Raw genomic sequence first — 121,896 nt, forward strand, 5'->3', positions numbered from 1 at the left:
CACTCATCTAGGTCATGAGACTGTTTGCAAAAGAAACATTTAGGACTGTTGACCTTACCATCAGATGCGTTGTTTCCTACTTGAGTGGCAAAACTTGTTGACTGAGGCCTGGATGAAGACTGTTTACCTTTACTGGAGCTGTTACATTTAGGCTGAAGAAGATTCTGGCTGACAGTAAGCGCCTGTTTACCAAATGTTGGCTCATTTGCGGACTTTGCTGCAAATTCGATGAAGTCCACTAGGTCCTTAAATCCGATGAAACCTTGTCCATTTATCCTTCTAGACGTTACACGGTCCCTCCACTTGATCTGGAGATGCTGCGGAAGCTTCAGCACAATAGATTGCAAATAAGGAGCATAATTGAGAACCAACAACTGAGACATACTCTGCATGACATGGTAGCATTTCTTGAGATTGAACGAGAACTGTTTAAGTCCTTGAAAATCATCATTCTTCAAAACAGGGCAAGACAGTATTCTGTTCAGATAAGCAGTAGAAACCTTGTTTGGATTACCATATTCTTCAAACAAAAGGTGTCTTGCATGTTGATATCCAGAAGCAACATTCATATATAAGCAACCAGAAATCAAGTCTTTGGGCTCACCTTGTAACTGTTGATCTAGATAATACAATCTATCAGCATCATTCTTTGTGTGGGGAACAACACGAGCATCAAAAGCCATCATGAAAACTGCAAATTCAGTCGGATCCCCTGTAAACTTAGGAACTTCTGGCTGAGGCAGAAACATTGCATTTACCATTTGTTGCTGGGTTTCAATAAACTGATTACTTGGAGCAGAGAGAGGATAATCAGGAACACTGTGCGAATGTTCATTACCTTTCATGTGATTATCAAAATGGAGGTTCCGGCGAGGCCTGGGGTCATAAGAATGATATTCAGTTGCATTTGGATTCAATGAAGGTTCAAGACTTACTGAATTTGGAGTAATATTTGTCTCACTCTTTACATCAGAGGATACAAGAGGTTGATGCGTCTCATCATGATCTGGAGTCTGGAACCTGACTTGTTGCTGACGAATAATCGCTTCCTCTTCATCAGCAAACACCTTCTCTCTTGCTGTAGCTTTAGCGATGTCAATGTTCAGCTGTAACTGCTTAATCTTAGATTGTGTTTCAAACATTGCTTTTTCTGTGCGAAGTTCAGCAAGTTTAGCTTTCTCCATTAAACGTGCAGACAGAGTAGAACTGGCATGAGAGATTTGAGATTTACTGGATATCTGAGATCTTTTATCATCTGTAGAATCTTGGCAAACAGATTGAGTACGTACTTGCTCAAACAACTCACGTTCAGCCTTTTCAATCCAGGTCACAGCTAAATCATGAACATGCTTGATGTCTCTCAGCTTAGTCTCAGCGTGCTGGACAGCGGCAGCTCTAGCTTCCTCGGCGTTAAGAGAACTGGAATAAATCTCATTACAAGTTTGATAACGGGAAGACAAATCATGTAACTTGTGAATACATGCCTTAACTAAAGGTAGATTATCATTATCAAACAATAAAGACTCAAGTTCATTTTTGCACTTCGTCAAGTTGGAAAGAGCACCAATAGTCTTGTTTCTTAACAAACGTAAATGTTCACTTTTGCCTTTCTCAGTCAGAGTTCTCAGACGTTGAATACGTTTATGAATGTCCAGAGAAGTGTTGCTATCACTGTTACTTTCAGCCATTGTGCTCGAAAAACATGTCAGTTATGCACAAACAAATCACATCACATAGCATGAACAATATATAAACGTTGAACAGGAATGTCACGTTGAATTGACAAATAGTAACCACCACTGAATACAAGAAGCTCAGACAAGAATAAACGTTATCTTTGCCACACGGTTTAACTTTGCAATCATTGAGTGCTGTAGACCACCATGCATAAAGCGTTAAAAGATGAATTCCATACGTACCTCACTGTCTGCAATTTTTTTTCAACAAATGTAGATGCAAGAACAAAATCCGATACTCGCATCAGAGTTTATTACATCTGTGCAGGTTACAATTTAACAATTCACGAGATTCATGAGCATTTCATCCTTGAAACTTGTTGAGCACTTGGACAACGAATCAGGCTACGTTGAAAACTGATGAGCTCTGATGAGGTTCAAGAAAATTTGTTTCTTGACATGCAGTTATTAGCAGACAGTGAGGTGAAGCAACTTTCCAGCATGGTGGTCAGGCACAGACTGAAGTGCATGCTTTTTTATACCATGTGCTTCTTTAGGGATGTCATGTGATAAACAAGTGTTAGAATTGAGGCTAATTTAAATACTTTATGTAAATTAGTTAAATTAGTTACAAAAGTTTAGTTGGTGTAAGTGGGGTTTGAACTTGCAACCTTTCGATTACAAATCCACAGCCTTAACCAGTAGACCAATGAGTTAAGATATTTGCATTTTAAATTTTAGTAAAATTTAAGTTTAAGATTAAATTTAAACTTTAAACAATAGTAACACATAGAATTTAAGTGAATATTGAAACATGCAATCTTGCATTTACACATATTATACACTCCTTGTGATGTACTCTACCGTGTAAGGGATATAATGGACATTACAAGTGATATACCGGATATTGCATGTGATATATTGTACACTACCTGTGATGTACTCTACCGTGTAAGTGATATAATGGACATTACAAGTGATATACCGGATATTGCAGGTGACATATTGTACACTACCTGTGATGAACTCTACCGTGTAAGTGATATAATGGACATTACAAATGATATACCGGATATTGCATGTGACATATTGTACACTACTTGTGATGTACTCTACCATATAAGTGATATAATGGACATTACAAGTGATATACCGGATATTGCATGTGACATATTGTACACTACTTGTGATGTACTCTACCGTGTAAGAGATATAATGGACATTACAAGTGATATACTGTATACTACATGTGACATATTGTACACTACTTGTGATGTACTCTACCGTGTAAGTGATATAATGGAAATTACAAGTGATATACCGGATATTGCAGGTGACATATTGTACACTACCTGTGATGTACTCTACCGTGTAAGTGATATAATGGACATTACAAGTGATATACCGGATATTGCGTGTGATATATCGTACACTACCTGTGATGTACTCTACCGTGTAAGTGATATAATGGACATTACAAGTGATATACTGGATATTGCATGTGATATATTGTACACTACCTGTGATGTACTCTACCGTGTAAGTGATATAATGATGATATACTGTATACTACCGTGATATATTGTACGCTACTTATAATGTAAGAATATAATGGACATTACAAGTGATGATATACATGTGATATATTGTACACTACTTGTGATGTATATGTGTCATATAATGGAAATTACAAGTGATATACCGGATATTGGATGTGACATACTCTACCGTGTACTCTAGAGATATATAATGGACATTACAAGATATACCGGATATTATACATATGTACACTACTTATACCATATAAGTGATATAATGGACATTACATGATATGATATTAGGTGATATACTGTACACTACTTGTGATGTACTCTACCGTGTAAGTGATATAATGGAAATTACAAGTGATATACCGGATATTGCGTGATGTGACATGTGATTGTACACCATGTAAGTGATATGACATTACAAGTGATATACCGTGTAAGTGATATATAAAATGGACATTACAAGTGATATAATGGAAATTGCAGGTGACATATTGTACACTACTTGTGATGTACTCTACCGTATAAGTGATATAATGGACATTACAGGTGATATACCGGATATTGCAGGTGATATATTGTACACTACCTGTGATGTACTCTACCGTGTAAGTGATATAATGGACATTACAAGCGATATACCGGATATTGCGTGTGATATATCGTACACTACCTGTGATGTACTCTACCATGTAAGTGATATAATGGACATTAAAAGTGATAAACTGTATACTACATGTGATATATTGTAGACTACTTGTGATGTACTCTAGCGTGTAATTGATATAATGGACATTACAAGTGATATACCGGATATTACATTTGACAAATTGTACACTACTTGTGATGTACTCTACCATGTAAGTGATGTAATGGACATTACAAGTGATATACTGTATACTACATGTGATATATTGTAGACTACTTGTGATATACTCTACCGTGTAAGTGATATAATGGACATTACAAGTGATATACTGTATACTACATGTGATGTATTGTACACTACCTGTGATGTACTCTACCGTGTAAGTGATATAATGGAAATTACAAGTGATATACCGGATATTGCATGTGACATATTGTACACTACTTGTGATGTACTCTACCATATAAGTGATATAATGGTCATTACAAGTGATATACCGGATATTGTATGTGATATACTGTACACTACCTGTGGTGTACTCTACCGTGTAAGGGATATAATGGACAGTACAAGTGATATACCCCATATTTTTCGTGTGATATATTGTACACTACCTGTGATGTACTCTACCGTGTAAGTGATATAATGGACATTACAAGTGATATACCGGATATTGCGTATGATATATTGTACACTACCTGTGATGTACTCTACCGTGTAAGTGATATAATGGACATTACAAGTGATATACTGTATACTACATGTGATATATTGTACACTACTTGTGATGTACTCTACCGTGTAAGTGATATAATGGACATTACAAGTGATATACCGGATATTACATGTGATATATTGTACACTACTTGTGATGTACTCTACCGTGTAAATGATATAATGGACATTACAAGTGATATACTGTATACTACATGTGATATATTGTACCCTACTTGTGATATACTCTACCGTGTAAGTCATATAATGGACATTACAAGTGATATACTGTATACTACATGTGATATATTGTACACTACTTGTGATGTACTATACCGTGTAAGTGATATAATGGAAATTACAAGTGATATACTGGATATTGCATGTGATATATTGTACACTACCTGTGATGTACTCTACCGTGTAAGTGATATAATGGACATTACAAGTGATATACTGTATACTACATGTGATATATTGTACACTACTTGTGATGTACTCTACCGCGTAAGTGATATAATGGACATTACAAGTGATATACTGTATACTACATGTGATATATTGTACACTACTTGTGATGTACTCTACCATGTAAGTGATATATAATGGACATTACAAGTGATATACTGTATACTACATGTGATATATTGTACACTACTTGTGATGTACTCTACCGTGTAAGTGATAAAATGGACATTACAAGTGATATACCGGATATTGCATGTGACATATTGTAAACTACCTGTGATGTACTCTACCTTGTAAGTGATATAATGTACATTACAAGGGACATACCGGATATTGCATGTGACATATTGTACACTACCTGTGATGTACTCTACCGTGTAAGTGATATAATGGACATTACAAGGGATATACTGTATACTACATGTGATATACTGTACACTACCTGTGATGTAGTCTACCGTGTAAGTGATATAATGGAAATTACAAGTGATATACTGTATACAACATGTGATATATTGTACACTACCTGTGATGTACTCTACCGTGTAAGTGATATATTGGACATTACAAGTGATATACTGTATACTACATGTGATATATTGTACACTACCTGTGATGTACTCTGCCGTGTAAGTGATATAATGAACATTGCAAGTGATATACCGGATATTGCATGTGACATATTGTACACTACTTGTGATGTACTCTACCGTGTAAGTGATATAATGGAAATTACAAGTGATAAACTGTATATTACATGTGATTTATTGTACACTACTTGTGATGTACTCTACCGTGTAAGTGATATAATGGTCATTACAAGTGATATACTGTATACTACATGTGATATATTGTACACTACTTGTGATGTACTCTACCATATAAGTGATATAATGGTCATTACAAGTGATATACCGGATATTGTATGTGATATACTGTACACTACCTGTGATGTACTCTACCGTGTAAGGGATATAATGGACAGTACAAGTGATATACCCCATATTTTTTGTGTGATATATTGTACACTACCTGTGATGTACTCTACCGTGTAAGTGATATAATGGACATTACAAGTGATATACCGGATATTGCGTATGATATATTGTACACTACCTGTGATGTACTCTACCGTGTAAGTGATATAATGGACATTACAAGTGATATACTGTATACTACATGTGATATATTGTACACTACTTGTGATGTACTCTACCGTGTAAGTGATATAATGGACATTACAAGTGATATACCGGATATTACATGTGATATATTGTACACTACTTGTGATGTACTCTACCGTGTAAATGATATAATGGACATTACAAGTGATATACTGTATACTACATGTGATATATTGTACGCTACTTGTGATATACTCTACCATGTAAGTGATATAATGGACATTACAAGTGATATACTGTATACTACATGTGATATATTGTACACTACTTGTGATGTACTATACCGTGTAAGTGATATAATGGACATTACAAGTGATATACTGTATACTACATGTGATATATTGTACACTACTTGAGATGTACTCTACCGTGTAAGTGATATAATGGAAATTACAAGTGATATACCGGATATTGTATGTGACATATTGTACACTACTTGTGATGTACTCTACCGTGTAAGTGATATAATGGACATTACAAGTGATATACTGTATACTACATGTGATATATTGTACCCTACTTGTGATATACTCTACTGTGTAAGTGATATAATGGACATTACAAGTGATATACTGTATACTACATGTGATATATTGTACACTACTTGTGATGAACTCTACCGTGTAAGTGATATATAATGGACATTACAAGTGATATACTGTATACTACATGTCATATATTGTACACTACTTGTGATGTACTCTACCGTGTAAGTGATATAATGGACATTACAAGTGATATACTGTATACTACTGGTGATATATTGTACACTACTTGTGTTGTACTCTTCCGTGTAAGTGATATATAATGGACATTACAAGTGATATACTGTATACTACATGTGATATACTGTACACTACTTGTGATGTACTCTACCGTGTAAGTGATATAATGGACATTACAAGTGATATACCGGATATTGCATGTGACATATTGTACACTACCTGTGATGTACTCTACCGTGTAAGGGATATAATGGACATTACAAGTGATATACCGGATATTGCGTGTGATATATTGTACACTACCTGTGATGTACTCTACCGTGTAAGTGATATAATGGACATTACAAGTGATATACCGGATATTGCATGTGATATATTGTACAATACTTGTGATGTACTCTACCGTGTAAGTGATATAATGGACATTACAAGTGATATACCGGATATTGCAGGTGACATATTGTACACTACTTGTGATGTACTCTACCATGTAAGTGATATAATGGAAATTACAAGTGATATACCGGATATTGCAGGTGACATATTATACACTACTTGTGATGTACTCTACCGTGTAAGGGATATAATGGACATTACAAGTGATATACCGGATATTGCATGTGATATATTGTACACTACCTGTGATGTACTCTACCGTGTAAGTGATATAATGGACATTACAATTGATATACTGTATACTACATGTGATTTATTGTACACTACTTGTGACGTACTCTACCGTGTAAGTGATATAATGGAAATTACAAGTGATATACCGGATATTGCATGTGACATATTGTACACTACTTGTGATGTACTCTACCATATAAGTGATATAATTGACATTACAAGTGATATACCGGATGTTGCATGTGATATACTGTACACTACCTGTGATGTACTCTACCGTGTAAGTGACATAATGGACATTACAAGTGATATACTGGATATTGCGTGTGATATATTGTACACTACTTGTGATGTACTCTACAGTGTAAGTGATAGAATGGACATTACAATTGATATACTGTATACTACATGTGATATATTGTACACTACTTGTGATGTACTCTACCGTGTAAGTTATATAATGGAAATTACAAGTGATATACCGGATATTGCAGGTGACATATTGTACACTACTTGTGATATACTCTACTGTGTAAGTGATATAATGGACATTACAAGTGATATACTGTATACTACATGTGATATATTGTACCCTACTTGTGATATACTCTACTGTGTAAGTGATATAATGGACATTACAAGTGATATACTGTATACTACATGTGATATATTGTACACTACTTGTGATGAACTCTACCGTGTAAGTGATATATAATGGACATTACAAGTGATATACTGTATACTACATGTCATATATTGTACACTACTTGTGATGTACTCTACCGTGTAAGTGATATAATGGACATTACAAGTGATATACTGTATACTACTGGTGATATATTGTACACTACTTGTGTTGTACTCTTCCGTGTAAGTGATATATAATGGACATTACAAGTGATATACTGTATACTACATGTGATATACTGTACACTACTTGTGATGTACTCCACCGTAAGTGATATAATGGACATTACAAGTGATATACCGGATATTGCATGTGACATATTGTACACTACCTGTGATGTACTCTACCGTGTAAGGGATATAATGGACATTACAAGTGATATACCGGATATTGCGTGTGATATATTGTACACTACCTGTGATGTACTCTACCGTGTAAGTGATATAATGGACATTACAAGTGATATACCGGATATTGCATGTGATATATTGTACAATACTTGTGATGTACTCTACCGTGTAAGTGATATAATGGACATTACAAGTGATATACCGGATATTGCAGGTGACATATTGTACACTACTTGTGATGTACTCTACCATGTAAGTGATATAATGGAAATTACAAGTGATATACCGGATATTGCAGGTGACATATTATACACTACTTGTGATGTACTCTACCGTGTAAGGGATATAATGGACATTACAAGTGATATACCGGATATTGCATGTGATATATTGTACACTACCTGTGATGTACTCTACCGTGTAAGTGATATAATGGACATTACAATTGATATACTGTATACTACATGTGATTTATTGTACACTACTTGTGACGTACTCTACCGTGTAAGTGATATAATGGAAATTACAAGTGATATACCGGATATTGCATGTGACATATTGTACACTACTTGTGATGTACTCTACCGTGTAAGTGATATAATGGACATTACAAGTGATATACTGGATATTGCGTGTGATATATTGTACACTACTTGTGATGTACTCTACAGTGTAAGTGATAGAATGGACATTACAATTGATATACTGTATACTACATGTGATATATTGTACACTACTTGTGATGTACTCTACCGTGTAAGTTATATAATGGAATTTACAAGTGATATACCGGATATTGCAGGTGACATATTGTACACTACCTGTGATGTACTCTACCGTGTAAGGGATATAATGGAAATTACAAGTGATATACCGGATATTGCGTGTGATATATTGTACACTACCTGTGATGTACTCTACCGTGTAAGTGATATAATGGAAATTACAAGTGATATACCGGATATTGCATGTGATATATTGTACAATACTTGTGATGTACTCTACCGTGTAAGTGATATAATGGACATTACAAGTGATATACCGGATATTGCAGGTGACATGTTGTACACTACTTGTGATGTACTCTACCGTGTAAGTGATATAATGGAAATTACAAGTGATATACCGGATATTGGATGTGACATATTGTACACTACTTGTGATGTACTCTACCGTGTAAGTGATATAATGGACATTACAAGTGATATACTGTATACTACATGTGATATATTGTACACTACTTGTGATATACTCTACCGTGTAAGTGATATAATGAACATTACAAGTGATATATGGATACTACATATATATTGTACTTGTGATGTACTCTACCGTGTTATTGATATATAATGGACATTACAAGTGATATACTGTATACTACATGTGACATATTGTACACTACTTGTGATGTACTCTACCGTGTAAGTGATATAATGGACATTACAAGTGATATACTGTATACTACATGTGATATATTGTACACTACTTGTGTTGTACTCTACCGTGTAAGTGATATATAATGGACATTACAAGTGATATACTGTATACTACATGTGATATACTGTACACTACCTGTGATGTACTCTACCGTATAAGTGATATAATGGACATTACAAGTAATATACCGGATATTGCATGTGACATATTGAACACTACCTGTGATGTACTCTACCGTGTAAGGGATATAATGGACATTACAAGTGATATACCGGATATTGCGTGTGATATATTGTACACTACCTGTGATGTACTCTACCGTGTAAGTGATATAATGGACATTACAAGTGATATACTGTATACTACATGTGATATATTGTACACTACTTGTGATGTACTCTACCGTGCAAGAGATATAATGGACATTACAAGTGATATACCGGACATTGGATGTGACATATTGTACACTACTTGTGATGTACTCTACCGTGTAAGTGATATAATGGACATTACAAGTGATATACTGTATACTACATGTGATATATTGTACACTACTTGTGATGTACTCTACCGTGTAAGTGATATAATGGACATTACAAGTGATATACCGGATATTGCATGTGACATATTGTACACTACTTGTGATGTACTCTACCGTGTAAGTGATATAATGGACATTACAAGTGATATAATGTATACTACATGTGATATATTGTACACTACTTGTGATGTACTCTACCGTGTAAGAGATATAATGGACATTACAAGTGATATACTGTATACTACATGTGATATATTGTACACTACTTGTGATGTACTCTACCGTGTAAGTGATATATAATGGACATTACAAGTGATATACTGTATACTACATGTGATATATTGTACACTACTTGTGATATACTCTACCGTGTAAGTGATATAATGGACATTACAAGTGATATACCGGATATTGCATGTGACATATTGTAAACTACCTGTGATGTACTCTACCTTGTAAGTGATATAATGGACATTACAAGTGATATACCGGATATTGCAAGTGATATATTGTACACTACCTGTGATGTACTCTACCGTGTAAGGGATATAATGGACATTACAAGTGATATACTGTATACTACATGTGATATATTGTACACTACCTGTGATGTACTCTAGCGTGTAAGTGATATAATGGACATTACAAGTGATATACCGGATATTGCGTGTGATATATTGTACACTACTTGTGATATACTCTACCGTGTAAGTGATATAATGGACATTACAAGTGATATACTGTATACTACATGTGATATATTGTACACTACTTGTGATGTACTCTACCGTGTAAGTGATATATAATGGACATTACAAGTGATATACTGTATACTACATGTGATATATTGTACACTACTTGTGATGTACTCTACCGTGTAAGTGATATATAATGGACATTACAAGTGATATACTGTATACTACATGTGATATATTGTACAATACTTGTGATATACTCTAGCGTGTAAGTGATATAATGGACATTACAAGTGATATACTGTATACTAAATGTGATATATTGTACACTACTTGTGATGTACTCTACCGTGTAAGTGATATATAATGGACATTACAAGTGATATACTGTATACTACATGTGATATACTGTACACTACCTGTGATGTACTCTACCGTGTAAGTGATATAATGGACATTACAAGTGATATACCGGATATTGCATGTGACATATTGTACACTACCTGTGATGTACTCTACCGTGTAAGGGATATAATGGACATTACAAGTGATATACCGGATATTGCGTGTGATATATTGTACACTACCTGTGATGTACTCTACCATCGTGTAAGTGATATAATGGACATTACAAGTGATATACTGTATACTACATGTGATATATTGTACACTACTTGTGATGTACTCTACTGTGTAAGTGATATAATGGACATTACAAGTGATATACTGTATACTACATGTGATATATATTGTACACTACTTGTGATGTACTCTACCGTGTAAGTCATATTATGGAAATTACAAGTGATATACCGGACATTGGATGTGACATATTGTACACTACTTGTGATGTACTCTACCGTGTAAGTGATATAATGGACATTACAAGTGATATACTGTATACTACATGTGATATATTGTACACTACTTGTGATGTACTCTACCGTGTAAGTTATATAATGGAAATTACAAGTGATATACCGGATATTGCATGTGACATATTGTACACTACTTGTGATGTACTCTACCGTGTAAGTGATATAATGGACATTACAAGTGATATACCGGATATTGCATGTGACATATTGTACACTACTTGTGATGTACTCTACCGTGTAAGTGATATATAATGGAAATTACAAGTGATATACTGTATACTACATGTGATATACTGTACACTACCTGTGATGTACTCTACCGTGTAAGTGATATAATGGACATTACAAGTGATATACTGGATACTACATGTGATATATTGTACACTACTTGTGATGTACTCTACCGTGTTATTGATATATAATGGACATTACAAGTGATATACTGTATACTACATGTGATATATTGTACACTACTTGTGATATACTCTACCGTGTAAGTGATATAATGGACATTACAAGTGATATACTGTATACTACATGTGATATATTGTACACTACTTGTGATGTACTCTACCGTGTAAGTGATATATAATGGACATTACAAGTGATATACTGTATACTACATGTGATATATTGTACACTACTTGTGATGTACTCTACCGTGTAAGTGATATATAATGGACATTACAAGTGATATACTGTATACTACATGTGATATATTGTACAATACTTGTGATATACTCTAGCGTGTAAGTGATATAATGGACATTACAAGTGATATACTGTATACTAAATGTGATATATTGTACACTACTTGTGATGTACTCTACCGTGTAAGTGATATATAATGGACATTACAAGTGATATACTGTATACTACATGTGATATACTGTACACTACCTGTGATGTACTCTACCGTGTAAGTGATATAATGGACATTACAAGTGATATACCGGATATTGCATGTGACATATTGTACACTACCTGTGATGTACTCTACCGTGTAAGGGATATAATGGACATTACAAGTGATATACCGGATATTGCGTGTGATATATTGTACACTACCTGTGATGTACTCTACCGTGTAAGTGATATAATGGACATTACAAGTGATATACTGTATACTACATGTGATATATTGTACACTACTTGTGATGTACTCTACTGTGTAAGTGATATAATGGACATTACAAGTGATATACTGTATACTACATGTGATATATTGTACACTACTTGTGATGTACTCTACCGTGTAAGTCATATTATGGAAATTACAAGTGATATACCGGACATTGGATGTGACATATTGTACACTACTTGTGATGTACTCTACCGTGTAAGTGATATAATGGACATTACAAGTGATATACTGTATACTACATGTGATATATTGTACACTACTTGTGATGTACTCTACCGTGTAAGTTATATAATGGAAATTACAAGTGATATACCGGATATTGCATGTGACATATTGTACACTACTTGTGATGTACTCTACCGTGTAAGTGATATAATGGACATTACAAGTGATATACCGGATATTGCATGTGACATATTGTACACTACTTGTGATGTACTCTACCGTGTAAGGGATATAATGGACATTACAAGTGATAAACTGTATACTACATGTGATATATTGTACACTACCTGTGATGTACTCTACCGTGTAAGTGATATGATGGACATTACAAGTGATATACCGGATATTGCATGTGATATATTGTACAGTACCTGTGATGTACTCTACCGTGTAAGTGATATAATGGACATTACAAGTGATATACTGTATACTACATGTGATGTATTGTACACTACCTGTGACGTACTCTACCGTGTAAGTGATATAATGGACATTACAAGTGATATACTGTATACTACATGTGATATATTGTACACTACCTGTTATGTACTCTACCGTGTAAGTGATATAATGGACATTACAAGTGATATACCGGATATTGCATGTGACATATTGTACACTACTTGTGATGTACTCTACCGTGTAAGGGATATAATGGACATTACAAGTGATATACTGTATACTACATGTGATATATTGTACACTACCTGTGATGTACTCTACCGTGTAAGTGATATAATGGACATTACAAGTGATATACCGGATATTGCAGGTGATATATTGTACACTACCTGTGATGTACTCTACCGTGTAAGAGGGCGGTGGGGTAGCCTAGTGGTTAAAGCGTTGGCTCGTCACGCCGAGGACCCGGGTTCGATTCCCCACATGGGTACAATGTGTGAAGCCCATTTCTGGTGTCCCCCGCCGAGATGTTGCTGGAATATTGCTAAAAGCGGCGTAAAACCAAACTCAGTCAGTCAGTCTACCGTGTAAGTGATATAATGGACATTACAAGTGATATACTGTATACTACATGTGACATGCTGTATATAGTATGTGATATACTCTACACTGCTTGTAATGTCCTCTACATTGTTTGTGATACTCTGTATTGCACGTGATATACTGATACAAGTCACATTGGGCAAGATTTATTTTCCACTCAGTTCACCTTAGGAATTATTTTCCACTCCATTATCACTGATCATTAGGGGTGGGTGATAAAACCGGTTAACCGGTATATTGCAATTCGAACTTCACAATACGATATATTGCGGTACACTTTTCGCGAACCGGTTCACCCGATACGATCGGCAATTTCCGCGACCATGATCGGTAATTTTCGTGATGTAGTCAAAAATACTAATAACATTTGTATTTCTTTTATATTATTATACATTAACAGTTTTGAGAATGTTTATTGGTCATATGCATGACTTTTAAACCATATAACTATAACAATAGCTTGGTACAGGCACTCGTTGTAGGGATATATAAACGAACGAAAACGGCGGACGCCGCTTCAGACGCTTTTTCTCGAGTTCCAAACTTTAGGACGAAGTCTCCAATTTGGAAACATTTTCAATTGATCTCTTGTACAATCACAACTGAGTCCTGACAATGGCCAGTAGCATTGTTTCAAAAGAAAGGAAACAGTAATTTCATGACCTTAAACCATGTGTTACACTTTCACAATATATTGCACTACATATTGCAATACGTCAACACATATCACAATATATCACAATACGAAAATTTTGGCAATACCCAATCCTAGTGAGCATACATGCGTGGCATCAATGAACAATAACTCATTTATTATTTCATGTACCCCTTTCTATGACCGTCCTTTAAAGTCAAGCAGTTTGTGTGACGAACGTTCGGTCATTTTGTATTCGACTTGACCTGGGTGGTCAGACTGTCTTGAAACGTATTTGATGTATCCTGGAATGAATTTAGGTATATACACTGTTTATATCAACCTTGTATCAGTGTATTGGATAACAAAAGCAGTTCATCATACTCGTGCTTTACCTATCTCGTCCCTTAAAGTGAAGCCCATTTGCCTGTTTTCTCTTATTCTATCATATTATATCAATATAAAGTGTTTCGCTCGTGTTTTCACCGTCTTTGCTAGGGCGGTCAAATTCACCTGATACATCACAGGTGTAAATATATCACTTCATGATGTTACATTTCATTGTAGTTGAAGCAAACATAGTTGCTATAGTCAAGTCCCTTCACCGGTATACTCTCAGTATCATTACCAGCATGATATTTCAGTATTAAGGCATCTGGGAAGCGGACATTTAATACCATGCAGGTATTTTGAATATAAGTGCAACAGCAAATATTTACAACTTTGAAGATCGGAGATTCCTATATCCTTAATGTAGGTTAATAAATGTTTAACTGATATCAGAGGGCTGCATTGATATCGAACTATCCCTCTAACCAAGCGAGCAAATTGTTTTACAGAGAGAGGTTATAATCGGGTAGATCACGGAGGTGCTAACACCAGTTTCCGTGTACTGCCAAACCCTTCACCCCGATGCGGTTATCTGCTGCACAGATTATACACATTATAGAGGATTCCATTGTCAGGTCGACACTGACTTTTGGTAGCATGACGAACTGTCACTGTGTCAATTGGCAAACAAAACTCCATGTAATGTGGAATTACTTTTTTTAAACATGGTAAGACCTATACAATTACTCGAAAATCGCTGTCGCTCACTCCTACAAGTTTTAAGCCCCTTACACTTGCACGAATTTTTTCCCCGCACTGGTACGTAATTTGGCGTGCCAATGAGTAAATTACGCGTAAACTGATGTGAAGTGTGCATAAACTGTGCCGGGCTGCGTACCAGTGCGCAAAGAGCATTTTGAAATGTTCAAAACTTCTGGTACCCATAATCTTTGTGCAACTAGCGTGAACTAGTCGTGAACATTGTGCAACCTACTTTCAAACACTCCGGGCGGTGCGCATTGACACGCAGTGTCACGCAGTGTCACGCATTGGCCCGCTTTGATCAGGGGTCGGAAAAGGTCGCGACAGATTGGGCAAAGTTCACGCCCTCTAACTTGTGGTGAAGTGGGCGGGCGGGTTTCTGTATTGTCACAAATTGTTCACGTTTGACGGGTTTGAGCATGTTCCGAAATTGATACGCATTGAGCACGCCTACTTCACGCATTGTTGGCGCACGAATCAGCGACGACCGCGCTCATAAAAGTGTGCCCATCGCCAGTCCCCACGTTCCTTAACTCGACAGCGAACAGTCAACAAGATGCCTGCCAAGAAGAAGAATACAACCAGAGGAAGAGCAGGACCAGCAGTGGATAGGAGACTGGAAGAAGAGACCGGACAAGAAACAGAGACAGACATTTGAGACAAGATTCCAAACGCATTCTCCACCACACGACGAGCACGAGACAACCTGTAGCTGTAGCTGATATTTCGGTGCATCTGGGAGCGATGAGAGAATGGTTTCATCAGCCAAGTTCTGAGTGCAAATGCGTCATAGGCTACGAAATGATATGGCACAGACTTGTCATTATTAGGGAGTGGAGCTGATACAGGTAGTCCGGCTCGGTTGTCTTCGACAGCTTTGTGTAAAGTACAGTTCTTCCATGTCCCTCCATCTGAAGCACCACCCTCTGCCCCAACATCAACATACAAGAACTTCATGCATCCAGCATCTACATGGGCCATGAGTACAATGCTGCGGAAGCCTTTAATATAATTGTAGTAGAATGATTCAGCTTTGGGTAGCTTCTTCATAGTAGCATGCTTGCCGTCCACAGCCCCCAGACAGTTGTGGTAGTTCCATCTAAAACTAAAACCTTCAGCAACCTCCTTCCACTCCTCTTCAGTTTTGGAGCACCTGAGTACTTCGTCCTTATAAACCTCAAGGATGGCTTTGCAAACCTCTGGTAAGAACTTGCCGATTGTAGTAGCTTCAACTCTGAAGCTGTACTGTAGACTTGCACAGGATTTACCAGTGGCTAGGAAGCGAAGAGTGGTTGTCAGCTTGAGTCCCACCTCCAGCGGTTCTCTCATGAATGTGGTCTTCTTCTCAAGATGAGGTTTTAACTTTTCCACAATGTCTTGGAACAAGCCGGGGAAAATTCTCAGGTAATTTCTGTAGCCACTTGGATCTTCCTTGTGGAGTTCTGTCAATAGCTGATCATAATGTCCGAAGTGATGTCTTCCAGTCAACCATTCCCTCACCAACACTGTCCTTGCTTTCCTTTTTCAAGTTGGGGTTACGTCTTCTTCTTTGGCCTGCTCTTGCTGTAATTGCTGGTCTTCAAGACTGACTGAGTTTAGTTTTACGCCGCTTTTAGCAATATTCCAGCAATATCACGGCGGGGGACACCAGAAAATGGGCTTAACACATTGTGCCCATGTGGGGAATCGAACCCGGGTTTTCGACGTGACGAGCCAACGCTTTAACCACTAGGCTACCCCACCGCCCCTGGTCTTCAAGAAGTAATAGTGCTTTTTTAGGGTATTTCAATTGGAAGCATTGAATACTTACTCAATCAATTCGCTGACGACACAACATGCACCCTGGATGGTTCAGAACGTTGTCTCTATGCAGTATTTAATGTGCTTAGTTTCTTCGACAGATTTTCAGGTACAAAGGTTAACATCGACAAAACACGTCTCATTTGGACAGGATCAAAGAAAAGATCGAAAATGAAACCATGTTCGGAGCTAAATCTTAATTGGGACCAGGGTGACTTTAGTCTTCTTGGAATTACATTCACTCAAGACTTAGACGATATGGTAGAGATAAATTACAAAGAAAAGATAAGAAGTTGTGAAACACTAATGTCCATATGGTCCGCACGTAATCTCACTCCCTTTGGAAGAAATTTTGTCTTAAAATCTTTGATCATCCCAAAATTAAATCATTTATTCAGTGCACTTCCTGACCCAGATAATGAAACTACAAATAAATTTCAACAGAAATGTTTTAAATTTATCTGGAACAATAAACCTGATAGAATTAAGAGAAGCCAAATTATCTGTGACAAACAAGATGGAGGCTTCAACATGCCAAATATAAAGACATTAATGCATACTCAGAAACTATCAATGGTCAGAAGGTTTTTCAGATGTAAGTCCAGTTGGTGCTATCTATTTATTTCAAATCTCCAAAAGTTTGGCGCTGGTTATGTATTCGATTATAACTGCCAATATCTGTCAGAAGAATGTCTCCCACTGATCCACAATAAATATTATAGGGATGTGCTATGTGCCTGGTGGCAATTTATATCTCGGAATGAAACTGACTATGACGTAAATGATATACTTGCCGAAAATCTCTGGTACAACAAAAACATATGTGTAGGATGTAAACCATTTCTTTACAAACAATGGTATGATAAAGGAATTCGGTGTATCAACGATTTACTTGACTTAAATGATAACATATACTGCTTTGAAATTTTTGTAAAACACTATCATTTAAAAACTGATTTTCTAACATTTACTGGCCTCATTAGATCTGTAAAGTCATATTTGAAAACACTTAACATAGATTTTAAGACTTTGTCAAAAATACCAAACCCAACTTTACCAGCAAATATAAAACAGCTCCTCAGGGATGCAAAGGGGACACAACGGTTTTACAGAACATTGTTGTCAAATGTCACTACAAAAAATTTACATTGCCGAAAATGGGAGCAAAGTATCTTAAACAACGAAGTCTTGTCTGACGACTGGAAAAATTATAACTAAATACCATTTAGATGCACCAATGACAGTAAACTGCAATGGTTCCAATATAGAATATTACATCACATCTTACCGACAAATATAAAGTTATTTAAGATTGGGTATATAAATAATTCAAAATGCAGCTTTTGCCAAAACGAAATTGAGACACTCCATCACGTGTTCTGGTCTTGCAGTAAAGTCAACCATATCTGGCAAAAACTTGAAGTCTGGCTAAATCATAAAACTCTTGTCAGTATCAAAGTATCAAGAAAACAGGTATTGCTCGGTTTCCCAGACAAAAACAATGACCCTCTCAATATTATTATTATTATCTTTAAAAACCTAATTTTTGGAAGCAGATTAAAAAACAGTGTACCACCTTTCCATGTTTTCCAGAATGAAATTAGACATTATTATATGATAACAAAGTGCTCTTCTTTAATGGAGTGTAATATCAGCGCCTTTTATAAGTTCTGGTCTTCATGTCATGAACTGTTCACATGATTTGTACATCATATGCTTGTATTGTATTGTAACCTGAATGTCCTTTGTTGAGTTTTCGGAATAGACTGTAAAACATCTTTAGAAACAATAAAATTATAAAAAAAAGTAACAGTGCTGCACCGGCGAGATATAGACACTTTCTTTTTTATATATTTTCTTTTCTGCAATCTGAGCTTGTTCTCTGGTGTTCAGCATCTTGTAGGTCCACAGCAATGCACGAAGCTTGGGTGATGCCTGCTATTTATATAGCATGGAGTCAAGCGGCACAAAGCGGGACTGCTTCACGCATGCTCGAAGCGGTTGTGGCAATGCATGCCCATGCTGGAACTATGCGCGTCGTGCGTACCATGCCGTACACTAGACGTAAACAATACACCAACAATACTTGACCTAGTCGTAAATAAGTTGTGCGATAGCGTGCCAATGCATGCCAATGCGCACCATTTATGGCCACGCATTGCGTGCCAAGTGCGTAACTTATGCGTAAACAGGACGCGAACAGTGCGCAAACTAGTCTTCATGCTTCCATGCATACCATCTAAATTATACACGCATTGCCACGACGAAATGCGCGGCAGGGCGGGGAAAAAATTCGTGCAAGTTTCGGGGTGACTTCGATCAGATTTGGGGCGTGGAGCTGTTCCTTACAAACCCGGATAACATAATAGCCAATTTACATCCACGAGTACAACTACCTTCCTCAAACATAGAGGTTGTTGTCGTGCTCGCGACTTATAAAAATAGCTAGCGGGAGATCAGCCATTGCCTCTTGTGTGTGTTCGTTAATGTGCTAATATTTTAATATTGAATGAACTATATGGCACAAAGATGGTATGGCAGACTGAACACGTGTTCTGGTATATATTACAATCATCAACGAAACAAGTTACTTTCCTTCGCCATCAATAGTAACAAACTAATAGTAGTTCCGGAGGAAAACGATTTATCAGTGTGATGACGTCACTTCGGCAGCCAATACTTCCTGGTGGCACGTCATGTTTCCGCGAATGTTTCACTGTGTCGCTGTACATAACTGGTTCAACCTAACCCTCTTCCCGTGTCACTGTACATACATCTAGGCGGAACCAGAGGGGGGTGCATGGGTGCCCCCCACACACACACACTTTTGTTTTGTCATGTAGGTTTAATAAATGACCATTGAAACTCACGTGAAAACGGGTGAAAATGAACTGAGCAACCCACCCCACCCCACCCCACCCACCCCTCCTCAAAAGCTGTATCCGCCCCTGACATAACTGGTTCAACCTAACCCTCTACCGAGTCACTGTACATTATATAACTGGTTCAACTAACCCTCTACCGTGTCACTGTACATTATATATAACTGGTTCAACCTAACCCTCTACCGAGTCACTGTACATTCTATAACTGGTTCAACCTAACCCTCTACCGTGTCACTGTACATTATATATAACTGGTTCAACCTAACCCTCTACCGAGTCACTGTACATTATATAACTGGTTCAACCTAACCCTCTACCGTGCCACTGTACATTATATATAACTGGTTCAACCTAACCCTCTACCGAGTCACTGTACATTCTATAACTGGTTCAACCTAACCCTCTACCGTGTCACTGTACATTATATATAACTGGTTCAACCTAACCCTCTACCGAGTCACTGTACATTCTATAACTGGTTCAACCTAACCCTCTACCGTGTCACTGTACATTATATATAACTGGTTCAACCTAACCCTCTGCCGTGTCACTGTACATTATATATAACTGGTTCAACCTAACCCTCTACCGAGTCACTGTACATTCTATAACTGGTTCAACCTAACCCTCTGCCGTGTCACTGTACATTATATATAACTGGTTCAACCTAACCCTCTGCCGTGTCACTGTACATTATATATAACTGGTTCAACCTAACCCTCTACCGTGTCACTGTACATTATATATAACTGGTTCAACCTAACCCTCTGCCGTGTCAGTGTACATTATATATAACTGGTTCAACCTAACCCTCTGTCGTGTCACTGTACATAATCTATTCTGATGTCACTGAAACAAGTTGAGCCTAACCTATCGCTCCTCCCTGTCACTTTGATCACCAATGTCATAGGCTATGGTATGTCAACAGACAGTATTTCACATACTCAATTGGAAATGTAGACCCGTGTGGCTCCAAACGGGCATTTTCTTTTTTGTGTTTAAAACGTTTGCCAGCTCCCAAATCAGTAATGCCCAAGAACACCAGGTCGGGAACAAAATTAACAATCGCACGAATACGTCATCAAGCTACTTCCGGTACGACACCGTGCGCTTTATGTCGTGAGTGTGTAGATCAAGATCTACATCTTCAGTGTACAGAATGTCCAGGTTACCAGCTGTTGTGATTGACAATGGCACAGGGTAAGATATGTGTGTGCGAAATTATGGTTTGAGCGTTTCTTAGAGCCGTATGCGAGAAATTTGCCAGGGATATGACGAATCATTCGAAGGGGTGTGGCGGAAGTGAATCTCTAAACTTCAATGGATTTCTACTGCAATTACCAATATATGGGTGATAAGTGGCAGTTTTCAACACAATGTAATGTTTATAACAGTGTGTCGTTGGAAATGTAACGATATGGAGTAGATTTGTGAAAGTAATGTTCTGTGCCCCATACAATAGGGCTGCTTCCTAAACCTGGACCTTACAATTTCGTGATTCTTTGTATTTTCGACTCAAAATAAACTAGTAGGCCTAGTCGCAGTGTTTACAGGTAGATGTACTTTCCCTGTTATAATCTCCCACGAGTGATTTATCCAATCAGAGTGCTTGCAACCAAGCATGTACAGCAAGAGTGGTAGTTGAGTGTATCTATTTAGCTTGACTTCTCCCTGATGGCGACATGTTAGCACGGCAAAGTAGTACAGCTAGGCTACAACTGTATTTTGGTGACATGTGTATCTGTAGGGGATGTTCTTGGTGAATCCACCTCCTACACAGCCACTTGCACTGAGGAGCATACATGCAGTAACAATTGTAATAAGCAGACTTGCAAGTTCAACCTTCCTATTGTTCGAGCTTCCTCACATTGTACAGAGAGAACTTTTCATTCAAAACATATCAACTTGAAATACTAAACATGCTAAAGGGACATTAATGTGTTTAAAGTCTCTGCTATGATCTAACTGGTCATGAGATATAATTAAATCAGTTCTCACTTGTTTAGAGATTCAATTGCATTCTTACTCACATTTGGTCTGTGTTAAATCCAAAAGTTCTGTTTTCCAGTTCGTCACTGATGTCTAGAACTATCTCTTGGCAGAGAAACAGTTCTGTTGGAGTTTCATCAGTAGTACAATGTGCATCATTAGAAAATGCTCACACTTTTTCTGACTTGAATTTGAGTTGGCTTTGGCTGCTATTGTTGTTCTGTGATATTTGTTATTAACACTTACTGCAAAACAAAAGAAAGATGTTTCTGAGTATGACCTTTGACGTTTTTGTTTTTGACATTGTCTTACATTATCTGGCTAAAAAATATGTACAAGGGAAGGAATATTATGTAAATTTGAAGAGGCAGCTAAAATGTTTGATCAGTGTAATTCTGTACAGCACCTTGGAACATAATGTAAATTTGAAGAGGCCACTGAAGTGGGTAATTTGGAAAATTCTGCACACCTCCTGCCTGATTTTATGTGCCAGCTTTGAAACTGGTCATTTAGCATCATCATATCCTGTGGATAGCTGCTGCCATCTTTGACCACTGTTTCGGTCAAGACTTGATTTCATTCCAGGCAGTTGTGTTTTTGACCATACTGTACTATAAACAACATTAATCAGCAGTAACACTCTGTGATGCTTGAGCAAAGTGCGAATATATTTTAAATTTGTTGTGTTAATTGTCGTTTTTTCTTTGTATATACCACTCTTGTATTTACTGTTGTCAATATGTCATATATGAAATAAGAGCCACACAATTATGAGTTTCAGAGTGCCATGGTTATTCTTGTTTTTATGGGGTTTTGTATTTTTCTTTCGTCAGGTATACTAAAATGGGCTATGCAGGGAACACAGAACCTCAGTTCATTATTCCCTCTGCTATTGCCATCAAGGAGGCTGCCAGTGTTGGGGACCAGGCCATTCGACGACTGGGCAAGGGAGTGGAAGACTTAGACTTCTACATTGGAGATGAAGCTCTTGGTGCTACAGCATATTCAGTCAAGGTTTGTAAATAAAACTCCTTCAAGTCTAACAAAATAAGGTGTGAGAATGTTCTGTCTGCCTGAAGACTGATAAAGAATAAGCCATATGCAGGTGTCAACCGGAGTTGTACCTCCTTCCCAGTCCTGAGGACTGTAAGAACACGGGGTCCCCGGCTGCGTTCCTGCTCTACTTGAATTGTATTAACAACTGTTTACAGTTGGGTGGATTTCATTGTTAAAATAAAGAAGTTTTCTTGTATTCTTGTGTTACTAGAATAGTAATATCAGCAAAGTCATTATGATTATTATGATATTCATGTTAATCAAACTGCCCAACCAATATGGATTGCCCAGGACTTGCAATAAAGAACATGGGGTAGTTGGGTAGCCTTCTGGTAACAGTATTTTCTTACCACACCGAAGACCAAGGTTCAATTCCCATGATGGGAACTATATGTGAATTTGTGTCACACAAAATGATATTGCTGGAATATCACTGAGAGAGTAAAACCCTAATTATTACTCTTTCAGTGGCCCATACGACACGGCATTGTTGAGGACTGGGATTTGATGGAACGCTTTATGGAACAAGCTATTTTCAAGTACCTTCGATCGGAGCCAGAAGATCATTATTTTCTCTTGGTAACTAACTATCATCATCATGTACACTTCATGACTTGTACAGCACCATTCAGCGTGTTCCGACCAAGGTTTTCAAGTGACTTATAGTTTCATGGTACAAGAGGATGGAAAGTGGATGGGAGTAGATCATCAGATCATCATTCTCTTTGACTGAAAATGAAGTAGATCACGAGAGTGTTACTTAGCTTATTGATTGTTACATCTAATTTTGTTTTGTTTGATTTTCTGATTGACGCTTGATATTTACACAGTTAGACTAGCTTGATGCTTACCTGGATTCTTGGATTCTCTATTTCCGCTGGCTCTCATTTTCTTTGATATTTTTCCAGACACTTTCAATGTACACCAAATGTAGTGTTTATTTATTTAATTATTTGGCAAATTATCATTTGATGTTCTGGTACAGTTATCAAACTAACGAGCAGATCCTTCTTCGACATATTATGACATTTTTTGTGATAAATATCAGAAACTGCACATTTTGACAAATAGTGAAATATTATCCCCCACATGAGATATAGAACAATATTTTGTCACATCAGTGAATTCTTCCCAAATCTTCAAATTTGTCTGCATCAGTTTATATCACAGCATCATGTTAAGCAAACAAACAGTTGATAACCAGTTAAACCTGACAATAAATGTGCATCAGTTTTGGCCACAAATAGCTGTAATATTGCTGTTGGGGAGAAAGCCATAACTATTCATTCATCCTTTCTTTCTGTAAGTTTTGAGTTAATGTTGTGGTGAAACATCAACTGGTGTTCAAAAGAAAGTACACACCTGGTGTTTTGGGATTATTTAAAAAAAAAGGAACAATGTAAATATTTTTATAAGTTTCTGATGGTGACTTAAAAGTCAAAATCATTGCATACATGTTTCCACCTCCTTTTGGTACACCAGTTTACATGTGAAAGTCACATATTATCATTATTAGTGTATGTGGTGTCCCAAACTACAATAAGGAGTTGCCTTCCTTACTTTTCCCATGTCATGTTTACCTGAAATTTAAGTGCAGTTACAGTCATGTTTGAGCATTTAATAAATGTTTTTTTAAACTGGCTTGATTTTGTTGATATTTAATGTATTTACTGATTAGGAATATTCTTTTACAGACTGAGCCACCACTTAATACTCCAGAGAACAGAGAATATACAGCGGAAATCATGTTTGAATCCTTCAATGTTCCAGGGCTCTATATTGCAGTTCAGGTAAGAGATGCCAAGATATTTGTAACAAGCCACCTGTAATTAACTCATCAACATGTGTTATATTTGGGATTACACTTTCTCTGTAAAGTAAAGTACTTGTAGTTCCAAGAATCACTTTTATTCATTTCTCCCAAGTTCATATTGAAGCATCAATATTTCTAGTTCAAAGCAGATTCGGGTCAATTTAAGGCAAGTATCCTTGCTATAGATCGACTGCAATAAAGAAATAAGGGAATCTATTGTTCTGTAATGTTAACAGTATCACAACATTAACATTCTCAACTTCAACAAGACCGCCTCCGTGGTGTAGTGGTTAGAGCGTCCGCCCGGAGTGAGGAAGGTCGTGGGTTCGATCCCCGACCGCGTCATACCAAAAGACGTTAAAATATGGTACTTGTTGGTCCCTGCCTGTCGCTCGGCATTAATGGGTACAACAAAGACTGGTCGGCTCGGAGTCAGAATAATGTGTCTGAGTGGGGTATTCATGCTTCACTGCAGCATGGTATCTCAGTGGGCTAGCACTATAAAACCAGCTTCAGCCTGGGCTAGTACAAGCAGCCACACATACACACGCATGCACGTCGTCATATGAGCGAAATATTCTCAAGCACGACGTTAAACCCAATTTCAGTGAATTTCACCTCACCTCACCTCAACTTCAACAATAAAGATACACTTTTGACAAAGTCCCACATTTCTAACTACCTGCAGAGATGAATAATGTTACAATTAACTTACATGACTACTATTTCAGTAAATAACCCTTATTACTTATTAACTTAATGACTTTGAAAGCCTAACAAATGAAAACCTGAGAAATTCTATCTTTAAATCCCTGCAAAGCGTGCAAGTTTCAAAATATCAGCAAACAGTCTTGAAAATGTGGGATACATACAAATATCATTACTGAATATTGCAGAAATGCTCCTGATAGATTCATAACATATAACACAAAGTGTTGACTAGCAAAAAATGTCAAAGTAATTCATGGTCATACCGTTTGTAGACCATCTGCTCTCCGAGAAAAAACGTTCACAAGGCAAGCAGGCGGCATACTGAACCCAAAAACATATCACTGCCAGAAGTTATCTCTCTTTGACACCTCTGAATGCAACCCGCTAAAATTTAGCAATAAACCAAGGTTCAGGCACTTCTATCAACCATAACAATTTTCAGACAAACCCATGAAATAAATAAATTCAAAATAAATACAGTTTTGGCCATAACAGTACTAGAACACTTTCTAATGCATTTTGGATTCATAGCTTTTGGCTGTGGGAGCCATGCCAATTTAAACTTATCAGAGGGGTACACAAAGTCCACAGTCTAGACTACCAGTTGTAAGACTTCCATTTTTGTGGAAGCAACAGTGGCTGAGCGGTTTAGGCGGCTGACTTTGTGTGCTGTCGATTCGGTGCCTGACTCTGAGGGTGTGGGTTCGAATCCTGCATGGGACTCAACCCAACAAAAGTTCTAGAATCTGTACTTTACTCAGAAAGTATTAGTGTTGGGAATCGACCTCTAAAACCATAATCGATTATCGATGTCTTCTCTCGATCAGTTATCAATAAATGATCGACTTCAAGTATGGATTCATGAACACAAGACCAGCTGGATGAGAAGACTGCTATAAGTACATGATCGCTGTCATGTGACAGATCAAAATGGTATGTTTTGTACATAAGCCGACCCCCTGTGATGGGGTCATAATCGCGGCCAACTCAGACTACAGACAACTGGAAGTTACCGATAACTATAACTTCGGTCTGCATTATTCACAGAATTCACAATCATTTTGTGTCTACTCATGCCTCAAAATGAACTGTAGTTGACAGAAAATGGATAATATAATTTTTAAACTTATCCCATCTCACGACTTGCACCTCTCTCTCTTGCTTCTCGACTTTTAGTGGAACGACTGTAAACTTTTTCCATAGGCCTCCTTGTCCATTTGCCGTCGCACTCCATGCTGCTCTCCTTAATTAGCTTCCTAGTTCCTAATAAAGCTTGCAGCATGCTCCACTAATTGCCCACATGACTACCTTGAATGATCATTCTCTTTCTTGTCTCACGACTGTGTGGACGTGCTGTATATTAGGGACATTATTTCACCCTAACATAATGGGTAAAACTGATAATCAGTCAAGGAAAAGGAAAGTTTGTGCTCAATGCAAGACGAATTATTCGTCCCTCGACCCTCACTCGTCTTGCTGTGTCTGTATTGGACAATGTAACTGGAACAAACGATGTGGCAAGTGTAATTCACTAAAAGATGAGGATTTTAAGGCCTACCTTTGTGTTTGCTCCCAGAGAATCGCCGATAGGGACAGGAAATCAACAGAATCTGATCCCACTCCCGCCAAGCGTATCAAGTTACAGCAACAGAAAATCGTACCTTCACACAAGAGAGCGATGTCTGTGGTTCAAGAGGATTTTATGGACGCTTCATCAGATTCTTACTTATCTGAGGATCACAGTGTAATTCACTAAAAGATGAGGATTTTAAGGCCTACCTTTGTGTTTGCTCCCAGAGAATCGCACGATAGGGACAGGAAATCAACAGAATCTGATCCCACTCCGCCAAGCGTATCAAGTTACAGCAACAGAAAATCGCACCTTCACACAAGAGAGCGATGTCTGTGGTTCAAGAGGATTTTATGGACGCTTCATCAGATTCTTACTTATCTGAGGATCATAGTGTAATTCACTAAAAGATGAGGATTTTAAGGCCTACCTTTGTGTTTGCTCCCAGAGAATCGCCGATAGGGACAGGAAATCAACAGAATCTGATCCCACTCCCGCCAAGCGTATCAAGTTACAGCAACAGAAAATCATACCTTCATGCAAGAGAGCGATGTCTGTGGTTCAAGAGGATTTTATGGACGCTTCATCAGATTCTTACTTATCTGAGGATCACAGTGTAATTCACTAAAAGATGAGGATTTTAAGGCCTACCTTCGTGCTCCGATAGGGACAGGAAATCAACAGAATCTGATCCCACTCCCGCCAAGCGTATCAAGTTACAGCAACAGAAAATCGTACCTTCACGCAAGAGAGCAATGTCTGTGGTTCAAGAGGATTTTATGGACGCTTCATCAGATTCTTAATTATCTGAGGACGTTCGGCACCTACTACATACACATCAATCACCTCCTTCCATAGCGTCAGATCACTCGCGGGTGGTATTGATCGATAATTCTTCGTTCCCTGTCCCATCTACACTACCAGGGGACCTTAGATCGACACTATCATCATCCAGATCATCGGTACAAACCCCTTGACTGTCTCAGTTTGTTTGGAGCCTGGCCAACCGCGTTCAACCAGCCAACTGTCTCCCCACAGTTCATTGAACCTGACGAAGCTGGCTACAACAGCGTCGCCGGAGGACGTTCATCATGAATCAACACTTCAGGTTTCGTCACCTAATCGTCTATCCAGATCACCACATCATTCAAGATCACCACAACGATCTAGATCACCTTCACAATCCAGATCACCATCACTAGCCCAATCTAGATCACCATGCCGATCAAGATCACCGGATCGATCAAGATCACAGTCACGATCCAGAGCACAACTACGATCCACATCACCGGATCAATCCAGATCACCTAACTGATCCAGATCACCAAATGGGTCCAGATCACAACTTCGAATCAGATCACCGAACCGATCCAGATCACAACATCGAAGATCGCCAGACCGATCCAGATCACCAAACCGATCCAGATCACAACATCAAAGTAGATCACCTAACCGATCCAGATCACCAAATCAAGCCAGATCGCAACTGCAAACCAGATCACCTGTTCGATCCAGATCACCTTATAGATCCAGATCATGATCACAGTTTCCAGTTAGTGCATCAAATCGATCCAGATCACTTTACAAATCCAGATCATCTTACCAACCCAGGTCACCTATACGATCTAGATCACCTTACAGAACCATTGACCAATCGGGATCACAGTACAGATCCACATCTCATGGCTGATCCTATTCAGATGGTCTAACCAGAGCTTCAATCAGAACCAGATCACCAACTAGAACTACAGCGACCAGGACTAGTTCTTCATATCATACCGGATCACCTAGCCATACTAGGGAATCCAGATCACCGGCTTACCAACCTACTTTGGTACTTGCCAGGTCGAGATCTCGATACAGTTCCTCTGACCGACGTTCGGGTGATCATTGCTCTGATACCACTAAAGGCCTACAATCTCTTATGATGTTCAGTCTACACGCTCTGAGAATCCTTCGATCATCGCTGAGTCATGGGAACCTGATAATAATCCCACTCCTACACCGACTCCGGATCTAAATATGATGATCAGGGCCATAACCTCAGCCCGGAACCAAATACAGCCTTCTACTCCAGCCCATCCGGCTTCGGTAGCTCCTGGCTCTTCATCTGGTCCACCTCCTGAGATTGATCCAGTCCAAATAGCCATGCCTGCATCTCCCGCTCACTCTGAGTTATTTACCCCTGGGGGTAGCTTTGCAGCAGCTGAGACACCTCAGGTATTCCTTTGGATTGTTGGGAAGCTCCAACTTCCCTTGAGTACTTCAGCAGATGACCTGCATCACTTTTATACTCTTAGGAACGGGATTGGTCTACCATCACCCTACCACCTCGACCTTGTATTCTGAAATTATCCAGTACACTAAATGATGGTTTCAAGAGCCTGAAACGAATTAAGGACGGATTCTCTGCTCCCAGATATAATCCTTCTACCTCTCATGTCCATGGCCTAACAAAAATCTCTACGGCTCCAACACTTGATGAGGATATTGGAACCCTGTGTGGCAAACAAGCTGCTTCGCCCTACCTTATTGTGGACCGAGAGTTGGCTCACATGGATTCAGGCGTGAGAAAGACTTTGCCATCTATTAGTTGCGTGATTGCAGCAGTCGATGCTGTTAACACTGCTCTGGAGCATACTTACTCTGATCAAGACGCTTACATCCGAGGATGCATGACTTTTGCTCTGGACCCCTTAACATCTCTTCATGGGAGGAACGATTTAAAACAGTACTGTTTCGCCAGCCTTGGTTTACTGACTGACTCCCTCTTTAATGGTAGCATCCAAGAAGTATCTAATTAAGGACTCATTGAAACAGCGTCGAACTGAACAGTTCACCCCGGACGGGTGGGACACTCCGGTAGGCGGGAGATTGCAGATCTTCGCCCCTGAATTGGACCATCCTCAAAGATCCGTGCGTCACCAACCTGCTTCACGGCTATCAGCTACCCGTTATTGGCAGTCCACCTCTGACGTCGCATCCGGCTCATCGCTCATATCCTGTGGGCCAGCTTCAGACTCTGCAATCCACAATAGGTACGCTATTAGACAAACTCACGATAGAGCTCCTAAGTCCATCGCCTGTCACTCCAGGATTCTACTCCCCCATCTTCTTGGTTCCAAAGAAAAATTCCAACAAACTCTGGCTCATCTTCAATATGAAGTTGTTCAATGCCCGATTCCTGCTTCCACCGCCTCACTTCAGGATGGTGTCGATCAACCTTTTATGCACCATCCTGAAGAAGGGAGACTTCCTCATCAGCCTAGATCTTCAGGATGCTTATCTTCACGTTCCGATACATCCAGAACACCGGAAGTGTTCGCTTCGTGTTCAACGGGAATCACTACCAATGGAAAGTCCTACCATTTGGAATTTCCAGGGCCCGTGGCTTTTTACCCGAATTACCAAGCCCATAATGAGCTTCATCCACTTTCAAGGGATCACCTTCGAAAGCTACATAGACGATTGCATCCAGGCTCAACAGGATCCGATTGTATTGCTTCGCCAGCTACAGTTCACCACCACGCTGCTCAGACAGTTAGGGTGGCTGTTGAACATCGCGAAATCGGAACTAATATCGACTCAGAAACCCCCAATTCATCGGAGCACTGTTCGACACTCGTCAGGGGATGACGTTCGTCCCTCATGACAGGTGGATAAAGATTCAGTGATGCATCCCTCCAGCACTGTCTCAGGTGAGAACCTTACGACAGTGGCAGGACCTACTGGGCCTTCTGACGTCAGCTCAAGCCTTAATGTACAGAGGCCAGCTCCAACTTCGGCCGATACAGCGATTTCTACGCCCGTACCTTCAGGCCAACAACCCCAAGGAACTAATTGGCCTTCCAAAAACGCTTCATCCAGTCCTTCAATGGTGGCTCGACGAACAGAATGTTTGTGCCGGAGTCTCTATGATGCCCTTTGCACCGACTCATCACCTATTCGTCGATGCATCCCTCATGGGTTGGGGAGCTCACTTCCTCGACCACCAAGTGGCCGGGCGGTGGTCATCCGACGAATGGGTACTTCACATAAACGAGCTGGAATTCAAGGCGGTAATTCAAGCCATCTCACATTGGGCAACAGAGCTTCAATCTACCAGTCTGTTGATCCAGTCAGACAATTCGACAGTGGTTTGGTATGTAAATCGACCCATTCCGTGTACGAAAACAAGTGGAAGAAGTTTGAAGACTATTGCAAGCTTAGGGGAATTGCATCTCCCACTTCCACCTCGGCTCAGGTCATTGCTGAGTTTCTCCAGCATCTCCGCACTACTAAGAAACTCAAGGGTACTACGTTAGCTACCTACTTAGCCGCCATTAACTCGGTTTTTGCTACCACCACGGGCACGAAGATTTCCACTGTTCCCGAGTTGCAGAGTCTACTACGCTCCTATAGACTCTCTGACCAGTCCAGGAAGTTCAGACCTCTGGCCTGGGATCTGTCCGTCGTCATTCGTCATATGATTTCTACAGATTATTAACCTTTAGAAGACAAGGACTTCGAACAAGTGACATTCAAGACATTCTTCCTGGTAGCTTTGGCTACCGCTGCTCGTATATCTGAACTGCATGCACTTGATATCAATCGGGTGCGGTTCGAGCGGAAGAAGCATGGCAAGGCTTTCCTGGGTCTCCGCTGGGACTTCATGGCGAAAAACCAACTGCCAGGGCAACCAGACCGGATGTTTACCATTCCCCCGTTGTCCACCATTCTTGGGCCTGATGATAATGAAGATTTGACACTCTGCCCTGTTAGGGCTCTACACGTTTACCTTGCTGCCTCCAAGGATCGTCGACGGCTACAGAAGCGCCTCTTCATACCCTTGTCGAACGCTTCAAGAACTGAGGTTTCCCGGACCACATTGGCCTTCTGGATGCGTGCCACGATTTTGCGAGCCTACACCTTTGCAGGGTTGCCTCCTCCAGCCTCTTCCAATCTTCATGAGACTCATGCACTAGCCTCAACGATGGCCCTCCATAGCAATTGCTCCTTGACCGCTATCATGGAAGGTTGCTTCTGGCGTTCTGATACAGTCTTCTCTTCACATTACCTGCGAGACCTGTCTGTCACGGATGTCCAGGGACTACACCAGTTCGGACCTCTTGTTCTGGCTCAGCAGCTTACATCGGCCCAACAACGCAGATGAGGGACGGTTCTGCATTCGCGTTACTGCTTCCTTGTATATACTGAATAAAAGTTGAACTGGATCTCAACCTTTTGTTCTCATTATATGGGTTTAAGAACTACTTCACTTGGCCTCCATACCAAGGCATCGGAATACGGCCACCTAGCGTGGCCCTACAGACCTGAGGCACAATCAGTATGACAATGCAGAGGTGTTGGGTATTCACGCTTACTGACCTCTACTCCAAGGAGCAATTATGACAGTGAAGTGTGACACTCCCGAATTCCAGTGGATTTCGTTGCGTTCTGCCTCCAAAGTTGCTGGGCACATCCTTTGACTAAGCTTAGGCAAAGGAGTGAGGGTCAATTTGATGCTGCCATCTATTAAGGTCCTGTGTATTTTGAGATCAATATCGTTGTTAAAAAGAATGGCCACTCCTCTGGAATTAGATTTAAAAGGTGCAATTATGGATTGTAAACCCCATTCATTTCTCATGATATTGCAAGTAGATTCATCAATATGAATGTCTTGTAAACATATAATTGAGTGTAATTTTTTCCTATGTATGTTCATTAATTCTTTTCTTTTAGACTTATTAGCAAGTCCTCTACAATTAGCTGAGATAACTTTAATTTTCTTAACATTATCCATTGTAATCAATAGTTTTAGGAGTTCTCAGAAATATCCATATACATACAATCTGTCTAGATATTGTGGCATCTTTGTAAACTGAATGGAGGTAGAAGTGCTCAAAAAATGACTGTGACTGTGAGAAAGCATGTAATGCAAACACTAGTATTGTGATATCATGGGAACCTGTTTTTCTAGATAAATGAAGAGAATAAATAAAAGGAAACAGAAGGTAACTAAAACAGAACAACGAGCGAACCATGCTCTTGGTCTTCGAGATCCAGCCACATGAAAGAAAGCCCAAATGTGCCACCATCGTCCTTGCCTGACGTAATAAAATCACCTCGAAGAAGGGACCTGCATCCAATATTATTAAATGAAGACTTTTTATCCAGCATATTCCGAGTCTATAATAAGCGTAGGAAGATTGTTATCTGACATTAAAAACATACGAACCCCAACTGTGCACACAGAGTGACAGACACACATCCGTGAAAACATCCGGTAGTCCCGGGGTGAATGAAACGGCTATAAATAGAACACCACGCGTACTTGTTTACAAACATTGGATGCAAAGCGAGGACAGAACATTTCAGTATGAATGGCTCAAAGAATAGTTCTCGTTGCCTGATCGTCAAATTTATAGGCACATATGAGTTGTATAATAATCATGTCCAACTTCAAAAATGTTCTTTGATGTATTTATGGCAGATTAAGTCATATACACACGTACAAGTGATACACATGTTTACACTTCAGTGAATATAGAACACGGTGATTAGATGATTAGAAAGCTTCATCAAGTCCAATTGTTCTCCAGTTCTCCTGTGGGTTCTTCCTGACCTGCAGGGAGATGTAGATTCCCTTTTCGAGAATCCGCGTCTGAACTTTATGGGTTTTTCTCAGTTCAAAGGCTTTATTTGCGAGACGGCCACGGTGTTTTTTGAGGAAGACAGGGAGATCAGTTCGGATTGTCACCTTCTTCTCCTTAAGAATACCCCAGTTCTTCCCAGCAGCGCTGTAGACATTCTGTCTGTCTATTGCCCTGACGAACTTTGAATTCTTTGGTATGAAGAAGGAGAAAAACCTTCAAAATATTTCTGCCATCTAGAAAATAGGAATTTCTCAAAAAAATCAATTAATAAGGTAATAACTAATGATAAGAACGAAATCACTGACAGCAAATCAATACTGAATGAAGTAAAACTATTTTATAAAATTCTCTATACTTCTCAGGAACAATATAAGGAAGAAGACTCCAACTTTAAACAAAACACTAAGAGATTATCTTGAAAGAGAAATCAGTTTGGATGAAATTAGCAATGCTGTTTACAGGATGAAGAATAATAAAAGCCCAGGGATTGATGGATTTCCTATTGATTTCTTTAAAATTGTTTGGAAAGAATTACAAATTTGGATCTATAGATTTATTAAAGAAGTATCAACAAAAAATGAAATGTCTTTGAATATGAAAAGGGGTGTTATCACCTGTATTCCAAAAACCCCAAAAGATAGAACATTACTTAAAAATTGGAGGCCAATCACTTTACTTAATGCTATTTATAAAATTATCAGCTCCTGCATTGCACATAGATTAAAAACTACTTTAGATGAACTTATTCACTCTAACCAAACTGGTTTTATACCGGGTAGGACTATTAGTGAAAATACAAGATTGTTATATGATATAATGTTTGAAACAAAGAAACAAAACATTCCTGGTTTGCTGATTCTGATTGACTTTGAAAAAGCGTTTGACACTGTTTCAAAAGATTTTATCAACCTGTTTTTCATAAACTTGAATTTGGCCCTGAAATGATAAGATGGATAAATATATTAACCTATGAAACAACATCTTGTGTTATCCAACATGGTAATCTATCCGAGTTCTTTGCAAATGAAAGGGGATGTAGACAGGGAGACCCACTATCCCCATATCTTTTCCTTTTTGTGGCTGAGATTCTCGGTTGCATGATAAGAAATAATGAAAACATCAAAGGTATTGTCATCAATGATAATGAATATAAACTGGATCAATATGCCGATGATACTGAACTATTTCTTGATGGAACTGAAGAGAGTTTGTACTCTGCTATTGACACAATTAATAAGTTTTACAAAATGTCAGGCTTGAAAATTAATTTAGACAAATCAAAAGCAATCTGGATTGGATCCAAAGCTAAATCTATGGATAAAATATGTAATGATCTGAAAATTGAATGGGTAATTGGTGAATTTGATGTGCTAGGTATTAAATTTACACCAGATCTTAAAGACTTATGGGTAATCAACACAAGAAAGAGACTAGAGGGAATTAATAGACTCTTAGCATCTTGGAGAAAAAGAAATTTAACACTTATTGGTAAAATAACAGTAATAAAAACTCTAGCAATCTCCAAATTGGTCCATATTTTCAATTCCTTGCCAAACCCACCAGCAGAATTTATCACGTCCCTTGACAAAATGTTTTTTAAATTTATTTGGAATGACAAGAATGATAAAATAAAAAGGAATGTAATTAAAAACAATTATGAAGAAGGAGGTTTGAGAATGATTGATGCAAAAACATTTATAGACGCTTTGAAATTATCTACTTTAAGGCAGTATTTCAAAAGAGGTGATAAGAATAATCCATGCATTATACCTTTTAAAGACATACCGGTATTTAATTTTGGAGCAAATTCTGAAACTTACTTTAAGATTGAAAATCCTTTTTGGCGTGATGTGCTAAAAGCATGGCAACTATTCCACAAAAAACATTATATTGACCCTAATAACATTAATGAAATTCTATCCCAACCATTATGGTTTAATCATAATTTTAAAAATCCATTAAACTTCATAAAGAACTGGGCAGATAAAGGGATTATAAATATTAGGGATATGTGTGATGAAACTGGATTATTGTCAATAGATTCTTTAAAAGAATTATATGGTATCAAAGGCACATTTTTAGATTATGAATATTTACTACATGTATTACCTGACTCTTGGAAAAATACTCTTAACCACAGTCATTTAATACCAGTCAGGGATTTAAATATTAACCAATGTCAGATATATCTAGTAAAAACATCTAAAGGCTGCAGGAATTTTTATGATAAACTTATTTCCAATGATATACACCCAAATATGTGTAATAAATGGCAGCTGCTATTTCCTGAAATAGACTTTGATTGGGAAAATATATTTACAGCATACAGAAAAGGATTGCAAGACACAAGACTTTTAGATTTTCAATATAGATTTCTACAAAGAGTTATTTATACAAAAAGAGAATTGCTTAAGATGAAAAAGGTTGATAGCAGTCTATGTTGTTTCTGCAATGATCTAAATGAGAGTGTTTGTCATGTGTACTGGGAATGTCAGGAGACACAAACTTTTTGGAAAAACCTGCAAATTTGGCTTAACAATTTATACCCTCATCCACTGCTATTATCAAAACATATGGTTTGGTTTGGTACTCTACATCATAATATATTACTAAATCACATCATCATTGCAGCAAAAAGACACATTTACAGTATGCAGTATTAAAAATACGCATCCAAACATAACTCTATTTATAAAAACTTTGAAAGAAATATTCTTTGTGGAAAACCATATATGCAAAAGAAATAATAAAATAGAAGATTTCAATCATAAATGGGGTCTTCTCTTCCCAGTACTTTGATGAATTTAAAATGTACCCAATTTACCTGAGGTCATATTTCTCTTTTATTGACTTATAAATGTGTATTAACATGATATTGATACCTGTACATCATCCATCTGTCTGTACATCACTGTTCTACATATCATGACATTGTAATCCTGGGAACCAATAAAAAATAAAAAATAAAAAAAAATAAAAAAAATTTGATGCTGCCCGGAACTTAACGTTAAACCTTGGAGATGTCGAGTTGTGTTTCTCTTTCACCCGCCTTCTTGAAGCAGGGGCTTGCCCGAGACTTTAATTACAGGGGTACCTTGTAAATCGTGGCGAGGCGAGGCCTACTTGCCGAGTTGCGTCCCTTGTCTTGTACAAGGTTGCGGCCGAACACCACATCGCTCGGGAGCACCCATCTCCCTGGGAGTCGTGCTTAGTAAGCCAAGGGGTTCCGGAGAACCCAATACCAGCATAGGAGTTGCGTGCATGCGTAACAGGCCTCCCTTGTACATTGCTATCTACGGTTGTCATCAGTCCACACAGCTCCAAGACCAGCTGTTCGCACTGTCCAGACAGAAGGGTAATCTGCGGCCTGCCATCCAACCGTGGGATAAGTGCAAGTCGTGAGATAGGATAAGTTTAAAAATTTGGAAATTTTAATATAAATTGTATATTTATATACTTATCCTATCTCACGAGATGGATGCCTGCCCGGCCTCCCCACTACTCAGATTACATGATGAGCATGATCATTCAAGGTAGTCACGTGGGCAATTAGTGGAGCATGCTGCAAGCTTTATTAGGAACTAGGAAGCTAATTAAGGAGAGCAGCATGGAGTGCACGGGCGAATGGACAAGGAGGCCTATGAAAAAGTTTACAGTCGTTCCACTAAAAGTCGAAGCAAGAGAGAGAGATGCAAGTCGTGAGATAGGATAAGTATATAAATATACAATTTATATTAAAATTTCCAATTTTGTTTTGCTCCACATCATATTTACTGTAACTGGATGGTCACCTGTCAGCAAACTGACTTGCTTATGTGACCCCATTCCATGTGGGTACAACTTACCATGTTCATGAGGCACCATATAACCTTAGTGTTGGGAAACGTGTGCACAGCTGATGGCTAATTCCGGCTCTATATACAAGACAAATACACACGGTAATCTTCATCCCTGCATATAATACAATTCCCAGCAAATACAAATTAGAACTGAAAAGGTAAATAATCTTGTCTAGTGATGTTTAATTGTAAAAATTGACATCTTCACTGACGAAGACGTTTTCTCTTCTTCGTTCATGAGAAACGATACAATGTCATTTTCTTACTGGTCACCAGGGAAAAAAAATGACGAAAGTGTTACCCATAGATAAGCCGGCCCCCTTCGACAGGCTGCTTTTTCTGGTCTTCAAAATACGGCTTATCTACAGTAATATACGGTACTATTACCTACCATATAGTAATATACTCTACCTTAAACTGTATTCCTCTCAGTATACACATACAGTTTGTCTGTATTCTACTGACCCGTGAAGATCCGGGTTAGAATTGATCTTCAGTGACCCATGCTTGTCATAAGAGGTGACTGACGGGATCAGGTGGTCAGGCTCGCTGACTTTTGTTGACACATGTCATCATATCCCTAATGCGTAGATCGATGCTCATGATGTTGATCACTGGATTGTCTGGTTCAGACTCGATTACTGACAGACCACCGCCATATAGCTGGAATATTGCTCAGTGCGGCATAAAACTAAACTCGCTCACTCACTGTATTGTACTTCCCATCTTCTAAAATGCCACTCAAAGAATGTTCTCTTCTCACTTGGCCTGTCACATCCCCAGCAGTGGTAAACCACCTGAAATGACATTTTCTCCTGCAGGCAGTATTAGCCTTGGCTGCATCATGGACGTCAAGACAAGTTGGTGACCGGACATTGACAGGAACAGTCATAGATTCTGGGGATGGTGTTACCCACGTAATACCAGTTGTAAGTATAGATTTGCTCACCGGAACCATCTTACCAGTGTATGCTGGAGGTAACCTGTGTAATACAGTTGTACCTACACACTTGTTTATGGCAGAGGTTTGCATGGATGTTGCCTCAGCTTGGCTGTTAACCTCCACAGCTTTGTTGCAGGCAGAAGGCTATGTGATAGGCAGCTGCATCAAGCACATTCCTATTGCTGGGCGAGACATCACCTACTTTATTCAGCAGTTGCTTCGAGAACGGGAGGTTGGAATCCCACCAGAGCAGTCTCTGGAAACAGCTAAAGCCATCAAGGTATGTACACGTAAAAATCACATAAATTGAAAGTTTTGCAGCGAATGTCTTCAAATTTGGTGACAGCCTACATTGGGATACAGCAGTTGATTTGAGTGACCTTGGCCTTATTTTCAAGGTCACCACAACAACTTTTACCACTTTTGAAACTCTTGTTAACGCGATATCTCATAAACAGTTGTACCCAAATTTGGTGACAGCCTACATTGGTGGATTGCCCAGACACCAGTCGATTTGAATGACTTTGAACTTATTTCCAAGGTCACCCCGACAATGTGAACACTTTTGAAACTCTTGTTAACTCATTAACCGAGAGACGCATATATAGGGCAAATTAATCAGCTCCTCACAGCGAGTGACGTGTTTATGGGGCAGGTAATTAGCAGTTTCTCACAGCGAGAGCCACATACAGTCGTCAACAGAAAGCACCTCTTATTCAGCGAGAGACGCCCATGTGTGTTGTACTTTTAAAAATCGCACTGTACCTATTATTTCAACCAATTTAGCAGTACTGAGCAAATGTTAGCTTTTCTTACGAGAGATCCCACCTTTAGTATCAATCAGAAGAAGTATTTAAAGTGTTTTGATAACAATTGCTAATCATTATCATAATCATAGGCTTGTACAGCGTTTAGCAAATGAATGCATGTCGGCGAGAAAGGGGATTATGATGTTTTTACAGAGGTAAGTGCCTGGTACTCTTCCTTGGGAATGGATACTAAAATACTTCGTAGGCACCTTGATTGAATTAGATGTAATGGTTTACAGGTTACTAAAAATTATATTTCCTTCAACTACCTAATAAATAGGAAACAATATACGAAATTTCAAGGACATACAAAGAATTCAAACACAATAGAATAGTTTGAATTTACTTTTTTAGGCATCATTACGTTGTCATGTTTCATATACTGAAACATAATGTATAAACACAAGTAATTATACATCCAAGCTCCAATAGATTAAACATCTTTGAACTTACTAATTTGAAGTTTACTGATTTGTAACTAGTTGTTTTCCATAATCTAAAGTTCGTAGAATGTTACCTAAGCTTAATATAAAGTGATAAGTCAGCCTTTGCATCGAAGACATGTATACATGTCAGTGTTATTTCAACAATGAAATGTTTTACTACGTTTGTTACAAAAGACAGTAAGTTGGTAATTCAAAACATTGTCACACATGGACAGAAGTAATATCATAAGTTATTACATGTAAGCCAAACAAAGGTATTTCAAGCATTTTTGTTCAAGCTGTTGAAAGTTTCATGTTGATTTGAATTGTCAGTTTTCTATGCAATTTACATGAGCATTCTGTAAAACGTTTGTATTTGATCTGTGTAATCATCAAATCCGGTGCAATTATCACGTGTATCAATCAACTCAGTCTCTATTGATCCATCGTCAATAAAAGCTGGATAGTATATCAGTTACGGTATCGATACACATGCGTATAATCATTCAAGCAGATTACAGTAATGAGATAATTGAACGCCTCTTTAGACCATGAAATAACATCCTCCGGTAGAATGCATATGTAGTTACGTCCTTGTTGAAAGGTTTGTCCCGTGACAAGTGTAAAATAAACATCTTGCTTTATGGAGTCACGCCCCTCTCTGTGATGTTTATACATGCATGCACATCTGTAATCTTATGAACCTCTTTTGCATTCAGTAAAGATATAGGCACGCCCACCTTCATAAATATTGGGGGTGGGGGTGTCAACTGCAAGTTTATACACTATAATAATTCAGTATAGTGTCACCTCGTGAATTCTGTAATGCGTGTACTCTAGTTTGGATAGTCATTCGTATCAAGGTGAAGATTATATTTACATGTACAGCAAACCATTATGTTTTATGTACTAGTTGTGTGCATAAAATGTATATCAAAATAAATACTACCTCTACTCAGTGGTTGGATTTCAATCGCTTTGTTTTACTTATCGAAAAACACTAAAATGAGGACAAATAAACTCGCCAAAGTGACTATCTACTCCTATTTGTCTTATGTGTATATTTCATACATCGTTACCAGTGTGTATGTTTACAATACACAAACTGTTACATGATAGCTTGAGTTGATAAAGCCGAAACCCAGCATATCGACTGGTCAAGGATATAGCCAATAACCAATCTCTATCCAAGCTGCTGAGTGACCAAACGTGCTCTTCAGAAATTTAAGCCCACACCCCATCACCTGTCCTTTCCTCTGTGACAGGTATCTCATGATCTGATTGGTCGCAGATAACATATGACCAGCCACTACATTGAACAGTTGAGATACCGAACGCTCTATTCGGGAAATTTGATGGCGCCCTATCACGTGACTCTTTGTTTTATGTCTATGCAAGGAATATGTAGTATACATTTTGTATATGTATGTTTGTATGGTCAATGTATGTTTTCTGCATTAAATCTGTATGAAATAAAGTGCAATGCTATGAATGTGCTTTGTGCTAGTCACAGACTAGCTGCTATAGTACTTTCATTAAAATAATTCGTAAACACTAGAAATGTATCGGCAAAACCACTATTTTCGGCCGAAGATTATAAAGTATGAAAGTAAATTCTTCTTTACAGTATGTCATTGTCATAGATGTTTTGTAAATTTAAACCTCACACAATGATATAAGAGAGATAATTTGTTAACATGTGTCTCATCTGTTACATACAAAGAATACATGTGTATGCATATTGTGATAAAAAATAAATGTACAAGCCGACAAAAGGTCTACAAGAGAATTTTGCAATAAAATTACATAAAGCTTGCAATACACGACATGTATTCACACCTGATTTCTTTCAACATATATCTTTACGACACAATTAAACAATCAGGACATGTTTGTACGACTAGACAGTTTCCTGTGATCCCCGAAACCTGCCAGGGAAATCAGGTGTGACTAGCACTAATTAGTCTCGGCACAGAGAGTGGGCAATCAGCGAGGGCTTCCAGGTGTTGAGTAGTGATGGGGCTCTCGGGCTTAATGAGTTAATGCGATATTTCATGCACTGTTGTACCCAATATCTTCAAATTTGGTGACAGCATACATTTGGGGATTATGCAGACAACAGTCGCTTTGGGTGACCTTGAACTTATTTTCAGGGTCACCATGGCACTTTGAACACTTCAAACTCTGTTAATGTGATAATCTTTTGCACTTTTGTACCCAATGTCTTCAAATTTGGTAACAGCTTACATTGGGGATTACGCAGACACCAGTCAATTTAGGTGACCACAACACTTTGACCACTTTTCAAACTCTTGTTAACGCAATATTTCATAAAATGTAGCAACCAATTTTAGTCTCTGAACTGAAGAATATATTGCCATTTCTTAAAAAGTATCTTCTATGTGACCAAAAGATAAAAACTAGTAAATATGTTATATTTCATTCTTCTTTAGTAGTTGGGGTCATTGCCATGTTAGTGGCAAACACTTGTTACTATACAACCTACACTGTAAACAAATTTGTTGTAAAAGGAAACCAAGATATATGTATATTGTTGATATAGTATAAGGCAGGCAGATTCGCTGATCAGAAGGTCTGCTTCACTGGCAGTATGTCTAAATTGAGTTTTATGAAAAGTTTTATTAAAGCTTACTTGTCAAACACTTTCTGTAAAGCATTTTTGTTAAAATGGGCTCCATCCATCTGTGCGTCCATCTATCCGTGCACATTCGTCTTTTCCGGAGCAGAACTTTACAACAGTTCAATATTTCTTCACCAAACATTGATAGATCTGGTGGTGTACTGGTGCCTTTTGGTAGTTTTGGATTTCTGAATAAAATATTTCTGCGTTTCCATGGCAACAAATTTTCACTCTTTTCCGGAGCAGAACTTTAAAACCTTTCAATACTCTCCACTTTGCTATATACACGCCAAAACATTTGACATAATCATAACTAATAGATATATTCATAAAGATTATTCTGCCAATGCGGGGGATATTAATGAGTGAGTGAGTTTAGTTTTATGCCACATTTTAGCAATATTCCTGCAATATTACGGCGGGGGACACCAGATATGGGCTTCACACACGCGTGACGAGAGAACGCTTTAACCATTAGACTACCCTACTGCCCCGGGGATATTGATGACTTTGTCTTCTTGTTAGGAAAATGGAGTTCTGACCCTTTTTTCTTTCAAACATAAATTTCATACATATATTTGAGAATATTTGAACAAAACATCATCTATATTTCTATGTATACATTATTGTGTCTGTATTGTCTTCAGGTTCTGTTCATTGGTTTGTCCCTCACTCACTAGCATCTCACTGTTTCAGTCCCACACAAGTCTGGTGTAGTCACATTCCACTGTGTACTAGGTATTGACTGGTTGTAAGGTCACTTGCAGACATGACTTTATGTGTTAAACAATCCGATATGTCAGTGATTGAGGATAAATCAGGATACAGATTTCTGCATGATTACTTATATGGAGGAATGTGTTTAGCAGCAATGTTATTGTACATCACTCAAACAGTCAGCATCAACAAGGCCTGTACAGTTTCACAAACTTCAAGACTCATTTTGAGACAGCAAATATAGAATGTATTTACTTGAATTCATAGACAAGTGAACCGAGTTTATTGTCATACCACCAACACCAACACACACCCTGGTGACAGGATGTGCTGCACCACTAGGCCTGGGAACATGGGAGCTGGTTCTGCTTGTATAGATCATGCTAGATAAGATACTTGGAGTTGATGTCAGTGACACCCCACCAGTATATAACGTGTGTCTGATGCAGGTGATAGACAGTCAGTTTTCAGCATTCCTGCATCATCAGGTAAGGTTTCTTCTTATTTTGCCTGTGTCTGTTACAGGAGAAGTACAGCTATGTATGCCCTGACATTGCCAAGGAGTTTGCCAAGTATGACCAGGACCCCAGCAAGTGGTTGAAGAAGCATGAGAGCACTAACGCTGTCACCAAGCAGTCGTTTGCAGTAGATGTTGGATATGAAAGATTTCTAGGGCCAGAGATATTTTTCCACCCAGAGGTACTTGGCTGATCTATTGTCATTATTGTCCCATATTGTCCAATTATTGTTGACATACTCTCAGTTACTTTATCTTTCATCTGAATGAGACGTGTGACAATATCAGTGTAAAGTAGAGGAGAATGTTGCTCCTGTCTGTCATGTTATGGCCTAATTCCCCATGTCATGTTGTTTTTCCATCAAGCTGATGTCACATGATATTTCACTGTATATTCTACAATTGTCTCCTTTATTACAGTTTTCAAATCCTGATTTTACAACACCAATATCTGAAGTGGTGGATGATGTTATACAGAACTGCCCAATTGATGTGCGCCGTGGCCTGTATAAGGTTAGTGTATTGTAGCAAAGTGCTGTTATTTCTGTTTACATGTTGATAATCTATTGTTGGTAATATGCTAGATAACACACCAAACCAGGCAGCAAGACCTTGTGGCTTTCTGTATGTTATTGACAAGTAATCATTATTACTTCGTTTCAGAATATTGTACTCTCAGGTGGTTCAACAATGTTCAGAGATTTTGGAAGGAAGTTGCAGCGAGATATCAAGCGATTAGTTGATGCTCGTTTGAGAGTCAGTGAGGAACTGAGTGCAGGAAGAATAAAGGTATGTGTATAAGGGAGTTTCTGTTGGCTGGGGTTTTGCTTACATATACTGGGCATCTTTGCTGTTTGGTATTTGCGGATGTGTAATTAATGTGTTGACTTAGATGTAGATAGGATACTCTAATACAGACTGATGACAGGGCCGAAATACATTGAGTTGCCTCACTTTAAGTGGTGGAACATTGTATCAGTGCCAGTATGGACAGGTATTAGATGGTAATTACAGCAGTCACCAAGTGGAATCATACATGATAAATGAAACTGTGACTACCTGACGCATACTTTTACATGAGTGACCTGTCAGCTGGAAAATAGTTACTGCAAGTCTGTTTGCTTGAAATTGACAGGTTGACATAAGATAAAATATATTCAGGTAATCAGTATTGGTTTTAATCTTGAGTGAACATCTTTATTTCAGCCTAAACCAATTGACTGCTCTGTCATTACACACCACATGCAGAGATATGCTGTCTGGTTTGGAGGCAGTATGCTGGCTTCTACAGTAAGTATGAGAGACGTACTGCTTCTCAGTAACGCAGCTAATTGTCAAGTAGTAACTGTGTCAGCTGTTGTAGGAACTCCTAATTGTTAGTTTGTACAAAGCAGACCATCAATTCACATGCACTCACAAAGTCCTTTCAAAATTCCAACATGACAGACCTTCCACTGTTTGTGATGGACAAAACTTAAATTGGAGAAAACAAATATGTGAGCTTTACTGAAAGATTCTCTTTCCAGATGTTTAAATGTTTATCTTCCATCTTCAGCCTGAATTCTACCAAGTGTGTCACACCAAGGCTGATTATGATGAACATGGACCAAGCATCTGTCGCCACAACCCTGTGTTCGGAACAATGACATAGACAACACACAGCTTCAGATGCCACAATGTTAACACAATGGATCCTTTGTGAGCGACACCTCACTATTATTCTGTAGTTAAATATTTTCTGTCCTTTTAGTTTGCTGAAAGTATCAACCTGATAAGTATGTAACAGATACTAATAGGCCATGAAGCAGGCCCCAGCTTATAAACTTTCCAGCTCAGTATGGTCTTTCTTTCTGCTGATAGAGAGAACAAAGTACATTTCTTTGTCACATGTCTTGATTAACAGCTTTATCAATTGCTTACCGTTATATTAGGGACACATATTCATTTGGTATGAGGAATAGTTTGGGCACCTGCATGACATTTGTCTATTTTCAACATCCACTGTTATCAGTTATGCTGCATGATGTCGGTTCATACCACACTAAAAACATGTAGAACATTGAAAATGTGGAAGGGAAAATTGCAGTTACAATCCTCTTGTTTGGCAAACACATATTTTCTATATCTGACCTGTAAGCTGAACACATATTTTCTATATCTGACCTGTAAGCTGAACACATATTTTCTATATCTGACCTGTAAGCTGATCTGTAGGTATGGTTAAGTCATGACAGGTCATAGAAAATCTTCATGTGACCACAAGGAGCCGATATTCAGATGGGTGACGTTTTATGGGTGTAAATATTAATAAATCTGTGTAGGTAGGAAGTATTTTTAACAAATTATCCAAAACCAGAATGTTTGTGGTCGTCATTCCAGGCTGTACAAATGCTGGCACCACTGTTATGTCAGTTGCTATAGCGCCAATACATCCTGAAATGAGTACATTGCTAATATCTTGTGCATCACTGTATAATGTCTACATGTTCTTCCACTCCTTTATGATATATTGATCACTGAGAAATTCAAATTAGTAATGTGTGAAATCAACCATTTATTATGATTTGTATTGACTTACTTGTGAAAACTTCAGAAATGGAAGTAACTGAAACATGTATACATAATGAATGATGATAGCAGTCTACAACTTGATATCTCTTATAAATAAATATGGGTACATGTATCCTGAACTATAGAAAGTGTTTGTTTGTATTTCAAAATGTATTCTCACCTGGAGACAATTTAAGTCACTGGCCATGTACCTGATGCCATGTTTGTACACCTGGTGACACACTGAAGACCATGTCCACCTATCTGATGTCATGTATGTTCACCTGGTGACACACTGAAGACCCTGTCCACCTATCTGATGTCATGTATGTTCACATGGTGACACACTGACGACCATGTCCACCTATCTGATGTCATCTATGTTCACCTGGTGACACATTGAAGACCATGCCACCTATCTGATGTCATGTATGTTCACCTGGTGACACACTGAAGACCACCTATGTCCACCTGACATCTATGTCATGTATGTTCATGTATGTTCACCTGGTGACACACTGACGACCATGTCCACCTATCTGTTGTCATGTATGTTCACCTGGTGACACATTGAAGACCATGCCACCCATCTAATGTCATGTATGTTCACATGGTGACACACTTACGACCATGTCCACCTATCTGATGTCATGTATGTTCACCTGGTGACACACTGAAGACCATGTCCACCTATCTGATGTTATGTATGTTCACATGGTGACACACTGAAGACCATGTCCACCTATCTTATGTCATGTATGTTCACATGGTGACACATTGAAGACCATGTCCACCTATCTGATGTCATGTATGTTCACATGGTGACACACTGACGACCATGTCCACCTATCTGTTGTCATGTATGTTCACCTGGTGACACATTGAAGACCATGCCACCTATCTAATGTCATGTATGTTCACATGGTGACACATTGAAGACCATGTCCACCTATCTGATGTCATGTATGTTCACCTGGTGACACACTGAAGACCATGTCCACCTATCTGATGTTATGTATGTTCACATGGTGACACACTGAAGACCATGTCCACCTATCTTATGTCATGTATGTTCACATGGTGACACATTGAAGACCATGTCCACCTATCTGATGTCATGTATGTTCACATGGTGACACATTTAGGACCATGTCCACCTATCTGTTGTCATGTATGTTCACATGGTGACACACTGACGACCATGTCCACCTATCTCATGTCATGTATGTTCACCTGGGGATACATTGAAGACTATGTCCACCTATCTGATGTCATGTATGTTCACCTGGTGACACAAAGAAGACCATGTCCACCTATCTGTTGTCATGTATGTTCACATGGTGACACATTGAAGACCATGCCACCTATCTAATTTCATGTATGTTCACATGGTGACACACTGAAGACCATGTCCACCTATCTGATGTTATGTATGTTCAACTGGGGATACATTGAAGACCATGTCCACCTATCTGATGTCATGTATGTTCACATGGTGACACACTTACGACCATGTCCACCTATCTGATGTCATCTATGTTCACCTGGTGACACATTGAAGACCATGCCACCTATCTCATGTCATGTATGTTCACCTGGTGACACACTGAAGACCATGTCCACCTATCTGATGTCATGTATGTTCACATGGTGACATTGAAGACCATGCCACCTATGTCATGTATGTTCACCTGGTGACACACTGACGACCATGTCCACCTATCTGTTGTCATGTATGTTCACCTGGTGACACATTGAAGACCATGCCACCCATCTAATGTCATGTATGTTCACATGGTGACACACTGACGACCATGTCCACCTATCTGATGTCATGTATGTTCACCTGGTGACACACTGAAGACCATGTCCACCTATCTGATGTCTTGTATGTTCACATGGTGACACATTTAGGACCATGTCCACCTATCTGTTGTCATGTATGTTCACATGGTGACACATTGAAGACCATGCCACCTATCTAATGTCATGTATGTTCACATGGTGACACACTGACGACCATGTCCACCTATCTGTTGTCATGTATGTTCACCTGGTGACACATTGAAGACCATGCCACCTATCTAATGTCATGTATGTTCACATGGTGACACATTGAAGACCATGTCCACCTATCTGATGTCATGTATGTTCACCTGGTGACACACTGAAGACCATGTCCACCTATCTGATGTTATGTATGTTCACATGGTGACACACTGAAGACCATGTCCACCTATCTTATGTCATGTATGTTCACATGGTGACACATTGAAGACCATGTCCACCTATCTGATGTCATGTATGTTCACATGGTGACACATTTAGGACCATGTCCACCTATCTGTTGTCATGTATGTTCACATGGTGACACACTGACGACCATGTCCACCTATCTCATGTCATGTATGTTCACCTGGGGATACATTGAAGACTATGTCCACCTATCTGATGTCATGTATGTTCACCTGGTGACACAAAGAAGACCATGTCCACCTATCTGTTGTCATGTATGTTCACATGGTGACACATTGAAGACCATGCCACCTATCTAATTTCATGTATGTTCACATGGTGACACACTGAAGACCATGTCCACCTATCTGTTGTCATGTATGTTCACCTGGTGACACATTGAAGACCATGCCACTTATCTAATGTCATGTATGTTCACATGGTGACACATTGAAGACCATGTCCACCTATCTGATGTCATGTATGTTCACCTGGTGACACACTGAAGACCATGTCCACCTATCTGATGTTATGTATGTTCACATGGTGACACACTGAAGACCATGTCCACCTATCTTATGTCATGTATGTTCACATGGTGACACATTGAAGACCATGTCCACCTATCTGATGTCATGTATGTTCACATGGTGACACATTTAGGACCATGTCCACCTATCTGTTGTCATGTATGTTCACATGGTGACACACTGAAGACCATGTCCACCTATCTTATGTCATGTATGTTCACATGGTGACACATTGAAGACCATGTCCACCTATCTGATGTCATGTATGTTCACATGGTGACACATTTAGGACCATGTCCACCTATCTGTTGTCATGTATGTTCACCTGGTGACACACTGAAGACCATGTCCACCTATCTGTTGTCATGTATGTTCACATGGTGACACACTGACGACCATGTCCACCTATCTCATGTCATGTATGTTCACCTGGGGATACATTGAAGACTATGTCCACCTATCTGATGTCATGTATGTTCACCTGGTGACACAAATAGACCATGTCCACCTATCTGATGTCTTGTATGTTCACGTGGTGACACACTGAAGACCATGTCCACCTATGTGAAAACACTGACGACCATGTCCACCTATCTAATGTCATGTATGTTCACCTGGGGATACATTGAAGACCATGTCCACCTATCTCATGTCATGTATGTTCACCTGGGGATACATTGAAGACCATGTCCTCCTATCTGATGTCATGTATGTTCAACTGGTGACACAAAGAAGACCATGTCCACCTATCTCATGTCATGTATGTTCACATTGTGACACACTGAAGACCATGTCCACCTATCTCATGTCTTGTATGTTCATCTGGTGACACACTGAAGACCATGTCCACCTATCTGATGTCATGTATGTTCACCTGGGGATACATTGAAGACCATGTCCACCTATCTCATGTCATGTATGTTCACCTGTGGACACACTGAAGACCATGTCCACCTATCTGATGTCATGTATGTTCACCTGGTGACACAAAGAAGATCATGTCCACCTATCTCATGTCTTGTATGTTCACCTGGGGATACATTGAAGACCCTGTCCACCTATCTAATGTCATGTATGTTCACCTGGTGGCACATTGAAGACCACGCCACCTATCTCATGTCATGTATGTTCACCTGAGGATACATTGAAGACCATGTCCCCCCATCTGATGTCATGTATGTTCACCTGGTGACACAAAGAAGACCATGTCCACCTATCTGATGTCTTGTATGTTCACGTGGTGACACACTGAAGACCCTGTCCACCTATCTGATGTCATGTATGTTCACATGGTGACACACTGGCGACCATGTCCACCTATCTGATGTCATGTATGTTCACCTGGTGACACAAAGAAGATCATGTCCACCTATCTCATGTCTTGTATGTTCATCTGGTGACACACTGAAGACCATGTCCACCTATCTGATGTCATGAAGTTCACCTGGTGACACATTGAAGACCACGCCACCTATCTGATGTCATGTATGTTCACCTGGGGACACACTGAAGACCATGTCCACCTATCTGATGTCATGTATGTTCACCTGGTGACACAAAGAAGATCATGTCCACCTATCTCATGTCTTGTATGTTCACCTGGGGATACATTGAAGACCCTGTCCACCTATCTAATGTCATGTATGTTCACCTGGGGACACACTCTAGACCATGTCCACCTATCTGATGTCATGTATGTTCACCTGGGGATACATTGAAGACCATGTCCCCCCATCTGTTGTCATGTATGTTCACCTGGCGACACACTGAAGACCATATCCACCTGTCTGATGTCATGTGCAGTTCACCTGGTGACTCATTTAGGACAATGTCCACCTCTCTCATGTCATGTATGTTCACCTGTGGACACATTGAAGACCATGTCCATCTATCTGATGTCATGTATGTTCACCTGGTGACACAAAGAAGATCATGTCCACCTATCTCATGTCTTGTATGTTCACCTGGGGATACATTGAAGACCCTGTCCACCTATCTAATGTCATGTATGTTCACCTGGGGACACACTGTAGACCATGTCCACCTATCTGATGTCATGTATGTTCACCTGGGGATACATTGAAGACCATGTCCCCCCATCTGTTGTCATGTATGTTCACCTGGCGACACACTGAAGACCATATCCACCTGTCTGATGTCATGTGCAGTTCACCTGGTGACTCATTTAGGACAATGTCCACCTCTCTCATGTCATGTATGTTCACCTGTGGACACATTGAAGACCATGTCCATCTATCTGTGGTCATGTATGTTCACATGGTGACACATATAGGACCATGTCCACCTATCTGATGTCATGTGTGTTCACATGGTGACACATTTAGGACCATGTCCACCTATCTGATGTCATGTATGTCCACCTCGTGACACATTTAGGACCATGTCATAGCGACTGACGATAATAGCTGACTGCACAGAGACATCTGTTGTAAATTTAATTATTTCTACAGTTCGACAACTTCCAAATTACACCACTATTGCCAACGATTAAATAAATAGAGGTGAGAGTTTCGCAGAAATGTTGTATGCCATAGAAACGTTTATAAAGCTTCGGACAAAATATTTCATCATATAAGGAAATTGCAGAGAATATGTCTTCCGAGAAAATGTATATGGGGGTTATTTGTGAGCATTAACCTACCCTGAGCAGTGGCGAGGAGTAGGCGGGATGGGGGCCGGTTAATGTCGAATGTGAACGTCGTGGCCAACTTGATCATTAAAGTCTTTGAATGGCATATATCACTGGTCAACACAAACGTGAGATTTCAGCTAGGCATATTTGTCAGATGTTTACAAATGGCAATGGGCACAGACAAAAATAAGCTTACTTGAATTTCAGGACATGTTAGCTATAATTCAAGTAACTTATTGGCGAATTCGCTTGTGTTGTGAATGACCCAGCTAAAGATGCATGCACAGTGTATGTAAGTCATCGCATGTGTCGTATTTGGAATTTAACCTCTCCCATTTGTACACACGTTTAAAAGATGATCAAATTTGATCAAATGCATGTTGTCATAAGAATACATATAACGGCATTGTCAATGATTTTCGTTGGCCTTCCCGTGTCGTGAGTCATGACCTTATGCTGAGTCCGAGGACATTATTTACAACTGAGTAAATTAAGGCAGATGTTTATACACCAACATACAAATGAACATTTACATACCACTTACTAATGCATATTAACATAATGGTTGGGATACAATTAAAAGAATGTTGTATATTTAATATTCACACTTCTAACAAGGAATGTAGTCAGTAGTCAGCCTTGATACATAAACACGACAACACTGAGAGCAAGTAAATACTTTATTCCAGGTGGAATATCCGATTACAGGAAGGCTTTGGGTGCATACCTGATGCAGTGTGTTTCCATAAGAGATAAACATGTACACAATCCAGATTCCCTCATTATACACAAGTAATTCACTGTCAGGTTTGTGAGCCATTACGTGTTAACTTTGCGAGTGCCGTGATGCAACTACTTTCATACAACTGTGATGCACGCGGGAAGGTTACATGAGGGGGAAGGGCTGCAAGGTATAACGTGTGAAAATGGCCAACAATGAGTCCTGTCAATACAACAAAATTCATCGTAAAGGTTACATTATAGTAACATATCACTGACATTAACCTTTTGGTAACATTACAATAGTTAATAGGACTTGTCGAACTACAGTATTGACAAAACTTATGGATAACAACTTCTTTTATTGTACCGAACTTTTATTGTACAGCTTCAGTCCGTAAAATCTAGTTCAACCAAAAAGTTCGTACGTCAGTATGAAGGGATTTAACAGTAATGTTTGCATGATACAATTTGAAGCAGTTGCTTTCCCACAAACGCCTCATATTTGTAAGTCAAATTGTAGCTATTGTATCTGCAATCATAGTAAATCCCGTAAAGTAGCTTTGTGTGTGCATGTATTGTCTGTCACATGAAAATGACACTAGTGACAAGGTGAAGCAGTAGATGTATGATTTGAGGCAACATTCTCTGGAGTACATCTCGGGTGACGTGGTATTACTTGTTGGCATATCAGAGAGCTGTATCTCGTACATAGGTAGCTAATACGGACGCGTTGACACCTAACCTGGAAGATCTCATGTCTCAAGCTTACATAAAATGATCATACACACTAGGCCGATTTACATTCTGTGTGACGCATACTTTTCGTCTTACCGTGCCCCTAGATATCTACTCAAGACAGCTGTGTGCACTTCTAGTGCAATGTCGTTGTGCCTTGATAGACGGCATGGTGATGCAATGGTTATTTTGTACTACTACTGACTGGAACGGACTGGGACAAAAAGGACAGTGTTATGTTTTATGTAGAGACACTGAAACGATGCGAGCCACATTCTAATCCACTGTAGTAATGATGTGTCACGTTTGGTCAAATATATTTCAGAATTACCCAAATAAGACATTACCATAAGCCTTCTGGATATTTAGCCTATAATGTGTGGCCGTGAGCTTCAATCGCTTTTGGTCATCTCAAGTAAATGATTTGATTCTTGGTGGTTTTAGAATAGTAATATTTAGTAATATTCAAGTTGTATGACGGCATCAGTGAATAACCTTGCACTGGATATCTGACACAACCTTTAAATTATTCACAATGTATTATCATTATCCTTTACCTAGATTTTTTAAAATCCTATGTAAGCATTTTTCGACCAAATGGTGTTGGGCACATACACATTTTACACAAAAAGATATAAAACACAGATATAGGACAACGTGAACAATTTTCGACAGAAAGAAAGGGGTGCAAAATCATATTTTGACAAAAGAGAATATGTACAAAATCATTGTTCCTGTCACAATGACTGACCTTGACATTCAACCGCACCAAATAATTTGTCCAAACATTCTTCGGGGCTAAAAAGACGATATCACGGATATGAAGTCTCTGATGTAAATTGTGAGCTTGTGAGTTATTCTCGGAGATTACTTCATTACGCCGATACCCAGAATGACTCGCAGAAATATACTGGAAAAGGTTGTGAATACGATAAACAGAATTGAAAGTAAATTCAGGATTTAAGTGCATTCCTTTAGTTGGAGAAATACTAGCATCAGCAAACTGAAAACAATGTTCGTGTAGTAGTATTTTATAGTCGTGGTCTTGTTATAAATTATTCAATGGGCTTGGAATCATTCTTTCTGTAGTCAAACAGACTGCTGGCCGTGATGTTCCCAACATAGTCCAGAGATTCAACCAGTAGTTTTGCAACCTGAAACCAAGAATAAAATAACATGTTGACAAATATGCAAGGAATGATATGATCGTGAATCAGTTTTGAGTTGTGCTCATGTTGGCTTCAGTCACGCTGTGTTAGCTTGTGAGAGGAAAGACTGAACCGATTCAGGTCTACCACCTTTTTCACTTGGTGGTGAAACCTACAAACATCATTTATCCCAAATGTCAAAACTAGGTTGTGATATTCCTCTTAGCATGCTTTACGATGTGTAGAATCCTTATTTCTGACACCATGTAATATTTTGGAGTTCTTCATATACATGCAAACTCGGGCTCTTCATGAAAGACAACCAGGCCGACTAAACACACGTGTATTTTAATGGCGACTCATGATAGACAACCTCCGTAATCCATACAAGTGGAATGTTCCAACGGTGCCGTAGGCAAGGGGAAGTAACTCATGATATAACTGGTAGTATACAACACTGACATGATAATTGAATAGACGTGTATGGATGCCCAGGGAGGTCACAATTATCGTTCTCACTCGGGAAATATCACTTTTCAGTCACTAGTGTGACATCTACATGTGACATCTACGCTCGGGTATTAATCTTTATGTATGAACCGCTTATCCACCACATACACATAGCATACTCGATTTGTAACTTATGACCTGTGTAACAGCCTACGCCGCGTAGTTTTGTGCATGCTCAAAACTATCAGGCATACTGGGCCATACTGTGTGCATGCTGGCGTGCATAATACTTACACAAAACGATTGAGATGCATATGAGGTGCGTAAAGAATTATCCCAGAAAAGATTATGAAGGAATTAAACATTTGAACTATACTATAATAATTCCTACCATTGCCATGATGGTTGGTGTGGATATTATCAATGCACTATTTTTGTCGGAGACATTGACAGAGGCTGCGCTACTCACTCAGTAATTAGACTCATGTGTATCTCTGTGTAGAGCAATGATGTTGGGAAAAGCCAAGATGTAGGAACTGAAATGATGCGAATACTGGCAGGTTGCAGCAGAACCCCCATTTTCTATACTACTAGGTGAAGTTTCTAAATTAGATGTAAAAGTTTGAGTGCAAAATAACTATTGTTTCTAAGTCCAAAGCGACTTATTTGGAACACACCATGGCTTTATGCAAATTAGTGTGCGATGATATTGTATTACAAAGGACACTTTCTATATGCCCATTTTGAAACTAAACTTAGCTTCATTATAAACTATAGCTGACGTAAAAATGATAACTTCAATACGGAAACTATTAAAGATGTAGCTACCATGGCGTCTCACTATCACTATAAAAAGAAACAGGTAGGAGGGGTCGTCTCAAACGCAAAACCAGGACGAGTGTCTCAGACGGCGGTGGGGGTCGGGCTGGTGTTTAGAGATATGAACTGAGATAAGGTAATCCTTTAGAGGAATTAAACTGGGGAAGCAAACTCATGTCATAACAATATACAAATAATATCCAGTCCTGTCGATCTTTGGGTGGTCATGCCTATATATTTTGAGATATTTAATACGATGGCTGATTTAAGCTTTTCTATGGGTATCATACTCTTTTACATATCTCAACATAAACTTCATGAGAGAAAACGTAAGATGTTAATCAATAGATGAGACATATTCAACACACATGAAAATGCATAAAATATCTTTGAGAGCGACCTAATTGAGCGACCTAATTGCCATCTATAGTCTGATCTATTGTTTTCAGCAGCTATTCGTATGTTTTCTAAGTTTTGCCCGATTTTACGAGTAAACATTCTTTTCTGGATATCTTATTACGCATCCCACTGAACGCCCAGTTAGGCCGATGTGGGTTATTTCGAACATTTGCTATTTGCAATTGTGTAAATTTTAGGGATACAGAGTAACAGCCTAAAAACAGGGTTTTTTCTGTTTCCGACAGTACTTTTAGTTTATGGAGAATGAGGAAGATACCGATTATCCATTTTGCCAAGATAAAGACGATGAAATACTGGATTAGATTTGTTAAAATGTCTGTTACAAACTATCTACAGAAATGTTATGACGTGTATGATGAGCGAGGACATCAGCATTGTTTATGTGGTTATGGTAATATGTGGACATGGTACATATTATCAGATTTATCACATTTCTACCCTATTATACAAAATTGGCATTGTTCTCTATCAGTGTCAAATATACTATCCACGTATTCTCTCCTTGAAAACAGATTCTATGGGGACCAATACCTATTCAATATAACACTAAATCTTGTCTGCAAATGCAAGATTCAGATGCAGCTCACGAGACTGGACGAGTTATGGCGATATGGGGATCTGAAGAGAACACACATTTTGACAACTTTGCGATTTAAACAAAAAATGTAACAAATTAATATCTTTTCATACTACATGTCCGTTGTTTGCTGATCTCAGAAACCAGTTTATTTATAAATATTATATCCGTTATCTTAATTCACTGAAAATTGTTTCGTCGATTCTAACCAATACGTTGTCATATTGCATGCTTTGAACCTATGGCGTTCCCAATATGTTGCATGATTACATTTACACCCATTACTACACTACCTGTACTATAGTCCACGGCCGCTCAGTATTATGAATAAATACATGATAAGACATAGGCGTATTTATAACGGAGATCAGGCAGAGTGTGGTCTGTTTACATAAATATACAGGACTTAAGATAAGTATGTACACAAGATTACGGATTGACTAGTTGTGTTCCTTGTTAAGCGCCTAAAACTGGTTCCGCGAGTAAATGCCAAGATGGTATACACATATACGGACACTGTGTTTGTTGTTTAGCGTCTTACTTGCCAATATCCAGGTTATATGACGGCGGTATGTAAATAATCGAGTCTAGACCAGATAATCCAATGACTATAATAATCATAAGCATCAATTTTCGCAATTGGGATACTAGGGAATTCTTAATAACGTACTTAAAGCAAACATATTATGGTCATGTGGCGTTTATTTTAAATATTCTAGCACAGTGTTGATAACTGTTTGGAGTTGTTCGTAACAAACATTAATCTGTTATGTGACAAAACCTACCTCAAAGTTGGTGATAAGCGGCACCGCGTGGTCAATGGCAGCACGCCGGATGAGATAATTCTCTTTGTTATATGTCGTGTGGTGGTTAGGAAGGTTGATGACCAAGTCTATCTCTCCATTTTCAATCAATCTGCAAAGTGAGGTACATGTATATATATGAAAGGGTACAGCGTTAGAATGGATGCGAGAAAGGGGTAGAGTCTTGCTGTTTATACTGAGTTGCTAACAAAGCTTTTAACAAAACATCAACAAATGATGAACATGCTTGATGTCGGTTCCACCATATTGTGAAAACCTGTTTTCTGTCTCAGGTTTTTTGTTTCAACGAACGGCAATTGTTGTAACTGAGTATCGCATGCAACAGAATGCCAGAGCTATGACGTTTTCCTAACAGAGCACCTCTGGAAAATGTAAGGCTGCACGAGTAATTCACAATACTTCCTGGGAGATTCAGGCCATACCACGCCATATATATGCATGCTTCACCGATCGTGGGGGCATGATCCATTTTGATCAAGCTACCAAGCTACCATGCTGTCTTGATTGTTGACACCCGCCAACATGCCCTGTCGCCCCTAGGTTTCCCGTTTTTCCTCAATACATTACCGTCACTCGAAAGACCTGCTATTTTCAAATATTTACACCTCCAGCAATCAGATGTTTGATATATTAGCAATTCAGCTATAACCTGAAAACTGAGTTCAACTAAAGTGTTCTCACGATATATTGCAAATCGTTCACATTACAATCGACCCTAAAATGGCTCAGCCAAATATAGAAACTTTGACAGTGACAGCCTACATTGGTAGTATACCAATGTCCAGAGTGTTCGGGTTAAGGATAAGGAGTCCTATGCAGAAGATACCCGTCGTGTAACATCCCAAGTCATGTGCTGTATTAAAATCATGGTTAACGATTTCTTCCACGACCTTCCTATCAGCAATGGTGCATCCCAGGGTCTCTCTAGAGAAGATTCAGCCTTCATCCTTTCATTTTCAACAGAAATGAAACACGTGAATCTAAGACAAAATGGGGTGATGACAACTACTGCCGATACTTTCACATACGTCACTGATATGTTATGGTTGTATTTTATTCGTGGCATTTATGAGAATCTGATGTTATTCAGTATGTACACAAGTCTATGAAACAGTTCTCTTAAGATAGATTTCTTCAGCAAAATGTTGGCGGCAAATCGACCTTCCAACGATCCAGGAATGTCTTTAAATCAATCCATTACTACCACCCCCTCTCTACTACTTTTTTACAATGAAGATTAAAACTTAACATAGAAGAGCTGAAGAGGAACACCCACGTAGAAGTTGTATTCTAATCGTTTACAAGTCACTATCCTCTAACAACCCCATCCCGACTCCATGTCCGATGTAGGTGTCAAGACCATTGTCCATATCCGTCCCAAGCGCCAGAGTATGGGTGGGCAATGGACGTTACCGTGTGGCTGTTGGGTGGTCCGTACTGCTGGGTGATGGGGGCGGCCAGTTGACTACCTCCGTCGGGATGTAATGTGTGTTCAAGTAAGAGGCTGTTTTCTCTGTTGCATACATCTATTGATAGAAAAATATATCATCTAAATACCTTTACTGTGGACAAATATACTACCGACGACAAATAAAGGAATTAATTATAACGATAAATGTCTGCAAAATTTATTTCGAGCGTGTACATCAATATCTGGTGTGTCAGTCATACTGCGTCAAACATGACACGTTCCCATTCCGCCTGAAGTGCTATCTCAACCTGGGCTACATTGGCGGGTGTTGGGTCTCATGTGTACACTCTTTGCCCGAGAACATCCAAATCTTTGTGATATGTTAGGGAACTCAGCGGACCAGTCCAAGAACCGTATACCTTCTCGTCGGAGATATTCGGTGACGTCCCTGGGACGATGTGGTCTGGCATTATCATCTTAACCGATGTTGAAATTCGCCTTCCTGTACGGAATTGTCAGGAGCAGATCTGAATATACTGCGTCGAGCAATGAGACAATCCTGTCTTGGTATCGTTTCTAGATACCTGCTTAGCCCAGATCCCATTGCAACCCAACCTGTTTGACGGTACCTATAGCCGAGTAGTTACACGTTTTGATTTGCCAAACATCCCGGCGTCTTTGGATATTGACGCCACCACCTTTATCACAACTTGCCATTGTGTCTGCTCACTGCGATGCTTTGTGTGAGGCATTTGTAAGCGTGAGCTTAGCTCAGTTGGTCTGGCGATTGTGAGCACCTGCACACACTTTAGCTTCTGTAGGTTCATGCATGACGTGAAATGTCATGAAATGTCATGATGAGGCGTTTTAAAGATGCTACACCATTGTGTTGGAAATGTAGTAGCAATATTCAAAATATTATAACTGGTTCTCTTAATGTTGATTGGCTGTATATGATATGAAGAACTAACCAAGTTTAGTGACTCATCAAATGTATTGTCTCTACTGTGTAGTGATCTACCCAGTACATCCCAAACAAGAACATCGCTCACCCCGTTAGTGTAATCGTGCACAGGAGTTGCGAGTAGATGGACAGGGTCTCCTTTCACGAAGCAACCTTTACTAAGGTTAAACTTACCTCCCATTCTTTCACATTGCACTATGGTTACCTTAGTAACTTACGATCACCTTAGTGCTTTGTGAAAGGAGGCCCAGGGTCATATCTGTCTTGGGTGACAATTTCACACATTCTTACTTCCATAACTAGTTTCTGTGTTGCACAACCTACCTGGTAACCAAACAATGATAGCCTCTTGCCGAATGGAAGGAAGTGGGGGAGGAATGATTTCTGCATCCCCAGCAAGACACCACTGCCAGCCTTGGGAACGCGGAATCCTGCAGACATTAGAGCTTTGAGAAACGCTGTATACTTGGTGCTACCAAAACACGCCACCTGAAAACATGAAACATAACATCGCAAAACCTGTTATGGTATAGTGTATTAACCTTAAGTATATGTACGCGATGAAAGAAGTAACATGATGCCTGGAAAGACAGGGCTTCACGTGTCATGTGTGGGAGGTAACCAATCCACAACCCTCACAACAAGTTAACTGAGCAATACTAAATACTACACTACAATCACGCAATTTAAACGACGGTACCAGTACTTCCCGCATTCGGGTTTAAAGTCTAGCAGCTAGATTCAGATCGTCTGACGGGCATGCGCAGACAAGCTAGCTGAACGAATAGCAACTTGTTTGTTGTATTTTTCTGTCACACCGATGAACTGCTGTAGTGGGTATATAATTACATTTGCCGAGACGTGAAACTGTTTCAACTCAACCGTCACTAGCTGACTGTGCAGTCATCAGTACTGATTGTAAAGCTTGTTCACTCTCTTAGCGTCTGAATGCATGCTTAAATGCCTTACTAACACCAACATTCCAGTGTTACATCCAACCCTGATGTCACAAAATCCCACAACGGTTCCGTCTGTAATACATTACATAAGTTTTAATGTTCTTCGTTGATAGGTCTTTACGGCAGGAATATTGCCAATGTGAAGCTCACTCACACTCCAGTTGTAAACGTTTGTACGTACCTCCCCAGCTGATGACATCTTATACATCAGCTGTATCAGTCTGTACGTACCTCCTTAGTTGAGCCATCTTATACTCCACATGTATAAGTCAGTACGTACCTCCTCAATTGATGCCATCTTATACTCCACATTTAAAAGTCAGTACGTACCTCCCCAGTTGATGCCATCTTATACTCCACATTTAAAAGTCAGAACGTACCTCCCCAGTTGATGCCATCTTATACTCCACATGTATAAGTCAGTACGTACCTCCCCAGTTGAGCCATCTTATACTCCACATGTATAAGTCAGTACGTACCTCCCCAGTTGAGCCATCTTATACTCCACATGTATAAGTCAGTACGTACCTCCCCAGTTGATGCCATCTTATACTCCACATGTATAAGTCAGTACGTACCTCCCCAGTTGATGCCATCTTATACTCCACATTTAAAAGTCAGTACGTACCTCCCCAGTTGATGCGATCTTATACTCCACATTTAAAAGTCAGTACGTACCTCCCCAGTTGATGCCAGCTTATACTCCACATGTATAAGTCAGTACGTACCTCCCCAGTTGAGCCATCTTATACTCCACATGTATAAGTCAGTACGTACCTCCCCAGTTGATGCGATCTTATACTCCACATGTATAAGTCAGTACGTACCTCCCCAGTTGATGCCATCTTATACTCCACATTTAAAAGTCAGTACGTACCTCCCCAGTTGATGCCATCTTATACTCCACATTTAAAAGTCAGTACGTACCTCCCCAGTTGATGCCATCTGATACTCCAACTGTAAAGGTCTGTACGTACCTCCCCAGTTGATGTCATCTTATAATTCAGCTGTAAAAGTCAGTACGTACCTCCCCAGTTGATGTCATCTTATACTCCACATGTAAAAGTCAGTACGTACCTCCCCAGTTGATGCCATCTTATACTCCAACTGTAAAGGTCTGTACGTACCTCCCCAGTTGATGACATCTCACACTTCAGTAGAGGATCAGCATCTTTCAGTCGTGGCCAGGAAAACATTGGTGCCTGGGATCAACAACATTTAAATTATATTTGCGAAAGATAAATTAAAGCTTCCTCTTTTTTTCATTCCCGAGGGAATAATATCAAATAAATACATGAATATGCAGTAACAAACGTTCTACCTCCCGGCTATCATCAGGTCCAGCACTACATTATTTGACCTTCGTCTATTACCGTCTTCAGACTGGGACGTCATAGCTGTGATGTATTGTCACACAAAGACAAATATTGTTCCTGGTAAAATAATTTAAGGAGTGTTTCAACATTATTTTACGTCATATTAGTGGGAATTTTAACTGACATCACCGGCAGATCGGGGTAATTTGTGTGCAGTATAATGAGATTTCCGGCATGGAGACACCAACATAGTAACATGCGGTCTACATGTATGGCAATACCAAGCCGAACAGGAAACAGCAAATCAACCTACAGTGTTTGACTGCACATCAAAACTGGAAAGCATTGCCCAGAATACTGTGTACTGTACTCAACATTGTACAGTGTCGTTTTGGTTTACAGGACATAAATAGAGCACTAATCAAAGACAAAGAAATGGGAAATGTACAGCAGTGAGAAGGGCGATATTATTCTGTACCTCATGGGTTCTGATATATTAATACCGTCTGACGCTAAAAGGAAAGGATAATGACTGCTAAGTTAATAATCTAATTAAAATAGTCTGTAAATCTGTTAGCACGAGTATTTCGAACACAACGTGTCGGTAGAATCAATGTACATTTCCGAATTGACTTTCAGGTTGATTTCTTTGATGTGCACGAACCATAATAGACGAGCACCAAACCCTTTTAACGTCGGACTGAAAGGCAGTTCTTGTACTTTTTTCATCAAGTAATACTGTACCCCGAAGGATGTATCAGACACTTTCAGTTACAGGGCACAGGTTGACATACAACAGCCAGACAGTTGCCCAGAAGTGACATTTATAACTCAAATTGCGCTACAGAATCACATTGGTCGGATGATTCGAAAATAAGGTGGCCTCTCCCTCTTCCCTCTAACATTGCACTTTGTGAATATAATAATAATAATGAGCATTTATAAAGCGCTGTATCCATCTACAAGGTGCATGCTCAAAGCGCATATATCACCTACACTTACTTTTATTCCTACATACGTTGTAGGTAGCCGCGGGGTACTCAGAGTTGGTAGTGTTTCCAGATTGATCGGCATATTCAGCATGACCTTGGTCCCTGTTTCTATGAAATCTGTCCCAATCGTCTTAGAAACAAATGGAAATGAACGAGATGCTCTCAGATTCAGCTCAATGACCTGAAAGTAAGAAAACTTCAATCACTCAATGAAAGCTACATGTATACCACACGAGGACACGGAGCGTGTCAAGTAACTCCCCTAAGCTACATGTATACTACACGAGGACACGGAGCGTGTCAAGTAACTCCCCTAAGCTACATGTATACTACACGAGGACACGGAGCGTGTCAAGTAACTCCCCTAAGCTACATGTATACTACACGAGGACACGGAGCGTGTCAAGTAACCCCTAAGCTACATGTATACTACACGAGGACACGTAGCGTGTCAAGTAACTCCCCTAAGCTACATGTATACTACACGAGGACACGTAGCGTGTCAAGTACCCCCCTAAGCTACATGTATACTACACGAGGACACGTAGCGTGTCAAGTACCCCCCTAAGCTACATGTATACTACACGAGGACACTTAGCGTGTCGAGTAACCCCCCTAAGCTACATGTATACTACACGAGGACACGGAGCGTGTCAAGTAACTCCCCTAAGCTACATGTATACTACACGAGGACACGTAGCGTGTCAAGTACCCCCCTAAGCTACATGTATACTACACGAGGACACGTAGCGTGTCAAGTAATCCCCCTAAGCTACATGTATACTACACGAGGACACGGAGCGTGTCAAGTAACTCCCCTAAGCTACATGTATACTACACGAGGACACGTAGCGTGTCAAGTACCCCCCTAAGCTACATGTATACTACACGAGGACACGGAGCGTGTCAAGTAACTCCCCTAAGCTACATGTATACTACACGAAGACACTTAGCGTGTCAAGTACCCCCCTAAGCTACATGTATACTACACGAGGACACGTAGCGTGTCAAGTAATCCCCCTAAGCTACATGTATACTACACGAGGACACGGAGCGTGTCAAGTAATCCCCCTAAGATACATGTATACTACACGAGGACACGGAGCGTGTCAAGTAACTCCCCTTAGCTACATGTATACTACACGAGGACACGTAGCGTGTCAAGTACCCCCCTAAGCTACATGTATACTACACGAGGACACGGAGCGTGTCAAGTAACTCCCCTAAGCTACATGTATACTACACGAGGACACGGAGCGTGTCAAGTAACTCCCCTAAGCTACATGTATACTACACGAGGACACGGAGCGTGTCAAGTAACTCCCCTAAGCTACATGTATACTACACGAGGACACGTAGCGTGTCAAGTACCCCCCTAAGCTACATGTATACTACACGAGGACACGTAGCGTGTCAAGTACCCCCCTAAGCTACATGTATACTACACGAGGACACTTAGCGTGTCAAGTAACCCCCTAAGCTACATGTATACTACACGAGGACACGGAGCGTGTCAAGTAACTCCCCTAAGCTACATGTATACTACACGAGGACACGTAGCGTGTCAAGTACCCCCCTAAGCTACATGTATACTACACGAGGACACGTAGCGTGTCAAGTAATCCCCCTAAGCTACATGTATACTACACGAGGACACGGAGCGTGTCAAGTAACTCCCCTAAGCTACATGTATACTACACGAGGACACGGAGCGTGTCAAGTACCCCCCTAAGCTACATGTATACTACACGAGGACACGGAGCGTGTCAAGTAACTCCCCTAAGCTACATGTATACTACACGAGGACACGTAGCGTGTCAAGTACCCCCCTAAGCTACATGTATACTACACGAGGACACGTAGCGTGTCAAGTAATCCCCCTAAGCTACATGTATACTACACGAGGACACGGAGCGTGTCAAGTAATCCCCCTAAGCTACATGTATACTACACGAGGACACGGAGCGTGTCAAGTAACTCCCCTTAGCTACATGTATACTACACGAGGACACGTAGCGTGTCAAGTACCCCCTTAAGCTACATGTATACTACACGAGGACACGTAGCGTGTCAAGTAACTCCCCTAAGCTATATGTATACTACACGAGGACACGTAGCGTGCCAAGTACCCCCCTAAGCTACATGCAGGGGGCACAGTTTCTGCTTTTCACATCTGGAGTGTGGCCGTAACAGTGAACATATAAGTACATCTGTACAGGACATTGCGGCCTCCTCACAAAATAACATTGTGTTGTGTTAACTGATTAAAGTCATTTCCAACTAACGCAGGTCACGAATTAATTACTCATGTTTCATTGAACACACCCCGTGTTGCTATTATTAGAGTTATCAGAACATATTAAGAAGGGCAGGTTCTTTATTGAGCTTAACCAGTCTATGGGTTAATAGCAGTAATTACTGAACTTGGACTCCCAGCGTAATAAATGATTACATATTATCAGTTTCCTCAGCAAATTCTAAAACCTGGTAAAAAAGATTTAAGTATGTTTTTGGCTTTCTGTTTGTAAGAGTGAGTGAGTTTAGTTTTACGCCGCACTCAGCAAAATTCCAGCTATATGGCGGTGGTCTGTAAATAATCGAGTCTGGACCAGACAATCCAGTGATCAACAACATGAGCATCGATCTGCGCAACTGGGAACTGATGACATGTGTCAACCAAGTCAGCGAGCCTGACCACCAGATCCTGCTAGTCGCCTCTTATGACAAGTATGGGTTACTGAAGGCACATTCTAACTCTGTTTGTAAGAAACAAATATGTAGCTCTCTATTCTACGAAAAATAATGAGTACAATGTACGAAGCCCCTTTCTGGAGTCGTGGTATTGCTGGAATATTGCTAAAAGCTGCGTAAAAACACTCCCTCACAAACGAACGAAATATAACGAACCCCAAATCTTGCCCGCCTTCATGACGAAGGGAAATGTAGGTGCACTGACCTTTACATCACTGTCCTTCACAAGAAACTGAATATTGAGTGGCCCAGAAATCAAAAAGTGCATGGCAATTTTTTCTGTGATGTCACGGATCTGGAACACAAACACTGAAGCATTGATTATGTGATATATATGCCGGGATACAAAGACAGCTGTTCCGTAGTGTACCAATTTACTCAGGTAAATCATTTCATCCTTCACAAACCGATTTCAGTAAATATTGTCTTCGTAAAATGTCCATGTTTTTATCAGTATGAACATATGCGTGCTAGTATCTCCTTGAAACATCAGTAAGTTCTGTACGCTTGCCTTAATACAGTATTTGTGATCGGACTGGCAATGCGGTGTACACTAACGTGCAAAAGTAACATGACAACCGATTCGAAGCTCCATAGCGAAAAGACAACAAAACATAAATGATCAACATAACGGTACTGTAAACATCAGTACGTATGTGCTAAAGCTTTGTCCAAACAGTCATAACAATACAATGAACAATGAATTAAATATGGTTGGAAATGTCATGTGGCGTACATAAAACAGTTTGTCAATACATGTCCAAATCGTCAGCTCGGCACAAGATTACCATAGGCGGTGTTATGTGTCACCCTAGTAGCGTGTGTGGCCTCCGCTGGCGTAGATGCAGGCAAACACTCTCCTACGCACTGAATTCGCCACTCGCCCGATGACGTCACGTGGGATGTGTCTCCATTCTTCATGGAGGGCCACAATGAGCTCATCCCGGGTGTGTGGAGGTTGTTGTCGCCGTCGACTTTGTCTGTCCATGACATCCCAAAGGTGTTCTATGGGATTAAGGTCTGGAGAGTGAGCTGGCCAGGGTAACACATGAACGTTGTTGACGTAAAGGAAGTTTTGCACAACGTTAGCAATTTGAGGCCAGGCATCCTCGTGATATCCTGTGGCATCTGACGAAGGAATGGAAGCACGACAGGGCGTAGGGCGTACCTCATCTCTGTAGCGTACGGCATCAATGATGACCAATGGCGTCCTCTCGTCACCACAAATGCCTCCCCACACCATGGCAATCCTAACCCCCAAATGGTACAGCCTCTTGTACGAAACAACGGGCAGTGCATTCTCCTCTTCGACGATAAACACGTTGTTGGCCATTATACCGACATGCAGAACCTGCTCTCGTCGGTGAAGAGGACGGGCTGCCAGTTTAGAAGTTGCCAATGCCTCACTGTCTTCGACGACGATGTTCATTGATCAACAGCGGGCCTCCGTAGGGTCTGATACCGGCTGCTTTTAGTCGTCTTGCTACTGTCTGTCTGCTGACCACACGACCTAACGCATTCGACGCCTATGACGTCACAGGCAAGAATCTGTTACGCAGATGCAAAATGCGTAGGAAGCGATCTTCAGGGGTCGTGGTCACCCTTGGTCTGCCTGTTTGTTGTCCGACCTGTTACTCGCTGCACCAAGTTGCCTGCAGTATCACGAGAGCAGTTCAAGTTTCTGTTGGACGTTAGTTTACGCCTGAGAGCAGTTGGCCTGCCTCAAACTGGTAGGACTAAGCAGCTAAGCGAGAGGTAACCAATATGTTCAAATTTTCTGAGTGTAATCTGCAGACTTTGCAACAAATATGAAAACATAATGTTTTGGTCTGCAAACAAAATCTGGGACCACACCTTAGGAAATCGATTGAAAACGGCCAATTTCATTCCAGGTCCCTTGTTTCAGTTACTGACAATAGGCCAGACGACTACAAGTTGTCTTCTTGCTCGGTAACCGCTAATTGAACCACAAATCGACACTTTCCAGCCAGATGACATGGGTTTTGGAGCTGAAATATAGGGCAACAGTTGATGGTCTGAAGTGATGTTTTCAGATGAGCACTGATTCACTCTGGACTTTATGGAGAGGCGTGTCATGCGAACATCCACGTAAGACATGAAAGAATTGGAAATGGGTTTGTGAGGAAATATGGCAGGATCACCATGACAGTTAGAACGCCACAGCATATTATCCATGGAAGAATCAAGGGACAGAGCTAACTATAGAAGATAATAGTGCCAATTATTGTGACATTTGCGTGATGGCCCACATTTTATCCACCCGCCAATGTCGTCTTCCAAACATGTTGAAATTCATGTTACTCCCAGACCTTTCTTTTGCCTAGCCATCCATACCATCACTTAATACCTCGTACTATTTCTGAAATAATCTGTTTCGAATGTCCCCTATATCCTGTGGAAAGTACATATTACTAGTGAGGCACAGAAATGGATCTAGTGTGTGGCAACTTCTTACGACAGCCAGGGCTTCTTCACTTATAGTTTGTGTGGGCAGCATCAGCGTCGCATCACCACTGTGAACACCGGCGTTTTCAACATGTTCACTTATAGCGTGGCTAACAATCTGAAACAAAAGACACGGAGAGTGAGAGGCGAGTTTCAATATTTGTATTGGAGTAATCATAACGAACTTTGTCAATACATGGAACTTACATTCCGATATTTCCACGTTGTGTGCCATACATTGAGTTTGATTTTGAATCCCTTGTGAGGTAGTACTTTACTAAGAAGGTGTTATTTCAAGTATTAACATGTTACTTCCGAACGGCTCCGATGGTTCTCATACGAGCTGATCAAAATGATGGCGGTGTCGGGCTTGGTGACTTGACTGAATACATATTGATGGTCATGTTTGCAGACAATTGTTTCTCCAGGTCACAGGTCGATTATATAGTTGGAAGGAGAATCTAAGCTTTACTGTTAAAGATTTCGAGTTATTGTGTTAACACATTACTACACGAGTATTTTCGTGACTATGACTTTAACAAAAGAAATAAATGATCAAAGGACTTTGACAGAGAATCACTCCCCATCTCCTTTCAAACAAAGATCGCGGCGATTGGACAAGTTCTAACCAACCCTTAGACACATATGAACATGTGACATAACATTGAGGCATGTAACAAATGAGATGAAACCATGGAAAGAATATATTCCCATGAAAACTGTTAAATGTTTATAATCGTGACCTTTAAGAATTCAACGTATTACTTTAACAGACAACTTACAGCTCCATCAGAAGCAATCGCATCCATCTCAACTTCCCGAGATCCGTTGTAGAATTTCGTTATAACAACCGGGTAGTCACTAGAAATCTGCGCTGCTTCCTGCAGGTAGCCCTGTAACTCCTCGGGTGTGTACGCCACGTTCATCGCTGAGCCACTAAGGATATAGGAGGGCCTCAACAAACAGGGGTAGCCAACAGTCGCAGCGAAGTCTAAAGCTTCATCCTAAATGGGAGACAAGTATATTCATAAGTTAGTTATATTCAACGAGTGAGTGAGTGAATCTGTGACTGAGTGAGTGTGCATACATACCAGTTTTGTGAGGGACCTCCATTCAGGCTGTCTGATACCAAGAGTGTCACATATAGCGGAGAACACAGGTCTATTTTCAGCGTTGTCTATCATGAGTGCGCTTGTGCCCAGGATTCTCACCCCTCTCTTGTGAAGAGGAAGGGCCAGGTTGTTTGGGATTTGTCCACCAACAGACACTACAACTCCTTCACAACGCTACAACATAGCCCACATAATACATTACGAGTATATAATTATATGAGTGAACAATAGCTGTACCTTCTGTTGAGTACTGAGAGAGGCCAAGTAATGTCAACCATTATAAACACTTTCCGTTTTTCATCTTAATGATGGTATGTACCAAGCTCCATCTGCCTATAGTAAAGTCACACTGAGTTGTCATAGTATACTAAAATGCGAGCTACACAACAAACAATATGAAATGCGAGGCTTCTTGGGAGCTGACAGATCAATCTGATGTAAAAGCAACAGACTAAAACATACAAAAGATCATATGAGGAACTTTTAATATCGATATCTTAAAAAAAATCACTATAAAATCGTAACCCCTCAAGCACTTCGACTGCTCTATCGTTTTATCTGACTATTTGCTGTGAAGATAGGGGAATTAAAAATTATATCCCGCAGCACGTTTTGTAGAAATAAATATGTCTAGAAGATACGGGAAATAGTCAATGAAATAATCAGAGCAACAGCAACAAGAATCGTTGGGAAACCCTACGCAACAGGTAGGTATTATAGTAAACATGTAGAACACTTGATCAGAGACTTGAAGAAAACAGTGGGCTTAAAGCCGACTCACCTCTTGTTCGTTGATGTCTAATACTCTCTCCAACGACAATTCCTCGAAGTAGAGACGGTCACATTCATCAAAGTCGGTGCTGACAGTCTCCGGGTTATGATTCACAACAACCTGTCCCCAGAACACCGTAAGTAACTCTCTCTCTCTCAATAATACAATAATGTATGGTGCAGACCCCTGACATGTCACTTAGGAGAATCAAGAGAAACAATGAACTGGTTATTGTTATTGTTGGCGGTATGGTGCGCTGCTACTGATTTTATTGTGGCATAAAAAAAACCCGTTTGATTCATAAATTCTATGCACATGTTGCTGCCCGAACGGAAAGACTATTCTATTTAAATGTAGAATGTTGAAATGTGTGCCTTCGAACTTAACTGTTTTCTTTCCGAGGTCCCGCAGTGTTCTGATGCAGGAAACGGCACACCAGTCGAATTCAACACTGCTTCCGATATGATACGGTCCGCATCCCAGAACCATAACGCCATGATCGTTGAAGGATACGTCATGCTCCTGGAACAACATAGTCATTATACACGTCAAGTTGCCATCAACAACATCTGTGCTCGATGAGAACACATATCTTTAATGAGCTCTTGACTGAGATCGCGTACATTTGTTACACTCGAACACTATCTAAAAGGCATTTATCTATTCATTGCTTCGGCCGTGGGAGCCGTGCACATTTACACTTGTCAGAGGGGTACATCGAGTGCGTCATCTACACTGCCAGTTGTCACACCTCCAGTGTTGTAGAAAGCCGCGTTGGCCGAGTGGGTTAGGTCGCTGAGTTCGTGTGCTGGTGATTCATCGCCTCGCTCTCAGTGTTTGGTTCGAAGCCCAACCAAAGTACTAGAATTAGTACTTTACTTAAGAAAGTGTAATTCCAAATGTGACTTATGTTAAATTTGACCATTTTCTAATAGACATATATGTCTTCATCCCGTGACGACTTAGCTACCTGGGCATTGCGATGCAGTGCGACGTTCATCTTAATAAAGGAAGATCCTAAATGTGGTAGATACTGATGCAAAACTAGATATACATAGGAACAACGTAACGACCCACCATGCCATTGTAGGTACAGTACAGGTAGTTGGTTTGGGCCGGATACTCAGCAGCTAACGTGTCTATCTGAAAAATATTGCCAAGGCCCATCTTACAATACATTCATGGATAATAACGTAAGATATCTGTCTGCTCGATTTTCGAAACTGAAAACTTGTTACTATATTTCGTATTAGTTACAACTAATACAACTGAATGTTTCATATTGTTCAAACACATCTATGACAGCCTTCCATTGTTTGAGATTGTCTAATACAACTGAATGTTTCATATTGTTCAAACACATCTATGACAGCCTTCCATTGTTTGAGATTGTCTAATATTGTTACATACAATGAATGTCTAATTCATATTCATATTCAAACACATCTATGACAGCCTTCCATTGTTTGAGATTGTCTAATACAACTGAATGTTTCATATTGTTCAAACACATCTATGACAGCCTTCCATTGTTTGAGATTGTCTAATACAACTGAATGTTTCATATTGTTCAAACACATCTATGACAGCCTTCCATTGTTTGAGATTGTCTAATACAACTGAATGTTTCATATTGTTCAAACACATCTATGACAGCCTTCCATTGTTTGAGATTGTCTAATACAACTGAATGTTTCATATTGTTCAAACACATCTATGACAGCCTTCCATTGTTTGAGATTGTTTAGTTGGGTATTAGTCGGTTGGTTATGTATTATGACCACAATAAATATATGTCATTCAATGTTTTTAACTTGAAACTGATTTATGATTTTGAGGGAAACCTGTGGTTAGGGCTGATGGAAGCAGCAGCAGTACATTGAGATGCCCTACTCCACCTCCACTACGGAGACACAGCGTTGTAAGATCAACTGGTAAATGTTTCCCCCAAAAATAATAAAGTAGAATGCAGTATGTTTAATTGGATGTTACTTTATGTCACATTAAAGGTGATTGTATTTACGCATTTACAAAAACAACATAAGGGTATGCATGAAAGCGACTGACAACAACAATGAAAATTTACTAATACAACAACGACTGTAGTAAACTGTACGTGGAGGGGAAATAAATTTATAAAGCATCTAAGATTAATTGGAGACTCTGGCTGATTGAGGGCTTGTGTCGGTGAATATAACCACATCACTTAGTTAACCTTTATCAAATTATGTGAAATCATGGATGTTGTTTTAAAGGATTAGTACACTGTCCCATATGTTGTTGTTATAAGGGATTAAGAAGATGTCATATGTCACTCCGGGGTCACCAACAGACTGGCCACGCCCGGAACAGACAATGTTCTGAATGTCAACGTGTAAGGACACTTCGGCAAGGTAACATATCAATCTGGTTTACCTGCCAAATCGGTTTCAGACTGCAGCTTTGTCTCCCTAGTAAAAGCTTGACTGTAAGGACTCAATTACGACAGCATCCGACCACGAGGTCCAGATGTACGTGCTATGTGGCTGCCATGACTTGATCATGACAACATCTGAGTGAGGGTTACACGACAGGACGTTAGACAGCAAAGGTGGCCGTCGGATCAAAGTTATGCATGCGATGGCGGGTGCGAGAAGCATCACTGCACATCACATGATCCTAATACTGGTCATCGTTGTCGCGGTGAGATCTCCCGTTCTCACGTCTTCCTTCCCTATAAACCCATGGACGGGACGGGACATCTCTTCACAGTACGGCAATGCACGCCCTCATTTTGGACACCATCAATTGCCAAGGGTTTCGATTAGATATCGCCTCTGTCATGTAAATTGTGAAGGTTTAAGTATACACATGACACTAATCATAGTAAGCTCACTAGATAGGAGGGTTACCATCCCGGACCTCGATAAGACAGATCCCCAACACCGCCTACTCCTCACCTTTACATAGATGACATCGAGCTCCTTGGCAAAGGAGGCTCCAATTCGAAAGAACAGGTTCCCCATTTCGAGTCCTTTTCTAATGCCGTATATTAGTTCGGGTCGTCATGACTTGATTAATGTGGAGGCTATTTATGATATGATTATATTTTATGTACCTATGCACATTCTATTTATCTGATGATAGTCATGTGATGCATGACTCATGATGCGAAGACTTCCACAGCTATTTTAGCGCGCCAACTCGCAATCGTCAAAACGTGATTCTTAAAAAGAATGTTAACATGAATGTTGACATGGTAATGCGTTAGCTGAGACTGTCCAAGTCCTCGTCACTGGATGTCTTTACTCGGCCCAAACAGCATATCTTAAAACAACACGATGGCATGACTCGTTGGTTCTATTCTTTTGCAATGCCTGTGGCTTTGGTCCCTAGATCCACCGATGGTACGACCCTAAATATGTCCAGGGCGTCATGGAAAATGCTGCTTTTAGACGTCTTTGGAATATGCCTATATAGTTTAAGAACCCATGCAGAAGGCTGTGATGTTGGGGAGACTCGTTATTCCCCGGATAGTTCATGATGGGTTCCACTAGGCAGCGCTTCCTGGGAAGTCCCATCGCTGTTTAGGGACTGTGCAAGGACCATCCACCCTCTCCCTGATGTATTGTATGTAATTATAATCCGCGGCATCGTCATTATTAATTGATCGATATGGAGCTGCGTGTACCTGTTTTATCCATGGTTTTACTGACATAGATAGTCGCATGCTGCGGGACTCCGTTTCATTAATTCCCAACATGTTGCCAATCTGTTTGTCCGAAAACCCCGTCTGTTTTAAACATAACATGAGCTCTGCATTCACATCTGCCCTGAAACGAGAACACAGGTCGGTTGTCGTGTATCTTATCATTGGCACAGATCGAGTTCAAAACCTGTCCCAGAATGACATCAAACATTTCACTGAAGAGTTCAATATATATTCATATTATACAGCACGTTTATTTTAGACATGTTATAATAGACAACTTGGAGCTCATCATGTCAACCTTTCAGACTTCAGTTCCAAATACCCCATGTTTCCAGCTACCTCATGATACGTGAGAAACGTTAAGGTGCAACAGTCTCACAATGTTGTATACAGTTCTCAGACTTTATACTCCTAGATATATATCCGGGAATTGCAATTCTAATCTTGAAACATGATTTCTTACTTTCAATGAATGCATGTGTCTTGCCCTGAGAGGTTCACATGTATGTGTATGTTCCGGGTATATTTTGCCCTGAGAGATTTCACATGTGTCTGTATGTTCCGGATAAATCATGCCCTAAGAGGTTTGACGTGTGTCTGTATGTTCAGGATATATCTTGCCCTGAGAGGTTTCACATGTGTCTCTATGTTCAATGTATATCTTGCACAGAGAGGCTGGACATGTGTTTGTATGTTCGGGGTATATCTTGCCCTGAGAGGTTTTACATGTGTCTGTATGTTCAGGGTATATCTTGCCCTGAGAGGTTTCACATGTGTATCTAAGTTCAAGGTATATCTTGCACAGAGAGGTTTTACACGTGTCTGTATGTTCAGGGTATATCAGGGTATATCTTGCTCTGAGAGGCTTTGCATGCATATGTATGTTCAGGGTATATCTTGCCCTGAGAGGTTTTACGTGTGTCTGCATGTTCAATGTATACCTTGCCCTGAGAGGTTTCACGTGTGTCTGGATGTTCAATGTATATCTTGCCCTGAGAGGTTTATATGTGTCTGTATGTTCAGGATATATCTTGCCCTGAGAGGTTTTACATGTGTCTGTATGTTCAGGGTATATCTTGCCCTGAGAGGTTTCACGTGTGTCTGCATATTCAATGTATACCTTGCCCTGAGAGGCTTTGCATGCATATGTATGTTCAGGATATATCTTGCCCTGAGAGGTTTTGCATGCATATGTATGTTCAGGATATATCTTGCCCTGAGAGGTTTCATGTGTGTCTGTATGTTCAGCGTATATGTTGCACAGAGAGGTTTTACACGTGTCTGTATGTTCAGGGTATATCTTGCTCTGAGAGGCTTTGCATGCATATGCATGTTCAGGGTATATTCTTCCCCTGAGAGGCTTTGCATGCATATGTATGTTCAGGATATATCTTGCCCTGAGAGGTTTCACGTGTGTCTGTATGTTCAGGGTATATGTTGCACAGAGAGGTTTTACACGTGTCTATATGTTCAGGGTATATCTTGCCCTGAGAGGTTTCACATGTGTCTCTATGTTCAAGGTATATCTTGCACAGAGAGGTTTTACACGTGTCTGTATGTTCAGGGTATATCTTGCTCTGAGAGGCTTTGCATGCATATGTATGTTCAGGGTATATCTTGCCCTGAGAGGTTTCACGTGTGTCTGCATGTTCAATGTGTACCTTGCCCTGAGAGGTTTTACATGTGTCTGTATGTTCAATTTATACCTCACCCTGAGAGGTTTTACATGTGTCTCTATGTTCAATGTAGATTTTGCCCTGAGAGGTTTCACATGTGTCTGTATGTTCAGGATATATCTTGCCCTGAGAGGTTTTACATGTGTCTGTATGTTCAGGATATATCTTGCCCTGAGAGATTTCACGTGTGTCTGTATGTTCAGGATATATCTTGCCCTGAGAGGTTTCACGTGTGTCTGTATGTTCAGGATATATCTTGCCCTGAGAGGTTTCACGTGTGTCTGTATGTTCAGGGTAAATCTTGCACAGAGAACCTGGACATGTGTCTGTATGTTCAGGGTATATCTTGCCCTGTGAGGTTTCACGTGTGTCTCTATGTTCAATGTATATCTTGCCCTGAGTGGTTGGACATGTGTCTGTATGTTCAGGGTATATCTTGCTCTGAGAGGCTTTGCATGCATATGTATGTTCAGGGTATATCTTGCCCTGAGAGGTTTCACGTGTGTCTCTATGTTCAGGGTATATGTTGCACAGAGAGGTTTTACACGTGTCTGTATGTTCAGGGTATATCTTGCTCTGAGAGGCTTTGCATGCATATATATGTTCAGGGTATATCTTGCCCTGAGAGGTTTTACGTGTGTCTGCATGTTCTGGGGATATCTTGCCCTGAGAGGTTTTATATGTGTCTATATGTTCAATGTATATCTTGCACAGAGAGGTTGGACATGTGTCTGTATGTTCAGGGTATATCTTGCCCTGAGAGGTTTTACATGTGTCTATGTTCAATGTATATCTTGCACAGAGATGTTGGACATGTGTCTGTATGTTCAGGATATATCTTGCCCTGAGAGGTTTTACATGTGTCTGTATGTTCAATGCATATCTTACACAGAGAGGCTGGACATGTGTCTGAATGTGCCAGGGTATGTCTTGCACAGAAAGGCAAGGTGCATGTCTAAATGTTAAATGTCTGAAGCAGAGAAGTTTGGCAAATGCCTGTATGTTCAGCGTCTGATACAGTTGGTTGGTTGATTGTTGTTTAACTCCGCACCCAGCGATATTCCACCTATATGGTGGAGGTCTGTAAATAATTGAGTCTGGACCAGACAATCCAGTCATCAACAGCATGAACATCGATCTACTCAATTTGGACACAACGTGTCAATAAAATCAGCGAGCTTGACTACGCGACCCCATTAGTCGTCTCTTACGACAAGCATGGGTTAGTGAAGACCAATCTAATCCAGATCTTCACGGGTCCAGTATCTGATACACAGACTGGGCGTATGCCTGTATGATAGTATGTCTTGCCCAAACAAGATGGACCTGGTGTGTACGTTCAATTTCTGATACACAGAGACCGGGCATGTTGAATGTTGTATGTCAGACACATATGATGTCAACTTCACCACGTTCTGTACACACACACATTCTGCGAAGAAAACCCCAAATACTGTGATGTATTTTCTCAAACTTACTTGTTAACATTCTTCAGTCGCCTCTCCACGTCATAAATCTTACGGAGTTTGTTGAGGAACCATCTGTCTATGTTGGTGAGGGAGTGTATTCTGTCCACCGTGTAGCCGGCTTGAAAGGCCTAGATCATACATAGTGTGTTTGGGCCTTAAAATTACGTCTGTTTTCATATGCCAGCATATAATACATACGGGTATATTTCATTTGAACCACGCGGCATATAATGTCTCTTAATTGACAGATAACATGTGACAAAGTTCAGCGAGTAAGTTAAATGGCTGACCATTTACCATGATGGTTTGTCTGACCAGAAGTATAGGGCACTTTCAATTCAGTATTTTGATTCTAAGATAGTAATCGAAAACTGTCAGTTTCAGAAAAGCTTCAAAGCATATTTTTTATCAAAATATATACACTTAAAATCAAAACGTAACAGTGTCACGGCATCTTACAGTGGGAATGAAGCAAGCACAAACAGATGGTCATTTCTTTTCTTAGAATTTTCACTCTACTATGCGCTGACTTCGTGAGAAAATTGTCAATAAATGTTTTCGAAATTTAAAGTTGTATTTCTACGATGATTTTGGTTAAAATTCTTCTAATTTTAGTGGTATGCTATGCAGAATGTTCCTCACGGGATTTGTCTCCATCCAGTGATTCCTGCTTTCTAACAAATACTTAAATGTCACAACAAAGCATAGAGTATAGAATCAACCTGAATATGATTTACCTTGGCTAATGTGTGAATCCTTGTGTTGTTAGGTTCTTGTAAGTTTGTGTCAATATCAAAGTGTGCCGGGTATTGTTTGCCGCCAGGCAGCTGCTCTGTAAACCCTACACAAGATGGGTGTGTCATTCGCAGCGCCTTCTGCAAACTTTCCTCGAATGTCCTTCCTATTGCCATGACCTGAAAGTATCAACGTGTTGTAATGTTAACTTTAAAAGGTTATATGTGTAGTTCAGTAGTTAATGTTTAGTGCAGTGCTTGAGGAAGAGGAAAACCTATGTTCACTGAAACGCGTAATGTCACACCAAACTTTTTTAGTAACTGTTTAATAGGAACAACATCTGTTGCAATACCTAGGTTACGTGGAGTCCGTCCGTAATGAGTTGTCTAGTGTGTACAGAACAAGCGTGGGGCGTTAACGTTTATTACAGTAATGTATCAATAGAAACACATCGGGACTGAATACAGCATGGCTTCAATAAGACTTTGATTACTTCTCCAACACTTTTCATAGCACTTCCAATCTCCTTTGACATATGCTGGAACCTTTCCATCTCCCAGCGAGGTATCTTCGTGACGATGTAATCAAGGCTTGGCTCAAAGCAGGCAGTGGTCATTTGGGTCGTAGTGTTTTGGAGGCTTGGGAGGTCAATGCCAAGAGCAAGTTTCGTTGCTATAAACGCCAGAGGATACCTGCAATACGCCACATACAGCAACAACACAGCAGGGTACAAAGAAGGGGTATAATGTCTCGACACTGTAGCACAACTCAATATGTAGTCAGTAGTCACATATAAAAACAGTTTCTTGTGTCAGCATATTTATTCAAATATTTTCTGCCTCAATACTTTAATACTATGTTATATAAAGTTGAATATATTCCGCTATTATTCTTTTGACAACTGAAGTCGATGTTATGACAAGTTTACCATATGGAAACCGCTGAGATATCAAGATATCATCATTTACTGACTTGGAAGCTAAATCCACGTTCGATCTTGACTGTTTCGACAGTTTTTGTTTATGCAATTCAAGAACGTACCTACATTGCATAATTACATAACATTGCTAGTGCGCTGATATCACATTATTACAAGTAATTAGGTTCCGAATAGCAGAGACATAAGACGGTGGTTTCGTTTCAGATTGTCCAGATGATCTGCAGGTATCTTCCCATCTGGCATACATCCCAGTTGGACTACACCTTATATAAACACTGGTTGCTGTTGAGTGATTTACTAATCCCACACTGTCTCACCATGGATGTACATAATGGACTGATCCAAGAAATACTGACAGTAACGATGGTTACATGAGTCAGCTTTTATTTTCATACATGACTTCACATATAAAGCATTAACTTGTATATACACTGAAGCATGTCATGGTCAAATTCAATTAACAAATCGATGTGGTTCACTTGATCTTCAGAATAAAACATCAGCTTGTATACACAAAGGTTATCCATGGTCAAATTTGAATTACAAATATGGTTCACAAGATCACTTGAGTTTAAGAAACTGCACATGCTGCTGAAGGCTGGGAGTGGCTCGGGGTGGTCTTCGCCACTGGACTCAGTGAGTGGACTGTACCACTACATCTGTAGGGGTGTACCTAATTTCCCCTATCCACCAACTCTAGTACGTCTGGGGAAAATACAGTGTAGTACAAATGGGACGTATGACAGATGGGAGTAAACGGAACTGTATATTCTTACCCTGTTGCTTTAGACGCGAGAGCCGAACTTCTTGACAATCTTGCATTGATCTCGATGATGCAGTATTCCATAGACTGTGGATGGAGGGCATACTGGATGTTGCACTCTCCAACAATGCCAAAGTGACGAACAACCTGTGGAATAAAGAATGCTAAAACAATATTGAACATTGAAACCCTTGCAGATAAAATACCGACATGTGGCACGTGCACAAACTGCACTTGTGAAAATTCGTAGGTTTGCTTCTGAACATACTGCACAGCATTTCCACCAAGTACACTTGCACTAACATCTTAAATGAACTCTATTATAGTATCGACCGCCTCTGTGGTGTAGTGGTTAGAGCGTCTGCCCGGAGAGCGGAAGGTCGCGGGTTCGATCCCCGACCGCGTCATACCAAAAGACGTTAAAATATGGTACTTGTTGGTCCCGGCCTGTCGCTCGGCATTAATGGGTACAACAAGGACTGGTCGGCTCGGAGTCAGTATAATGTGTCTGAGTGGGGTAATCATGCTTCACTGCGGCATGGTATCTCAGTGGGCTAGCACTATAAAACCAGCTTCAGTCTGGGCTAGTACACGCAGCCGCACATACACATACACACGCATGCACGTCGTCATATGCGCGAAATATTCTCAAGCACCACGTAAAACCCAATTTCACCTCACCTCACCTATTATAGTATCAACATACACTAGCTGTTGGCGGTCAACATGTTCAGGGGTGCCTAACTTTTTTCAGGTGTATATTTTGTTGGAATGCGTTTTGCTAAACTGTTTCACAAGATCCAAACATAGATGATACTACCTTGATTGCTGTCTCGCGCAGCATATGATATTCTTCATTTGACAAAGTCTGACTTGGGGCAACAACAATGGAATCACCTGTAAAGAAACCTAGAAAGTTACTGTGCATAGACTACAAAATGACCCAAAACATCGTAAAGAATAACCCACCGTGTTTTATGTAGACAGCAAGACAAAACTGAATAACTTTCCGAGATGAACCTGTTCTTAGGTTGAATACTGACTATAAAAAGAGGATATAATGTTTAAGCGACTAAGTGTAGTTTAAGTCAATCTGATTGACATCACGAAGGGTGACATCACGCTGATCTAACAAAATGGGGCGTTTTGCCTCGATCTTATTCGCAGGGCTGAAAAGTGAGGATCTTTTTTCAGTGGCTGTTTATATATTTTTGGTTTTTCTTTCCTTTCCTACTTTCCAGAAGTGACATCAGCACATTTGTCGTTTCCTCATCAATGTGATGATCATCAGTCAATTTATAATAAGATATGGTTTGAACCACATGACCTTGTTGATGTATGGCATACTGGGAACATGAGTAAAACGCACCTACCTGTGTGTATGCCTAGTGGGTCAAGGTTTTCCATGTTGCAGACGGTGACACAGTTGTCGAAGGCGTCCCTCACAACCTCGTACTCAACTTCCTTCCATCCAACTAGTGACTTTTCTATCAAGACTTGGTTGGTGACAGCAAGTGCCTAGCACAAATCCATACGATAGGTACATTCACGGCTCGTTTCACAGCTTCATTAGAAGCATTATTTAAAAATATCACGTCAACCTTACATTTGGACTAATCAAACGAAAAACGCCCAAGGAAACTACGCTGTACATTCACATATTATACAGGGCACATATTGTTGGAGAAATAACAATTTTTACTCATTTTGCACAAAATCTGACCTAGCTACAAGTGCCCATGTCACACAGACATGTCGGTAAACTGTTTGAGAGAGCTGTATTCAAGCATATATCTAACTATTTCAACGAGAACAAGTTATTGTACAAATACCAAGCTGGTTTTCAAGCTGGGAGTTCACCTGTCCATCAATTAATTGAAATATATCATCAAATATGCCAAGCTCTAGATGATAAGGACCAATATTGTATGGTCTTTTGTGATGTTTCGAAGGCTTTTGATCGTGTTTGGCACGGAGGCTTATACATAAATTGGAAATGTATGGTATTAAAGGTAGATTATTACAGTGGTTATGTAATTACATATGTAATCGCTATCAAAAGGTCTTTGTTAATGGAGCCCTGTCTAAACCAAGGTTATTCCAAGCTGGCGTCCCACAAGGATCAGTGTTGGGTCCGTATTTATTCATTGTTTATGTAAATGATATTGCTGATGACTTAGATTGCATAACGCGACCATTTGCAGATGACACATCATTAGGCAAGGCTTCTGGAAATCTTAACAGATTAGAAACCTCATTAAACATAAATCTCAGAAGGTTAAACGACTGGGCAAACAAGTGGTTGATATCATACAACCGAGATAAGACAGAATCAGTACTTTTCTCACTTAAAGATATTTGCTCGATTAACTTACTATTTGACGATAAGATTGTTAAAACGGTAGAAGATCATAAACATTTGGGGATAATACTTTCATCGAACGGCAAATGGTCCTCCCATGTATCTAATGTTGTTTCCAAAACCTCTAAAATGATTTACTCAATGAGAAAACTTAAATATATTCTTAACAGAAATACACTTGTAAAGATTTACACAGTTTTTATAAGACCACACTTTGAGTACGCATGCGAAGTCTGGGATGGCTGCGGAAAAGAACTAAGTTTAAAATTGGAAAGGCTCCAGATGGAAGCTGCAAGAATTATTACAGGACTTCCCAAATATTCCTCTTTTAATTCACTATATTATGAAACAGGCATGGAAGCACTATCAGAGCGTAGAAGAATAAGAAAATTGTCTTTGTTCTACAATATTCAAAACAACAAAAGTCCAATCTACCTAAAAGAAATAATTCCTCAGAACGTGGGCTCCAGGAGTCAATATAATCTAAGAAATTCAGGCAATATCAGCTTGCCAAGAACAAGAATAAAACATTCTCATGAGTCGTTCTTCCCATCAACTATAAGATTGTGGAACAATCTACCTACAGATGTAAGAAATTGTACTTCACTATCAAAGTTTAAATCGAGCATAATAACATCATATAACTCAGCTCCACTGTAATTTTCTGACGGTATTAGAAAATTTAACATTTTACATACTCAACTACGTCATGAAGCTAGTAGATTAAGTTACGATCTATACAGAGTAGGGCTAATCACTGATCCATCCTGCGCATGTGGAAACCCATGCGAAAATGCTCATCACTATTTCTTAGAATGTTCTTTACACAATCAACATAGAAAGACCATGCTTAAAGCTATTCAAGATGTATGTGGTAGTAATTCTGTGATTACATTATCTGTTATTTTAAACGGCATTGCAGATCTAACAAATCATCAAAATGAAAATATATTCAAAAACGTACATCAATATACATTGTATATGCAAATCTAAACGATTCCAGTAGTCTTTTCTCTATACACCTTTTGTATTATGACATTTCCCCCTGTTATCTTCCAGTCTTTCTCTGTCTCTGTTTCTAATAATTGCTTGTGATGTAATAAGTTATTGTAAATATCTTCGGAGAGGGGTTTAATAAGTTGAAAGAACTTGTCCCCGATCCTTTTCACACTATGAATAAAATATGTTTAAACTAAACAGAGGAACATGAGCAATCTTGAATGTTTGAAGATACTGGCAGGATATATGAAAACATCTTTCTATACAACAGTTTGTGACAGTTTGTGACATGAAATCTGTCATTGGTAATCTTGTGAATGTTTAATTGAACCAGAGGAAGAGAGAAAAACAAATTGCACCAAATTTGCAAGGATGATTATATGTACAATAAAAATGGCCAGCAATATTCTGTTTACTTTAAAAGGACAGATAACCAGAGGCATATCATTTCTACTCAATGCAGTCTTAAGACGTGCAGAAGGAAAAACAACACCTTTATCCATCGTTCTGGAACAAGTTCGACATGTCACGCCTCGGAAAGTGAGAGATGGAGAGCTATAGGGTATGCTTCGGTCTGGTTATTAGCGGCATGGCGTTTCTCATCGATTCAGCATCAACAGATATACGATTTGGCACTCATGGCGACATTTTCAACAAAACAAGTTATTGACCATCCCCTGTAGTGAGCGCCCACCAGTGACCACACGTCAAGACCGACGGATTTGAACCATACATCTACGAACACATCTACGAACCTCGCTGCAGTTCTCAATCACATCGCTGTGATTTCATCTCATTCATCAGCTTAGTCTCACACCAGATTTTGTGACCCAAGTCGTTTTTGTTCTTGTTTTCTGAATTTGGTTCTCCTCAAGTTTACGAGGTCATCCGAATCCTCAAACAACGCTGCAGAAACTCTGCTAAATCCTTCTTCGGATATTGAATGATCTTCCCCAGTAGTATATACACTGGGGGTACGAGATCAAGTCCAACAAAAGCCTCTGTAAAGCTTCATTTATGAAATAAAGCTTTTGTCAGGCCCTTATCTCTCTCCGCAATTGTATATACCAGCTTTGAACCCCCAGTTAACTTCCTGGTCACTATGACCGCGAACCAACACTTTCCTGATCACGTGACACTATGTCGTGTTGACAGGAAACAGTTGGTTACAGGATACTATTGGGATCACTCGACATGTTAAATATTTTGCTGGGGGGGTAACATTGTGTCGTATGGTATGATCAATAATTCCTCTCTGACGAAACCTCTCTCTGGCCCATCTTTCAAGTAGTACAAGTTCGGCTCGTCGGCTTTGATGTCCACTTTATCTATGTTGTGAGTTTTGACTGACCATGTCGGATCGGTGGCTCGTTTCCGAGTGTCCCCTTCGTGTTCCCCCGGCTGGTAGAAGTACCTCACGAGGGCCCTATCGGGTATCTGTTTCTCCTTCCCACGCAATGGTGCAGCTGGTTCGGCTATCACTGATTTCAGTTTGATAGCGTCGGCTGGTTTCTTGCCGGTGAGACGGGTGATTTCGTGGTTGATAGCCGACACCACTGAGGTAGCCGCGCTACCCATTCCATCGATCGTTTTTCTGGGTTGACCATCTCCCTCGCATACTGGTGTCTGAATAAGCACTCGGCCAAAGTCCGATTGAATCTCTCGACTATGGCTTGGCTGCGATGAGCCATAGCCGCGCCACGCCTGACGCGTGGTGCCAGTAGGTAGATCTGCCACAGGGCTTGTTTTTCCAGCCACGCTTTGGTCTCGTCCGGGGATACTCTCGCCATTTTAGCAAGCTTATGTACAGCGCTAGCTCCTTTCCAGTACCCACGCGGGCTGTGGTAAATAGCCTCAAACTTTCTCTGGTTCCGTGACATCGTATACATACGGCCATGTCTTTGGTTCAATTTTCTCATGCCCGTACGCGTACGTGTTGATTCCATCGGCGGCTATCCAACGCTTCATGCGTATCGGTGACAGGGACGTCTTGTTTATCGTCAGTCCGTATATCTTGTGCCCTTCGCTTCTCAGCGTGTTCATCTGATGCTTGAAGGTGTGGGTCTTGAACAGGGCCTCCTTGAACCTGGCGTGTTTGATGTGTTGTTTCACCACGTACTTCTTGACACCCTTCGCTTTCCGGATCTCACTATTGTCGGCTTTCAGAATGGAGTACACCTTGGGCCTCAAGCCTATGTACTCCGCTATGGGTGTGCCAGCACACTCGTCCTTCATCTTACCGAGGACCTTTTTGTTAACCGTGCTGTGCATGGTATGGTCCTTGGGGTAGTCACTGGTGTCGTACCTGTGCATGTGCTTCTTCATGTCTTCGTACACGTCTTCAGTTCGAATCTCCATCAGCAGGGAGTCCGTGTCCGTGTACAGCACTTCGCATCTGTCGCCGTACTGCTTCTTGAGCTCGTTGTAGTAGAAGTCGTACATCAGGTGCTTGGAGAGGTCGAGGATGCTCATCCCAACGTAGACGGGTCGGTTGAACTTGATGTGGCTCTTCCTCTTGTGTAGGGCCACCAGATCGTTGGTGAATATCTTGCTCCGGTTGAATGCCGGTCTGGCTATCAGTCTCCTGAGCTTGTCTTCCTCTTTAGACCTGACCAGCTTCACGGTCAGGCGTTTTCGCAAATTCTCCATCGTCTTACCGATCACCGAGTTGTTCATGAGCTTGTAGAGGTTCTTCTCAAAGTCACTGGTGGCCAGCTTTCGCAGGTCTGTGTTCATTCTGATGTATGGCTCCATCCACGGGCTCTGGTCGAACTTGAGCACCCTATGGGTTTTAGTCAGCCTCATACCCAGCGACAGGTACAGCTGTAGGTTACGATAGTGAACGATGTACTTGGTCTTGTTCATCAAGTTGGGTACGAGTTTTTCGACGTTGGTTAGCTTATTACCCCCCACCCTCCGTTGGTAGTCGGACATCCAGTCTGGGTTCACCATCAAACGTTCTGGGGCCAGGGGGTAGCTGTTGTGTGACTTATGTAATGCTGTTGGGTACTCCAAGTCAACTTCGAGTATGTAACCCTTCTCCGAATCCGGCGGTATGATCATGACGTCTATCTCAGGCACCCACTCGAACCCCCCGATGGGTAGATACTGGCTCAAGGCCCAACCGTACAGGTTGTTGGCGTCGAGATAGAGGAGATGATTAATGGGTTTGCTAGCATCGTAGCCCTTCACGTACTTATTGTTGGCTCTTGCGTACCGTTTGGCAGCCATGGAAATCCCACCTCGCAGTCCTTTCTCGATGAACAGGTGCTTTTGTAATCGGTGAGGAGTTCCAGCTTAACTCCGGTTTTCTTCAGCAAGGCATCCCAAGAGAGACCAGGGCTGGTGTGGTACCAGGCGGGGTCGAGTTGATACTGCTTGAAAGACGTCTTTCTGAACGTCTCGAACACGTCAGCCAGCAGGAGTACGTCCGTTCTCAAGTACAGGTCGTGGTAATCACCCAGGTGCCTGCAGCCCAGTTTCTCCCACACATTCAGGGCGTGGCCGTAATCATCCTGGGTGATGGTCGAGTCGGTCATGTTGCTGTAAAATCGGTCGATGGGGGTAGTCGTGTCTCAGCGAACTTGGCCCAGCTGTCCATGTACTCGTAGGGGTAAACACCCTTCCTCATCAGCAGGGGCCGAGTCTCGGCGTCGGTGTATCGATCAGTGATGGGGAAGGTATCGTTGGCTTTGACCAAACTATCGAGAGACGACAGTAGGAACTGAACTGAGTCTATGAACCTCAGGCCGTTCAGGCTGAAGGAGATGTATCTCTCCATGTTGCTGGGAATGCACGTCACGTTGCCGTCGACCCTCGTGATAGCCTGCATGATCAAGTGAGAGTCGTACCCTCTCAAGTTGTGGAAGACCATGGGGATGTTGATTGTTTCTGGGTTGATTCTGAGCTTGAGGTTGCACGCGCTGTGGCAGTGAGTGCTGCAGCCGTGAGCTCGCCGGTCTGCTTGGGTCATACGCATGGGGACGACATTGTACAATTTCTTCCTGATGGCTTTCTCTTCCCATTGCAAGCACTTTAGAAACTTTTCAGCCACGTCGGGACCCCTGTACACGACAGGAGCGTTCGTTTCCCCATCACATCGGACGAGTACGTATCCGAACCCACAGGCCTCGTGCTCCTGCGTTTTGTATGTGTTGGGAGCTGGGCCGATGTCAACGGGTTTGACGAGGGCTTCGAAGTCAGCGTAGATGATGTAAGGTACAGACATCTGGTTCTTGTGGTTGTCGAATTTTAGGATATTGTCGCCTTCCTTATGTCGATTCGTATGGCCGTCTGCCCCACACCTAGGCAATCCTCCCGGTGTGATTCCAGCAGGTCGGGTTGGGTGAAGCCGTGCAGGCACCGTTCGCAAAAGTGACTCTTTTCTCTGTGTGGCGATTGGTCGTACAACAACCTGCTGAAGTGTTTTATCCACGCGTAGTGGTACTTGTCACCTCGCTGGATCATGAATATATTGATCACGTGGCGACCCTCCATTGGGCTGATCCTGTGCACGATCGTTTTGTTGCCTTCGTGCCCAAAGACGTTGATGGCTATATCATTCTGTTTCTCGATTTTGGTGACCTGGGATATGGGGGTGGGTTCATCTATACCATCCCAGTTGAGCCTGTCGTCTTGGGGATAGCTAGAAGGCCTGTTCGAATTAACGTCGGCTGGAAACAAGGCTGACCTGATCGCTAACCTCATGCAATCCACCCCTCTGTTTTTTTATGTTGACCATGGCTTGTTTTTTCTTGTAGTAGGGGGGTAAGTCTAGGTACGATCCACCCCTGAATGGTATGTAGTTCTAAATATTCCCGTATTTGTTGAAGACTGGTATTGATGGACTCGTCTATATTCCTGGCATGAGTCACGACTTCTTGTTTACCCCGGAAGTAAGGCTGAACATACTCAATGGCACCATTCTGCTGTTTATCAAGCGACATTTTCACTGTGATTTGAAACTTTAGACTACCAAAATCGTTCAGTTCCTCATTAACTTTGTCAGCGATCAGCGGCTTGACGTCGCCAATGTCTATGTTCTTATCCACATGCATGCGCCAGCCTCTCAGATAGTTACCTACAGCGCGTTCAGTGCGCACGAACTCTAGATCAACGACTCTGTGCTGATGCAACAGTTCAACGAGCTCGGGCTTCCTCATACGGGAATAACCTACTAACCCCAGCTCTCAGGCTTCCCGTTTGAGTTGTTTCACAGTGTGGGGACGTACGGGGTTGTGCAACAGTGCGACTAGCCCCGCTTTCCTCATACGGGAATAACCAGTCAACCCCAGCTCTCTGGCTTGGCGTTTGAGATGTTTCACCGTGGGAGGAGGTTGTATGTCGAGTAATCTAAACAATTGGGGTCTCCTCATTCGGGAGTAACCCACTACACCTCGTTCTCTCGCAATCTGCTTGAGCTCTCGGATAGTAGGCATTGTTATACCCAGGTGTATACAATCTCTAATTGGGCCACCAGCAAGGGAGCTAACTCCTCCAGCCATAAAAAAAAAGGAGGCGCCATAAAATCCTTAGTAAATATCTAGATAGACCTCATCGACCCACCCGGAACATGTGCAGCATAGTAGGGTGTTTTGTATTATTTGCAACAAGTTGTGGACAAGCATATCTATCTCCCCGTGATGATATACATCTGCTCGTCCACCATCAAAGTAATTCCAAGTGTGCCCATCAAACCCTATTTTCACCATGATTGTTAATGAGCACCCCTTATAGAGTTCGCCAACAATTAGAGGTTTGAGGGTACCGATCTCTATACTTCTGCCTACATTCATCCGCCAGCTTCTCTGGCATTCCCTGGGTTCAACTTCCACGAACTGTAGACTATTCATCATTATACCTAGGTGTACACAGTCTCTAATTTGGTCTCCATACTAAGGAGGTGCCTACATTCGTTTATGTAGTCCTTTTTCTTCTCGTAGATAAGCTGGTGCCTGACTACGTTTGCCCCCGTGGGCTTTACATTAACAGTAGTGACATTTCACTCCAATACCGCACACGGAACACGTGTAGTTTGCGAAACACCTCCTATGAAAACAGCAGTACCCCTCAGTCCTACATCTCCTACCGCAGGTCTCGGTCTTCCCCATAATTATGTACTGACATCGGTACGGGGCAGGTCTCATCTTTGGTATACTCATATGGGGACCTAGTTGAATTGCTTTACGATCAACGCAGTCGCTGCTAGACCCAACACGACGAAGGTCGGTTCTCGGCCCTTTTGCCCCGGGGATGGTGTGTAGTACTGAGCAAGTGTAGTACTGAGCAAGGTTCCTCGATTGGTTCGAGTTGTTTGCCGGTTAGTAGGTAGTATTATCTCGCTGCGTTGTCGACATCATGGAACGTTTTAACGGCATAGTTCTCAGGCTGGAGTCGTTCGTTAATGTAATTCAGCCTCTGCATACGTTTCTCAGCTTGCGCGGCTTGCATTTTCCCCACGGCTATGTTGTGCCATTTCGTTCCGCTTCTACCTCGGCCGCGTTCGACTCCAATAATTTCGAGAACAGGTAATTACTCCCGGAAAATGCAAGGGCGTTGACTAAAGCCCCGCCAACCATCAAAGCGATCGTAGCCATCCTATATATGTCTATATTTACTTCAAAATATTCCCCGGTATGATACCTTGCTTCAGGAGGATATCCTTGGTGGCCATAGCCATGCCCAAATTCATGATGAGCATTCCCATATCCTGCAGGTCGAAGTCGAGCTTGATAGTCGGTTGTTTGAGGACCATCTTGGTCAACCGAGCGTGCCCTATGGCTAGGCCGGCGATCACTGTGGCGTGGTATGCTTCGTTAACGAACGTTTTCCCCTCAGACATGATGTATATGATATAGAAACATATATTTAACTACAACATAATATGGGGGTTTACCTCTACTCGTGCCTGTGGGGGTGGTGTTTGTGACCTATTATAAAGCATGAAAACCGCGGCAACCGCAGCAGTTGCGCCTACAATCCATATATAGTTACTCTTATGTTGCTTGGCTAGACCACCTTTTCTACCGGCGGCGACCCTTTTAGGGTTCTTCTGCTTGGTGACTTGTAGAGGGTTCCCCCTATTGGGGCCTCCTGTAGGGGGTTCCCCCCTGTCGGTGTTTCCTCTATCGTCACTGGAGCATCCATCTTGTATACTACTATGATTATTATTCCCCTCTTTAAATTGACAATGCTTCGCCGTGATGATCGCCGCTGTCACCGGGGCTAAGAACATACCGTATTTATGGTACAGCAGGCAGCTGACGGCGCTCAAAGCGTGTTGGATAAAGGGGTCCTTCTCGAGGTCCTCCCACAGGTAAAGCGGGCGTTCCAGGGAAATGGGGAGGACATACGACGCTATGCCAGTGTAGATCTGTGCCATTGTCGAGCCTATAGTCTTCGTCATCTCGGCCCCGAGCCGGGACTCGTATCTTGCGTACAGCTTATCAACCTCATCGGCGGGTAGTTTCTGGATTTTATCTGAAGCATAGTCCCCAAAGTATTGTTTAGCCTTGCCACCGACCGCCAGCGCCATTCGTTTCTCTCGCTTGTCGTCATCAGGCATCACTCGCTTATCCCCCTCCACCAACAGTTGTTCGAGCAGGTCATTGCAATCCATCCTATAATGTAACAAGCGATTCTCAACTCTAATGATATAATAACCGATACAGGCGAAACACAGCGAGTTGAAGGTTAAATTGCACACGATAAGCACTTCACAAGCCATATATAATAGTAACTTTTAATTGCTAAGACATTGCTTAGCATTGCTTGGCATTTGCTAAACATGCTTAGCATTGCTAAGCTAAAACACCCTATAGTCCACGGGTTGGTCGTTCTTGAGCACGAGCTTAACATGCTTCATCTCGGCTAGCTGCCTCTTCACCTGTTCCCGTTCTAGTTTGCTCATCACATCGTTCTCTCTCAAGCACTCCTCGAATGAATCCCTGTCCTTGCAGTGGAATAAGGCCACCCATCGTGTCTGCTCCGTGAGGTCTTTCAACACCGAGTTGAACTTCTGCGTTAGCACCCAGACGCTGTGCTTTGCGTGCCGGCCGGAGAAGGCCAGGTACGATAGCATGTCACTCTTTTTTGTTATCTCTTTATTAGCGCTGTAGTCTTCCAGGATAAACAGCGTCGACTCCCCTTTGAATTTGTTGTGATAAGCTTTCAACCAATCCTGCAGACGTGTTCCCGGGTCGACTCTGTGTACGTCCGGGTCCGTCATCACCCAAGGTCTTTCCGTGTACGTTCTATTCATGTGCAAAGTAGGGCACATGATAACGATATTGTCGAACACATCCTGGTAGTACCCCTCCAGCATATCCAACACGAAAACGGTCTTCCCACAGCCCGTCTGCCAGCACACTATGGCGCAGTGCAGGTCGCGGGGTAGATCAATAGATGGCTTGCACGAATCTCCCATTCTCTATATTAAGTTGCGCGTCCATAATCACGTACAGATAGAATTTCAACTTGCCTGCGGGTTGAGCCTTCTTGATAATCTGGATGGTTATCCCCTCGCTGCCGTTGTCGATGCGGCGACCGCTGCCATGCAATTGATCATCGTCCGTGGATCGCATGTCCAACCATAGCGCGTACTTGGTGGTCAGGTACTCACCGATCTGCATGGAGGATAGGTCCAGGTCCTTGATGACATGTGGTGCCGGGTCGGTAGGTTCGTTATCTCATGCCATTGCTGGTGTGCCCTCATACCATGACTGAACAGCTGGTTGGGCACGCCCTCGATGGTCACTTCCACCTTTTCAATCTCGGGGTTGAAAAACTTCTCGCTGTCCCTTCGGAATGGCTCGTAATCCTCCACGGGGATGATCAGGATACCTTTCATCGATCGCGCCGGCACGTTTAGGTTGATGTTCCACAGCGTGTCGCTCTTATCCTGTATTATCGCTCTATGCCGCAGTATGCGGTCGTACAGGATGGCCACCTTCCCCAAGTACTGGTTTCGAACCTGCCTGGGCAGCTCCCGGGCTAGTGATCATGTCAAACTCCAGAGAGATGTTGTCGATGGCGTAACTCGCCTCATCACCGTTCAGCGTACGCACGACTTAGCTGTAGTCGTTAAACGTGAGCTCGTATTCAAGCCTATCACCCAGCGCGGCCTGGTAAAACAGCGCGTGTCCCGTGAACAACTCGAAGTCGAGCGGCACACAGAACCGGCTCCCGTACGGTTGGGTGATGGCCTTTTCACCCGCTGAGATCTTGTCTAGCTGGTCTTGCGTGAAGCCGTACCCCACGCGCAACCTAGTCGATTTGCTGATACCTTGGTACACGTCATTGACGCATTCTCCCTCGCTTTTCCAGAGGTCCCCGTAGCAGTGAAACACGTCGCTGTCGTCGATGCTCAGCACCTCGTTGCCCGCTCATCTTGATGGTGGTTTTCTTGATGATGGCTCGACCTACGTTCCGCACGAGCCTAAGATTTCCCTGAAGGTCGTCCAAGATCTGCAAGCAGCCAGGGCCAAACTCAGCGGTGAAGGTGATATACCCCAACGTGCTAAAGAAACATCAGACAGTCTCGAAAAAATATTGGCCACGTACAATGACAAACCCTTGCCGGGTTTCGAATTTCCTGTTCGGGAACTGCGAGGGCTAGACAGGGCATTGCGAACCATTTGTGGAGAACTTGTGAACAATATGGGGAAACTGAACGAAATTGAAGAGCACATCGCTCGCGAGAAAATAAAACTCAGTCAGCTTGACGAGTCTCTGAAACCCATCATCAATAAACGGTTGTGTGACTTACAAGACGAGAGGCGGACTCGATTGGAATCCGCTTCCTCGAACCGGGACCAGCTTCGATCTCAGATCAACCGTGTGCGGGAAACCATCGATCTAGTCCTGAATGAGGACACAACGTTGGCTGACAGGATCCGAATCCTCTTCCGAGAGCAAGGGATCACCATTTCCAGCATTCTGACTGCATTGGCCTTCATCATATCAACCCTGGTCGTATCGCTGAGTGGGGGTCCACCAAGTGGTGGTACACCCAACCCACCAAGTGGTGGTGATGTCAGAGACTAGATAAAAAAATATCTGAAATCACTCGGAAAAGCCCTGGCTAAACTCGCGGATAAGGCCGCCGAAGCCCTGCCCGGCATCCTGGATAGCATCGTCTCGTGGCTGCTGAGCACGCTGTTGAAAACATTCACGTGGCTCGGTCAAAACCTGTGGGCAGCCATATCGTCGCCGTGGCTGGGCTGGTGTACGTAGCGGCTAAGGAATTTTTAACCAAATGAGACCAACGGTAATATCGGTTTTAGATATAAAGCATAATCTTGTGAATATAGGGATACCTCAGCATAACGCTGCACATAAAATGACTAGCGCACAAGGTCCCAAAATGAAGTTGAAAAAATGCGTCAATGTGGGGATCTCCGGCCTCTGGGACACACGCGGATTCAACGACCCCGGAGTAGATGTTAAACTATACGCCTTGCAGCTTAAAAACAGTATTTACAAACGCGTTGAAGTCCCCTCCATCGGTAGAACACTAGGTGATATAGTAGATACCTCAGGAGCGGCTCTCAACACTCGGTTCGACCTAGTCCGCATCAGTGATAGCAGTATACCCTCGTCTTCACCGACGCCGACAAGTGGGTGTTGTTACCCACTCAAGTCGACTGGTTTCTTAATATTAGTCTCGGCTCCCCCTACGTGTTCACGGAAAACAAAGAGGCGCAGAGGCGTAGCGTAATCATCAGCACTCTCTCCAGTATGGCAGCCCACATGCTATCGAGTAAACCGGGAGTGCAAGACGTGGCATTGCAGTTGGTGTCTGAATTCGCCGGTGAGGTCAAAATCCTGGAAGGTCTACCAGCAAATTCCACGCTGGCCATCCAAGTCTACCTAGGGGAACCATCGCAGGACGAAGTCGAAGTCGTGAAGAGAATCAAACTCCGGTTGGGGAAACGACACCAGTATCACGTTTGCACTGTTTACGTGCGGGTGGGTGTCGACTCCCACACCAGTCTGCAGGGGGCCACCGTTACTGTGGAAGACACGATATCCCTCACCAAGATCTTCCTACCCGACAACATACACCTCATGGGGGTGAGGTGCACCCCTGAACTACTATCAGAAAGACAATTGGAAACTATCTTGTAATAGTATTATAGCAATGACCAGTCATCGACCCAACGCCACGCTTAACGACCTAGGAGACACGGAGACAACGTGTATAGATGGGTGTCCCTGGCAGACTTTAAAGAACCCGAATGGTTGATCAACAAGACCCTCACCGCACCTTATATCGCTTTTGATAAGGATGGTCATATCACCGAAATTAAGAATAACGGTATCCAGTTACACAATTATCATTCAACTTATACGCTGGCCTACCATATTCTATGAGTATGGCCCCAGGCTCCACACTCATCATAGAAGTCTTTATCAAAGACAACACTGACGGGGAATTGAAGGTTGCACACCATCGCTTTTTACCTGGGGTGAGAATAGATTTGTCAGATTCATATCCATTTTTGTCCTCCCCTTGTCGTATCGTCATACAACTGAGCTCGGACCCCTCACTGGGGGCGCTGCCCCCCTTAATAACCCCCCCGATGGTTAGTATAAAACAAGCGTTACCTACTGACTTTTCCCCTATTCACCTACTCTCTGGGGTAGGCCTTATAAGCCTCAAGTACATTGATCGACTATTAAATGAAGCCCAATTAAAAAATATCTTGTAGTATATATTATACGCACAGGATGGGGCTGTACCAAGTCGTAGAGGAAGTAGCGAAGACACTGGAAACCGTAGACGGGTTTCGGTTGAAACAGTTATGTGACGTAAAACGCCAACTAGAACAAGACCGCGACACACGGGCAGCATTGTACAAGAAGTACCATAGAGCTTTCAATGCCGTGGATGGGGTTGATACCACCCTTATGGCTACCAGTATGGGGTTAGGAGCAGTAGGTGTGGGGTTGTTGACCACCATCGTAGCCGCACCCGTAGTGCTAGGCATCGAAATAACAGCTGGGGTGTCAGGGTTGGTTGGATTGTTGTTTAAGTTTGCGTCAAGCAGACTGCATCTTAAGGCATTGAAACACGATGAGATCAGGATCCTAGCCGATGCAAAGTTAAACACCATAGACGACCATATTTCCACCGCACTCACTGACAATAAAATCTCAGAGGAAGAGTTTCGTTTGGTCCTCTCTGAACTCGCAAAATATCACGAAATGAAATGAGAGATTCGAAACAAGTCTCGTAAAAGCACTGTTATCAGCGAAGACGAGAAAAAAAAGTACATAGAACAGGGAATACAACAAGCCCAGCAAGCCTTCATTATGAAAACCAAAGAAATGATAGGAGATTCATGTTAAACTGTTTTGCTGAATCACGGCACAATGTTACCCCTCAAGCAAAATATTTAACATGTCGAGTGATCCCAATAGTATCCTGTAACCAACTGTTTCCTGTCAACAAGACATAGAGCTATCGTGTCACGTGATCAGGAAAGTGTTGGTTCGCGGTCATAGTGACCAGGAAGTTAACTGGGGGTTCAAACCTGGTATATACAATTGCAGAGAGAGATAAGGGCCTGACAAAAGCTTTATTTCATAAATGAAGCTTTACAGAGGCTTTTGTTGGACTTGATCTCGTACCCCCAGTGTATATACTACTTCCCCAGTACTTTCATCGACGTGATCAATGCACAAGATGGCCACTCGTTACTTGTACTTTGCTGGTGTACCTCCTCGTTAGCACACCTTGAAACATGCGTCTTTCAATGTAATAACATTTCATTTCAGTAAATGCTGGATGTCCTGTAATAACCACTGCACATGTAAGTAGAGCCAAATAGTGTGTTGTAAATGCGATATTTTTAGTCAAAACCATTGTCAAGAAATCGGATTTCTGGATAAACGTTTCTTTCAATTTTGGAAAAGGAAAATCAGTACAACCGCCTGGTGCGGTCACCATAACTCTACCAGGCTATACCGAAGAAGTGAAAAGCAAGCAAGTCGAGGCATGTAGAGTCTGTGTCAGTGATGGTTTCAGTTGAAGAATGGATATCCGCGATCAACAGCAGTTTCACTTGAGATCAAAGGATATTCTTCAGATGTGGATCACGGTGTCAGAAGTCAGGTCCTCTCAAATGCGGTGTCTGCGGGATTTGTATTGGTAGTGTTCAGATAGCCCGCCCTTCTGGTGCATTTGTATTCATTCACAGCACCAGAACTATTATAAAATATGCCTTATGATGATATTGACGGCACAGTCGCGGCAAGGTACATTTAGATAGCGTTCGAACTATTCTTTACTTCGTGATGACTTTGTTGTTTTAAATCTGTGATGTTGAAAGTTCCAAGTGATCGGGTGCATATCGAACTCGACAAAGTGACTTCGATCTATCTGAAGGCATGGCAAATAGATACATTTAGATTGTTTAATGGCTACATTTAATCTCAGTTGATCACTTTGATTATCCAAATGTTTGAACTACTCTTGTGGCTTAATGAAACATCAAAACCGACGAAATCAACCAAATCTTTTCACAAATGAACACATGGTTCAACATGCACTTTCATATGTGACTTCATATTAAATCAAAATGATGAGCCTGAATATACATTGAAAGAATATATGTTTTGTGGGGACAGAATATCTTCTTTTCAAGCAGTCTGATGATAAATTAATTCCATCCCCAATTACCCGAATATCAGAAGGTCAGTATTTTGCCCGCATTCTCTGGTTCTTGCCCTAATGTAGTTCAGTGATGAGGTCTTACCACATACAGCATATCTGTAAACTTTGTTTATCCATCATACTTACAGCTGTAGTTATCTTCTCTAGGCTGGCTTTATCACGTGCTACTCCTGAGCCCAACCCACCAAGGGCATAAGCTGCCCTCACCATCACCGGGTAGCCGATCTCCTCAGCTGCTTCTAATGCTGCCTTCACACTATTAACGGCGCGACTTGGCGCCAGCTTTTCATTGATCTTTTTCAGGTGAGAAGCAAATATCTCACGGTCTTCAGTCGCTTCAACACTCTCTATCTGCGTACCGAGAACTTGAACACCATATTCATCCAGAATTCCTTGACGATGTAGTTCAACTCCTGATTAAAGAAATAGTAATCACTAAAGTAGCCTGCCAATAATCCTAGTGTGTCATTTCTAACCATCGCTCTCATAATGCTGGTGCCACACTGTACCCAAACTTATCATATAATACAAAGCACACACATAGGTTTGCCGTTCAACTGAGACCCTGTGCCATGTTCTTACTAAGAATAGAGAAAAGCGTACCGCAGTTGAGGGCAGTCTGGCCCCCCATGGACAGCAGTATGCCATCCGGCCTCTCTCTCCTGATCACCTCGCTTACAAAGTCGAAAGTAATGGGCAAAAAGTACACATAGTCCGCTTGCTTCTCTCCTTCAGCGTTCGTCTGGACAGAGGCTATGTTGGGGTTCATCAAGATGGTGTTCACGTTCTCCTCCTGTAAGTGGATATCATGTTTGTCTTTTCGACAAAAGTTATCACAACTCGAATATTCAATGCATTTTGTCAAACCGTTGCGTCGTAAATGTGTGCATGTTATTTTGGGAGTGTCTTGTCTGTGAAACAACAGTTGAGATGATCATTATCAAACTACCAAGGATGACACACTGTCATGTACGTTTACTTAGACACTGAGCAGGAATATATCACACGATCGTGTTGCTGTTTTCATAACTTTTTTCTGAATAATTGTAGATACGTTTTCACATTTTCAATGAAAGCCAAAATTTGTATTCGAAGCACGACAATGCGCTAAATTGTTAAAATGCAGTGGCACTTTGTCAGTGTAAAGTAGGTTTTGTATAACTGACAATAAGTCGGTGACATAATGCGACAATGTCCCTGTTGGTATTCCATACAGTTATACTGTATTCTACAGAAACAGCACGTATATTGGTACTATAAGCAACTAATGCATGCACGTAGGCAATGCATAGGGTGTTACACAGATATATAGCAGGTATAGATACTTTGTGCCATGCACTTTAGTTTGTTTAGAATACATCTACACAACACACTCTCTGGTATGTAACGGCAATCATACCATGACCTCATGTACACAAACATACATGCTCACCTTCAAAGCTTTGATTGCTTGTGTACCGCTGTAGTCGAATTCCCCTGCCTGTCCAATTGACAGTCCACCACTGCCTAACACAAGGACTTTTGACACCTACATAAGCAAAACTATTCATACAAATGCAATTTACTATCTCATTATCTGAAGTGAGAACACATTCAGCCATGAAACCATATCATATTTGAATTACTGATGACAATGTAAAGATAAAGATATATGTTGTACGTCGAAGCAAAAGCAGTCGTAAATGATAACAATACTGCAAAGATAAAACAGACACGAGTATATATACATATAATATATACACAAGGCGGACGGATGTGCAAAGGACAATCTGTACAGAGACCAAGTGACTTTCAATGTTGGAGAAAATCTTAACTGTTACAGCAAGCATTTTGTGCATGGTGTCGTTCGCTGTGTTTGGTATAAAGACATTATGTCACCTGAGGAGGTTGTGGTCTGGCCTTGGAGCTAGGCATGACATTCACCACAGACTTCTCCTTTGTCTTGATCAGGTCCAGGAAGTAGTCAAAGAGAAACTGAAACACAGGGTCACACTCTGACGACGTATCCATTAATACGGTCAAATGTAACCTCAAATATCTCTTCACAAAAATATTTCGCAACTGTTTCATTGGCGTCTACATGTTTGTTTTCTCCAAATATACAACTCGTCAACTCAAAAGCTGTTGATTCATAACGGACGCTATGATACTATCCAAATAGCACGTTATCAACAACTTTGTTAACTCTGCTTCTCATTGCTGTATCTTTGCAAAATAAAATACTTGTGACAAGTCTTACTTCAGTGTCTGTTGGTCCTCCATACGCCTCAGGGTGAAACTGCGCCGTAAAAATCGGTTTGGTTTTGTGCATGACACCCTGTCAACGGAAGCAGTATTCGGGTATATTTTCATTGTTGTATTCAATATTAGCGTATGGCATCTTAACACGGAATGTTGGTGCAATGTCCAGGGATGCGGGTACAGTATGCTACTCAACAGAAGGTCAAAAACATCCGATGTTTCCATGTGACTACAGTTAATCTGTCAAGAACATCCCATGTTTCCATGTGACTACAGTTAATCTGTCAAGAACATCCCATGTTTCCATGTGACTACAGTTAATCTGTCAAGAACATCCCATGTTTCCATGTGACTACAGTTAATCTGTCAAGAACATCCCATGTTTCCATGTGACTACAGTTAATCTGTCAAAAACAGCCGATGTTTCCATGTGACTACAGTTAATCTGTCAAAAACATCCCATGTTTCCATGTGACTACAGTTAATCTGTCAAGAACATCCCATGTTTGCATGTGACTACAGTTAATCTGTCAAAAACATCCCATGTTTCCATGTGACTACAGTTAATCTGTCAAAAACAGCCGATGTTTCCATGTGACTACAGTTAATCTGTCAAGAACATCCCATGTTTCCATGTGACTACTGTAAACATGATTTAGTTCCGAGTAGTAAATGTTCCGGTTCGGAATAAATGCCGTGAAATTGAGAATGGATGACACGAATAAAAATTCCGCACATACCGCAAATATTCCATCGAACAGGAACAAATACCGTAGGCCTAACCTATTCCAGTCATTATTGAATGCCAAATGGACTCATCCAACTTGTCAACATCCGGGATGTCTACTAACTTCAACTTGGTTACATGTTGACTGTAACCTGGCTACTAACTGTAACTTGGTTACATGCTGACTGTAACTTGGCAACTGACTAACTGTAACTTGGTTACATGTCGACTGTAACTTGGTTACATGTCGACTGTAACCTGGCTACTGACTGTAACCTGGTTACATGTTGACTGTAATCTGGCTACTGACTGTAACTTGGTTACATGTCGACTATAACCTGGCTACTGACTGTAACTTGGTTACATGTTGACTGTAACCTGGTTACTGACTGTAACTTGGTTACATGCTGACTGTAACTTGGCTACTGACTAACTGTAACTTGGTAACATGTTGACTGTAACCTGGCTACTGACTGTAACTTGGTTACATGTCGACTGTAACCTGGCTACTGACTGTAACTTGGTTACATGTCGACTGTAACCTGGCTACTGACTGTAACCTGGTAACATGTCGACTGTAACCTAGCTACTGACTTTAACTTGGTTACATGTTGACTGTTACCTTGTTACTGACTGTAACTTGGTTACATGCTGACTGTAACCTAGCTACTGACTTTAACTTGGTTACATGTTGACTGTTACCTTGTTACTGACTGTAACTTGGTTACATGTTGATTGTAACCTGGCTACTGACTGTAACATGGTCACATAATGACTGTAACCTGGCTACTGACTGACTGTAACTTGGTTACATGTTGACTGTAACCTGGCTACTGACTGTAACCTGATTAATGAAGGTAACTTGGTTACATAATAACTGAACTCTATTTAACACAAGATTCATTTAGAATCATCAGTTCGCATTCTTGGGAATCTACAATGTATTTTCATAAAAAAAATTAAGTAACTTTCACACATTATAATTGCTTCTTGATAGCCACATGATTTGTTCCATATGGATTTGTTCCATATGGAACAAATACCGTAGGAAAATCTTTTTTTCCTTTCCGTTCCCCCCACGCCCCACTTTTTAAGACCACCCCAACAAACAAAACCCTCTTATAGACACTTTATGATGTGTGTGGAAGTTCCTCTTTACCCGGAATAAATTCTGTGTGTGCGGAACGAAATAATTGTTCCGCATGCACTATTACAGGAACAAATGTTGGAATGAAAAGTTCCGCCGGAACTTTTACTATGGGGGAACCAAATCTTTTTTACACTACTGTTAATCTGTCAAGAACATCCCATGTTTGCATGTGACTACAGTTAATCTGTCAAGAACATCCTATGTTTGCATGTGACTACAGTTAATCTGTCAAGAACATCCCATGTTTCCATGTGACTACTGTTAATCTGTCAAGAACATCCCATGTTTGCATGTGACTACAGTTAATCTGTCAAGAACATCCCATGTTTCCATGTGACTACTGTTAATCTGTCAAGAACATCCCATGTTTCCATGTGACTACAGGTAATCTGTCAAGAACATCCCATGTTTCCATGTGACTACAGTTAATCTGTCAAGAACATCCCATGTTTCCATGTGACTACAGTTAATCTGTCAAGAACATCCCATGTTTCCATGTGACTACGGTGAAGCACGGCAGGTATTGCATCACAATATCTTGCTAGTTTTAGGCGTGTTTAAATTGTGTACTGTAGTAAGTGTAAAAACTACATTACCTCGTTTGTGCCATCGTTTGCATTAACGAAGAGAACCCCCCAGTCCTCTGGAAGAGACTCACTGTCAACCGCAAAGCCGTGATTCTGAGATGTAATGAAAGCCTGATTGGTGACGGAGTTCACAACAGGTTGGTTGTGCCCCCTGCAAATGAACATTCATTGTTGAGATGGTATCTTAAATAACTAATGTGCCGATATATTTGCATTTCTAAAACAATGAACACATTTATGATTTTGGTTTGTAACCTTGTTCTTCGCTTCGCTTCAGTGCATTATATATATTGATTACCTGTTGCCAAGAGGTAATTTGTAGGACTTTGCACCGGCAGCAAGTGCTGTAATTTGGTTCCCCATACAGATTCCGAACACCGGCTCGGACCTTGTTCCAAGAACCTGGCAATATACATTCAGTCAGTAGCATGGCATCGTCAGCTCATACTTATATAATGGCGATACATAGCCACAAAATCCTTTTAAAACCAACTGGTAAAATACGGAAACAGACAAATATTAGCCTATATGACATTTTCCCTCTGACACTGACCCATCAAACACACATGCTCTTGTACGTACGCAAACTTACACACACGCAGCAGAGGCTATGTCCTAAGGATGTGGACGCTTTTAGGATTTTAAATACTGAAAATCTATGATAAGTGTAACACCATGACATATAGACAGTATAGCTGGCGGAGGGTGTGGTTGGTATACTACTACCATTACATGCACACAATATAGCTGGCGGAGAGTGTGGTTGGTGTACTACCTTCACATGCAGACAGTATAGCTGGGTATGTTTGGTGAACTACCATCACATGCAGATAGTATAGCTGGGTGTGGTTGGTGTACTGCCATCACATGCAGACAGTATAGCTGGGTATGGTTGGTGTACTACCATCACATGCAGAGAGTATACCTGGGTGTGGTTGGTGTACTGCCATCAAATGCACACAGTATAGCTGGGTATGGTTGGTGTACTACCATCACATGCAGACAATATAGCTGGGTATGGTTGGTGTACTACCATAACATGCAGACAGTATACCTGGCAGAGGGTATGGTTGGTGTAGTACCATCCAATGCAGACAGTATAGCTGGCAGAGGCTGTGGTTCGTGTACTGACATCACATGCAGACAGTATAGCTGGGTCTGGTTGGTGTACTACCATCACATGCAGACAGTATAGCTGGCGAAGGGTATGGTTGGTGAACTACCATCACATACAGATGGTAAAGCTGGCGAAGGGTATGGTTGGTGTACTACCATCACATGCAGACAGTATACCTGGATATGGTTGGTGTACTACCATCACATGCAGATAGTATAGCTGGGTATGGTTGGTGTACTACCATCACATGCAGAGAGTATACCTGGGTGTGGTTGGTGTACTGCCATCAAATGCAGACAGTATAGCTGGGTATGGTTGGTGTACTACCATCACATGCAGACAGTATAGCTGGGTATGGTTGGTGTACTACCATCAGATGCAGACAGTATACCTGGCAGAGGGTGTGGTTAGTGTACTAACTTCACATGCAGACAGTATAGCTGGGTATGGTTGGTGTACTACCATAACATGCAGACAGTATACCTGGCAGAGGGTATGGTTGGTCTACTACCATCCAATGCAGACAGTATAGATGGCAGAGGGTGTGGTTCGTGTACTGACATCACATGCAGACAGTATAGCTGGGTATGGTTGGTGTACTACTATCACATGCAGATAGTATAGCTGATGTAGGGTATGGTTGGAGTACTACCATCACATGGAGACAGTATAGCTGATGGAGGGTATGGTTGGTGTACTACCATCACATGCAGACAGCATATCTGGCGGAGGGTATGGTTGGTGTACTACCATCACATGTAGAGAGTATACCTGGGTGTGGTTGGTGTACTGCCATCAAATGCAGACAGTATAGCTGGGTATGGTTGGTGTACTACCATCACATGCAGACAGTATAGCTGGGTATGGTTGGTGTACTACCATCAGATGCAGACAGTATACCTGGCAGAGGGTGTGGTTGGTGTACTAACTTCACATGCAGACAGTATAGCTGGGTATGGTTGGTGTACTACCATAACATGCAGACAGTATACCTGGCAGAGGGTATGGTTGGTGTACTACCATCCAATGCAGACAGTATAGCTGGCAGAGGGTGTGGTTCCTGTACTGACATTACATGCAGACAGTATAGCTGGGTATGGTTGGTGTACTACTATCACATGCAGACAGTATACCTGGCAGAGGGTGTGGTTGGTGTACTACTATCACATGTAGACAGTATAGCTGGGTATGGTTGGTGTACTACCATCACATGCAGACAGTATAGCTGGCAGAGGGTATGGTTGGTGTACTACCATCCAATGCAGACAGTATAGCTGGCAGAGGGTGTGGTTCGTGTACTGACATCACATGCAGATAGTATAGCTGGGTATGGTTGGTGTACTACTATCACATGCAGACAGTATAGCTGTGTCTTGTTGGTGTACTACCATCACATGCTGACAGTATAGCTGGCGAAGGGTATGGTTGGTGAACTACCATCACATACAGATAGTAAAGCTGGCGAAGGGTATGGTTGGTGTACTACCATCACATGCAGATAGTATAGCTGGATATGGTTGGTGTACTACCATCACATGCAGATAGTATAGCTGGGTATGGTTGGTGTACTACCATCAGATGCAGACAGTATACCTGACAGAGAGTGTGGTTGGTGTACTAACTTCACATGCAGACAGTATAGCTGGGTATGGTTGGTGTACTACCATAACATGCAGACAGTATACCTGGCAGAGGGTATGGTTGGTGTAGTACCATCCAATGCAGACAGTATAGCTGGCAGAGGGTGTGGTTCGTGTACTGACATCACATGCAGACAGTATAGCTGGGTATGGTTGGTGTACTACTATCACATGCAGACATTATAGCTGGGTATGATTGGTGTACTACTATCACATGCAGACAGTATACCTGGCAGAGGTTGTGGTTGGTGAACTACTATCACATGCAGACAGTATAGCTGTGTCTTGTTGGTGTACTTCCATCACATGCTGACAGTATAGCTGGCGAAGGGTATGGTTGGTGAACTACCATCACATACAGATAGTAAAGCTGGCGAAGGGTATGGTTGGTGTACTACCATCACATGCAGACAGTATACCTGGATATGGTTGGTGTACTACCATCACATGCAGATAGTATAGCAGGGTATGGTTGGTGTACTACCATCACATACAGATAGTATAGCTGGGTATGGTTGGTGTACTACCTTCACATGCAGACAGTATAGATGGGTATGGTTGGTGTACTACCATCACATACAGATAGTATAGCTGGGTGTGGTTCCTGTACTACCATCACGTGCAGATAGTATAGCTGGCGGAGGGTATGGTTGGTGTACTACCATCACATGCAGTAAGTATAGCTGGCGAAGGATATGGTTGGTGTACTACCATCACATGCAGACGGTATAGCTGATGGAGGGTATGGTTGGTGTACTACCATCACATACAGATAGTATAGCTGGCGAAGGATATGGTTGGTGTACTACCATCACATGCAGATAGTATAGCTCGCGAAGGATATGGTTGCTGTACTACCATCACATTCAGACAGTATAGCTGATGGAGGGTATGGTTGGTGTACTACCATCACATGCAGATAGTATAGCTGGGTATGGTTGGTGTACTACCATTACATGCAGATAGTATAGCTGGGTGTGGTTGGTGTACTGCCATCACATGCAGACAGTATAGCTGGGTATGGTTGGTGTACTACCATCACATGCAGAGAGTATACCTGGGTGTGGTTGGTGTACTGCCGTCAAATGCAGACAGTATAGCTGGGTATGGTTGGTGTACTACTATCACATGCAGACAGTATAGCCGGGTATGGTTGGTGTACTACCATCAGATGCAGACAGTATACCTGGCAGAGAGTGTGGTTGGTGTACTAACTTCACATGCAGACAGTATAGCTGGGTATGGTTGGTGTACTACCATAACATGCAGACAGTATACCTGGCAGAGGGTATGGTTTGGTGTAGTACCATCCAATGCAGACAGTATAGCTGGCAGAGGGTGTGGTTCGTGTACTGACATCACATGCAGACAGTATAGCTGGGTATGGTTGGTGTACTACTATCACATGCAGACAGTATAGCTGGGTATGATTGGTGTACTACTATCACATGCAGACAGTATACCTGGTAGAGGTTGTGGTTGGTGTACTACTGTCACATGTAGACAGTATAGCTGGGTATGGTTGGTGTACTACCATCACATGCAGACAGTATACCGGGCAGAGGGTATGGTTGGTGTACTACCATCCAATGCAGACAGTATAGCTGGCACAGGGTGTGGTTCGTGTACTGACATCACATGCTGACAGTATAGCTGGGTATGGTTGGTGTACTACTATCACATGCAGACAGTATAGCTGTGTCTTGTTGGTGTACTACCATCACATGCAGACAGTATAGCTGGCGAAGGGTATGGTTTGTGAACTACCATCACATACAGATAGTAAAGCAGGCGAAGGGTATGGTTGGTGTACTACCATCACATGCAGACAGTATAGCTGGATATGGTTGGTGTACTACCATCACATGCAGACAGTATAGATGGGTATGGTTGGTGTACTACCATCACATGCAGATAGTATAGCTGGATGTGGTTGGTGTACTACCATCACATGCAGATAGTATAGCTGGCAGAGGGTATTGTTGGTGTACTACCATCACTTGCCGACAGTATAGCTGGGTATGGTTGGTGTACCACCATCACATGCAGATAGTATAGCTGGGTGTGGTTGGTGTACTACCATCACGTGCAGATAGTATAGCTGGCGGAGCGTATGGTTGGTCCACTACCATCACATGCAGATAGTATAGCTGATGGAGGGTAAGGTTGGTGTACTACCATCACATGCAGACAATATAGCTGATGGAGGTTATAGTTAGTGTACTACTATCACATGCAGATAGTATAGCTGGCGAAGGGTATGGTTGGTGTACTACCATCACATCCAGTAAGTATAGCTGGCGAAGGATATGGTTGGTGTACTACCATCACATGCAGACGGTATAGCTGATGGAGGGTATGGTTGGTGTACTACCATCAGATACAGATAGTTTAGCTCGCGAAGGATATGGTTGGTGTACTACCATCACATGCAGATAGTATAGCTGGCGAATGATATGGTTCGTGTACTACCATCACATTCAGACAGTATAGCTGATGGAGGGTATGGTTGGTGTACTACCATCACATGCAGATAGTATAGCTGGGTATGGTTGGTGTACTACCATCACATGCAGACAGTATAGCTGGGTATGGTTGGTGTACTACCATTACATCCAGACAGTATAGCTGGCGGAGGGTATGGTTGGTGTACTACCATCACATGTAGATGGTATAGCTGATGGAGGGTATAGTTGGTGTACTACCATCACATACAGATAGTATAGTCGGTGAAGGGTATTGTTGGTGTACTACCATCACATGCAGACAGTATAGCTGGCGGAGGGTATGGTTGGTGTACTACCATCACATGCAGACGGTATAGCTGATGGAGGGCACAGTTGGTGTACTACCATCACATACAGATAGTATAGCTGGCGAAGGGTATGGTTGGTGTACTACCATCACATGCAGTAAGTATAGCTGGCTAAGGTTACGGTTGGTGTACTTCCATCACATTCAGACAGTATAGCTGGCGGAGGGTATGGATGGTGTACTACCATCACATGCAGACAGTATAGCTGGCGGAGGGTATGGTTGGTGTACAACCATCACATGCAGATAGTATAGCTGATGTAGGGTATGGTTGGTGTACTACCATCACATGGAGACAGTATAGCTGATGGAGGGTATCGTTGGTGTACTACCATCACATGCAGACAGTATATCTGGCGGAGGGTATGGTTGGTGTACTACCATCACATGGAGACAGTATAGCTGATGGAGGGTATCGTTGGTGTACTACCATCAAATGCAGACAGTATAGCTGGGTATGGTTGGTGTACTACCATCACATGCAGACAGTATAGCTGGGTATGGTTGGTGTACTACCATCGGATGCAGACAGTATAGCTGGGTATGGTTGGTGTACTACCATCAGATGCAGACAGTATACCTGGCAGAGGGTGTGGTTGGTGTACTACCATCACATGCATACAGTATAGCTGGGTATGGTTGGTGTACTACCATCACAAGCAGACAGTATACCTGGCGGAGGGTATGGTTGGTGTACTACCATCACATGCAGATAGTATAGCTGATGTAGGTTATGGTTGGTGTACTACCATCACATGCAGACAGTATAGCTGATGGAGGTTATGGTTGGTGTACTACCATCACATGCAGACGGTATAGCTGGGTATGGTTGGTGTACTACCGGCACATGCAGACAGTATAGCTGGGTATGGTTGGTGTACTACCATCACATACAGATGGTAAAGCTGGCGAAGGGTATGGTTGGTGTACTACCATCACATGTAGATAGTATAGCTGGGTATGGTTGGTGTACTACCGGCACATGCATACAGTATAGCTGGGTATGGTTGGTGTACTACCATCACATGCAGACAGTATAGCTGGCGGAGGGTATGGTTGGTGTACTACAATCACTTGCAAACGATATAGCTGATGGAGGGTATAGTTGGTGTACTACCGTCACATGCAGATAGTATAGCTGGCGAAGGATATGGTTGGTGTACTACCATCACATGCAGACGGTATAGCTGATGGAGGGTATGGTTGGTGTACTACCATCACATACAGATAGTATAGCTGGCGGAGGGTATGGCTGGTGTACTACCATCACTTGCAAACGGTATAGCTGATGGAGGGTATAGTTGGTGTACTACCATCACATGCAGATAGTATAGCTGGCGAAGGATATGGTTGGTGTACTACCATCACATTCAGACAGTATAGCTGATGGAGGGTACAGTTGGTGTACTACCATCACATACAGATAGTGTAGCTGGCGAAGGGTATGGTTGCTGTACTACCATCACATGCAGACAGTATAGCTGGCTACGGATATGGTTGGTGTACTACCATCACATTCAGACAGTATAGCTGGCGGAGGGTATGGTTGGTGTACAACCATCACATGCAGACAGTATAGCTGATGTAGGGTATGGTTGGTGTACTACCATCACATGCAGACAGCATATCTGGCGGAGGGTATGGTTGGTGTACTACCATCACATGCAGACAGTATAGCTGGTTATGGTTGGTGTACTACCATCACAAGCAGACAGTATAGCTGGCGGAGGGTATGGTTGGTGTACTACCATCACATGCAGACAGTATACCTGGCGGAGGGCATGGTTGGTGTACAACCATCACATGCAGACGGTATAGCTGTTGGAGGGTATGGTTGGTGTACTACCATCACATGCAGACGGTATAGCTGATGGAGGGTATAGTTGGTGCACTACCATCACATGCAGATAGTATAGCTGGGTATGGTTGGTGTACTACCGGCACATGCGGACAGTATAGCTGGGTATGGTTGGTGTACTACCATCACATGCAGACAGTATAGCTGGCGGAGGGTATGGTTGGTGTACTACCATCACATGCAGACGGTATAGCTGATGGAGGGTATAGTTGGTGTACTACCATCACATACAGATAGTAAAGCTGGCGAAGGGTATGGTTGGTGTACTACCATCACATGCAGACAGTATAGCTCGCGGAGGGTATGGTTGGTGTACTATCATCACATGCAGACAGTATAGCTGGTTCACTTAAATGTGAAACGCTAACTACCTATGTCATATATATTGTAATCGAACTGTCTTACTTACTTAATCAATCGGATATTATATTTTGGGATCACTGACCTTTCGTACATGATGTATGGTCTCCACAGACAAAGACGGATCACCGGGGCCGTTAGAAATAAACAGTCCATCATAGGCGTCGTTCGTAAAGTCATAGTCCCACGGCACCAGTCGCACTTCTGCTCCTCTCTGTCAACAGTTTAAACCAATGCTGTAAACGGTCTTGAACAGATATACAAAAAGGACATTGTTTCCACACAAGTGCTCTGACTGATTCACACGTGTAAAGGAAAGCCAGTCAGGTGTCGATCAGAGAACTCTTATAACGCCTTTTCGTGGAACATACTGACATGCGTAGCTTGTCGTGGCTTACCTTGACAAGATTCCTCAACATATTGTGCTTCACACCACAATCCAGAGCCAAGATGCGTATGGGATTACCTTTGCCGTAAATCTGTATATCCTGTTGAAATATGTGAGAATGCTTAATTCACCCACATATTTAACCGCCAAAGTAACGCAAGTTGTATATAAAAGGCGGATAAGGTTGAGACAATTACAGGTGTGGAGGTAACAAGGACTGGTCACAGAGAAGCCATTGGGCATTGGTTGCTTGATTAAAAAACATTATTGAAAATATCCCAGCGAAACAAGGGACCCTGCTGACAGAAAACTCAGAGTGGGACTCGTATCCATTTATAGTGTGTGTGATCTCCCTTAGCTGCTTAGTTGCAGGCAAGTGAACAAGTCTTTGGAAGAATGTTCTCTTGTCTGCAAGTGTTTCTCGTGGTGTTAGCTAAATACAATACTGTAGATAACATACCTTTGTAGAAACTTCCGCCATCAAATTGCGAAGATTAGGATCATCAAATTCCACCTCCCTGCCATCAAACTCAATTTTACCAAGAACGGTCCCCTACATGAAAGACAGAACATTCAATGTGCAACATTCAACATTCAATATTCTCGTACGTGTTGTTCTAGATACAGAAGTTGCACCACACATAGACCCCTATTTGGGGAGTTCATAGAAACATAAACACAGACGAATCGCTTGGTTAACCAATTAAATGTAACGGAATGTATTATGAAATACATCTTGCATTTGTTGATATTATTGCAAATTACTTACTCTGTTATTAAGATGGCATGTACACCTCTGCATCTGAACAACTTAACATGAACGCCCAGTATTCACACTATTAGTTGTACCGCATACATCGGAAAACACCATATTCACCTCGTCTCTGATCATCTTTGTAATCATCCTTGTGTCGATGCCATACAGGGCAGGGATGCGTTCTTCATTCAACCATTGTGACAAAGACTTGACAGCATTCCAGTGACTGTGTTGGTCAGTGTAGTCCTGGACAACCAGACCACTCACCTGACATAAGAAAGTAGTGTTTACATCCTATTGTTTAGTGATATATACAAACAAAGCCAAGATGGAGATGTAAAACAAATTGAACGTTTGAGACAACGGAAGGCAAGCATGTACTGTTTCCTAGCTCGCGACAAGTCCAGTTTCGTAGCGCCAATTATACATTTGCCAACAGGTTATTACTGGGGGTTTCAGCACTAACTCAGATTCCCCTATTCACAGAGCACACATGTAACACGGACATGAGGAGGGTGAACTCTTACTTGGATATTCTCAGACTCTACATATCTACGAAGTCCATAGCAGTCAAGTATTTCTGTGTCAGGAACCCCATAGTTGCCGATGATAGGGTAGGTCAGTGTCAGAATTTGACCTCTGTAACTTGGGTCAGTCAGGGCTTCGGGATAGCTGAATCAACATTCAATATCACTCAGATATCTTTAAGAACATTTAGAAATTTGAGTGTTAATATCCAAGTGAGGATTTACAGGAATTCAACTTTGGTTAAATGCGAGGTTCTGAATCAGGTATTTTTATCAATGTACTAGAATCTCGCATTCAAAGAATACACAAGCTAAAAAGTCAGACTTGTCCCCGCTGAACAGTGTCATGGCAGAGTTATACATAAAACGGTGTACTGTACAAAGCTTCCTGAAGGTTGAGTATTTGGCATAGTATGGAAACAGAGATACTTATAGGTGTTACAATCAAACAACGTTTTGGTAATTTTGTTTCAAGTCACCTACCTTTTTATGGATTTAATTGCATTGTCGTGGCCATTTTATAAATGAATTTTAAATGAATTCCATAGAATTGGCACACAGACACCGTAATATATGCATATGTTCGCACTACATTGAGTGTACTGTATAATGTGACATCTGATATGATTTAATACATGTACGGCAATATCAAACCAGAATAAATCGTTATCAAATTGCTAAGGCTGTTGTTGGAATCATTTTAAGCAACATAGCAAGACCCTTATTTAACTCTGGATTCTTCTTTGGCATACCCGACAAGTCCAGTGTTGAAAACTACCTCGCCTGATGTAGGGCTCTCATAACCAAAAGAGTAACCCTGGAACCGGCTGCCATTCTGGAGTACTAAACTGGCTTTGGGAGGCTGAAACAGACCCACAGAAATTAATAGTAGGTTAGTAGGATAAATAATGTGTTCGAGGGAATTGGGGCTTCTCTCTCTCTCTCTCTCTCTCTCTCTCTCTCTCTCTCTCTCTCTCTCTCTCTCTCTCTCTCTCTCTCTCTCTCTCTCTCTCTCTCTCTCTCTCTCTCTCTCTCTCTCTCTCTCTCTCACACACACACACACACACACTCATTCTTTGACACATAAACTCCGACAGCACACTGCAGATACGTGAACTCTGACTGTAGATTACAGATTGTGTGCACCATGTGTTTTTACACAATTCAACCTTAAATGGGTATGGCAGAACCTCAAATGAATATACTATTCACACTTTGCTAAGGATCAAATCATGGATTCAACAGAAAACTTTGATGTGGGGTCTAATTTGGTTTAAATATCTAAGCCTATTGTTAGCATGGATGCTTGGTATCAGTGTGCCATTGCATATTCTTGGTCCCATACCTGCTGTAGACAGTTGTTGTTTATTTGTCAGTGACTCGTTCCATGGTTTGCAAAATGGTTGATTGGTGTCATGAAAACAATTTTTATGGTTACTCATGTGTCAAGTGCATAAGGTTAGATTAAAGTGGCTGTTTGCCTAAAGAGGGGTTGCGATTTCATTATTTATCCAGTTTTAAATGGATTCAATTTTAAATTATAAATCTACGTTTAAGTAAAATTTTTGTGATCCTTATCAAAGTGTGAGTAGTATATATGAGACGGAGTTACCGTGTCAGTAGAGTGTACAGCAAACGTTGATAAAGAGCAGGTCTCTTTCATCGGATAGAGAGCGAGTGATGACCGTGAGTGTTTAAGAACACCGAAAACCAGGCGATACATCACCATTGCGCACCTGCAACACAAAGGTGGGCATTACGTAAGGTGTATTTCTGTAGAGGTTGTTTGTAGAATTGGTTCCTGGGAATGTTCAGAGAGCATTGAAAGTGGATTTGTTAACTTTGCATGACACATTTCTTTGTTTAACATATTTCAAAATATTCATAAATGTTATACTATATCTATAACTCCATCAAAGTTCATTGGCGTTTGATTCTCGATTCAGGTACTAACTGCATTCGGAGTTTGCCTGCGATTTTTGTCCCTCATACTGAGTTAAAAATTAATCAGTTACTTTCCTATTCGGTTAGACTAACGCTTGACAGTCACAAAAGGGTCAGTTTAAATCAAAGTTGAGCCCTCGTCAGATGCGAGATCCTAAACCTGAGTAAAATCTAGACTTGCTTCAGAAAAGCAAGATTTATGGAACTTCTTTATTGTGAATAACACGACGTTTCGGGTTGTATGCTTGCTTCTTCATCAGGTGAATGATAGGTGGTAGGAAGTATCAGGGGTATGTACATACATACATACATACACATACATACACACACATACATACATACACATACACACACACACATACATACATACACATACACACACACACATACATACATACATACATACATACATACATACATACATACATACATACATACATACATACATACATACATACATACATACATACATACATACATACACACACATACATACATACATACATACATACACACACACACACACATACATACTTACATACATACATTGAGGCACTACAAAGAAAACATGTTTAGCAATGTTTTACAATGTCGAGGAAATGCATGAATACAAACATGAGGCCGGTGATACATTAAAACAACACGCTAATTGATGTGATAGGATATATAGAGCACAAACACAATAATACTGATTATAAATATGTGACAGTTAAGTGAGGACTTATAATGGCGGAAAAATGTTGTCCTTGGTACAGAGTGCATTTAGTGTGCCTTGTTCTGCCTATGATGGGGGATGTTCTTTACAACACGGCCATGCATGCAGTCGAAATTTCTAGACTCCTTTAAGGGCACGTTATGATTTAATGAATTCAAAAGTCCAAGTGATCATAATCATATATTTCAAATCCGAAATGCCAGGACGCGACTTGGTGCGTCAGTGAATCAACCCCTTACTCCCTTGATATATATACAGAAACCAGTCCACAGCTTCAATATACTTCCACAATCCCACAGCGTCCATATACTTCCACAATCCCACAGTGCCCATATACTTCCACAATCCCACAGCGCCAATATCTTTCCACAATCCCACAGCATCCATATACTTCGAAAAAAAATCCCACATCGTCCATATACTTCCACAATCCCACCATGTACATATAACTTCCACAATCCCACAGTGCCCATATACTTCCACAATCCCACAGTGCCCATATACTTCCACAATCCCACAGTGTACATATACTTCCACAATCCCACAGTGTCCATATACTTCCACAATCCCACCATGTACATATCCTTCCACAATCCCACAGTGTACATATACTTGCACAATCCCACAGTGTCCATATACTTCCACAATCCCACAGCGCCCATATACTTCCACAATCCCACAGCGCCCATATCTTTCCACAATCCCACAGCGCCCATATCTTTCCACAATCCCACAGCATCCATACACTTCCACAATCCCACATCGTCCATATACTTCCACAATCCCATCATGTACATATCCTTCCACAATCCCACAGTGCCCATATACTTCCACAATCGCACAGTGTACATATACTTCCACAATCCCACAGTGTACATATACTTCCACAATCCCACAGTGTCCATATACTTCCACAATCCCACAGCGCCCATATACTTCCACAACCCCATACCGTCCATATACTTCCACAATCCCACAGTGTCCATATACTTCCACAATCCCACACCGTCCATATACTTCCACAATCCCACAGCGTCCATATACTTCCACAATCCCACACCGTTCTTATACTTCCACAATCCCACACCGTCCATATACTTCCACAATCCCACAGTGTACATATACTTATGCAATCCAACACCGTCCATATACTTGCACAATCCCACATCGTCTATATATTCCACAATAACACACCGTCCATATAATTCCATAATAACACACCGTCCATATCCTTCCACACACCCACACCGTCCATATACTTATACAATCCCACGGTGTGCATATACTTATACAATCCAACACCGTCCATATACTTCCACAATCCCACAGTCTATATACTTCCACAATCCCACATCGTCTATATATTCCACAATAACACACCGTCCATATATTTCCACAATAACATACCGTCCATATCCTTCCACACACCAACACCGTCCATATACTTATACAATCCCACAGTGTACATATACTTATACAATCCAACACCGTCCATATACTTCCACAACCCCACACCTTCCATATACTTCCACAACCCCACAGTGTACATATATCCAACTTATACAATCCCACACCTTCCATATATTCCACTGTCCATATCCTTCCACACACCCCACACCGTCCATATCCACAATCCCACACCTTCCACACATACCGTCCACTTAACAATCCCACACTGTCCATATCCTTCCACACACCCCACACCGTCCATATACTTTATACAATCCCACAGTGTCCATATCCTTTCCACACCCCCACACCGTCCATATACTTATACAATCCCACACCGTCCATATACTTCCACAACCCCATGCCGTCCATATACTTCCACAATCCCAAGGTGTCCATATACTTCCACAATCCCAAGGTGTCCATATACTTCCACACACCCACACCGTCCATATACTTATACAATCCCACACCGTCCATATACTTCCACAACCCATGCCGCCCATATACTTATACAATACCACACCGTCCATATACTTCCACTACCCCATGTCGTCCATATACTTCCACAATCCCGCAGTGTCCATATACTTCCACAACCCCATTCCGTCCATATACTTCCACAACCCCACACCGTCCATATACTTCCACAACCCCATGCCGTCCATATACTTCCACAATCCATCACCGTCCATATAATTCCACAATCCCACAGCACCCATATACTTCCACAATCTCACATCCTCCATATACTTCCACAATAACAAACCGTCCAAATCCACAACCCCACACCGTCCATATACTTCCACAACCCCACACCGTCCATATAATTTCACAATCCCACAGCACCCATATACTTCCACAATCCCACATCCTCAATATACTTCCACAATCCCAAACCGTCCATATACTTCCACAATCCCATACCGTCCATATACTTCCATAACCCCACACCGTCCATATATTTAGCAATCCCACAGTGTTCATATACTTCCACAATCCCACGGCGTCCATATACTTCCACAACCCAACACCGTCCATATACTTCCACAACCCCATACCGCCTATATACTTCCACAATCCTACAGTGTACATATACTTCCACAATCCCACAGTGTTCATATACTTCCACAACCCCACATCGTCCATATACTTCGACATTCCCACACCGTCCATATACTTCCACAACCCCACACCGTTCATATACTTCCACAATCCCACACCGTCCATATACTTCCACAACCCCACATCGACCATATCCTTCCACAGCCCCACAGTGTACATATACTTCCACAATCCCACACCGTCCATATACTTCCACAGCTCCACAGTGTACATATACTTCCACAATCCCACAGTGTCCATATACTTCCACAATCCCACAGTGTACATATACTTCCACAATCCCACAGTGTACATATACTTCCACAATCCCACAGTGTACATATACTTCGACAACCCTACAGTCTACATATACTTCCACAATCCCACAGTGTACATATACTTCCACAATCCCACAGTGTACATATACTTCCATAATCCCACAGGTACATATACTTCCACAATCCCACAGTGTACATATACTTCCACACCCCAGTGTACATATACTTCCACATATACCCACAGGGTGTACATATACTTCCACAACCCCACAGTGTACATATACTTCCACAAGTGTACATATACTTCCAGTGTACATATCCACCCACAGGGTACATATACTTCCACAATCCCACAGTGTACATATACTTCCACAACCCCACGGTGTACATATACTTCCACAATCCCACAGGGTACATATACTTCCACTACCCTACAGGGTACATATACTTCCACAATCCCACAGGGTACATATACTTCCACAATCCCACAGGGTACACTGATGTGTACAGAGAAAACACCGCATCGATGTGTAGAGGAACATCGAAGATGTTTTATTCTTGATTCTTTCTGTTATGTTCTCGTAGATTATCATGGAAAAAATCATACATATTTCCAATAAAGGCCTAATAAGTTGAAAGATGACCTTTAAGATAAAATACATTAGTAGATACTAATCATTATTGCTACATACAAGGTACTGTTGTGCATGTGTCCTTGTACTGCGACCATAACGCGATTATCGTCACGTGATAGTGTGAACAGCTCTAATTACGAGATAACACCAACTGGTTTCTAAATGACGCTGCGGGGTATTGATGACAGCCAGTATGCGTATGGCCATCACATTTCCGAGTGCTTGTGATACATGACCTGTGCGCGGCCCATCACAAGAGGAATTCAAGTGGTTCTTAGTTCTAGAAAGTATGTTGTTAACCATGTTTTGATCACGATATGGTGAGAAACGAATGGGTGCAAGGTGTCCAGCCATTAACGCCTTTTCCAAATATTTAGAACATTCATTTGGTCACACACCTTCGCTCGGTTTACTTAATCGTTTGCAAAATGAGAAACATTTAGGCGCAATACGATTCGTTTTCTGTAGTGTGACTTTGACAAAGTAGTGGAGTTTCTATCAAGTCGTCAAATTATTCCACATTCTTACTGTCCAAAGGAACTGATTCATGAGTAGAATTTAATAGTTTAATTGGAAGTTGGCTGTTAGCAGCATTTCAAAGAGCATACATAGTCTTTTCAATACAAGTTAGCTGGGTATAAGGTTGTAAAGATACGAGTATGCTATATCATTATACAGTTAATTAGTTCATAAATATTGAACGCTAACACTAGAGTTAGTGAGTGAGTTTAGTTTACGCCGCACTCAGCAATATTCCAGCTATATGGCGGCGGTCTGTAAATAATCGAGTCTGAACCAGACAATCCAGTAATCAACAGCATGAGCATCGATCTAAGCAATTGGGATACGATGACATGTGTCAACCAAGTCAGTGATCCTGGCCACCCGATCCCGTTAGTGGCCTCTTACGACAAGCATGGGTTACTGAAGGTTCATTTTAACCCGGACCTTCACGGACCTAACACTAGAGAAGAACCCGTACGAAAAAACTCTAGTCGTGCCTTACCTGACTGACCATGTGTATTTGAGAGGTTTATTTTTCACTGTTTGACCTACATGTAACGATCCCTATTGCCATCTTTGGTTGTCTCTGAATGACCTGCGTGTAACGATCCCTATTGCCATCTTTGGATGTCTCTGAATGACCTGCGTGTAACGATCACTATTGCCATCACCATGATGTCTAGTCGTGCCTTACCTGACTGACCATGTGTATTTGAGAGGTTTATTTTTCACTGTTTGACCTACATGTAACGATCCCTATTGCCATCTTTGGTTGTCTCTGAATGACCTGCGTGTAACGATCACTATTGCCATCACCATGATGTCTAGTCGTGCCTTACCTGACTGACCATGTGTATTTGAGAGGTTTATTTTTCACTGTTTGACCTACATGTAACGATCCCTATTGCCATCTTTGGATGTCTCTGAATGACCTGCGTGTAACGATTCCTGTTGCCAACTTTGTGAGGTCTCCGAATGACCTCCCTGCATGGGTACAATGTGTGAAGCCCATTTCTGGTGTCCCCAGCCGTGATATTGCTAGAATACTGCTACAAGAGGAGTAAAACCATACTCACTCACGCACTCACTCACTCTGAATGACCTGCGGGTAACGATCCTTAGTGCCAACTTTGTGAGGTCTCTAAATGACCTCATCACATGGGTACAATGTGTGAAGCCCATTTCCTGTGTCCCGAGCCATGATATTGCTGGAATATTGCTAAGCGGCGTAAAACCAGACTCACTCACGCACTCACTCACTCATTCTGAATGACCTGCGTGTAACAACCATATTGCCATTTGTGTGAGGTCTCTGAATGACCTGTTTGTAATGATCCCTATGGCCATCATCGTGAGATATCTGAATGACCTGTTTGTAATGATCCCTATGGCCATCATCGTGAGATTTCTGAATGACCAGTTTGTAATGATCCCTATGGCCATCATCGTGAGATTTCTGAATGACCTGTTTGTAATGATCCCTATGGCCATCATCGTGAGATTTCTGAATGACCTGTTTGTAATGATCCCTATGGCCATCATCGTGATATTTCTGAATGACCTGTTTGTAACCATCCCTATTGCCAACTGTGTGAGGTCTCTGAATGAGGTGTATTGTCATTTGTGTTTTCACTGATTGTCACTGGTTTAACGGCCCTTGTTGTCATCTATGTATTTTTCTCAGTGTATCTGTCATATCATGCTGTCACTCGGCTTCGACTTGTACATGTCGGGGTAGCCTAATGGTTATCATGTATTTTCTCGTCATGCCGATTTCCTAGATTTGATTCTTCAAATAAGTACAATTTGCAAACTCAACCATTTCTGTCTGCTTCCGATATTTACGGAAATTAAAAAGTTGCATAAACACAGACACTTTTATTCACGGAGAGAGATAGTTTCTCTGGACATTTCCAATATATACCCCCACCCCCTTCTCCCCAATAAGAAGAAATAAACTTTGTTACATACAGCAGAAAATATTTGTTGACAACAACGTAAATATCACGATATATAGTGTGAGGAAAAAAGCGTTCTGGTCATACCACACTGGTTAGAAATTACTCTTGTGCCATGATGTCACTCTGAAAGGAAACTGTTCTATTCATGACGGTCATTTCAAGAACGTGATCACTCCAGCGTGAAATGAACATGGGAACTCATTTTCTGTGAATTACTCTACAAGCTTGCCAATTATGGGAATTGGTGATTCGATAAGGTCGCAAGTATGCCTCTTTCGCAGTCTCTTGTTAGCCAGCTGCAAAATACTCGTACCGCATGTTACACTGAAACTGCAAACCTCGTGTTTCTCCACAATAGCAGTGTTAACTCTACAGTATTCTGGCAGTGTTATCTCTACAGTATTCTGGCAGTGTTATCTCTACAGTATTCTGACAGTGTTAACTCTACAGTATTCTGGCAGTGTTATCTCTACAGTATTCTGGCAGTGTTATCTCTACAGTATTCTGGCAGTGTTATCTCTACAGTATTCTGACAGTGTTAACTCTACAGTATTCTGGCAGTTTCAACTCTACAGTACCCTTACGCAATATAGCGACCTTCCCTCTGCCCAGATGTGTGATCCACAAAATAGTGCGTGTTTATGTTTCATATATCCCTTTTATAGGACGTTATGCAGTTTTGGTATAGTTATGAGTGTTAATTGATGGATGTACCCACACAATACACTTCATGATCCATATGGAAACATTGCCTTCATCGACATTAGATACATAAATCCAATTTCTTCACATTACAAGAACCTGTTATGATGCATATGACCACGTACCTGAGGAGACATTTACAATAAACTACCGTTGTGGTTATTAGATTAGAATCTACTTACGCGTTCTGGGGCCAACTGTACGCAGTGCTGTGTGAGGGCTGGCAGCTACATCGATAGTCACGCCAATATGGCCTCACTTGGCCCGGTGTTGTGTCTGATCACGTGGCTTTCTGGGAGGACAACCCATACGTGTACCGGCAGTACTTAATAAACAAATGACCTCTGGCTAAATTCTACCAGTTTAAAAAAAGCCAATAAACCGCGGGCATTCATTACTTGTACACGTTACATATCTTTAGACCGCATCTAGATGCATCTTGTAGCAATTGCAACTTGTCAATCGTTTGCTTGTTTTACTCAAATAGGTTGTATTTTGAAAGTTAGTGACAGTTTATGTCTGTCTGTCTGTGTGTGTGTGTGTGTGTGTCTGTGTGTGTGTCGTCTGTGCGTAGGGGTGCAGTCAACCATCAAACACCGTCAAACGTCTTGCAGAATGTTTCGCATTTTTCGGCTGTGAAAGACTCTATAAAGCGTTTCCAAGACCTACCTACCTACCTACCTACCTACCTACCCAACCACCTACCTACCTACCTACCTACCTACCTACCTACCTACCTACCCACCTTATCACCTACCCACCTACCTACCTATCTACCTACCCACCCACCTACCTACCTACCCACTTACCAATCTACCTACCAACCTACCTTCCAACCAACCTGCCTACCTACATACCTACATACCAACATACCAACATACATACCAACATACACACACAGATACCTACATACATACATACATACACACACACACACACACACACACACACACACACACACACACACACACACACACACACACACACACACACACACACACACATACATACATACATACATACATACATACATACATACATACATACATACATACATACATACATACATACATACATACATACACA

The 121,896-nt window shown here is 41.2% G+C and overlaps 3 protein-coding genes and 1 long non-coding RNA gene across 4 annotated transcripts; 1 reads left to right on the forward strand and 3 right to left on the reverse strand.

Annotated features, from left to right (window-relative positions):
* Positions 1–16,759: 16,759 nt before the first annotated feature.
* On the reverse strand, positions 16,760–17,611 carry LOC124262533. Its single transcript, XM_046697037.1, has one exon. The coding sequence runs from the start codon at positions 17,609–17,611 to the stop codon at positions 16,760–16,762; it is 852 nt and encodes a 283-aa protein (XP_046552993.1).
* A 4,437-nt stretch (positions 17,612–22,048) lies between these two features.
* On the forward strand, positions 22,049–47,327 carry LOC124262528 (actin-related protein 3-A). Its single transcript, XM_046697034.1, has 11 exons — positions 22,049–22,167; positions 23,790–23,970; positions 24,481–24,591; positions 25,707–25,802; positions 39,402–39,509; positions 39,660–39,803; positions 44,641–44,814; positions 45,053–45,145; positions 45,296–45,421; positions 45,839–45,922; positions 46,188–47,327. The coding sequence occupies exons 1-11, from the start codon at positions 22,127–22,129 to the stop codon at positions 46,281–46,283; spliced, it is 1,254 nt and encodes a 417-aa protein (XP_046552990.1). The 5' UTR covers positions 22,049–22,126; the 3' UTR covers positions 46,284–47,327.
* LOC124262530 lies at positions 27,284–32,628 on the reverse strand. The gene is made up of 3 exons (XR_006894623.1): positions 32,618–32,628; positions 31,832–31,840; positions 27,284–27,624 (listed from the first exon to the last, which is right to left on the reverse strand). It is a non-coding gene; the product is annotated as an uncharacterized LOC124262530 (long non-coding RNA).
* A 5,940-nt stretch (positions 47,328–53,267) lies between the features above and the next one.
* On the reverse strand, positions 53,268–121,063 carry LOC124262534 (carbamoyl-phosphate synthase [ammonia], mitochondrial-like). Its single transcript, XM_046697039.1, has 35 exons — positions 120,993–121,063; positions 113,131–113,254; positions 112,271–112,380; positions 111,519–111,663; positions 111,112–111,258; positions 110,695–110,787; positions 110,245–110,334; positions 109,932–110,060; positions 102,356–102,459; positions 102,067–102,208; positions 99,592–99,669; positions 99,231–99,326; positions 98,785–98,880; positions 97,956–98,145; positions 97,479–97,765; positions 81,687–81,831; positions 81,134–81,210; positions 80,327–80,460; positions 79,104–79,302; positions 78,613–78,789; positions 77,885–78,003; positions 74,710–74,851; positions 72,117–72,182; positions 71,427–71,561; positions 71,049–71,159; positions 70,247–70,441; positions 69,938–70,159; positions 69,166–69,273; positions 66,895–66,984; positions 63,949–64,119; positions 62,758–62,832; positions 60,996–61,160; positions 59,710–59,822; positions 58,258–58,387; positions 53,268–55,212 (listed from the first exon to the last, which is right to left on the reverse strand). Exons 2-35 carry the CDS (start codon positions 113,245–113,247, stop codon positions 55,114–55,116), a joined length of 4,497 nt encoding a protein of 1,498 aa, XP_046552995.1. The 5' UTR covers positions 113,248–113,254; positions 120,993–121,063; the 3' UTR covers positions 53,268–55,113.
* Between the last annotated feature and the right edge of the window lie 833 nt (positions 121,064–121,896).

The sequence above is a fragment of the Haliotis rubra genome, unplaced genomic scaffold, assembly GCF_003918875.1.
Source record: "Haliotis rubra isolate DU_JTF1 unplaced genomic scaffold, ASM391887v1 Scf843, whole genome shotgun sequence".
In the NCBI taxonomy this organism is placed as follows: Eukaryota; Metazoa; Mollusca; class Gastropoda; order Lepetellida; family Haliotidae; genus Haliotis; species Haliotis rubra.

Excerpts from the sequence above, each read along its gene's own strand:
- LOC124262534 (XM_046697039.1), bottom strand. The coding sequence starts at position 113,247 with ATGGTGATGTATCGCCTGGTTTTCGGTGTTCTTAAACACTCACGGTCA. Across the intron at positions 81,832-97,478 it reads TAGAGAAGATAACTACAGCT|GCACTTGCTGTCACCAACCA; the intron begins GTAAGTATGATG and ends GATTTGTGCTAG. Across the intron at positions 62,833-63,948 it reads CAACGTATGTAGGAATAAAA|GCACCAATGTTTTCCTGGCC; the intron begins GTAAGTGTAGGT and ends TGTTGATCCCAG.
- LOC124262533 (XM_046697037.1), bottom strand. The coding sequence starts at position 17,611 with ATGAGAGAACCGCTGGAGGTGGGACTCAAGCTGACAACCACTCTTCGC.
- LOC124262528 (XM_046697034.1), top strand. The coding sequence starts at position 22,127 with ATGTCCAGGTTACCAGCTGTTGTGATTGACAATGGCACAGG. Across the intron at positions 22,168-23,789 it reads GTGATTGACAATGGCACAGG|GTATACTAAAATGGGCTATG; the intron begins GTAAGATATGTG and ends TTCTTTCGTCAG. Across the intron at positions 44,815-45,052 it reads AGATATTTTTCCACCCAGAG|TTTTCAAATCCTGATTTTAC; the intron begins GTACTTGGCTGA and ends CCTTTATTACAG.